We start from the raw sequence: 121,896 nt of genomic DNA, 5'->3' as shown, positions 1-121,896 counted from the left end.
TTTAAAATATCAAATTAATATAATCTAATTTAATTTTTAAAAATTAGTCAAATGACTCTCAAAAAAGCATTACAACTTACAATAAAAAGAAACGGAGTAAAAATCTTTAATTACGTGTTCAACTCAGCCGGTCAAAACAGTAGTAGTGATTAATTAATGTAAGATCCTTTTGGAACATAATCATCTTTTAAGTGCCTATTTAATACTCTACGAAATAAACTAATTAAGTACACTAATCTCAAAGACCCATATCTGTTTTTCTTTCCCCAAGACAGGTAAGTGTAATTTTCATGGTGACTTTACTTGTTATTACTTATTGAACTGAAATTCACCAAAGAGGAAAACCAAAACAAAGTGAAGGTCTTTAAGACACACATGCTTTTCTACAAGTGTAGATAGAAAAATAACAACCTTTCTTATTCTGTTTTATGTATTTTATAGTTTGATTAAACACGTAATGAAATAAGAAACACTTTTAATGTAGTATAAATACACTATTTAAGTAAGTATTTCTATAACTTCTCGAAGAAATTTACGATCAAACAAGTAACTATTTTGAAATAACTTTGTGAGACTAAGAAGAACTTTCAGATTAATAGAAAGAAAGCTTAATTGAAATGAATAATAATTTTTCTTCTATGAGTTACTGTCTATGATTGGCCTCAATGATAGAATCAATCGAGAGAACTGAGAAGACTTAGAGAGACGTAGCCTTCTAAGACTTTCTTCTCCAAACAGCTTACGAATAGTTTTCTGGAACTTACCATGAGAAGCATTATAGTAACTTGTTAAAAAAACCTCATGATAGTTTTTATTCAATCTTGAATAGAAAGTTAATTTAGTTTATTTATACTTTGATAAAAATAATTAATTTTTTTTCTCTTCTACTTTGTTTTAAGTAAAAAACGTGTGGGAAGATAGATAGTGGGACCAGCAGTGATATTCATGCAAAGGTTTCACACGGAATCAGAAACAAAATCAACTTTAACCAGCCTGTTTGTTTGTGGTGTGGTCCATGGTACAAATAAGAATAATTTTACTTTCTTATTATTATATACCTATAAATAAAAGGGAAAGAGATTCAGAAGTATGTGACAATTATAGTCATGCCTTTTTCTTCCATTTGCTAAAAAGCAGTTGCATCTCTCACTTGTAGATCCAGTTCTCAATTGCTTAATCTCTTTCTCCTTTTTGGTTTTGCTTTTTCAAGCTTATCACTTCACTTTTTCATCTTCAATTATTCTACTTAATTACCTCCAGTAGGTGAAGTCATGGAGCAACAGATGGTGGAGTATCATCCTTTAGATCAAGGATCTAAAATGGAGGATACGGAGAAGCAAAATTCTTCACCAATTCCAATTAAAAGTAGAAAAAAGGGTGGACTAATTACTATGCCTTTTATCATAGGTAATTTACATTTTTAGGGATTTTTTTTAAAATTATTAGAGGTGATTTGTAATTATGTAAGTTTATTTTGAATTGTTTCAGCAAATGAGGCACTGGCGAATGTGGGGAGCTATGGGCTTTTACCAAATATGACATTTTATCTTATGAGAGATTACAGGATGGAGGTTACTCCTACCCAAAATCTTCTGTTTTTCTGGTCAGCTGCTACCAATTTCTTGCCTATTGTTGGAGCTGTTGTTGCTGATTCATATCTTGGTCGATTCCTTACTATTGGACTGGGTTCCATCTTCAGTTTCCTGGTAATTAACGCTAACCTTAAAACTAATTAATCTTTTGTGTTTTAGAGTTGCCGATTTCATCTTCTTCTTCTTGTTTTGGTCGAGGGACAGCTTGATCTGATAGCGATGTCGAGGCGGAGCTAGTTTTTTAATTTTTATGATTTAGTGAATCTTATAAATATTGACTTTTAAGTATACCGTAATTGAATTCTGAATTTACTATAGGTAGCTACTTGCTCCGATCCAAAATTAAATGAATTTCTGACACTTTTTTTAGTATTTATTTAAAATGAATAAATGTATTAATTTGTTTTAGTCCGGCTGATTTTTTCAACTATCTAGTTTTAAGAAGAATTTGACAAATTATGATTTAATTAATTAACTTTTAATTAGTTAATTGAAGTGTCATTAATTAGTAACATTTAAAGGCGTCACATCTATAAATACTGAAGTATCTAAATTGTTTTAACACAAATATACTTTTATGTTGACCTCTAATAATTAATGGATTTATCAGTTTTAAGACTTTTTTTGAATTTTACAGTCTAACTTGGCTTCTTTTTTTTTTTGGGGTGCGGGTGTGCGGGGTGGGGTGGGTGGGTAATATTATGGAATCACCGCTTTTCTACTTTAATTAAAAATTTAAAAGATGTGTAAGTTTTGTCCGTTTCACTGACAATTTTTTTTTTTACTTTATTTTAGAGTTTTTTTTTTCACCTCTGTGAATGGAATTTAATATGTTTCCGAAGAAAGTGCTAATACTTGCTAAACTTCCTAATCCTGACAAATATTAAAATTTTCAGTTTCGGTTAGTAACGTCGGAGAATCCAATGCAGTAAAAAGTTTTGAAAACTAATGTCCTTATTATCTATCCTATTCGCTGCTACAAATATTTAATTTTAAGAAAACAACTATTTCGATCAAATGGTAAAGTTGTCTGAGCCTATAGGCCATGGTAGAATTTAACAGCAGTTCTCTCTTTTGTTACCCTACTTTCAGCAAAATGAATAAAACCTTTTTATGTTCTCACCACTTCAACTTATGTACTTTTGCAATTGTGGGTTTAGATGGTAAATATCTGTTCTAATTTTAGTGATTTTTCGTACGCCAAAAATTAGTTAAGTTGGACCTGTTGATTATACAGTGTATCTGGCTATGCTCATAAGACGAGGATTGTAGTTAACTTGCCTACTTTTAACACTTCAATGCGCTCTTTGTCGCAGGGATCAGCAGTGTTGTGGTTAACAGCAATGATTCCAAAAGCAAGGCCTCCGCCTTGTAATCAATCAGGACAGGCTTGTAAATCTACAACGCCATCACAATACATGCTCTTGGTTTTCTCGTTTCTGCTCATGTCAATTGGTGCTGGAGGTATAAGACCATGTTCTTTAGCCTTTGGTGCTAACCAGTTTGACAAGGGACGTAATGATCCCAACAAGAAAACGGTGTTGGAGAGCTTCTTTGCCTGGTATTATACTTCATCCATAGTCTCTGTTCTGATTGCCATGACGGGTATCGTTTACCTTCAAGACAGAATGGGTTGGAAAATAGGTTTTGGAGTTCCTGCACTCCTCATGTTCTTAGCTGCGCTGTTTTTCTTCCTTGCTTCTCCGTTTTATATCAAGCCAAAGGTTCGCTCAAACGTGTTTGCCAGCTTTATACAAGTAATTGTTGTTGCCTACAAGAATAGGAAACTCCGTTACCCCAATCAGAACTCTGATTACCATCGCAAGAATGGCTCAGGACCTCAAATGCCAACGCAGAAATTGAGATTCTTAAACAAAGCTTGCATCATTAAAAGCCCTGAAGATGTTAAGCCAATTGGAGTTGCAGCCCATCCATGGAAACTTTGCACAGTGGAGCAAGTTGAGGAGCTAAAAGCCCTCATTAGAGTCGTGCCATTGTGGTCGACGGGAATCATGATATCAATAAACTTGAGCCAAAGTTCATTCCCTCTACTACAAGCCCAATCCATGAATAGACATCTAACTAAAGGATTCCAAATTCCAGCAGGGTCATTTGGGATGTTTTTGATGATTGCGTTGACAGTATGGGTTTTTCTCTATGACCGCGTGATGCTTCCATTGGCATCGAAGATCAAAGGACGACCAGTTCGTATAAAACCTATAGTCAGAATGGGTCTTGGCATATTCGTCTCTTGCATGTCCATGGTAGTGTCTGGTATTGTGGAACATGTTCGACGAAAAAGAGCAATCAATGAAGGGCTCTTGAACAACTCACAGGGGTTGGTGGAGATGTCAGCATTGTGGCTCATTATACCAAACAGTTTAAACGGGATAGCAGAGGCATTCAGCGCGATCGGCTCCACAGAGTTCTATTATTCGGAGCTCCCAAAGAGTATGTCAAGTATTGCATCTGCTCTTTTAGGACTGGGAATGGCAGTGGCAAATCTTTTAGCAAGTGTGGTTTTGAGTGCTGTGGATAAGTACACCAAAGGAGAAGGGACAGAAAGTTGGGTTTCAAGCAACATCAACCAGGGACACTATGAGTATTACTACTGGCTTCTTGCTGTATTGACAGCTTTCAATCTGGTTTATTTTGTGGTTTGTTGCTGGCAATATGGACCCTCTGCTGACGTTGACATCACTAAGAGAATGATGGAGCCTAGTGATGATGAGGGGGATGATCATCCACAGAAGAATATCTCTAGACATGACTCTTAATTCCCGCTAGGCTACTCTTATTACATTGTCTATATACTTAGTACTAGTATTTATACTGAATTGCTGTTACCTTTTTAACGACTAGTGGATTATATTATTAATTATATTGTCAACTTTTTTTTCGATGATTTGACAAGTATGCTTATTACATTTTTATTTAATTAAAGAGTCAAAATATGCAAACTAAGAAATTACAAACAATACCTTCTGGTAGCACTAAACATGAAGCAATATAATTAATTATATTGCTCCTAAATGAAAGATCATAACATCAGAAGAGTTACCCTCCAACATTCTAATTAATTAAATTCTACCCTCATATATAGACTATTATTTTTACAAAATAATTTGATTGAGAAATGAGTTTTCTCCTGCACATTTATTTACTTTCCACTATTCCATTCTGCTGACCATTTAAACTTATTTTGGATCATTAGCCAGTTTTCTCTTCAGCTCCTTTTTTATTACATAAAATAAAAATACAAGTTCCTACATTTTCTTCTTGCTCATAGAAATAGAAACAAAAAAGGCTATGACAATACAATACTATAAACACAAAATTCAATTGCCAAGAGCAAAATCTTCGTTATTGATAAGCTAAATGTCATACGCGATTTAACAAAATTCAAATTGCAACCATTTGTCAATCTCAACAACGCCGAATCACATTTTGATTGGGCTATCGCATATAAAAATACAGAGAATGAGAATTATTGAAATTTTACAAGGTTGGATGAAGAACAATATTAACTTACCAGAAGAGAAAACCCGAAAGGTAGGGTTTATAGGTGATTAACTTAAATGAGCTCATGTTTTTATGCACATCCATTGAAATGCCGGCCGGCTCTCTTCTGTTTGCCTTTCACGTCTCTCTCTCTCTGAATTCAATATCGCCGCCGGTCTGGTGATCGGAAAATTTTTGCACGTCGACCGATTATGAAGTGGTACGGTTAACTGGTAGTATGTATTTGAATCTTTTCCTTTTATTTATTTATTTTAATTAAAAAATACTTAGATCTTTCCATTTCCATTTCACCCTTTTCGGAATTGGAAAGTTGCACGAATTGTTGAATTTAATCCATGTTAACTTCAGTAAGTATGTCAAAAATGTTTTAATACCTTGCATTGTTTTGATTAATTAAAACCAAATTACTCATTTTAAATTTAGATATGTGTTACTTATCCAAATAAGAATTGGAGAAAATGAAGATAAAAGCAAAATCTGAACAAGTAATGAAAAGCATGAGGGGAAGCAAAATGAAAAATTTATGCAATTTTCACACTTTCTTTCTTATTGATTTCTGGGGCAGTGACATTCTTGAAAGAACTCTATCCGAACCGAATTAGCATTTTTTAAAATAGGGCTAGATCTCTCCAGCTAAGCTGGGCAAATTTGGTGGGATTTTTTATTATTTCCTTACAATAAGATTCACCATGTAAGATAGCAAGAGAACAACATTTAACAGTGCTTGTTTGTAAGAACAAAAAAAAAACTAACAGGGCGTAGAGCATTTCTTTCAGTAAATTCAATTATGCAATTGAAATGGAACAATATTCCAACCAGGTGCTTGAATTAAAGGATATAAACTTCAACAGGATTTGGTAAAAACTAAAACTTACAACCTTAATTTAAACAATAACACAAATCAGTACTCTTCAATTTACTTGTACATGGATTGTACTGAGGGAGCTTGATTCATTTGCTGGTTTCCATACTGCTGCTGAGCAACTATGCCATTCCAACCTGCATTAAGTTTTACAGACCCATGTTAACAATTTGCTTCACTTTAAAATGCTACTCTAATAAGTTAATAGAGGTGTATCTAGATCAATTTCTGTGGATTTAACTGAACTCATTGTTTTTGACTTGAAACTATTTGAGAATCATTTGGAATGCATACATATAATGAGATTATGCTCATTCTGAACTCACTGACTCGAGTTCATGGATTTGTATGTGACTAAGCAGAACCATAATATATAGGAAGGACGATTTCATACCTAGAGCTGGATCAAGTCCTCTAATACGAAGCTCTCTGAACTCTTGACAAAGTGAACAAAATGGACAAAAGATGTGAGAAACTACATCTGAATAGGGAGCTTCCACTAGATTGTACCTCTGCCTCAGCTTTGTTCTGTACTTGGAACCCAAGATCCATTGAGAGCAAAAAGCAGGAATCATCAAAAGGTACATAAAAGACCCCAATGGACAAGCTGCAACCACCATCCAAAAATCACAAAGAATTAACACACTTCTTTTACCAGGCAAATTGGATAGATTTAGTCAATTAACTTACTCATTTCTCCTGCATCTTGAACTTCAGCTATCTGTCCGAACGTCACACACGGTAAAAACGATGTCATGGTAGCTGCACAAACAACAATGTTAAATATAAATGGTAGGGTGACAACCAGCAATCCAGCATAAAGCTAGTTAATCTATGGGCTATCTTACTAACGGTACAAAATGTTGAAGTTCTACATAATTTCACCCCATGATAAGACATAATTGTCACCAATTAAGATTGTGATTGTATAGCAGGAAAAGTCTACATACCATTAGTTTGGTCCATATGACAATCAAATAAGCCAGTGCTCCATGGAGTTCCTGTTAGTGTTGGTGTATATACTCCTTGGTATGAGGTAGCTGGCACACCGCCGACTGGCTGAGGAGTTTCAACTTCATTAGAGGAATCAACTCTTCCCATTGTATCTGAAGCTTTGGAGTCTGAGTAGGAAGAAGATAAATGAGGTCCTTTCTTATGCTATGTGAATGATTTGGTCATATAGTACTTGATAAGTAAGGAGTATGCGTGGACTTTGAATAACTAATCAATTAAGATGCTTCAAATTTGCAGCAGTCAACTGATTAAGTAATCACAGAATTGGAAAGGGGGACATTTCAAATCAAAACTATTGTATTATAAGTTGATTCCAAGCCAAGTTGGCTGAGGTGTCCACATGCCACTAGCCGATATTTGTGGCAAATTGTACACTGGGAAGTCATAGGTAGAATGTCCCCAGCCTGTAAGTTTGATGCAACGAGTGATTTTTTCAAATTTCATTGTAACAGTCTAGTGTGAATGTGATAGTTGAAAGTTTCAACTGTATCGAGAGATTGTGACTAAAAGCTAGTTATACAATAGTCAACTTTTGATAGAGGAAAGGAATGAAAAACTAAATATATAATATATACTAAGATGCTTTATCACAAAACCATGTAAGCATCATTATTACATTGATGTCAACTCATAACCAAATTGTACCCTTTGTACAATAAGATATCGATAACTGATATCAGAATATACCCTTAGAAAATTGTATAATCACGATGACCACCGTTGACCAATTCTAACACACCAATGCAAAATGACATGGATAAGGCGGTAATTGTACCCTTTGTACAATAAGATGTCGATAACTGATACCAGAGTATAGCCTTAGAAATTGTATAATCACGATGACTACCAATGACCAATTCTAACACGCCAATGCAAAATGACATGGATAGGGCGGTAATTGTACCCTTTGTACAATAAGATGTCGATAACTGATATCAGAGTATACCCTTAGAAAATTGTATAATCACGATGACTACCAATGACCAATTCTAACACGCCAATGCAAAATGACATGGATAGGGCGGTCTTGACTAGCTGGCATTTTGAGATATTCTGGAAAAAAATAATAATAGAATACAAGGGAAGTAATGACAGGTTAAAGAAGTTTTCATTGTTGAAGCCATCTTCTCCACCAACTCAAGGAAGATGTTCCTCCAGGAGGTGGCGTAAGGACATCGAGCATGGTTTCTTTCTCCTTTGGGGTTAATGGAATTCCTCGAACGAGATTCAAAGCCATAATGTGTACATTGGTCTTCTGTCTGTGCTTTTTGTAAGCCCACAAACCTCCAGCAGCACCAGCAACTAGTAGCTGCATCAAGAAAATTTCAAACAACTTCAGTGCTTCTGTCTATTAATACAATCTTTGAAAGAGCAAGGCAGAAGTGGATAACAAACTTCAACTAACCGGAGAGAGCCATAAAGCAGCCGTCTGCATATCAAATTTTGGGGCATAAAGTACTGTTTCACCAAAATCATCCTCAAGCTTTGTGTAGATTTCCTTGTCAGACTTTCCAGCTTTAATTTCATCTCGAATTAGCTAAAAAGATGACCCAAGTCAAAAAGCACTCCCAAAAGTTGGAATAACTTAGGCATGGATACAAGGACAGTCCAAAGAACTTATATGCAGCTCCTCCATTTTTTTTCATTTTTCAAAAAAGTTTGATAACTAGAACAAACATACAATTAATTGGCAAAAAGAGTATCTGATTAGATAAATGAAAATACCTAAAGCCACATGATGCAAAGCAAAGAGGACTTTTCCTAAATGAAAAATGCACTTCTGTGTGAAGACCATTCTACTTGAGTAATGATAATTTAGGTAATTAGTTAGTTGGTCCAAAAGACGGTAGAATTACGATATTACACTCTCATAGGAGCAAACCTAATTAAAAAACGAAATATCAACCATAAAACTCAGGAAGTCTTGGTTTTTGCACTGGGATTAACTCTTCATCCATCAAAAGCGATCTCACAAACAAAGAAGATTAAGTGCCCATTGGATAAGCTTATAAGTCAAAAACTAAAAACTATAAATAGGGATACCCTACTTTTGGCTTATTTTTTAATTTTTTCTGAAAGGTGAGTGCTTAAAAGCACTTTTTTACCTTTTCCAAACACCTCCAAAACTAAAACAGTGCTTAAAAGCCAAGAGCACCTAAATAAGCTAATCCAAACACCCCCTAGGTCGTTTTCTGTGCACACAAACAAACTGATTCCTTGATAGTCCAGAATACACTTTCTTTTTTTATTCAAAAAATGATGGACAATCCAGAAATAGCATATCCAATTGGTTCACGAAACCAGACCATAGAAGAGGTCAATAACGATATAGACCGACTGAAAGAGTACCGTTTAATCATTACAAGAACACATCGGAAAGAACTAATTGAAGCAGGGAAAATAAATGTCGGTGATATGGGGACAACTATTATTGTCTTAAATGTAAAAGGAAGAACTCAATGCCTTCAAAAAGGTAATATCATGGCAACTAGTTTGTTTACTCACTTTACATCAGCGTATTTAAGCTCTCGCATAACAATGTAAACTCACAACCATTTATGTGGTGGTGGGACTGTTTCTTATTTTGTGCCAAAGCAATTTATAAAACACATGCTGAAACAGGTAAAATCAATGGGCATTACTTAAATGCTACTACAGGTACTGAGGTACATGTGAAAAAATGATCAAAAGAGCCGTACTTGATAACGAATTGGATGTTCCAATCATTATGCGTGACTACTTAAGGGGGAAATCACAACAAATACTAGCCTGGCTCATTATCGCCAAGATAATGATCTACTTCATATCCACTGTGCAACACATGCGGTTATTGATAAACAGAAGAATCAGTTAACTTCTAAGTAAAATACTTTGATTATATCTGTGGAGCAGTTTCCTGAAACTATTTGTTATCTAGAAACTTAGAGCCCAAATTACAGCACAACCCTAAAAAATGGTATTAATATATACACAAACTATTGACAATGTTAAGGGTGATGAATTTCATCTCACATTGTAAATTTGCTTCCTCCATTTAGATTACATACTACTTCCAGTTATTAAAAATAGAACCTACATGTTCTGCTTGTGCTCTGATCAGCCATCAATTATATAAGCCTGTGGCCTTTCTAGGAATGTTTCATTATTATTTAAAATAGGCCTTAAAATTTCAACCCCAAAAAGAAAAAACCTATACATATGGTCTTTCTACACATATTTACTGGAAATGTGGAAACTAGTCATAAAGACCCCAAATTTTGAGTGTTTGACAGATATGAGATACGGGTCTAAATGGAGTAACATGGTTAGTGGGAATTAGACCTCAACCAGCTTAAAATTGAGGGTGGTTGTTGTGGAAACTAGTAGAAATAGCAACAAGGCGGGGCAGATGCAGGTGGCCGGGTTCAAGCTTATGTGGGGTAGGTTAAAACATTTTAATAAAAGGTTAGTTTTGATCTGTTGCTAGCAGTTGTATCAAATCCTTAACCCAAAGTTCTGTGTGGTGCAGTGCAGGTTGAAAGCATGAATGCTACGGGGGGCAAATGTATTATTTATAGTCATTGGCCTTTTCCTCTGTACAAAAATATTGGCCATAACTGATGTTACTCTCCTTTGTACCTACAAACCAAACCGCCAAAGCAACAACCAAAAAAAAAAGAGCCAAGCGGACAGAAACAAGTTAAACAATTAAACTTCCACTGTTTTCAGCAAATTCAGCTGAGGATTTAGGGATGTTAACCCCTCTTCACACTTCAGCTTCAATTCCATTTTTGACTTTTCGTGGGAAGAAGAGCCTGGAAAGCCTCGTCCATGTACTGACCTTATCCCTCTTCCAAACTCCATTAATTTCAGTGAGCCCAAATTATGCTTAGAGCCACCTCCTAGGCTTTACATGGAATCTACCTAAAGTTCTTCCCCCACAACTGCTTTCGGTGGGGCTTATATTACCATAAAAGGATGACATGGAGTGAAAATGGTCAGAAAGCTTGCTTATGTTTTCCTTCTTTTTGCATCAAATGCCTTCTCCATCAAGCGAAACTAGTGATGCAAATGCGAGATATGTAAGAATAAGACATACCTTCCTGAGGAGAATGGCAATGTCAGCTTGAGAATCTTCAATGGACTGACTGCCACATTCTGTACACCTGACGTTGTGGCTGATATTTCTTGCTCTCGCCTCTACTAACCTCTCCTTCGTCACCTGATCCTCTTCCCCCTCCATAGATATATGTAACCAAGCTTTCCGTTCAACAGCAAAGTTTCCAAACAAGCTGTAAACAAGTGACCAAATACGAAGTTAATCTAACACCTAAATTTTCAGCTACACATTTTATCAAACACCTCACATGCACAATACCCGGCTGCACCAAAACAACACAGTAATGCACAAATAGTATTTCTGGGTGGCAAGTAACCATGTGTAATAGCAAAAGTATCCATTGAACTGTAACAAGCATCGAAATTCACTATATTTCAGTCGAGAACATATTTGGCCTTTTATGTCTGGATTATGTAACTTAGCATTTTGAAAATAAAAATAAAAATAGCAACGTAAAACTTCACAAAAATATCAAAAAGGGGAAGAAAATTATAGAAACAAATCGAAAGACCCACCAAGTTTGAAGCTTTACTTGAGAAAAAACAGTAGATACCTGTAATGGGAGAAGAGCAATGGCGAGGCTGGAAAGAAAATGGCGGGTTGGACGGGTCATTAATGTTTGGGCCAAATATTACTAATTATGGGCCTATAAACCAAATAAATCACCCAGTCCAATACTTACGTCCGGAAAACCCGAAAGGCTTGAATTACGCTGCGGCGGCTAATGGGTAGATAATTTAAGGAAAAATTACGTGAACTAGAAAACACTTAATGCTTATTATATATTTAAGTTATTGTTTCAATTAATTATTAAATGTGGCTACAATTTAATTAATTTAGTTATTTAATTTGTATAATTCGATTCCTAATAGTATAAATTTAGAATTTGTATGTGCTTACCCTAGCTATCTGTATATGATTTGTTGATACATTTGATTGTATAAATTCATAATTTGTATATAATTATCCCGTCTGTATATGATTTATTCATACATTTGATTTGTATAAGTTCTGAAAAATTCTTAAATGTATAAATAGAGATTTTTTTTTATATTTACCAAGTTTGTATATTGGCAAGCAAAATATATACAAAAGAAGTTCTGAAAATTCATAAATGTATAAATATAGAATTTGTATATACTTACTTTGTTTGTATATTGACAAGCAAAATATATAAACAAAAATACATAAAGCAAACAAAACTATAGCTATATATAGCATAACTAGACAAATTATAGCTAATGAACATAATTAAGATACTTATAATAGCTATTTGTGAAATTTCCTTATTTAATGAACTGATAATTTATATTTATTAATTATGATTAAGTAAAAATATATATATATACACACAAATTTAGAAAATATATTTAGGTTAAATGGACTCCCCCTCAAAGCAATACCTACAAACTCAATACTGATGGTGCAGTGCCTAAGCAGCCTGGGGTGGGAGGATTAAGAGGTGTAATCATAAATCACAATAAGGAATGGGTCACTGATTTTATCAAATCATGTACACATACCAGTATGGTGCAAGCTGAACTCCTTGCAATCCTTTTGGTTTAAGATTGGCTTGGAGTAGAAACTTAAAACCAATCGAGATCAACTCGGACTCCTGTCGGGCAATCTCAATGATTATCAATGTTTTAATAACATCATTTCTAAATGTACGTACTTAATGAGGGAATTGAAGGTCATAACTATTAAACATGTACTCAGGAAAGAGAATAATGTGGCAGATAGGCTAGCAAAAAAGGGTGTCATACATTCCTTTTTTGAAGTTTCTCTGGAATGTGCATTGAAAGTTTTTGAAGCAAACACACATGAAGCCCATCACATGGCTCTAAATGCTGTAACCTACAAGAAACAACTATTTACCTTAATCTATATATAACCCTCCTAGTTTTAACCCCCCCCCCCCCAAAAAAAAAAATAAAAAAAAATATCCGAGTAAACTCAGTGCACAAATGCAGAAACACTCATCTCCATCACTACAGTTTCTTTCTCTTCGTCTTTTATTTTTCAAAGAAAAAAGATAAATCTTTTTATTCTCATGTTATTCTACAATAATTTAATCAAATAGTATCCTTATGATCAGTATCATTAAATAATTTTTAAAAATAAATTTGTCAAAATCTTAAACAATGTTTATTCTGAATCAGAGGGAGTCATGGAAACGGAGTCAAATTTAAAATTTGTGTGTTTAGAATTTTAGTTCTTTCAAAGTTATTAATTCTAAATTAATACTTGATTTGTATATTCAATAATTTTTAAATATAAAATTAAAATTATTGAATTATTGTTGTGCCACTTAGCAACATTTATTGTTGACCGGAGGGAGTACTAACTAGCTTGCCAAACGTAAAAGAGTATTGTGTACTACTAACGGGTCCCAATTCATGTTTTAAATGTTTATTCTATGTAACAAAACTTGTATTTTATACAAATTTTCCATCTCTTCTTAATTTCTTTTTCAATATCTTGTCCATTTTTAGAGCATTGGAATATGACCATTCATAATAAATTCAATAATTCAAGTCTGGATTATGGGACATGTTTTCATCCTGAAATAAACTAGTCATATGTACCAATAAGAGAGAGAAAGTACTCTACTATATAGGGGTGTACATGGATTGAGTTGGTTCGGATTTTTTACAAGTCAAACCAAACCATTTGTGTCGGGTTATTAAATCTATAAACCAAACCAAACCAATAAAATTCGGGTTTTTCGATATCAATTTTTCTCGGATTTTTCGGGTTTTTCTGGTTTTTTCGGGTGTTTTCAGATTTTTCGGATTTTTCATAGTATCTAATAAAAAGAACAAAGCAGTGCTTCTTAAAAAGAGTTCTAGTACAAAATATCAACATATAAGATGGAGGTAGAACACTGTTTGAAGTTTTAACTTTATAATATAACTTTATAAGATGGGTTTTATTTGTATAATATTTAGATGAGCTTCTTAAGTCCAAATCTAAATGTAAGAAAGAAACAAAAATATGAAAAAATTTTAAAAAATATTTATAAATTATATTTTAATAAATATTTTCATGTATAACATAATTTAAAAGTAGTATATCTATAATCGGATCGGTTTGGGTTCGGTTTGACTTTTTTTAGTTAAAACCAAATCAATCCTATAATGATCGGGGTTTTTTTCCAAACACCAAACCAAGACAAACCAAACCACTAGTCGGTTTTTTTTTCCGGTTTGGTTCGATTTGTCGGTTTGATGCGGTTTATCGATTTGCCCTGTACAACCTTAACTGTATATATGCTATACGTAACCAACATATAATGAGATGGTAACTGATAAGCATTTCTTTATCTTTAATAAAAAATCTCAAATTTGAATTTTAAATATAAAATTGACTCTGTTAATAAGCATTTTACTCCTAACATAAAACTTTTCGATACAAATTCATATTTAATAAAATTTTATAATAAGAACACTCAACATCGAATAGATAACAAAAAAAAAAAAAAAAGGTTGAAAAGCTTTTGGGGACAGTTCAATAAGGGAGAAGAGACAAATGGAGGTGGGAAAATCTATAAATTAAAATAGGCATTGAATTTGTCAAACACAATAAGGGTGATATAACAAGCAATGGCCACATTAAAAGAAAGTCTCTTTATTATATATAGTGTGTGTGTTTTGGCCTTTGGGGCCCTAGTTATATCTTTAATATCTCTCTTGTCTTAGACTCCACAAACCAACAATATCATGAGACCTTTTGTTTTCTTACACTTTATTTTGGTTTCATTATTATCAGCTTTAGTGCCTTTATTTCTCTTCAACATTATTATTTTTTGATAGTTACTTTTCACCTGTCTTCCAAAACTAACATTCCCCACTCTTTTTCCCCATCTACTTTTTCCTCATCTAACCTTCTTCCTTAAGTCAATAATCAAAATATAGATTGCATGTATATATTCTTCATAAATGCACGTCTTTTCTCTTAGTTTTTTTTTTTAACCAAACGTTGTGTGGTAAACACTATAGCATAGTAGGTATGGATTTAGCGAAATTCAGTAACTTTGACTCAAATCTTGTATTGACTTATTTAACACATACAAACAATTTATTTAGAAACCAGTTATAAGCCAGAAGAATTATGATTTAGAACTCATAAGTTAAAAATCTATAGAACACATAAATGAATCACAAATAAATCTCCATCCTCCTACGAAATTAATTACTATATATGTTGTATGAATGAGTCACACGTGCCACTGAAACGTGCGATAAGATAATTGAAATTTCTTCATTTTCAATTAAATCCTTAGTTCATGTTGTGAAATGAATAATTCGCTGAATAATAATTGCATTACATAAAATACAAAAAGGCTTATAAAGGAATTACTCTCTTAACGGGCTCACCTGATGCAACTTAAAGACTTTTTAGACATCGGATAATTAAATTGAAAAAAATCACATGGGTCATGCATAATATACATATTGAAGTCCTAACTAATATGAATTCACACAGTGTGAAACCTATTAGAGAAGCGCTCCCCATCAAAACAATTCATTCTTTGGACTCAAAGGCGAGACCTCTATTTAAGAGGGAATGAAAACATAATCCATTAGGTATTACCAAATGAATCATTTTCACCAGAGTACTTTAAGAAAACATAATCTTGTACTCCATACATCATTATCACAAAAAAAACTAATTAATGTATATCTTTATGTGGCTGGGACAGGAGAGATTTGTTTGATGCAATTTGGTAGCATTTAATCCTTACTCAAAGCAAAAGAGTAATGATTTGCAATCCATGATAACCTAGAAAGATTTTCCTTTCCAATTTCTTGGCATCATCACTTCTCTAACTTCATGATGTATCTGGCTTTAACTGAAAAAAATAACACCCTTTATTGATCATTTACTCTTAGAAAAGGCTCCAAAGACTCCAAAACCTTGATTCACAAGAAAGTAAAAAACCATGATACTTGGATTGACACTTGAAACTAAAGCAAACAAGCCATCAAATGTACATAAACCGACCTAGTCCCATAAAACACAAAGCAACAAAAACATAAGTTAATTTAAGCACCTAATTAAAAGGTTTAATTTTCATTCTCATCTTTCATTGCAACCATTTTCAGGATATACTTAACTTTTAGGTCGGTGAAAAATCAACTTTTGATATTGGATAAAATATTAATTACCTTTAACTCTTTAGGTGGGTCATAAATGTGTTGATAAGAGGTAACAGATATCTTGTCGGATTGGTTGAGGTATATTAAAGTTGATCTGAAAAATCATGATTAGATATGTGAAGATGTGACTGTGCAGTTTACTGAGTTCTTGATAATTTATTAATTCATATTACGTGAATTTTTAAATATAAATATATCATTCAAATAGAAATTATCAATGTAGCTCTGCCCCTGACGAGGAATATCTATTAACCGTATGTATCAGACAGCCAAAATTGGAAATAATGTTTAAGAAAATCTTGAAAAAACTAAGGAATCTTGAAAGATTATCAATTTTTTTTAGATATGACATTGAATTGTATCTTGAGACAATGACAAAGTTGGCAATAACGTACCACCAGCACGTCAGTTAAAATAAAATCATGCACACTAACATGCAAAGGTAGTTGTGCCGACAAATCAAAGAGAATTTTGTTGATTTTTTTAATAGCAAATTTGAGTTAGATATTATTCTTTAATTTTACTACAATTATCGCTTTATTTCACTACATAAAAAATTTCTTTACTAGCAATTAATTAATAATAATAATTTAATTATCGTTGAATATGTATTTTTAGAGGCAATTAAAACTCTATGAAAATGTCCCTAAAGTCTATAGCAATATTAGATTCAATGACAATTAACTAATGCCGATAAAAAATTTAACACTCTTTGTTAATAATGTGTATATTTATTATCGTTAAAAATTATTTTTGTTGTATTGTTTGCTTTGTTCATTTTATTATTTGGTTGTTGTTTTTCTTTCCGTTCTGCTATGTTTACATTTATTTTTAGCTCAAACATCTCTAGTCTACACAGATAGACATAAAGTTTACGCACGTCCATTTTTTCAAGATCTCAATTATGAAATAATCTGTAGCCCTACATTTAAATGATTTGGGATTTTAAGACATTCTTATAGTATTCATAGGACTAAATAATCAAAGCGATTTGAAATAAATTTTATAACTGTTCTACAATAATTTTAACTTTTGACTAAGAAATTTCAAAAATTGAGTTTGTACCCCAGTTTTGTATAGAGGTTGTTACAATGAGACAAAAGAGTACAACTAATGTCGGTTTGATTGTTCAAAGAGTTTACTGTTTGTAAGTTAAAATCTAAAGCTACTAATTAAAAGCATTAGGACACGGATAACAATTTATTAACCGTACAAATGTCAATCGACGATCTGGTGATAGTCCGAATGAAATTCCTTCATATATACATTAAAAACTTTGAATTAATCAAATCGGAAATATTGTTGTAAATGAATTCCCAATAGCAACGACTATATAAAAAAGACTTACTACCCTATATTTTTTTAATGTCTTATCCGGTGTTTGATATTGTATTGAAATTCTAATTAAATTAAATTCACGCCGTATAAGATTAATAAAAGGGGGAAGGACTCTCTGTTAGGATTTTCTCTATTCCAACTTCAAAGCATCAACACAAACCTAAAACTTCAAATTAAGAATAAAGATATGTATCTTATTAATCCCATTTGTAATTCGCGACGAAAAAACTAACAATATCCTAGCTAGGACCCATTGATTTTGAACTTGCATACGTACATACATTACCTCTAGAGCTAGCTACTTCTTTCTTGTTCTTGTTTTCGGGTAAAATTTTTAGAGTAGGCCACAACTCAATAATTCTTCACGGGTTCAAAAAGAAATATATATAAAAAGTCATGATCTAAATAAAAAATTGGTTAAAATTACTTTATCGATCGGGTGTTTAAACTAAATCAATACAAACATGACATGTGTTGAAATATATACACTTGACCATAGTTAATTAGTTAAGATATAATTTTACTTTATATAATCACTTAATTATAGTAAATTGCAACAATTTGATGTTAATACTCCATGGATACACATAAGTATTTACCTAAGAATTGTGAGTTCAATTGACTCATCCCAAGTTACTCCTAGTCCTAGCTATGCTTTTCTTCTGCCTTATAAGGCTACATATAATTAAAACTTAATTAATAAGAATTCCCATCAATGGAGTAATTATTCATAAAAATGTGTACTAGTATTATTTATTTATTTTCTTTCCTCTCTCCTTGTTTGACTTGAAAATTGTTTTAAAAAAATTAGTCATATACTCTATATGTGACATTTGATCTACAGTCCCTAAAATGTCACGTGCGGGGCTTATTATTATGATTCTATGTATGTTGAAAGGATCATAGTTGGAAATCTAATTATTTATTATTTTAGAAGCTTAACATAAAATTAATTATTTTTACTATTTTAATATGTTTATCTTATTTTTTTTGATTCATTTAAAAAATAAATAAATTGTAACTCTTTCATTTTAATTTCCCGCATGACATATTTTAGATAATAAAATTAAAAAATATTTTGATATATTTAACATATTTTTATTTAAGACCACGTGTTTAAGATAATGAAATTAAACTACATTTCGATATATTATAAGATCATAAGATAACACGGAGGGAGTATATTTTTCTCCATCAACTTATCATATGCATCATGCATGACACCATTATAAATTCCCACATATTGAAACTAAAAACAATATAAAAAAGATTAGTAGTCTCCCACGTGGCGTTCTATTACAACTCTCAATTTGTTAGGTTACATTAATGGGAGATTCACTAATCACAATTAATTACCATTATCTTAACATCCCTACTCCCACCTAGCTAGCACCACATTAACCTTTGAATTAATTAGAAGCGGACAATGATGAACAGGATTATGGTTTTGGTGCGGATGAAAACAACTTTGTAAATAGCAATATGCAATAAGTAATAAATTCTTATGGTTAAGAAGTGTCTCAATAATATCCTCATTTTTAGTCAAGTAGTTCAAAACGTCTTCCCCACTAACAATTACTCCAATTTATAGGAAAACATATCAATTTTGCCTCTAAAATATTTGAAATGAGACAATTTTTGTAAAGAAAGATGTAAGCCATTAATTTTAAACGGATTCAAATATTCAAATATATATATATATATATATATATATATATATATATTAGACCTTCAATATATGTAAATAACTAGTTAGAGTCGACTATCATTCATATTCATGCGTGGCTAAAGAAAGGAAATTCATCATTATGACCAACAATTTTGTACATTGATGTTATGTTATCCATTTTCTGCGTAAAGACAATTCAATTTAACTAGCAGATAAAATAGTTGAAGTTTATGTGTATCCGTTCACACTAACTATAGGAAAACATTAAGTGAGCTTCAATACAATAACCAATTTAAATTTGTGATAAATAGATAATATTCTTTCATTCTTAAATAAAAATTTTGATTCAAGTTTTATATATAAATATATTTTTTTAAATATAAATTTAAACTAATCAAATTTTAATATACGATAAAAAATCATACCTAATGAAAAGTTATTAGTAGTTGAAGACCAAAATCATGTATCTAACAGTCAACTCCTACCAGCTCCATCCCCCCCCCCCCCAAACCCCCTATTTGTTTTGTTTTACATCCTTTAATTCATCTACGCCCCATTATTTCTCTCTTTCTCTCTCTTTCTTCTCCAATACGTACACATCCTACACTCAAAAAACTCACAGAGAGAAGGAAAAGATAAATTACAAATGAATCTCTCTTCACCATAATCCAATTCCTCTAACAGCAAAAACAGCACTGCCATGGGCGTTGTGGACATGTCGAATAATCATCCTCCTCCTTCTCATGAGACCAAAGATTTTTTTTCCTCTCCCGCTCTCTCTCTGAGTCTCGTAAGTTTTAATTTCAGCTTTGTTCATAAAATCCTCATTCGTTTTTTTTTTTCATTTTCAATCAAATTAGTATGTGCAGTGGCGGAGAATGAATTTTTATCTCACTATATACACGAAAAAAAATAATTTTATATATGCTGTGTGATTTCAAGCCCTTTCGGTTTTTCTAGCTCCTTCCTGAGTACGTGTTTCCGATTTTGTTTTATCGATTAATTTTTTTAATTTGAATTTTTGAAGGCCGGAATATTCCGAGATGGAGGCGGAGTGGGGAGTAGTGCCGGAAATATGGAGACGACGGAGGAGGTTGACGACGGAAGTGCGGCGGTGAGCAGAGGAGGTCGGCCGAGAGAAGAGACATCGACGGTGGAGATTAGCAGTGAGAATTCGGAACCAATGAGATCACGCGGTTCAGATGATGATTTGGAGCATGACGATACTTGCAACGAAGACGAAGAAGATCCAAACAACAACAATAAGAAGAAGAAAAGGAAGAAATATCACAGACACACTGTTCAACAAATCAGAGAAATGGAAGCGTAAATTTCCATATAATTCTTCTCACTAGTTTTACTTTCTTTTCTCTTTTTGTCTTAATTCACCGCTAGAAAATCTCTAATTTCTAACGAATGTTTCGTTACAATTCGTCCGTGATATGAATTTACACAAAATAATTAAATTAACAGTCAAATACGAATTAATTGATGAATGATCAGTGTTAGTTGGAATCAGTTGTGTCTTTTTTTTTTAAAAAAGATGTGTCTAATAAATGAAAGAAGAATAAAACACAAGAAAATGATAAGGCTTTGGAAAAAAGTTATGAGGCCAAACTAGATGCATGCATAGGGGATTATGCGATGAATTAATGAATTAAAACATGGATGGTATAGCTTAATGATAGAGTACTTCTGAGTTTATTTCATTGGAGAACAACTTTTTTCTTACAATTGTAAATCCCAAGTTTCTGAATATGAGCATAAGTTAGAAGGGCGGAGCTTCAGATTTGCTTATAGGTTTGAAATTCTATAGTTTTGATCTAAATTTTATATTTGCAGTAAGATTTATTTATGTATAAATTAAATAGTTTATTTGAAAACTCAATAAATTATATTTCTTTAGAATTCAAAACTCATAAATTCAAAATATTAATCCTGTGCAATGAGTTTTCTAATGCCATTTACTCATGAAAATGAATTTAATTTGACAGCTTATTCAAAGAGTCACCACATCCAGATGAGAAGCAAAGGCAGCAGCTCAGCAAGCAATTAGGCCTTCATCCGAGGCAAGTCAAGTTCTGGTTTCAAAATCGGCGAACCCAAATAAAGGTACTAATTCTTATTTCTGCTCTCCCTATTTTAATTTATGTGATAGTTTATGAGAGTCTAACAGTTCTTTTATATGATATTAAATATTTTGACTTATTAATACTGAAAAATAGTATTTTGTCGAGAAAAAATATCTTGAAATTGTCGACAATCATTGTTAATATATTTTACATAGATTTCAAATATGTAAACTTTACGGTCAAAATTAAGAAGTTTTAAATCTTGAAAAACAAATCACATATACTTTATCTGTTTCATTTTACTTGTCTTTTATAAAAAAAAATAGATATTTCATTTTATATGTCTAGTTTAACAAATCAAGAGAGTTTTTTTTTTCCCACCTAATAACCTTAGTAGTACTAAATAATGTAGTACTAAACAAATTTAGTAAAAATATAGCTTTTGTTAAAATTTTCTTAGGAGGGGTGTCGGGTCAGACCAAGTAATACGTAATAGAGAGAGTACATAATAAAACTTTATAATAAAAACAGTTCTGGAATAGTGAGGATCGAAGCAATGAATCTTTCTTGGATATGATTATAAATGCTCACACACCGTACGTATACCCCAGGGACAATGTTATTTTTTGTCCTAAGTCAAGTCTTGTTAATTAATTATTGAAAATAACAAATTTTTAAATTTTTGCAGGCAATACAGGAACGCCATGAAAATTCATTGTTAAAAGCTGAAATTGAAAAGCTTCGCGAAGAAAATAAAGGATTAAGGATGACGACTTCAAAGAATCCTTCTTGTCCTAATTGTGGATTTGCTAGCTCTAGCAATAATGCTCCTACTCTTCCTGCTGAAGAACACCAATTACGAATCGAAAACGCCAGACTTAGAACTGAGGTAATTTTAACATATAAAAATTTTATCTCCGAATTCACGATCAAAATTAAATTATCTATCTGACTCTTTAAATTTGAATTGTGCCACATAAATTAGAATAAATGGAGTATTTATTTAATCGACATGTTTATGTTAAATTGTGTACATCAATCAATTACCATTTTATCTGAAAGTTCAAATTGTTCAACAAAGCTAGTTTATTTTGAACTACAAAAAATGGTCAAATCTAGCTATTTATTTCTTAAAAATATAGTTGGTACATTTTAAACAAATATTTGGCCATGTTCTTATTTGGATTAAACACATACAAATAAATATCTTTTATCTTTTTACTTTTCGAGTGCCAATCATGAGATTTTGAATTTTTTTTTTTTTTAATTGCTTTGATATCACATTAAATTGTATGCTATAGTTACACATTTTAATAGTTCAAACATGTACTCCATTATTTCAATTTGCTTGTGTTATCTTACTTGTTAATCTGTTTATAAAAGAATGTCAATTTTATTTTTTACTTTCTTAATTTTAGTCTCAAGTCAAAATCAGACAAACAAATTGAAATATAAGGATTCTAATTTTGGAAATGCAGGTTGAAAAGCTTAAGGCAGCATTGGGAAAATACCCACTAGGGACATCACCAAATAGTTCCTCTTCATGTTCAGGAGGAAATGATGAAGAAAATAAGAGCGCTTTAGATTTTTACAGCGGCATTTTTGGTCTTGAAAAATCACGAATTATGCACGTGGTTAATCAAGCAATGGAACAAGTTAGAAGGATGGCTATTAGTGGAGAACCACTGTGGATCAGAAGCTTTGAAATTGGAAGAGAAATACTTAATTATGACGAATACATGAAGGAGTTTCCTCCTATAGACAAATCTGGCGATGTAAAGTCTAAGAGAATGTGTATTGAAGCTTCCAGAGAGACAGGAATTGTATTCATGGAGCTCCCTCGACTTGTTCAGACTTTCATGGACGTAGTAAGTTTATTCAATTATTTTGACTTAATGACTCTTTTAATTTTTATATACTGATAGTGTGTAAAGAAAATCAAGCTATCAATCGAACATGTTAGTGTCGAGGCTTTCATCGAAACAAAGAGGGGTGTCTGTTGGCGTTTTTTAATATGTTAGCCAAGTTCAAGGGACAACTAAAAAAAAAATAACATAAGAAACTCCTAAAACCTCTCTCTAAAAATAGTATCACGAATGACCGGAAAAAGTGAAAACAAAGACCATATATAATTTGATCATTATAAAAAAATAAAAAAAATTATAAATATAAAATCTTTATACAAACATTACATCCATCCATCCACCCATGAATACCTACTAGAATAAATAGTGTTTAATTTGATATATAGTATATGAAAATTATTTTACACTATCTAAGTATTAGGGTTAGCCGTTAGCATAGAAAATATAGATAAATAAAAAGACCTTGAAAGCAAACTTGAATACAAGATATATAAATCTTGTTTATGTTAAATTTATTTTCTTATTGCTACAGAATCAATGGAAAGAAATGTTCCCATCCATGATTTCAAAGGCTGCAACAGTAGACGTGATTTGCAATGGTGAAGGTGCTAATAGCTGGGATGGCGCAGTTCAGCTAGTAAGTTTGAATTTTGAGAATCTATGGATAAAATAAATATGAGAAAAATCAATATAAATATTATAAAAACAATTAAAAAAAAGAGCCTAATACTTTCATACTTATCTTTGTGCTCGAATTCAAAATTTTGAATGCGCTTTTATTATATTTACCTCCACCTTTTAAAAAGGAAGATAATTAAGGATTTTGTCAATTTGTTCTTAATGACATTTTTTGGGGGGGTACAGATGTTTGCAGAGGTGCAGATGTTAACGCCAGTAGTGGGGACGAGAGAAGTGTATTTTGTGAGATATTGCAAACAAATGAGTGCAGGACAGTGGGGAATTGTGGACGTTTCTGTGGACAAAGTTGAAGGCAACATTGACGCTTCTCTCCTCAAATGCAGAAAATTACCCTCAGGATGCATTCTACAAGAACAATCCAATGCACACTGCAAGGTATCTTTCTTTACTAACCCTAATTATATACTCTCTCCCCTCCAAAAATAACTGTCATTTTAGCAAATAAAATGTGTCCCAAAATAATTATAACTTCAGAAATTCAACACAAAAAGTAGTACTTATTTCCGATTATATTCTTATATTAAAAAATATTTTTTTTCATAATATTGTTCAATTCTCAAGAAATGCTATAGTTGTGGCATCTACTTTGGATCTTAAGTTGGTGATTTTCACAACTTATATGTATGTATATAGTATTACCAGGACAGCAGTGGCATCTCATGTTTTTTCCCAAAAAAATTCCTTCAATTATATTTTATGTAGTTTGATTAGACATAAAATTTAAAAAAATAAAGGATTTAAAAAATAATAATTATACTCTTAAATTAAAGATAAGCATAAATATCAAAATATCTTTGAATCCTGTGGTTTTAATTCTTAAAAATGTCACATAAGATAATTGAAATTAAATATAAAAAGTGAAAATTAAAAACAAGACACATTAATGCCCCCCCCCCCCCCCAACCCAACCAACCAACTTTGTGGTATATTCCAGATTTTCTGCACACAATCTAAAGTCCTTATGGGCATACTAAATTCTAAAGAATTCCTGAGAGCACTGTAGGTAATTCGCTTAAAAAGGAGATGTGAGAAATTTTAATATAGCCATATTGGCAAATTGGAAGAACATAGAACATTAATGAACCCCCCCCCCCCCCCCAAAAAAAAAGAAAAAAGAAAATGAGAAAATGGCAGCATAGAATGTAGATATATTATACTTCGGTATTTTTTTAACATGTTATAACGGGTGACTTAACTTTATTTTTCAAGCTGCTAATCGCACTTACGACCTCTAGTTATTATTTCTTACACTATCAACGTATAAAAGTTGAACGTTGTCATGCTCAGGTAACGTGGGTGGAACACTTGGAGTGCCAAAAAAGCATAGTGGACTCTCTGTACCGTGTAATTGTCAACAGCGGCCAAGCTTTTGGAGCAAAGCGCTGGGTGGCTACTCTTCAGCAGCAATGTGAGCGCCTCCTCTTCTTCATGGCAACCAACATTCCTACCAAGGACAGTACTGGTAATTTATTAACACACCTTTTTTTTCGTGTGAAATTTTGGATCGATTTTTATGACGAAATTTATGTGTAAACGCAGGTGTTGCCACGCTTGCTGGTAGAAAAAGTATACTGACATTGGCACAAAGAATGACTTGGAGTTTCTACCGCATGCTTGCAGCTTCAAGTTATAATACATGGAACAAGGTCCCTAGCAAAACAGGCCAAGAGGATATTAGGTTGGCCTCTAGAAAGAACTTAACTGATCCTGGTGAACCCCTAGGCCTCGTTCTCTGTGCTGTTTCATCCATTTGGTTACCTGTCTCACGCAACGTCCTATTTGATTTCTTGAAAGATGAAAACCATCGCCATGAGGTTAGTAAGTTCAATTAGCTCTTGAATTACATATTTTGTTCTACCCCGTCGTTAGCAAATCGTCTCGTATTTGCCCTGCCCTTATGTTAATGAAGCTCCGCTCTCCATCATTAAGTGGATTACACATGCCAAAGTACTTCCTGAAAAAAAAAATCCAAATTTGCTGCTCTACTCTTGATTATACTTCAACTTAAAGCTCTCTTATGGACAAATACGAAACGGTTTGCTAACTACAATCTATGAATAACCGAAAGTATACAGGAGGGCAAAATTGAGTAGTATGAGATACTTTTGAGATTTTGACATTTTTAACGTCTTTTAATCGAAGTGGGATGTCATGCCAAATGGAGGTCCAGTGCAATCCGTTGCAAATTTATCAAAAGGTCAAGACAAAGGAAATGCAGTCTCAATCCAAGTGAGTACCTCTCAGGGACGTTTTGGTTTACCTCTCAATCCTTCTTTCTAATTGAAAATTTGAAATTACGTACTCTACTCAGGCAGTAAAATTAAGAGAGAACAACATGTGGATCCTCCAAGATACTTGCACCAATGCTTATGAATCCGCAGTGGTCTATGCTCCAGTGGACATTGCAGGCATGCAATCTGTTATAACAGGTTGTGACTCGAGCAATATTGCTGTGTTACCTTCGGGATTCTCAATCCTCCCCGATGGCCTAGAGTCGAGGCCTTTTGTTATCACTTCTAGACCAGAGGACAGAAGTTCAGAAGGAGGATCCTTGCTAACAGTCGCTTTTCAGATTCTAACTAGCAATTCTCCTACAGCAAAACTTTCAAAGGAGTCCGTTGAATCCATCAACAACCTTTTGTCGTGTACATTGCACAAGATCAAGACAAGATTCCAATGTGACAATGGATATTAATTCTTCTAGATAGAAAGATGCTAATTTCATTATACAGATGATATAGTTCTTTTCCTTCATCCTTTTCATCTGTTTCCTTCATCCTTTTTCATCTGTTTCCTTCATCCTTTTCATCTGAACAGGCTGATGAAAAGGATTCAGGAACAATGGGTTCTTCCCCCGTTATTGTAATTCCCCTCTCATCCAGATAGTAAAGGAAACTTGTTCAAACACAATAGTTTACATACTATAAGAATGTTCTTCATTTCATGTGTAATTTTCTTTCCTTCTCTTCTTCATGCTTTATGATCTATGTGCAGTGAATTTAAAAATTAACATGCTAACGTCCCTGTCCCCGTGCCCCCACCCCACCTTTTTTTTTTAAATGGCTTAGAATCACCCAACAACAACAACATATCTAGTGCAATCCCACTGGTGGGTCTAGGGAAGGTAGGATGTATGTAGACCTCTTACACCTACTTTTGTGGGGTAGAGAGATAGAGAGACTCGGTTTAGAATCAGCCAAGCTATATTAAACTGGATATAAGAAATGAAGAGCACCTACTACATTTTGCCAAATAAAGCATATCGAGAAAGAACTAAAACGTCAACCAACTATAAACAAACAACTTATGCTAATTCATGCAGTGAAGCAAATAAAACGGGTACAGCAAGGGTCGTGCTTTTAATCCTCCAAGCTACCAACAAATGAACTATATACCATTTGATCCCTCTATCAGCCAAAAAATATTAATTGTGATAAAATATATCATCGAGGGACATATTTACCCATTATTTAACATCAATGTAATTCAAAATATGGAATACCAGGTTTGTGCTCTAAAACTGGGCCCAAAACAGGATTTTTGAGGTGCATCTTAAGGAGATGGTTTTTCCTTAAATCATAAGAGTTCAGGGTTTCCACATAAATCTCAGGCAAGTCAAATTCTTTTGACAAGAAGATGGTAAGTACACAGGGGTAAGCTAGCTTCATCGGACATTTGTTGCCTCTTAAATGATATATGCAGATTGTGTGAATTAGGTATCCTTATCCAAGTTCAGAATATGAGAGATAAATGATGATAAGCCCATTGATGCAGCTTCCTCTTTTGCCTGCTGCTAAGGTATTGACGGTGAAAAGGGAAAGAAAATATACTTCTCTTACGGGTGCAAAGATGAATAGCATTTATGTATATGAATCTGCTAAAAGATCTAGCTAAAGTGGCAAAGCCTCTTGCCTGTGCTAGAGAAAAAACTTGATCAAAATATCCTAATCTACATAAATCAATCATTCTGAGAAATTGTTGCCTAGAGCATATTGCCTCTAATGATCATAGACTAATCCTTCTATTCAAGAGCTAAAAAATTAATGATTGATAGACAAATATACTCAAGTAAAACACAAGGCATACCATTAACACAGTTTTCTTGGCAAAACAAAGACAATTTTACAATGCAGCCTCTCCGTCAAGATAAAGGCAACCTAATCTATGAATAGTATTTTCCAATTACAAGGAGAAACAACAACAACATACCCAGAGGGTAGGGTGTATGCAAACCTTACCACTACCTTAGAGGTAGAGAGGTTGTTTCTGATAGACACTCAGCTCAATTAAAAATGATCCCAAGTGTTATTGGGAGTTGTCACAGATTTTACATCTTAGGTTTCATATGGCCGAATCCTGCAGTCAGGGAAAAATCAAAACGAGAAAGCAACCTTCAGAAGACAGATTTTCAGATAATTATCACTAATATCATCTCTTAGTAGCATGATATGTGCTAACGAGGTTGGTCAAGAAATTCATTCGTTGTACATTTTTATAGTCCCAAATCCCAACCAATACAGAAGCAAAAATGACATTGCAAGGTAACAGATCGAAGTTGAACTCCGTTGTAACTAAAATTGGACTAGTACATGGTCATCAAGTTCTCACATTATTGCACCATCATAAAATCACTAATTCCCTCAATTGATCATATTCACTAATCCACATGAATCACAAGAAAAGTGCATCTATTTATGGAGTTAGAACTCCACTACACTGCGGGAAAATGAAGAGGCAAAATACCAATTTTCCCAAGTGAAGCTAATTCAAAGTTTTTGTCTTTGCAGATTAACAATCTCCATAATTTCAAATTCGCAAAGAACACTTCATCTACATCAATTTCGCCAGTGATAACTTACTACAATATGATTCAATTCAGGGTCAGGTCTAATCAAGTCGAACATTCAGGGCTCACAGATAAAGAGGATATAATTTAGCTGCAGTCACAATTGAAATCTAATAAACTCATCATCATCTTCTAAAAATCACTCAATTAAAATACACCATTATCATGAAAACACAACAGGAACCAACAGTCAAACAAAAAGAAACTGAACAGTACAAGATTATAAAGTGCCCAAAAGAAAGCTCTCACTCTAACTTGACTGCAGAGATTCAAGCGGAAGACCAAGTTCCTGATTCTCTTCCTCCTTAAACTTGGGCTGGTTCCTCGGAGGTACAGGTACAGCAACAAAAGTCTTGGTCTTGCTAATGGGTCGACTCTTTTCAAGCTGAACATAATCCCCAACTTGAAATTGGTTCAATGGGTCATGAGCTTGGTACTTCTTCTTCTTCCTAACCCTACGTTTGTACTTTGGGTGAGGAGCAAGACGAGTAACTTCAACAGAAACGGTTTTGTCGTTAGTGGAGCAGACGACTCGGCCTTGCATTGATCTCATGGCTCGAATTGGAGGCAAGAAAGCAGGCGGAGAAGGTTTTTGGGAAGTGATAGAGGAAGAGGGTTTGGAGAGGCGAGAAAGAGAAGAAGAGCCATGAAGGAAAGGGGTGGAAATGGTGAGGGATTTGAATTGGGAGAGAGGAAGTTGAAGGAGAGGAGAAGTTACAGACATTGTGATGAGGATAACACAAAAGAGATGAGGGAAAGAGGAACGATACCCTTCTTATTGTTATCTCTTCTCTTCTTTTAGGAAAAAAGCTCAAAATAGTCCCTTATCTTATTTTGTCATATGGAGAAATTAATAGTTTTTCGTATTAGTGCATATTTGATCATCTCCAAAACTTTCCTCTATTTTGTAATGTTTTCTCCATAATTAATGTATGAAATATTCAATGTCTTTTTCTATTTAGTACTCCTTTCGAATCATATTAATTGATCATTTTTTATTTTATATGGTGCATAAAAAATTATAAATTAAAATATAATTTTATTAATTCACTTATAAAGTTTCTCGGGAATTGTACAAATAAATATAAACACTTTCAATAAGAATTAACTGCAAGGGTAATTATAGAAAAAATTTAATTACTTTCTTGATTTATTAAGGTGGACAATTAATATGAGACAATTATTTTTATTATAATAATCAATTAATATGGACAAAGGAAATAAAAAGAATAACTTTATGTGAGATAAGGTGAGAAGAAGAGTGTTCCTTATTATGTATAGTTCAAATATTTATTACAGCTAAATCAAGAACTTACCTTTTCTTTTCAAATATATCAAGTTATTGAAGAAAAATAAGAAAGAAAAATATATACAATTACATGTGAAATATGATGTGATGAACCTCTCAATGTAAAAAAATAAAATGTAGGCAAACTAAAAGTGCATCAATACTATATACACGGAGGACCATTAGTATTTCATGCCAAAGAATAAGAATGACTTTGACTCTAAACTTAAGAAATCTATAACAATTATACACACCAGCGTATATACTCCACCTTTCTTTTAGGGGCAGGGTAGGGATTTTCATCCCGCATCTAATACTTTGAATGGACTTGACTATTCAGATTCACGTCACTAAGGAGTATCGAAGGAGGAATCACTCCTATCAAAAATAATAATAATCATATTCAAGGTCGAATTTGAGACCTTTGTCAGTACAATAATACTCCCTCCATTCCTTTTAGTTGTCATGTTGCGATTTTTGAGATTTAATTTAACGAACTTTCAAAGGTAAATTAGATTACATTAATTTAATATTTTAAAAGAAAAATTTAAATATTCAAAAACTATATGAAAAGTAATATAAATTGTTAACTTTTTCATATCAGTATGATAAAAAAATATATCTCAAAATATTAATTGAAGTTTATATTGTTTGACTCTCAAAATAAAAACTATAAATTAAAAAAGAAACCGAAAAAGTACAACAATAAAAATTATTTACATACATTAAGAATAAAATGAGACAAGATAAATGACTTGGTGCATAATTAGCTAAAAATATTTTTCACACACCAATTAAATACAAATAGACATTACGAAAATATTCTTCCTTAAAGATGAGAAATATAAACTCCCTCCTACCAAACACACTTATATTGTAAGTACTACTAACGTAATTAACTATGTAAAATAACTTCACTGAAATAAAACAAAAACTCACAAAGTTTAAAGGGATAGGCTTATCCAGCTTATGCCACGTGTCTCCATACAAGTGGAATTTTATATCTGTAGAAAGATACCCAGTTTGCCATATGTCTTGTTTGGATCCACCCAAAAAGATCAAAAACCGAAAGGTACCGAGAGTTGTAATAAAATCTGAATTCTGAAAGTAGTTGTGTTAGTTTGTTGGAGTGAAGAGCAATGGCATCTTTGGCAACTCTTGCTGCAGTGCAGCCCACTACCAGCATCAAGGGTCTAGCTGGAAGCTCAATCACTGGAACTAAGCTTCATCTCAAATCATCTCGCCTCAATTTCAAGATCACTAAATCCAGGTAATTAAGAAGTGTTGCCTTTTATACCTTTTTGTGATTTCCAATTTGTAATTACTTAATTATATCTTCAACACGCCCGGAAAACGAATCGACATCTCGATGTGTCTCCTTGTGTGTGGTATATCTCTTTTTCCTCAAGCCAAACATATAGTAGCATTTGATAGTGGATGATGGTGTCTTGAACTCAGTGGGTGACTTGAGGCGGAGCCAGGATTTTTAGTTAATGGGTTCATTTTTCCCTTATAACTATACTAAAAAAAACAAATTATTGCTATTGTGTTGTGTATGAGAAGAAAAGATTTTTCTATTTATAGAAGTTCGAAACTTCTCTTGCAAGAAAAGGATAGATATGGTAGAGACCTTTTCCATCAATAAAAGCTTTTCGAAGTAAAACACAATTATGGTAGAATCTAGATAAAGTAAGAAATTCAGGGCAAAACCTAACACTTTTATTATCGGTGAAGATCCATTTGTTAGTTATGTTGGTTGGAAGTTCGATTCAGTTCATCTAACAAAAGAAGAAATTTGAATAGATTTAAGTTACTCTGTTCATATAGGCACTGAAGACGGGGTTGAAATGATACTGAATGTATTTATTGCTTATAAGCATGGATTGTTTAGGTCATTGTGATGTGACTAATTACATGTTTTGTATAATAGGGCTGGTACTGTTGTTGCCAAATATGGTGACAAGAGTGTATACTTCGATTTGGAGGATTTGGGCAACACCACTGGCCAGTGGGACTTGTATGGATCAGATGCACCTTCACCATACAACTCTCTTCAGGTTCTTTATTTTCATCTGCATCATTGATGAATAACTCATGTAGAACACAGAATTTGATCCGTTTTGTTAGTTTGTTGTATCGGTGTTTGGTACTTCAGTTGACAATTTTCATGACCTGTTTGGAAAAGCAATTGGAGTGCAATAGGATAACATACTAATATGGACGTTTTCCATAACCATTGGAAACATTAGACTTCAAAATCATGATCCTACAAATGTGAAACTATCAAAACTATGTTAACCAAATTAATTTTCATGAGCATTAATAAACGAAGAGGAGAAGTTTTTTTTCGGCACCAGAGCTTCATGCCTGTTGTAAGCTTATCACTAAATAACTTTAAGATTTCAGTATAGCAGCACATACCTGAGTAGTAACTATGTTGCATGCTGGTTTGTGTTTTTGTAGAGCAAGTTCTTTGAGACATTTGCTGCTCCATTCACCAAGAGAGGTCTGTTGCTCAAATTCTTGATATTGGGCGGTGGCTCTACCCTCGCTTACTTCAGTTCTACAGCATCAGGGGATATCCTACCAATCAAGAAAGGCCCGCAACTTCCACCTAAGCTCGGGCCACGTGGCAAGATCTAATTGCTTTCCGACCCAATTCTCAACTTTCAATTGTAATTGATGTATGTTCCTCAGTTTGTGTAAGTATAATTGAAGACTTTCCATTAATACAATTCTGTCTTATGGTGAATTTGTAGCATTTGCTTTCTTTCTTGGTTGGTGGCTTATGATGATATTCTACTCAGATAATTGAGATACTAACTATTATTTGGTTCATGTTGGTGCTCTTTCCTGTTTGGTGTTGTAAATTACACTCACAAGTACCTACTTTGACTTCTAAAATGGCTCAGAAACTTCTATTTCATGTCACTTAAAGAGAGTTCCTTGCTTTAATTTGTCTCTGAATATCTGAATTAAGATAAGTTGCCTTGTGAATTTATTTTATTTTATTTTTATTTGAAGAGGAAATGAGGGAGGGGATTACGAGATGGTGGATAGAACCCTCACCAACAAGGTGGAAAGTTTGTGTAGTCAACCAACTAAGCTAGTAATTAATGATACTGTAAACTGCGAACCAGATAGACTTAAAATTATAAACTACAGATCATATTTATTAATAGATCTGAAAACCAGAGGTTATTCAAGGTAAAAGGTCAGCAATTCCCATTGTTGTTCAACAACAAAGTGATAACGTATACTGAGTAAACGATTTCAAGAACTGCCACAGACCCATTAGGTCTACTAACTTATCCCTACTTACAAAAGGAATGACTTTAGTGAAATCCTAGATTGGTGTGATTCATCTCGATATGTACACTTGACGCCGAGCTTTCTTAATCTGATGGAGCTTTGTCCATCAATCCTTGCCTCTGATGAGTCAATCAATAGTCTGCAGTGAAGTCATTTAGTGGCGTGCTGTTGGACTTCTGGAACCAGCTAAATTCTCTAGGTAAGAAACTCTCTTGTTAGTAACTATAGTTGGAGGTTTGCTTAGGAGCTTTGCTTCACTTTCTTTTGATCGGTCTTCCTTCGTATCTTTCTCCGTGTCATCATCTCCTTCCCCCCAACCCATGAAATCCAGCAGTGTCATTGAATTAGGAGTCTCCGCAGAACTAAGCTTCTCTACTTCTTCCTTATCATTAAATGCTCCATCTGATACTCCCAACGAATCTCCCATAGGAAACCTCTTTACTTCTGCATTTGAAGGATCTTGGGCCAGATCATCTGCTTGTATTACATCTTCAATTCGCGACATGACTGTGAATGCCCTACTTTCAATTATTCTTGAATAGCTTTCTAAAATGGCTTGCCCGATATCCTGTAAGATAAAAAAGATAATATGTTATGATCTTTTGAAGTCGAAGAACTGGGTGTTCTATAAGGTTGAATCCTTCCGTGAAGTCATTATGTAATCATAGAAGAAACAATGAACCAAAGTTGAGAACCAAGAAAAAGCTGATGGATGTTCTGAAGCATTTTGTAAATTTACATCAGTAAAATAGAAGGATAGTCAACACGGTACTTCTTACTCTGTTGTACTGAATTTTGCTAATGTCGAGTGATGATTGAGGAATTCCAGGGAACCGATGCTTAAGGATAAGCAGGATAGTTTCCGCTCTGTCTTCAAATAATTCTCTTTTCTCCATACTAACGGCTGAACTCCAGGCTGACTTCCCATCTTTTGCAGTCATCTTTCTTCTCCAAATAATTACGGAAGCCTCAATCCTGTTCTTGAGGTCTAGAATTTTATGTTCGGAGGACAAGTCCATAGTTGAAAGGAAATAGTCCGGATCAAAGTATTCATCCGTGATGCTCTTGTATATAGAGTCTCCAAGGCTTGCTCTCCCATTCTGAACTCACACACAAAAGAATAAATATTAAATCAAGATCATAAGCTTCCAGTTAGCTATACTGAGATTCTAGATTTCATAACTTTCTTGTACCTTGGGTAGGGATTCTATATAATTTTCAGGAACCTCCATCTCTGTTAGAACTTGAGCATTTATGGCGAGGGCTGCTTTATGAACTTGATTCACCGAATCTTTCTGAAATTGCAGCCATTTCCTAGTAGTATCGGACAAACCATTAGGAGGAACCTTAGGGGTAGGTATCCACCATTTATCATCTTTCCTGCTGGTTTTACCTTCATCATCTTTGGATGTATAACAGATTTCACTTTGGTCTTTAAAACTATCTAAGCAATCCTGTTTGTTATAAAATCAAACATAAGCATAACTAAGCGCAAACTACATTATTTAAAATGACATAAGCTAACCAAAAAAACAAAGAAAAAAAAAGGAGAAATGAAAAGCAAAGCAAAGAAAGAAAATAAGTTTTCTCCTTACCAGAAGCATTGTGTCTAGCTTACGTAATGCTGGAATATTCATTTGAAGATCGGTTCTCTGCTTTGTTACCATAATCTGAAAAAGCAAGCATTTGATGATTGTTAGTTTGTTATTAACATAGGTAACAGATGTGAAGAAGAATTTTCGAGGAGAAACATATACCTCCATGATTGTTCCGTCTTTTGATTTTTGTTTAGAAGCAACAAATTCAACAATATAATCCGTAACAGATAAAAGCCAATCAATTTCTTTTCTCCACTTGGCTTTTGTCTCTGGTTGCATGGGCTCTAATCTCTTCTGTTCCCCAAACGCCGAAGCTGCATTTTGTGAAAAGAAACAAAATCATCATAAGGAAAAACAAATGTAAACGATGAAACCTTCAAATGATCTCTGGAAAAAAATTCAGATACCTGCAAGGTTTGTAATTGCATTTGACAGCGCCAATGCTGATGAAACACCCTTTCCTCCGCCAGACATATCCTCACCAAGGAGCAACTTGGCAAATTTTTCCTTCATCAGCTCCATATCTGAATAGGAATGACGAGCACATTCGTCAAAAATGTGGTCAGACCAAAAAAAAAACTATAAACAACAAAGTTTGATCATAGAAATCCATTCAAAATCATTTCAGCCAAAAAAAAAAAAAAAGAACTCCAATAAACCCCAAAGCTGGGCAATATATTCTGGCATGACTGTATATCCTTGCAAGCAGGGGCGGACCTAAGGGGTCAATCCGAACCTCCTTAGCTAAAAAATTACACGGTATATACAAGGGTCAATTCTTTTTTCTTATATATATTGCATATGTTGAATCTCCGTGGCTTCTTCGTGTGTTTGTTTCTTTATACTTTGAATTAACTTAGTGAAAATTCTGACTTTGCTGTTACCAAACAAAATTGCACAATGCACATAAGGAAGGGCATAGGGTGGGAAGAAACAAAAGCAAAAAATTAGCTGAAACAGAGCAATTTATTTTTTTTGTCATGGGCAGATAAAATTGGATGTTTTTGCCAATTTCCAAAATTTCAACCCTCTTAACTTTTTTTCCTCCATATTCCCTTGAAAATTTAGCTAAGTTTTTTCACATTTGAAAGAATGAAGGAAAAATACGACAACATTTTCAAAGAGAAGAAAATCATGACTTGCCTGAAGGCGGATTGTTGTGGTTGATGGTAGCAGAGGCTGAATCATCTGCTTTATTAATATTACGTGCCTTGATGGTCTCTTTACGGGTAAGTTTCCACCCATTAATATTTTGAGATTCAACAGCAGGAATCTCTAATTTCTCTTCCTGTACTGCTCGAACCATATTTTCTGATTCAAGCAACAAAAAATACAATGTGTGTTAGGCGACGAAGTTGGAGGCCATAAAACAAAAAAATATGACTGATATGGAGATGGATGAACAAAATGAAAATTTTCAGAGAAGGAAAAAGGGGTTCAGCAGGCGCAAAAGGGAAGAGAAAAAGAGACAGAAGTTTTTTTTGTTGATAGAGAATGAAGAAGTGTCTTTGATGTTAGCCTCTCTGTTTTTGTGAATGGTTGAGAAAACGTGGGGTGCATGTTTTTCTACAATGAAGGATGAAGACAGGTCACCCCTCTTGTTTTGTTTGGTAAGTTTTTAAAATTCCCTAATTAATTCAAATATGTAATATGTAATTTTGGTCACAAATATGAAGTAATAGTAGTACGAGTTTTAACATAATGCATGGTAAACGTTGGAACGGTTAATGGTTTTAAATATTTATAAGCAAAAGGATAAAAAAAAATGCACATTTAAATAATTATGCTTAATTAGATATTACAATGACTGAAATTAAAATTTAATACTTACCAAAGTAGTTATTAACCATTTTTGTTTTCTTGTCTTGTTCAGAAGAACATCGCTGAGACAACATATAGGTGAATATTAATGGCAGGCCTTTCACTCCCATAAAATAAGAATCAAGATAAAGTCAAATATTGGGTAAACTGCTGCAAAAAAATAAAAAATGTGCACTTGTATTTTGTCTGTATTAATTATTTTTTTTGAAAAAATGACTTCTTTTTTCCTCCTTAATTCAAATAGGAAGTTGATTAAAAGAAAGAAAAAAAAGGTCATTATCTCCAAGGTTGGCGGGATGGCCTTTTACTTGGCATATTTCACAACACAACAACTGCTTCGCACGACTTGCTTCTGGGAAAACAATAGCCCAACCTTATGAGTTACGAATGATGATCACTTCTTTTAACTTCTATTCACTAATAATGCAGAAGTTTACTATAAAACTTTTTACAGTAAGCAATATTATATAAATTTGCATTCAACATTTTATTTGGCTTATTTTCTCTTTTAGTTTATTTTTAAAAAAATGTTTTTTTTTTAAAACTCTGTTTGTCTTACTTTTATTTTTAGTTTACTTCAAAAAAAAAAAATTATTTTATTTTTTTATAACTCTTTAATTTCAATCACAAAATCTTGATGATCTTATTTGCTTTAAAAATAGTGGATCTTTCGATGGCCGATAGCTTCTTTCTGCTCTCTTTATTAATGTCAACTCTATAAGGTATAGGGACTAGGGAGGGAGTCTAGGAGCCCGTTTGGATTGGAAGCCCCTTTTCAGCTTTTGGACGTGTTTGCCTAATGCTAACTTTAAGCCAGAAAGTTCTTAAAGTCAGTCAAAAATGAAAAGTTAGGATTCCTAACTTTTTTTTTTCTAAGTACTTAAAGTCATTTTCTTTGACCATGGAAATTACTTTTATATCCCTTATATTTTAACTAAATTTCCAAACTACCCATTTTATTTTTTTAATCCTAAAATTCACATAATTTTCCTCATTTAAGCACTTTTATCCAAACACTCAACTGCTTATTTATAAAAATAATTTTCAGCACTTTAAAGTTTTAAAAGCACTTTATACATAAAAGTTACTTTTTTTAAGTCCATCCAAACGGGCTCTAGTACAAGTTGTGAATCTAGTGGATGCCCTGATTTTGGAAGCAGTCGACATGTTTAAAATATTCTGATATAACATTTTAAAAGTATTATTTATTTTATTTTCTTAAAATTCGTGTAAAATAAAAAAAAACTAAAACACAAGTAGTGAGATTCAAGAAAATAGAGGGATACACTCTCTGCAATTCGCCAACTTCCAAACGCAAGCACGAGAAATGGAATCTATAGGAGTGTTAATGACATGCCCAATGTCACCATACCTTGAAAAAGAGCTGGACAAGCGCTTCAACTTTCTCCGGCTCTGGAAATTCCCCGAAAACCAAAAAAAACACTTTCTAAAGTTGCATTCAGAGTCCATCAGAGGAGTCGTCGGAAACGCAACAATTGGAGCAAATGTGGAGCTAATCGGAGCATTACCGAAGCTGGAAATCGTATCGAGTTACAGTGTGGGACTAGACAAGATCGATTTGGGACTTTGCAGGGAAAAGGGAATCAAAGTCACATATTGCCCGGATTTGATCACGGATGACGCTGCAGATACTGGAATTGCTTTGATTTTGGCAGTTTTGAGGAGGATTTGCCAATGTGATAGCTATGTTAAGAATGGCCTTTGGAAGAAGAATGGTGATTTCAGGTTGACGACAAAGGTCTCTTCTGTCTTTTCCTTTTAGATTTTTGGGGCAAGTTTCGGTCTGGTCCAGCCCTAACTTACGTATTATACGTGTTGGACTACTTTTAGACTCTGAAATATGGGCCTAATTGTGAACTGACCCACCATACAATCATTTACTAACATGATTCGAATTGATCCTCATGCTTTTGACATTGTGTATAGGTCCAAGGTGGTCTTGAACACTCCTTTGTGAAAAATTATATTACACATATAGAAAAGGGATAATAGTCCGAAAAATATTTGAACTTTGACAAATTTTATTGTTACAATCCAAACTTTGGACGACCCTATTACCCCTCGCACTATTTAATAGTGCATTTTAAAAGTATATTCATGGTTGAGTTAGTCTAAATTTTTGTGGGTTTGATAACTATTGACATTATTGTTGATTTTGAAGTCAAAATTTTAGATTTTTCATTGACTTCAAGGATATTACATTCAACACAAAATCAACTTCATTGACTTCAACCATACAAACTAGCAAACATAAACACTTTCAAACTTACATCAACACAAGAAAATGCTTCAATTAGCTATTTTGATCCAAACAACAACACTTTCAAACCTACATCAACCACGAATATACTTTTAAAATGCACTATTAAATAGTGCAGGGGTAATAGGCCCTGTTCAAAGTTTGGAATTGTAACAATAAGTTTTGTCAAAATTCGAATATTTTTCGGACTATTATCCCTATAAAAAATAATATTGTACATATAGAATCATTTTTTGTTAAAAATATGTATTAAATTTTTGAACACCTTTGATACAATTCCTAATTTCGCCATCGTTCATTAGCATAGATATTGAATGCCTTTATCCACCAAAATTTGAAAAGATTGAAAGAAAAATTTTAACTAGATTCCCAATTCGTCTTATTGACCATTGAACCCTATTCTTGGAGGAAAAAAAATCATGCTGGTACAACTATTAATATTAACTAGAGGTTTCAGATTTGAGTTTTCGGTATGGAATCGTCTTTGTTAGAAAGTGCTTTATCTTTTTTAATATAAAATTTTTTGATGCGAATTCAGATTTAATCGAATTTCAATGTGTACACGACACCGATTTGGGATTTTTTATTTATTTTTTGATAAATAGTTGCCACTTGCCACCGCACATCTTGCGCAAGTGATCAACACCTCATATAGCAAAATAAGAGAGTCCACTAGTATCACTCCACACACAACATAAGAAGAAGAAATATGGAAAGCATCGGAGTGTTGATGGCCTGTCCCATGTCATCCTATCTCGAGCAAGAGCTAGATAAGCGATTCAAGCTCTTCCGATTCTGGAACTTTACCCAGAAGAATGAATTCCTCAATCAGCACGCTAATTCTATCCGTGCTGTCGTCGGCAACGCCTTCGCCGGCGCTGACGCTGAGCTCATCGATTCCCTCCCTAAGCTCGAGATCGTTTCGAGTTTCAGTGTTGGCTTAGATAAGATCGATTTGAACAAATGTAAAGAGAAGGGGATTAGGGTTACCAATACCCCAGATGTTTTGACTGAGGACGTGGCTGACCTGGCCATAGGGTTGATGTTAGCCGTCCTCAGGAGGATATGCGAATGCGATCGCTATGTTAGGAAAGGGTTGTGGAGGAGCGGTGATTTCAAGCTGACTTCTAAGGTTCACCAATTTTCATCCTTTATTTGTTGTTGTTCATTTTTTGCCGCTTATATGCTTGTGACCGGAAAATCAACTTCTTGTACTTCTCCTTTCCGCTTATACAAAGGAGATGATGTCATCTTTCCCGTAGACGTAAATTCAACAGTATTGGTTCGATTGAATTGTGCCAAGTATGGTTACAGACTCTGACCTATGTCAATTGTCAGTGGATCTTTTTCTTTTTGTTAATTGAATATTAATGTGCTTGATATTAGGAACGAAAATAATTAGGTCTCATGCGGAAGCTAGCAAAGCAAACCTCGAATGACCATGAGTAAGAAGAAAAACGAGAAATATACCAAAAGAAACACAAACATTTAACGTGGTTCGGTCAACCGACCTACATCCACAAGAGGAGATGAGCAATCCACTATAAATATGAGAGTACAAATAATCGATAGAAATAACCTCACACAATTCACTCGGAATAAAAAGAGATTTGCACAAGTGCTAACCTAACACTTGTGTCTCACCGTTTCTCCCCTTACACAAAACTCTCAAAGCCCCTAGGACTACATTGTGAATGCTACCAAGTTAGAAGGAATAAACCTCTATTTATAGAGTCATAAACCTTTTCCTATAAGAAAAAAGACTAGCCAAATATGGAGACATTGTGTTTTCCTTTTAGGAAAAGGAAAACCTAATTATACTGGAAAAGTCAGGGCAAACACCCAACACTTGAGGCCAATGGATTAGTATCTAGTGGTTATATCTAGATTTCATAGCTTTTGTATTGTTAGTTGTCACTTTGTTCTTGACTTGAAAATATGAAGAATGCTAACGAATCCTCTGTAAAAGCTAGGTTGTTGCGTCTTTGCTGTAAATTCTCTCATTATCTGCTCTTTCTTGTTTTTATCTCAGGAGCCTATTGTTTAATATTGACCTTTGTTTAACCATTTGATCACTTACTGCTATGTGTAAAAAACTTCTCTGCTTCAATAACACATCTGTGACGATATGTATATACTTGAGTTGTTCAATGTTTTAGATGAGCTCAACAGTTGTCCATAACTTGTGGTCGTGCTATTCCATAATAGCCTTTTATTGTGTTGCATATTATGTTTCAGTTTGAAATAATTGTATTGCTGTGATTACATGCAGCAAAATAAAGCACTTTGTTCATTTGGAAAATTGATATTACCATCAGTAAGTCTTTGGCTAGTGTACAACTTGAGTTTCCTTAGGACGAAACTGTAAAACATCTTATACCACCATCTTAGTTGTAATAATCATCTTGGAGGTGGTTCCACATTAATTGTGAGAAGCTATGGCCACCATACTAGAAATTGCTGGTTGTTCTTAATGGAACTTTTTGGAGCCTTTTTCTGTGGTAATACTCTGGTTATATCTGGTAAATGAACTGAGAAAAATGCGACTTAATCGTTCATCCAATAATGTATTTACCAAGGATTCAATCATATTCCTAATGTTGAACCCATAGATTTCTAATTTATTATTTTCCCCAGACCCCATTTTGTGGGATTACACTGGGTATATTGCTGTTGTATTTGGCTGAATTGTATGAACTTTTGGCCACTGGAATGTATTTTAATCTCTACCTGATTACTTCTATTCTTTTGCAGTTTAGTGGCAAATCAGTGGGTATTATAGGATTGGGAAGGATTGGTTTAGCAATTGCTAAGAGAGCGGAGGCTTTTGACTGTCCAATCAGTTACTACACGAGATCAGAAAAGCCAAATACAAATTATAAGTATTATCCAAGTGTAGTTGAATTGGCTTCCAATTGCCAGATTCTGGTTGTGGCATGTGCACTGACTCCTGAGACTCGTCATATTGTCAACCGTGAAGTCATGGAAGCTTTGGGATCAAAGGGAATTCTGATTAACATTGGCCGCGGTCCTCATGTTGATGAAAAGGAGCTTGTATCTGCTCTTCTTGAAGGTCGATTAGGGGGTGCTGGCCTTGATGTGTTTGAGAATGAGCCTGAAGTACCAGAGCAACTCTTTGGCCTTGAGAATGTGGTCCTATTGCCTCATGTAGGCAGTGGCACAGAGGAAACACGCAAGGCAATGGCCGACCTGGTCCTTGGGAACTTAGAAGCTCACTTTCTGAACAAACCGCTGTTAACTCCAGTCGTTTAAGTATATGAATGGCTGCAAATAATTATTGTTTAGAACTTACATGTTGCTGCAGAGACTAGGTTCTCACTTCACATAGGAGCACATTGTCTCCTGAACTTGAACAAATATTTCATGATTGTTTGGATGTTTCAACTTGCTGTCACTGTTTGTATGTGACTATTTTACATCTTATGTCTCCTTAACGTAAATAATACTTCAACAATAATGACATTGACGGTTTAATGGGAGAGCTAAGTAGATAATTCATGATCAAACTGGCTGTATTGACTGATCTGTCATTTTGTAGGGTGGAGAGGTGGTTCTGTGATACCTTTACAATGATGAGGGGAGATATTATAACTAATTCAGATTGTCGATCCAATCTAGAAGAGTGACACTTGCTCTGAATATTTCAATTTTACATTCAAACTTTCTGGGAGTCGTCAATTTTTTGGAAATGGAAACAACAGACTTGAACTTCGTTGAGAACTCCTCCAACTTTAGTGCCAATTGCACTATATATTGTTGTGCTAGGAGTTCAACCTCCCTTTTCTCCATCTCTAGCTAAATTTGATATGGGTTAATCTTGGTCCCGTAGAGAATAGCAAAAGAAAAGTAGAATTGGGGGATTTCTTTTGAATTGGATTGAATTATTACAAATGGACAATACCACCGTTATTTATACGAAAAGTCTATGATGCTTCAAAAAACCAACTTTTAACTTTTTCAAAGAGTGTTCTTTTGGTCGGACTACATAGCTAGCTCCTTTTGTTGTGGTAGCAGAAATGGATGGGATAGGGGTATTATTGATGCGTCCATTGTCCAATTACATCCAGCAAGAGCTAGCGAAACGTTTTACCCTCTTCAAATACTGGGAAATTCCATCTGAATCTCTCAAACTGCACTCCGACGCCATCCGAGCAGTGGTGGGGAATGGAGTTCAGGGAGCCAACTCTGCTTTGATTGACTCGCTCCCCAGATTGGAAATTGTATCAAGTCACAGTTCTGGGCTTGACAAGATTGATTTAGTGAAGTGCAAAGAGAGAGGGATTAGGGTCACTTCCGCTCCCGATGCTCTCACCGACGATGTTGCAGACATGGCCATTTTACTCACAATCGCAACTTTGAGGAAGATTTGTGAAGCTGATCGCTTTGTCAGGAATTTGAATTGGAAGGAAAAGGACTTCAATTTGACCTCCAAGGTACATCTTTTAGCCTTTAGAGTTCGTCGCTTTGGATCATTCTTGGGTTAATGCTCCTTAGACGTGTTCATCAAATACCTTATTTAACCAAAAATGCTCCTAAACAACCTTTCCTGTTAGTAAATCATCTTCTATTTGCCATCGACTTTAACATATCTTTAACATGGATTGGATGAATTCCACGTGTCAAAATACCTCGAGAAAAAGATCCAATTTTAGCTCTCTACTTTTGATTGTGGTTCAAAATTATCATCCATTATACTTCATGTTGGTGGTTTCCATTAGGGTTAAGAGCAAACACGAGACTATGTATGAATGACTCCCAAGTGTGATTGGCAGATAAAATTTGGATATTTCGTATAACATAAGGTGTTTTTGACCTTTCCCCTCTTTAATTAAAGCTGGTCTGATGCTATATTGAGCCCAAGGAGCATTACCTGCTTCGCATGATAATCTTGTGTATTTTGAACCTATCTTATCTTGGGTTGCTCTTCATTTTTCTTTCAGTTTAGCGGCAAATCAGTAGGTATTGTAGGCTTAGGGAGGATTGGTTCAGCAATTGCCAAGAGAGCTGAAGCTTTTGGATGTTCAATCAGTTATCATTCACGTTCACAAAAACCAGAGTCCGCGTACACTTATTATTCACGTGTTATCGACTTGGCATCCAACTGCCAGATCCTTCTCGTTGCTTGTGCCTTAACTGATGAAACTCACCACATTATCAACCGTGAAGTTATAAATGCATTGGGTCCAAATGGAGTTGTTATCAACATTGGAAGGGGTTCTCATATTGATGAACCTGAACTGGTATCTGCTCTTGCAGAAGGAAGGTTGGGAGGAGCAGGGCTTGATGGTCTTGAACATGAACCAGAAGTGCCTATGCAACTAGCTAGACTCGATAATGTTGTACTATCACCTCATACCGCAGCTGGCACTGTGGAGACCCGTAAGGAAATGGCTGACCTCGTCATTGCAAACTTGGAGGCATACTTTTCGAACAAGCCATTACTAACTCCTGTTCTTTGAGACTTTCTGGTAAAGGTCTGATGAATGTGGAAGTATTAGGATGGCTGATCCCTCAGGAAGTCCTCATGTAGTCGTGTTTCTTCTCTCCTTTTTGAGTTTTGGATCCTACTTCAAACGCTTGGTTAATTTTGGTTATAAAGAAAAGATCTGATGATCTCAAACTTAGGTTATCGTTGATTCTTCTATGTTTATATCCGTCGGTTGATTCTTGACTCTTCTATGTTTATATCCGTCGATTAACATGCTAACTATGAGCCCGTTTGGATTGACTTAACTGTTTCCAGATTCTCATAAAGAGCAGGTTTGGATCCAGCACAGATGGATTTGGCTGCTAACACCTCAGAGGCCCCAGAAAATATAAATGAACCTAAACTATGCCAATACCTTGCACATAAGTTGGTCTAAACCCCATCATTATTAAAAGAATAATATAATCAGCGTAGTTCATATTTCAGAAATGGGATATTGAGGAAATCTAACTTTTCACTTCAAGAGTTGACAAATTTTGTCCTCTTGTAAGATTCAAAAATTTCTCCTTGATATGTATTGGGAAAGCTCTTTGATACAATGAACAGGAGTTTAATAAGGGAAACAAGATCTGCCCATAGTAATCTCATTTAACTTGTGCAATGTGAACTACTAGCTTGCATCTGGTGTGTGAGGAAATTGGCTAAAATTACAAATTTCCAAAAGTCTAACAATGAAGTTACTAAGCTAAAGAGTAATTACAAGTACTGTTTTCACAATCAAAAGCTCATTAAGGAGAAGTAGCTCCTTTGAAGATGAGGAAGTTAAGAGTCTCCAAGGTGAAGTAGATAAATGTTCCTTTAGTATGAGTGAAGAAACATCCAAATTTTGATCCCACCACACACTGCCAGCCAGCCCCATATTTCTTGTCAAACTCCTGCATATATACAACCCAAAACTTTTCAGAAAAATTTTACTTTATTATATATTTTAAATATTTTTCCACATGTGCCACAAAACACTTGCTTTACATTCACATCTCAATCTATTATATGATTGTCTGTGTTCCCCTCACGTGTGATTTGATTCTTTTTTAAGCCTCAAGTGCATAAAAAATCTTTTTGATAATAAATTAATTAATGAATTGCACTCAAAACATCTCCATATTCTCTTACATGCTAAGAAAATGTACCTTTTGGCATAATTCAATCCTAAAAGTTAACTCAGGATGTGATTGAGAATTGTTCAATATCATACTAGGAGAACAACTCATTCTCTCAACGAATGTAGAACAATCACACCCTGCACATAATAATTAAGCAAATAACATTCCCTAAACAGTTTAAACACTCTAGATTGGTCACACAATTCAATTGAAAGACAGATATAAGTACCTTCTTAATATGAGCAGCAATGGATGTGTAGTCCAAAACATCATAAACATCCAGAGCTTGAGAAACCCACCTCATAGCCTGAATCTGCATCTTCACTGGCATATCTGTATCTTCAATCACACCTTTTCCCTCTAACATTTTGTCAACTAATTTCTGTTTTCCTCTTTGTCTATTAATCTGAAGTAGACGATCCCAATTTATACACTATCTTTGCTGTTCACAAATTTAAAATCAAGCTATGAAAGAAGGAAGGAATCTTCCCCTTTCTCTTTCTCTAAGCAAGAATCACACTAAAATTGATTTGTATAGAAATTTAGAAAATCTCTCCTCCAAATCTCTTTTTTCAGCAAAAGTGTGTGAAGGTGACTATTTTTATAAGCGTCTTAGTGCTGACACATACGACCGTGTCTTCTTCCTACTTACCTTTTAACGTTATTCTATTTTTCTTAACCTTCTCTCTCTTTGTCATGCCCTACTGGATAATGATACAAGCTGATAAGGACTAAACTTAGCTCTCATTTTGCGATATATTTTAAGGTTAAAATTTGAAAATTTAAATATAATTTTTGTAGCATATATTTTATTGATCAATCGAATATTTGATGAGAAAATTTTCAGATCCAAAATCTATTACTAAATGCAAACTTAAACGTGATTTCCATCTCTTTTTCTTTATTTGCTGACTAAATCATCATTTTTTTTAAAAAAAAGAACTATATAGTAGATTCTATATTATGCAGTTACAATATTTTACAATATAATTGTAATCAAATAAAAAACAATTGGAGCTTAATTAATAGAATGATGGTATCTTTTTTAAAATAAATAAATTATACCACGTTGTGACTTATGAGCATTGATTATATTCTAAGACACTTGAGATAATTATTCAACTTAATAATACGTTTTATTATATAGCAATTTAAATCAATCACTGTAATTCCTTAATTTTACGTTTCAGCTTTGGTAAAACTTATCCCTTCAAACTTTTCAATTTTCTCTCTTCCACAGAACAATATTCCCACACTCAATAACATTTGTTTTCCTGCAAATTGTACTCACCTTCTTCTGTTTAGAGAACTATTCAATTTGTCCTCCTGTGTATCTCAACTCTATTTTTAATAATTAAACAAATATTGCAAGAATTATTCATAATAGAACTATTCAAATTATGCAAATTTATTTAGTTTCAATGCAATTCCTAATTTAACAAAATAAAAATAAAATAAGAGAATCCAATCTTTCAGACACCAGCAAATTCCAAGTGCAATGTATCTCATTTTGTACAAGGACGAAACTATTTCTTCTATATCATCATTCTCCTAAATTCCTGATTTTGTCATAGTGAACAACCATAAATATTACTCGTGTGATTATTGCTTCTTCATTTATTTATTTTTCATAAAGGAAAGGAAATGAGAAAAGAGATTATAAAATGGGAAATCGAATCCTGACAGATAATGTAAAAGTGCAGATAACCAACCAACTAACATCATGTTTAGAAGATACATGTTGTGAAGATGAGGACGCTAAGATAGATATGTAGACACACTAGGAGTGATATGAGTAAGAATAAAGCTATTCAGGAGAAGGTGGAAGTGACATCTGTGGCAGACACGATGAGTGAAGCGAGACTGAGATGGTTTGGACATGTGCAGAGGAGGGTTGTCGATGCCTCAGTTAGGAGGTACGAGCGGTTGGAATTGGGGATTATGCGGAGGGGTAGAGGTAGACCGAAAAAGTATTAGACAGAGGTGATTAGACAAGATATGACGCTACTCCATATCACCGAGGACATGACCTAGATAGAAATGAGTACGGAGGTCGTGTATTAGGGTAGAAGGCTAGTAGGGATAGAATGATGTCTTGCCGTGTGTCGGTTTAGTGTGGTTGTAGGTTTAGGCGTGCCTTTATAGTTGTGTTATTATTGCCTTTGATTATCACATTATTTTGCTATCATTTTTGTTCTTATCTTGTAAACTTTGCATCGCTTTTCATTTTTTTTGCTATTATGTTATATATATTGTTTTCTCTCTTATTTGAGACTGTGACTTTTCAGCCGAGAATCTTTCGAAAACAACCTCTCTATTTTCATAAGATAATGATAAAATTTGCGTACATCTTACCTTCATCAAATCCAACTTGTTGGGTATATTGTTGTTGTAAAATGTCCCTCGGGTTGATTTGTGTTGAAGCTTCCTTTTGTCAAACAGTTATGTCACCAACAAGCTCATACTTTATCTCATTAGTACTACTTACAAGTTACAGCCTATTGAAGGGCACAACTAATAGTTATTGATTTGTAATTATAATTTTGGTATACAAAATCAACTTATAGTCAAAAGTTTTCATTTAGCTTTTGAACTTTGTGGTCAACTAGGACAAAATTTCATATTCACTCGAATATTTTTAAATAAAATTGAACCGAGCAAATAGTAAAAAGAACGAAAAAAGGTTAGATTCGCTCATACTCTTATTATAAGTTATATTTATTTTTTATTATACTTTTTTAATATATTTATTTTTGTCATATAATTTTCGAACATAATAATAATAATCATATTTACCCTATTCTATTAAATCCTCCTGACGTTTACGTGCCTTTTTCAATTAAATATATTCATCCATTTAAACTCTCTTAATCCACCCGTCTGCCCATTCCATCCGACCCACTAAAAAATATAAATCCAATCAATTTCTTTTCCTTTCATGTTCATTTTATTATTTTCTCTTTTCAATACCTACCTAAAATTTCAAAACTTTGTTCTTTTACATGAACTTCTCCTCAACTAGTCCTCGTCTAACCGCTAACACTCTGTTTGGATGGCTGTTAGATCTTATTTCATAATATATCGTATTATAGATTGTATCATTGTTTGTTATTACATAATTTCTCACATCAATTATTTGAATGATAAATTTACAAAAAAACAGAATAAAACTACTATAAAAAATAAAATAAAAAATAATATAAATTTATTATTTGATTAAATAAAAAAAATTAAGATAAGGACAGGATTATTTCAAATTAATTTTTACGCAATCCGACGGGTAACAACACTTCAAACAAGGTGTAACGTTACCCACGTGGGACAAGTTGTTTGTATCATAGTTCAACGACGAAATTCACTTCACCCGAAACCCGGCCCGCTATATGAAATAGGATCAACCCGGCCCGCCTTTTTATTGAACTCCGTATAGCTGGTAAGTACCCGCTACTCAAGTCATACACCATCCTTGACGAAAAATGGAAGTTCTCTTATCAGTGCATTTACTTCCATGAAAACATCCTTTCATCTCTAGTATCTATACTGCTTCCTCAACGGCGAATTACCCTCTCTTTTTGCCGGCGAGAAAATGAGGGTAGTGACACCTAAATCCCCATCACCGACACTATCCGCCGATCAAAACCGCCTTAGCTCTACCACCGTCGTAGTATCCGGCGGCGGCGTAAGAAACCAAGATGCTGAATTACTCTTCCGCACAAAGCCAATTGCTGAAATCAGAAATGTGGAAGCGGCCACCAGGAAACAGATCCAAGACAAGAGCGAAGAGCTCCGGCAACTCGTTGGCAATCGTTACCGAGATCTCATTGATTCCGCCGATTCCATTGTTCTCATGAAATCCTCATGTGAGTCTATTTCTGCTAATATCGCAGCGATACACCACGGCATTATTCATTCTCTCTCTTCCACCGTCGCGGAATCCCCCAAGTCCGTTGTCTCTTCTGACCCTGCAAAAGCTCGGATTTACGGAATTGCCTGTAGGGTTAAGTATCTTGTTGATACGCCGGAGAATATTTGGGGTTGTCTCGATGAATCAATGTTTCTAGAATCTTCTGCTCGTTACGCCCGTGCTAAACACGTTCACGATAGTTTGAATAAAAATAAGGATTACAAAAGTGTACTCTCCAAATTTCCGTTGCTTCAGCATCAATGGCAAATTGTGGAGAGTTTTAAATTTCAGATCTCGCAGAGAAGCAGAGAGAGATTGTTGGATCAAGCACTTGGCCTCGGGATAAAAGCTTATGCGGATGCTCTAGCTGCAGTTGCAGTCATTGATGAGCTGGATCCCAAACAGGTTCTGACATTGTTCCTTGATTCGCGAAAATCGTGTATTTCTCAGAAACTAAATGCATGTTTCAGTGTTGATGCTACTAGCTCCGATGTGATTTTAGTTTATTGTGAAGCATTAAAGATTATTCAAGTTACTGTGGGGCAAGTAGGAGAATTATTCTTGCAAGTGTTAAATGATATGCCTCTGTTTTATAAGACTGTATTGGGTTCACCTCCTGCCTCTCAATTGTTTGGTGGAATACCTAATCCGGATGAGGAGGTGAGATTGTGGAACTCATTTAGAGATGATCTGGAATCACAAATGGTAATGTTGGATAGGGATTTCGTTTCGAAGGCGTGTTCTGATTGGTTGAGGAATTGTGGCAAGGAAATAATGAACAAGATCAATGATAAATACTTGATCGATGTTATCAGCTGTGGAAAAGAGCTTGCATCTGCTGAGATGTTGATACGGGAAACTATGGAAAATAAGCAGGTCTTAGAAGGGAGTTTGGAGTGGCTTAAGAGTGTTTTTGGGTCTGAAATTGAGTTGCCATGGAAGAGAACACGTGAGCTTGTCTTGGGAGGTGATTCGGACCTGTGGGATGAGATATTCGAAGATGCTTTTGTTAGAAGGATGAAAGCAATTATTGATAAAGGATTTGATGAGTTGAGTGGATTAGTTGATGTTGTAACATCAGCTCGGGCCATGTCAGGAACTCCTGGTGAGCTGGTTAGTTTTCAAGCATACTTGAATAGATCTTTAAATGGTGGAGGTGTTTGGTTCATGGAGCCAAATGGTAAAAAAGTTACTGCCATTCCTGGTATCAAGTCACAGCAGCCTGAGGAGAATGATTTTCTCAGTTGTCTCAATGCTTACTTCGGGGATGAAGTCAGCAGGATTAGAGATGCTGTGGACAGCTGCTGTGAGAGCGTTCTAAAAGACCTACTAAGCTTCCTGGAGTCTCCCAAGGCATCCCTGAGACTGAAAGATCTGGCCCCATATTTACAAAATAAATGTTACCAAAGTATGTCAGCTATTCTAATGGAACTGAAGAGTGAGTTGGATGCTTTGTCTGCTAACCTTCAAAACAAAAACCCGAAGGACGAGTCCGTGCCATCACCTGCTATACTTGTTGAGCGGTCAATATTTATAGGGCGGCTTTTGTTTGCATTCCAGAAGCATTCCAGACACATTCCTGTCATACTTGGTTCACCAAGGTCATGGGTGAGTGAAACTAGAGGGGCTGGCTCGCTTAAGACCCCAGCTCTTGCAAGGTACTCTATGCCACCTGTCGACTCCCCAACCTCTGATGGTCCTGGAAATACAATGTTTGATTCACCCAGAAGACAAAGTTCATTGGCATCTGCTGCTTTGTTCGGAGTGGATGACAGTTCAAGCCCACAGCTTGAAGAACTAAGTAAAATGACCCAAGATCTTTGCATCAGAGCTTATAATATGTGGATATCTTGGGTTTCTGATGAACTTTCAGTTATCTTATCCCAAAATCTCAAACAGGATGATGCCTTGTTGGCAACAACAACCTTGAGAGTAAGTGCTATTCTTAAAACTTCTCTGGCTGGGTTTTCCTAAAGGACTTTACATGCTATTTTAATTCTGCTTCTTCTTTTAGATGTTCATAAATCATACCTGTATTATATGAGCCACTTCTATCAGTGGTCCTGGTATTTACTTGCAACACTTGTTATCAAAGTAACTTGAAAATCACATCTTCTGATCCTGGATTTTAGAATAATTTTCTGCTGATAAGTTTTATTATGAATCAATGGGCCCAAATTGACCGGAATGGATAGAGAGGATTAGTATAGCTGATCTCATTGTTTAATACCAGGGGTAGTTGATTCATTTAATTTTAGATTAGGAAATGTTAAATAGAGAGCATCATCTAAACTAGTGAGAACATCCCCATAGTTTAGTGTCCTCTTAAATTTTCGAGAGGATCCTACTCTATTTTTGAGGGCAATGCAAGAAAAAGACAAACCCTTAGATATTTGCTGGTTATGGTATAAGAACACTTGTTTGGTGTTTTCTTCATTGGAGGTTACTTGGTTTATAGTTTGGTAAAAAGTTAAATTTTTTTAAATCTAATCACGATATCACAAAAATCATAAACCATCACAAAAGTTAGACAAACAAGCATGTCCTGTACATATATTGATGCAATTCTCTATTAATTTTGTATGACTTGTTATGCTGCATATAAAGTTATGTCTCACAAATTTATCAGGGAAAGAAAAAAACATCAACTTTCACAAAGTCAGGTAGTGTTCATCATCTTTTTTTTTTAAATAAGGTAAATGACATTATTAACAATGGGAATGAAAGCTCCCGTATACAATAGGTATACCAAAAAGTAGAGGATCTACATCAAAACATGATTCTCTACAAAAGACACCCAATCATTCTGTTAGGTGTAATGCTGTTTGTAAATTCTGTTTAATTTTTTGGATTGATCTGACGTCAATTTTATCTCCAAGAAAGAATGATAGGTTTTTTGCTTGTTATTGTCTAGTACTTGGTTATAACGTAACATTAGAAGATTTCTAACTCTGAACTTGCCTAGTCAAAAACAAAAATAGATTAGGTGATCTCTTTCCATCTCCTAAGTCTTGGTGGGTAGAGTGACATGATATTTGTGTTGGTTGAGAGGTAGCCCGTGGATTGGTCAAGGGTGCAGGCAAATTGTCACAGGCACTTTCCTTATAGGGAAATAGAAAAGAAAGCATGCCTATTCCCAAAAAAACAAGGTTTTGATTTTTATACGTGTTTTGGGTAGAGCGACTTCCTTGTCCTGCCTGGGGGATGTAAGGCACCAGGTCTTTTTCATGCTTATCCTTGATGGGAATGTAAAGTTGTGTGTATATATCTTTCTTTCTCGTTTACATAGTCTTCTTTCAGCGTTCTTTTTCGCCATAAATAAAAATTACATTACTTATTGAGAAGTGAACCATTACAAGTCATTCATGCTCAGATAACATGTAATGCGAGCTTCATACCCTTTTTCTTTAGTTACTCTAAATTTTAGTTTATCAAGTTTGTATCTTCTCTTAATTTATAATTGATTGCTATAAGTTGGTTAAGCAAGCTTCTTCATCTTAACTTGTCGACAGGGCTGGGAGGAGACTGTTGTTAAGCAAGATCAGTCAAATGAAAGCGAGTCAGAGATGAAGATATTGCTTCCTTCTATGCCTTCTTTGTACATAACCTCTTTTCTATTCCAAGCTTGTGAAGAAATTCAGCGAGTAGGTGGACATGTGCTTGATAAACCTATTCTGAAAAACTTTGCCTCAAGACTGTTGGATAAGGTATTGAAAAATATAAGCTTTTCGTATTCCTCAATTTTCAATGTTTTTGAGAAATCTCACTTGATATGTTATCTTGGATTATCTTCCATAATTGTGGAAAAGGTATGAAAAGCAAGAAGGAACCAAATGCCATTTTCCTGAGTTAGTTTCTGCTGGAATCTAATGGACCCCAAAAGGTCCCTCATCTAACTGACCACACTGTTTGTCTGAAACTTCTTGTTGAATTTGATTTCTTACTTTTCTTATGGCCAAGACCACTATCTTACTAACCATCCTTTCATTTCCTGTTGCTGATTTCTCTGTGCTTTGCTAAATCTTCTTAGAGATTGTTATTGAATATTTGAATTTGGCTCATGATACATTCATCTCTTTTTGATAAAAAACTGGAAGTATGAATCACCAGCATTGGTGATCTTATTCAATTCATAAATGTTTACGGCTTTATAGTTGGAAAAGATGTGTGTTATTTTATTTTAATCTTCAGCTGTTTTGAATCTCTACTAAATTGTTTTAGCTGCTGACCTCATAATGTTGCCTGTTTTGACACTGCTCTCTAGAGCCTTTCCTTTAATAAAGGAAGAAACCGATTTGTTTACTCAATTTTTTCTTGCATATCTGATTTTCTTTTCCTGATGAATTTACTGAATATCTGGTCTTCAAAGCTTGAGCTAGTTATAAAGTTGGATTGTTATAGCCGTATTACCCTATCAAGCAGTAAGGAAACATGAATTCTTATTTAAAGATACATCATTTAAAGTTGGGCACATCTAACTACTCAATCTTTTGGTGCCTCTAAGAAATATTGGTTGAATAGATTAGATCTGTGAGACTTTTTGTAGATCAGCTAAGAGGCTTTACGCAATTCTGTAGTTAGAAATCAAGGTCTTCACTAGCTTTGAAAAGCACTGTCTTCTGAAAAATTAATAAATAAATAAATGTTAAAAAGAAAGATATGCAAATACCCAAGGGTGTGGCCTAGTGGTCATTGAAGTGTGTTGAGCCCTGAGGTCTCAGGTTCAATTCCCAGCAGAGAGAAAAACACTAGGTGATTTATTTTCATCTGTTCTAGCCTTGGTGGACAGAGTTATATGATACATGTTACTCGTGGGAGGTAGTAGGTATCCCATGCAATTAACTGAGGTGCGCAAGCTGGCCCGGACACCACGGTTATAAAAAAAATAAAGATATGTGAATAAATGAAAAAGAAAGCTAGGGATTGATAGTGGTCATGATAGGATGTAGTTATTAGTGACTTTCGGGAGGATGGAACATCAATTTTTGTTGGTGATTGTGCATTATTCCAACGAGATTTTGTGTTCAACTTTCTATGTTTTTAAAATATGTAAACTCAAGCTGGTTTCCCCACTTTGAGTTTGAGAGGGCATGTTAGAATGTGAAGTGTATATTTGTCCTGATTCGTGTACATTTACATTTAATTCATTTTAATTGAACAAGGAAAATCTTATAGATTATTCTTTAGGACACTTTATGGTAGTCTGTATTTAATTATAGAATATTCACTTACCTACAAGAATGGGATTTGATCACCTTTCATATTATAAATAGCCTAAGACTCCTATATAAGGAGCACATCTTGTACATTGTAAACTAAAAGTCAATGAGAAGGTTCTTCTATGTTTGCACATAAAATTGTCAACTTTGCTGTTGTTTTACCTCATTATGTGTAGTGTCTACCTTTTGTGACAAGAGCATCAAACTGCTCCACTGACCACTCCAGTGATTCTGTCATAAAGATTCCGAAGACATATTTCTAATATGGTAAAATCCACCTAAAAGCATCTATCCAGGAGCTTAACATTGGTTTTCCAACCTAAATTCCCTGGTGACTAAGATTCCTAATATTATGTTTTGAGGTGGGGGGCTCTTGTCACTAGGTTATTCTTTTCTTGTCAAAACCATTCAAATGACATGAATCCCGGTTAGCTGATAACTGGGTTGCCCACTGTTTGCTAGACAAATCTGTAAAGTTCTTTTAACAATTCACAAAAATGTTCTCATTCTCTGCTGTGATTTCTATTTGGTTTGTCTTGTTCCTTTTAGAAGGTACTTGTATTTTCTTTGCTTTGAGAGAGCTGCTTTTTGTGTTCTTAAGATTTATTACAATTGATGCTTCTGTAGCCTGACCGTCACATATTGATAGATGATTCATATTTATGGAGAATTCCTTTCCAGTCAAGAAACTCAGGGATCTCGAGTTTCGGAGAAAGGGGTGTTGCAAGTTCTATTGGATTTAAGATTTGCTTCAGACATTCTCTCTGGTGGTGATTCTAGTGCAAATGAAGAGTCATTGAAAATGCCTAAGGTAAAGCATCCTTTTAGAAGAAAGCAGGACGTACAACTAAACAAGTCAGTCTCCGAAGAGCGCGTTAATGGGTTGATAAGTAGCTTTGCACAAGGACTGGATCCTATTGATTGGCTCACGTAAGCTTTTCCAAACCAGATAAACTCGATGAAAATATTCATGCTGCTATATAAATTTGCTTTTGTACCTTACCTTCAAATTCCCTGTTTTCCATTTAACCGGACCTTTTAGAGTAGGCAAGAATATTAGTAGGCTACTCTTGATGGGAATTTATCAAATTTCCATCTGATCATTCTTTATCCACCAAGATTTCTGAGGCCTTATTCTTTAATTTAATTTTCAGTTTCAAAAAATTAAAATATTAGTAGGCTAATTCATCCTACACAAAAAGAAATGATGAAGTATTTTGAAAAGATCAAAGTAGAATAAACAGATTAAATAATGGCAGGATTATTTAGTGGGTATACGTTTATTGGATCAAAAGTGGGATATGTAGGGTATAATTAGGAAACACGTGTTTGGCTTAAACTAGATAAACTTGGATAAAATCAGTTCCTTCTCGAAAAAAGAAGAAGATAAACTTGGATAAAATCAGTTCCTTCTCAAAAAAAAAGAAGATAAACTTGGATAAACTTTTATTTCTAATTTTAACCTTGACTTTTTAAAGGACTTTGGGAGAAAAGCTTTGGAGAAAGGCAAATGTTTCATTTTGTTGTTTTATTCTGGGTTCGTAATCTCGGATTTGTTATCTCACATAGCGAGTGGTACAAAAATGATACCAGAATTATGGTATAAATAATTCCTGACTGCCAATTCTAATTAAAAATTCTACCAAATGTGGAATATAATAATCCCACATGTTCTCCCGGGATTATAATCACATATTCTCGTAACCAAACGACCCCTTAGTTATCATTATTTAACAACTACCACAATTGATTAAACATAGTGAAGTTAATTCTTTTATTAGTTTATCAGTAACACATATTGAGAAAGGTGATGTTTTTAGAAGCGATCACTGTACAAAAGTTCCACATGCATTGCTTGCATTGAGTTCTAGCTGGTGCATTTCTGATTCAACAGGATTTTAAGAAGGCTTGTGCCGCTATAATGGAACTTCTTTGGTGAATGCTATGTAAGATGGTTTGTTACCTGAGAACTATCTAATTCATATTGTAGTTCCATACCTTTGAGTAGTAATTGTTGCACAACTCATGGGACTATGTGATACTTTTCTAATTTTTATTTATCATGTTGGGCAGCAAAATGCATCTTTAAGTGCACTCTTTGTTTCTAAGGATATATGAAATTACATTCTATTGGTTTTGCTAGGATTCTGTTGCCTCTTTTTGGGGAGGTGGAGTGCAATTGGGTGAATAGTAGATTGATGTATTGTGCCTTCTTAATCTAGTTAGTTGACACTTTGGCTGATTCATTTCCAGCTATGAGCCATATCTTTGGGAGAATGAGAGGCAGTCATACCTGAGGCATGCTGTCCTCCTTGGGTTCTTTGTACAGCTTAATCGGATGTATACAGATACTGCTCAGAAACTGCCAACCAATTCAGAATCAAATATCATGCGCTGCTCTGCAGTACCTCGCTTCAAATATCTCCCCATCAGGTTGATATTGTTGTAAATTTATAAATTACACCGTTCAATTCATTTTCTGCTCAGTTGGTGGTACTCTTTCACTTGTACTGGGATTTGCCCTCCTTGATTATCTAGATAGAGGGATGGCATTTCACACACTTGTATAAATTATATTGCATTCATTATGTTGGATATAATATTTTGTTCTCTGGAAGTGATCGTCTTTAATGTTTTTTATGTGTAATGGGTTACTACCATTTGTCATGTATCCTTGGATGTGTAATTTTATATTTGTAATTCAGTGCCCCAGCATTGTCTTCAAGGGGGACAGCCAAGGCATCAATCTCAGCATCTATTGATGATGTTTCATCGAGAAGTCCCTGGAAAAGTTACACAAATGAAGAACTGTCTCGAAAGGTTGATATTGATGAACATTCTAGTTCCGGGATAACAACGCCGTTTTTGAAATCATTTATGCAGGTAAACCATTTCCTCTTTACCTAGTCTCTGCAGAACCTACCTTCTTTGTGATCTTATTTTATGCCAGCAGTTCCATGCATACTCTTCTTTTTTTCTATTAACCAAAAGAGGTGAATTTTCCGTAATGTTTTTGAGAGCTAAAATGCAGAAATAGAAATCAAATATATTTTTCGTTTTATTTTGTGGATCTTGATTTCTTAACTGTCCTTTAGTTTTATGTACTATACGTTTCTGCTCTAAATTGCATATTGATCTGTTCCTGGCTGTAATCTTATGAATAGACTGAAGCTTGTCTCACACCTCAGTTTTTTGAATGTCATAATATATGTTTTATGTTTTCTTATTATTTTACTTTATAACCTTGGGATTTTAGGTGAATAACATACTTCCATTGAATTGATGATGTCATTTTTTAATACCGGTAGAAAGTCTACTTTCATGTGGTAACAAATGACATGTAAAATAGATTATGTTCTGTTGTCCTTTAAGTTGGGGTCTTGAATTAATAACACCCACCAAACTTAAAAGACGAGCTATGATCCATAAATTATAAAAGAATGTTACCTTTTTAGTTCAAATTCTATATAAATAGTATATTCATTTTGTAAATACATCAACAAAATTAAATTAGCAGTGTTTTCCCCAACCCACCTCCACCCTCTATTTTTTCTCTCATTACGTCTTCCAACTTATAATCCTGTTCTCATAAATGTATTTTTTTAATTAAACGATTCGAAAGAGGGGATAAAGCTTCGCAAAAAGACGCATTATAGAATGATGAACAGCCTGCTTGTTTTAAACTGTCCACTTTCTTCCTAAAAGTGAATACATAAAAATAGGGAGAAATTGATTTGAGATGTGTTTTGCCTTTTTTTGGTAGACATGTCTTGTTTACTTTTCCACATTTTCAACACTCCGTGCTACCAAAACATCTTCTAGTTTATGATGAGAATGTAAAGTGCTACTTTAGATAAGGTGAATCTGATATTGTAGCTCATTATCACATAAACAAAGTTCAGGTCTTTGTCATTCAGAGTGCACCTTCAGAGGAATAGTACAGTTACTGGAGCTGTTATTTTAAACTGTGAATCATGGGCTGAATTATTGATTTGACTGAATAAGTTGTTTTCCTCGTGTAATCCTGAATTTTGTACCTACAATATCCAGGTTGGCAGCAAATTTGGAGAGAGCACGCTGAAACTGGGATCAATACTCACTGATGGGCAAGTGGGCAGGTTTGGTGACATTTTACCCGTTCAAGCTTCAGGCTTTCATTCCTTCTTCACAGCTGCCAGATCAGAGTAACTGAGCTTTATTGAAAACAACCACCTTGAAGTTGACATAGTTGCTTTTGCCGGAAGCAGAAAGAGTAATTTAGTAAAGATCAAGAATGTAGGGATGTTGAACATTAGGAGATGAATATTCATTTTTGAGAGGAAGATATCATTACTTATTGTATTTTTGCAGTCATGGATAAGGGAATTTTACTCTTGTAATTTATGATATTGATCGGAAACAGCAGTCGATGAGCTTAATCTGCTTGTATAAAAGGGGATAAATGAAAAGATGCTTCAGTATATGTAAAATGATATTCTTTTAATTACATTTCCCATCTACTTATACAATTAGTTGTCTTGAAGTAGGTGAACGTACAAGGCACAATAAGGACATGAATATATGTGATGAAGGTTAGTAGTAGTATGTCATCTTTGGATTGTATCCCCACACACACCAGTTCAATTATAAATTAATGACCCACATCTTCCATCAGCCAACTGCTTTCTCCCTGTTATTGTCCACTTCTCTGTCACTCATCATCAAAATAAATAAATATGAGTGTCTCTGTCCTTATAAATAGTGGGAAGATTTTCATTATGGAGTAAATACCTAATCATTCCACTATTCAAGTTAACCAATGGTTGAGTCGTCAATAATGGTGCATTTATTTCATATAAAATATAGGTGAATAGGCTCGAATATAGGAATTTAAATGTAATAATAATTCGAAAATTATATGTATTATGATTTATGTATATTAATACGTTGACAGTGAACTGATTTGATGATACTTCATTAATGCGAAGTTTTATTCTTTCGGTTCTAGTTCTTCCATAAGAAGAAGAGTTAGGCCTCATTTGTTTGCACTCAAACATTAGACCATTAAGTACATTTGTTTTTATTAAAATTTAAGACATTTAATGAGTCTGAATAGGTGTTAAGCATTTAGTGTAGAACATATACTCTTCGTACCACTTGACATTGCAAGAGGAGTTTAGACCGGAAATATTATAGTAGTTCATAAGAAAGAATTTCAATATTTTGTTATGCTACAAGTGATACGTTACACTGCTTGGTGTAACTACCTAAGAATTGGGACATTATTGAATTTAGATTTTATAAACAAAACAACAAGCAAAAGAGCAAATGCCAATGATTGAATTGGCATGAATATGATTCTTTCCTAGTAATAAAGTCTAGAGACCCCTTTTAAAGGAGAACCAGAAGAAAGTTTGCCTATGGACTCTACCTCAACAATCTTCTTCCGTATTTTTACGAGAAAGCAAGCTATCGACCTTGTCTCCGTTCGCCTATCTTTCTAATCTCCTTTCCTTCTATTCACCATATTTTTGGCTTTGACTCAGTGAAAAATGGGATTGATGGTGCTGGCTAAAAAAGGGGGAGAGAGGAGAGCTTTAGGGTACGCTCACTTCTGCATTTTTGTTTAGGTTCTCGAAATTCTCAATCGCTCTTTTTAGTGGGGAGGAATAGTACATGTTGCTTCCACCTGTGGCCTTTTTCGGTGGTGAAGCAAGGGGTCAGTGAGATCGACCCCATCAGGCTTGTGCAAGCAAGGGATACTTTACTTCAAGCGAATAGTGCTGCCTCGCTGTGCTTTATTCATAGTCTTCATTCTTTTTGACTCTGCGCGACCGCATTATGATGAGCTTGAGTCGATTATTTCCAAGATCAAATTTCAATTTTTTCTTATGTAGTGTATTATTATTTTGCCTTTTTTCTACCTTCTTGCTTCTTGCCTCCTCATCTCTCTCTTTGCAACTGAACTCTCCTCCGAGCTACTCCCGCTCAAAGAAATTCTGACCCCCGATGGTTTGTGGGTTCCGAACAGCTAGAGTGGTTGAACCTAATCTCCATTGGTAACAAAAGGTAATGGATACACCTATAAGCATTCCTTTGGTTATGTATTGTGTATAAGCCTTACAGCGGAGGACGAATCAAGGCCTGAAGTTGGTTCGATTATAATCGATGGAATCGATCATTTCGTTACATAAAAAATAATCGATTTGAGCAGGCTGTTAGAAATGAAATGTCACAATATTTTTTTGACACATGTAAAAGCCCGGGCAACTTACTATCATATCGAAATTCTAATTTTCTGTAGAGAGGTCCGTATTTTTCCAATCAATCATTTTCTATGAGCGAATGGGGCCATAATTATTTATCATTAGAAAGATCTATTGGTAATCATGTACATCACACCTCCTACGGTTGTTGTCAAAGCTCTGAGTGAACCCGAAATAGGCCATGGACTTGCATCTACCAAATGATAAGAATGTCTTTCAAAATAAAAAGAACCTAAAAGAAAATATTAGGCCTTACACAATACAACAACAACAACAACCCAGTGAAATCCCACATCGTGGGGTCTGGGGAGGGTAGAGTGTACGCAGACCTGACTCCTACCAATGTAGGACGGCTGTTTCCAATAGACCCTCGGCTCAATAAAAGCATAGAAAAAGGTCAGACAAGAATATTAGAGTAAATAAGTAGATGACGAAAACGGTCCAAACAATAGTATAATCAAAGCACAAAAAATAGTAGATATTATTATTGGATAATAACATAAATACCATAAATAACATACATCAGAATGCAAGAAATGATAGTGCGTTAATACGCCTACAAATAAGGAAGAATAAAACCACTATATACTAGCCTTCTACCCTAATATGTGTCCTCCATTAGAAAACAAAGAAGTACAAAATAAAAGTTGTTCCATTACATTACATCAATATTTTGTATTCACTCAGACCCTACCACTAACTGAACAAAGAAGATACTGTTTGAGTAGTATTGTACTTATTCTATCCGGGAAGAAGAACACACGACATTATCTTTTGCGGTTAGCAAAAAATCAAATGACAGTCGTAAAATAGTTGGCATTTTCTTGCTTTAATTTCCTTATTTGAAAATAAAATAAAATTTTAGAGAACTATCAGAGTAGGGCAGTGGTTAGTGAAGAAAGTATAATAAATTAAAGAATTTAAATTAGGTAGCGCTTGTCTAAAATCCAAAACTATTAATCAAACCCCTAGCTCTAATCATATGTTTTTAATAATTATGGTATTTAGGCCAGCTTACGGCAATTAGATAATTTTGTTCCTCAAAATTAAAATATATGGGAGAAAATCACCTAGAGAACCTAGAACCTCATAATATACAATTCACTTCATTGATCAATTGGTCACACATTTAAATATCGAACTTAAATGATTTCGTTTCATCAAAAGATGATATAGTAAAGTATAGTGATTAATAAAATGTAATAGACATTTTTTAGAAACTAAATGACTCTTAGAAGAGACAAAATATGTTACATAATTAATATTTTTTATCTGTCTAATATTTAGTAAGAGGTTGTTGGTATTTGATGAAATAATTAAGATGTGTAAGTTAGGAAATATTAATTTAATAATATTTCATAAATGTTAGTTTAGTTATATGACTTGTTTAACAGGCAATCAAAAAGTAAAATATATCAAATTTTATAAAGTCATTTTTTAAGAATTTAAATTGTAATTAATCAACACCAACAAAAAATAGCCTTAATGAGTTTACTATCAAAATTAGTTTTATTTTGTTCGACAGTCACAAGAGGCTGCCGACACTTATTTCCGAACCAACCGTGTTGATTAGGCTCGGAATCAGGTTCAGCTTAGGCCACCTTCCGAACCTCCTCCTCCTACTTGTCTCTTATATGCTTCACATTTACTCAGCTTCCTTCCACTACTTCTCTGTTTCTCTACAAAAACTCTGCAAATTGAAATTAAAAAATCCCATGCAATTCATACAAAACACACAATTCATGGGATTTTTTAATTCATGAACAATTCCATAAAATATTCAAAGAATTTTGCTGTGTATTTTTGTGTAATTCTACTACTAGTTCAGTTGTAAATTTTTTTTTTGAAAACATGTTGCACGCAAAATCAGAGTCAGATATAACAAGTTTAGCTCCGTCTTCGCCGTCGAGGTCACCAAAACGGCCAGCTTACTACGTACAGAGTCCTTCAAGGGACTCACAGGATGGGGATAAATCAGCGTCCATGCAGCCGACGCCGAGTTTCAATAGTCCAATGGAATCTCCTTCGCATCCTTCATTTGGGCGGCACTCGAGGAATTCGTCTGCTAGTCGTTTTTCCGGGATATTTAGGTCGTCGTCCGGCAGGAAAAATGGCCGGAAGAGGAGCGACAAAGGATGGCCGGAATGTAATGTGATTTTGGAAGAGGGTAAGTATGACGAATTCGATGAGGAGAAGGGATTAACTCGGCGGTGTCAGGCTTTGCTGGCTCTTTTGGGATTCGTTGTTTTGTTCTCTATCTTTTGCCTCATCATTTGGGTCGCTGGACGTCCTTATAAAGCTGAGATTACTGTCAGGGTATGTTTCTTCGCTCCCGTACAAGCGAATTCAGAATTTTGAGTTATGGATTCTAAAATTTTGGATAAAAAATATATATAGGATTTCAGCAAAGGCTAATACTCTAGCTCCACCTCTACTTTTAGTATGAATGAAAATTCTGAATTTTGTGTTGGTACTCCAAATTATGAGACATGGATAGTATATATCAGCTTCTAGCAAGAGGCTAAACTGTCAGCAATATTGATGGTGTTTATGCTGAGAAAAAACTTGTTAGGATTGATGTCTATAAATGATTACAGACCTAAATTCCAATTAATTAGCTCCTCTTATGATAAACTTTTGGCTTTTATTGCGCATTGGTAGTAGATATGACAGTTTTCAGCACTAAACAAAATACTCCCTCTGCCCCATATCTAATAATCATCTTACTAAAAATAATTGCCTCATATTAATTCATCATTTACTAAATAAGAATAGAATTAATTAAATTTTTTCCATTTTACCCCTACAATTAATATGACCTTTGCAATGTCAACAATTTCCAAACTAGTTATTTCTATACTCTATGTATATAAGGACAAAATAGTAAAGTTGATCAATTTATTAATGATTTTTTATCACCGTGTAAACTAAAAAGTGCTCATCTAATATGAGACAGAGGGAGTATTACTTTATTGAAATAAACAACTACTCCTTCCGTTTCAATTATGTGGTACAATTGGAATTTCGAGAGACAACTAAGTTTTTCTTTGATCGGATTATTTATATAGTTTTCAAATATATAAATTTTATTTTAAAAAGAACTTAATGTTTCTGTCTGAATTCACGGTCAAAGTTTAGAAGTTTGAATCTCGAAATTTCAATTGTGCCACATAAGTTAGGACTTAGGACAAAGGGAGTAATACTACGCTTCAATGCTAAGTGTGTTGAGTTTGGTTAATGAATTTCAGTGTTCATGTTGCCTTTGTTTGACGATATTATGAGGATTCATTATAAATTGACTAGTTTTAGCTTTCTGTCAATCTGTTATAACCTTTCTCTTTTATCGAGGTTTAGGGCCCATAATGTGAGTAAGTTCACACAGATGGAGTTACAATATTGAAATAAGGATTGAAAAATAGAGTGAATAGGAATGCAATTCTATTGTGTGAAATTCCTGTGTGATTTCATGCTTCTAGTGGTACTAGTTATCCTGATACAACATCCAATTCCATCTATCATGACACTTCTTTATTGAACTTAGTTTGCGTACGTGACTTGTTATAATTGATCCTATTGATAGTACAGAGAATAGGTCTATCAAGTTCTACTTCGTCATAAATTAGTAGCAGCAAAATCCAAAATTGACATGGTTATATTTCACTAGCAAGTCACCAATAAGCACTCTTCTCCTCACGATGTTAACTTTTTGTCAAGAGCTGCAAGTGGGGACTAGGACAGAAGGCTTACAAAGCCAGAAAGCCTTTGGTTCATAGTTCTAGCAAGTTGACTAACTTTTTCTTTGTGGTTCTTTTCAGAGTTTGGCTGTGAATAACTTCTACATTGGTGAAGGTTCGGATTTCACTGGAGTTGTAACTAAGATGATGACAGTGAACACATCGTTGAGAATAAGCGTGTACAATCCTGCTACGTTCTACGGCATTCATGTTACCTCCACCCCCATCAATCTCATCTATTCAGACATCGTTGTTGCTAGTGGTCAGGTAATCTCATTACATATTTCTTTCATTTCTTGGTAAGGATATCTCTCTCATTGTTCTGCCTTTTCAATTAGCAAGTATTGTTTTGGTGGGGTGTTTGATGGACGGGTTGGACTACATTTAGGCAAGTTAAAACAGATTGACTGAATAATAGATTGGGTAATAGACTCCCCAATATTTGGTTGGATAGAAAATGGACAGGTCAAATTGGACTAAACAAAGGATCGTAACCCAACTCAAAATCATTTTCATTGGGTGTTTGTTCTTTTATAATTTTGTCTAATTACCAAACTAATAAAAGTTTTTTAATCATAAACAAACACAAAAACTTATTTTTAATGTTTTGGTAAGTTATTTTATGAGTCAATTTGGGCTACATTCTGCAGTCCAAATGGACCTACCGTTTTAGATAGGCTAATTTGTATCATGCTCAAAATGACCTGTCAATGTATATATACCGAGTCTAACTTGTCCAAGTCTGGAGTTTTTGACATGTTATGTTTTTTCAAGGGCCCAATGTGACACCTTCTACGTACGAGTTGCCAAATTCATGTCGGGAAATGTCACCAATGTTGAGAAAACAGAGAAACAACATCATTAGTAAAACTTGACCTAATGCACATCTTGATACCTTCATATTCCTAATTTTCTTTCGTTTTGCAGCTAAGAAAATACTTTCAACCGAGGAAGAGTAGGCGGACCGTGTTAGTGAACATAGAAGCAACAAAGGTTCCCTTGTATGGAGCTGGATCAAGTCTTGATGCATCAACTAACGGCGGATTTAAAGTTCCGTTAAAGTTGGATTTTGAAATCAAGTCGCGCGGAGATGTGGTGGGGAAATTAGTTAGAACAAAGAACAAAAAGGAAATCTCATGTGATTTAGTCATTGACACTACCAGCACAAAACCCATCAAGTTCAAGAAGAATTCTTGTGTTTACAGCTGAAGAAGATATGAACGTTTGCTTCATTTTCAGTTTGTGTGCAGACAGCTTTCTGTAAAATTCTCTTCTTAGCTAAGTTCATTTTCCAGTTTGGGTGTGACAAGCTTATGTAAAATTTTTCTTTTTATTAGTAAAGTAAGATCCAATTTTGGGAACACTATATATGATGCGAATAAAATAGCATTTGCTCCAGAAAAAAACATTGCTGGCTGTAAGTTGAATTGGTGTGCATATGTTTGGAATTTGGATTATGAATGATGTAAGTGTAATCCCCGTATCATCCTGCCGTGAATATCTATTTATCTACTGTTAGGAGGTTTCTTTTGTATCAAGAGAATGTTGGGGAAGCGAGGGAAGATTGGATTGGATCCTCTCGATGCTTAAGTTTCTTCTTTATCGATAGAATTTCCATCATTTTCAGTATCATTATTGACGAAAAAAGAATATATTTTTATTAGAGTCAACAATAGCATTAAAAAAAATGTAACTGTAATAGGAAAGTTCTTAAATTGGGAAAACCAAATCTAAGGAAAACAGGATTTTAAGACATTCTATTAGAACATAATAAAATAAAAAAATGTACTCATTAAAAAATTGAAAATGGAATTAGCATTTTAGAGGTAAACTTTGTGTGCAACTGCAAAAAGAAATCTTTTTATGTGTTATTATTGTCATATTTACATAGTTACAGTATTTTCTAGTTCCTAATGCCGATATACCATAATATAAAGCTTAAATTTCCCAAGATTTACATTTCTTCAACCGTCACGTTGCCGACAGAAACCGTTAGTCAAATGATAACATTAAACTATACTAACAATTAATAAAGAGTGTACTATATTACGAAAAAAAAAGAAGAGTGATTGAATGGATTGCACCCATTCATCTTTTAACTAAAAGTAATGATTTAGCTTGAATATATAAAAAGTTTCGATAAAAATGTGTCTAAAGAGGGGAATTTTGTGTTCCAATAAAAGCAAAAAAAAGTAAAATGTCATAGCCATATTTAGGCTCCGTTTGGTCCCAAGTTTTCAAATATTTTTGACAAATTATGTTTGAGAGAAATTTTGGTGAAATTGCATCGTACGTTTGGCCTCAAGTTTTTTCAAGTTTTGGTGAAATTTTAAAAAAAAATTATTTTATACCTGTAATTTCTAAAACTTATTTAAAATACCCATAAATTTGTGTTATCATTTTATATTAAACATGTTCCGTTAAAAAAATTATAACATAATTAATAACAATAAACAACAATAAAATAACATTATATACAATACATTAATCATTTCATTTAACATATACTTAATGATCAAGAATTAAGAGGGTTCGGTGGATATTTTTATAGATAGGTTTTATTTAAGAGGGATTAATGGTATTGATTTTCATATTAATGGAGTAAATTAATCGATAAATATTTAGTTGAAATTAATAAATTATTGATGTTTTTATAAAATATAAAAGTGTGGGGTTATTTTAAATTTTTTAAAACTTCTCAAGTTTCCAAATTCTACTTTTTTTTAGAACTTGGGATTTTGCCAAAAATATTTGACAAATAATAGCAAATTGTATGGACAAATACAAATTTCCAAATATTTTTCAAGTTTTCTATCTGAAATATTACTAAATGTTTATCGAAACACATTTTAACTATCCAGTATTCACTTTTTACATCTAAACAATGATGATATCTCAGATAGAAAAAATGAACAAGTGATAATTGAAGTATGTCTCAATAAATATTTGATAATAGTTCAGATAATAAACTCATACACCTGATAATTCATTTATAAAATTAAAAAAAAAAAAAATCGTTTTTAACCCGAAGTCAGAGCTATTCCTTACATAAATCTAAATTAGTCACTCCTAATGTGAGTACCGACATTGGGGCAAAAAAAGAGAAGAAGAAAGTGATAGCATTAAAATGTGGCGCGATTGACGTTCAACTTAACGTACATTACTTCATATATATAGACTGTGGTCAGACTTGTTCAGCGATGCGCCTCCCACTTCTTCCGTGTGACCTCACGCTTTTCACTTCACTTTACATCTACATAGATCCTAATCAAATTTGCAGCCGTTTTCAGTAGAAAATTAGAAATCCCAACTCTTTTCACTCAATATTTATCATGTGTACTTCAAGATTTATCTTTTTTTCCTTAATCCTTCTTCTCTTGCTCAGCTTCTTGGCTCCATCAAATTCTTCTGAGCTGGACATAGTTGATGAAGACGGTGATGACACTGAATATTTGGAAGAACTCATAGCATTGGATGAAGAAGAAGTTTTGCAGCAAAAACCGGAAGGGACACATCATGAGAAACCCTCTGAAGCTGAGTTTGTAAGTAAGGCACAAAGAATAGTACTTGAGCTTAACAATGACAATACTAAGAGGGCAATTGATGGAAATGAGTATGTTTTGGTTCTGGGTTACACCCCGTGGTGCGCCAGGAGTGCCGAGCTAATGCCGCAATTTGCTGAGGCTGCTACTGCTCTCAAAGAATTGGGGAGTCCTCTGTTGATGGCCAAGATTGATGCTGAAAGATACCCTAAAGTTGCTTCTACTCTCGAGATCAAAGGGTTCCCAACTCTGCTTCTGTTTGTCAATGGCACTTCTCAACCTTACACTGGTGGATTTTCCGCGTAAGCAATTTTTTCATCTTATTGACATAAGAAGAATTGCAAGAATTTTTTCCTATATTTTTTGAATATCTAAAGTTTAATTTTAAAATATTGAGTTGATCTAATCAGGAAACTTAAAAAATTCTACATAAATTGGGACGGAGGGAGTAGTAAGTTAGTACAGTAATAAAATGAGGAGGACAGACTTGTGTAGCTCTTTATATTGTTCTTTCATATGTGCATCCGATCTGTTGATTTACATCTGTGTCCCGCATATCGATCAGGGAAGAACTTGTTATCTGGGCAAGGAAGAAGACAGGTGTACCTATTATTAGAATTAGCTCAGATGCTGAGGCAAGCCACTTTCTCAAGAAGCATTCCATGTTTGTGGTTGGTCTGTTTGAGAAATTTGAGGTATTAACACTGAACAGTTTAGTTCCTGAAACCTCTTGCTTATTCTCTTTTTGTTTCTTTTGGCATTTAGTTGATACGTATAATTTTTTTGTATCAGTATAGGAGTTAGAAAACTTGTGTAATTTGTTTATTCGTACGAAATTGAAAGCAAGAATGTGTCATATCTTCTAACTTAAAAAGAAGTATGTTTACTAGGGACTTCTAATCTTTTAAGGTGATCAATCAATTAATTTTGCCTCAATCTCAGGTTAGTTAGGTTCATCCATATGAATCATCTGTTTCATTCCTCTATATACAGGATAAAAATTCATCCCAAAATTAAATAAATATTTTAATTAAAGTAAATTAAGGGTTCTCTAAGACTGCATATTATCAAAATGTCACAGTTACTCTTACTTTTGACCTATAAGTTTCTAAACTGGTACCAAGCTTAATAGTAGTATGGTTGGTATGGAAAGACTTTTCTAGCTGCTTTTTCCTTGTAGCTACTGCTGTATGCTGTTTATTTTTTCATTTTTCACCTAAAAGTTGATTTTGTTTATGTATCCTTCATCTCTTAGAGTATCTCTTCTACTTCATTACTTCTGTTTGAAGTTAGTAAATTGTATTGCTTTAGTTTTCACCTTTATTATAATTGCTTATGATGCACCAAGGGACAAAATCAAGTGAAGTTTAGTGTTATTTGTTTATTCTAAACTCAACTTTATCCACTCATGGTTTGGTTAAATGATGGAATTATTCCGTACAGTTAGTTTACTGCTTCATAATGCATATGACGTAATAATGGCATTTTTGGTGTTTACCTTCTTGTTTTAGTCAAATTTCCCTCATCTCACCAAAATATAAATAGGCTACTGAATTTAAAAGTTTGTGGAATTTGCTTCTAACATGCATGTATAATCAAACAGGGACCTGATTATGATGAATTTACAAAAGCAGCCGAAATGGACAATGAAATCCAGTTTGTGGAAACTAACAATGCAGAAATTGCCAAGCACCTCTTCCCTGATTTTAAGCCAACCAGTCTTTTCCTTGGTCTAGTTAAAAGTGAGCCAGAGAAATACACCGAATATGGTAGGTTTCCTATTATTAGATTCAAGCGTTACATTTTACACCACTTCCTTGCTCAAGCATTACTATTCTCTCACGATGGATGGTTGTTCCTGACTATGCCTGCAGCTGAGCAGTTAAATCTATAACTGCTTATTCATTGGATGGCTAAAAGTTTGTAAAGATTAAATGGATATATCATTCCCTGATCTCTAGGAACATTGCTGTTATTTTTGAATCTAGACTTGATTTTTTCAGTAGGGTTTTGTGTCTTAATAGCATATCACTATTCACATCATTGATGTGGTTTGCAGAAGGAATCTTCAGTAAAGATGGAATCTTGCAGTTTTTGGATGATAACAAGTTCCCCTTAACTACAGTACTTACTGAACTTAACGCTGCTAGAGTTTACTCCAGCACAAACAAACTTCAGGTAACTGTTGCGCCTGACTCATTGTACTTTGTATCATCTTCCGTTTCCCAAAGTATTTGACATCTCCATTTAATTGTAATTGATATGCTCATGCACAAAGACTTGCATTTCTCTATGAAATAAAGGTGAAGAAAACAAAATCTGTTCTCCTGTATTGTTGAAACAATGTTAGTCTTTGATATTTGTGGAAGCACTTGCATATCCAAGTGTTGATTTTATCTAAATCATCTTCGGACTGGTATAGAGTCAGCAGTTTTATCCATGAGAAGCAGAAGGTCAGCTGAACATCAATAATTTCTTCGTTTTTTTTCTTGCGTGGACATTTTACTTTCACAAATATATGTTAAAACACCTATAAGAAGAAGAGGAGACTACTGACAAAGTTCGTTACAATTCTGAGCATCTATAGTTGTTTAATACCAGTCTGGACTTAGCTTTTTCTGTTGGATAGAGGCTTTGTGACAAACACTTTTATGAGGAAATTCTCATCTCTCCAGCCAACGTACTGTATAATGTATACAGTTCATGCTCTAATGTGTGATAGTTGTTGGATTTACGTATGTTTCAATGCCATATAGGTGTTGATAATTGCTGAGCCTGATGACTTCGAGAAACTTGAGGAACCTTTGCAAGACGTTGCAAGAAAGTTCAAATCAAAGGTTTCTCTCTTGTCTGGATCTAGTGAAGCAGATTTTTCTATCTTTCTGGATTTGTGTAATTGACATCTGCCTTTCGATTGCAGATAATGTTCATATTTGTAGATATTAGAGAGGAAAATCTTGCAAAGCCCTTCCTAAGTATGGTTGGTCTAGAAGAATCAAAAGACTCTGTGGTTAGTTTTTCATGAAGTATTCTTCAACTTCTCGATACTAGCTATTTATTAAGTTTGCTCAGACAACCCTTTCCTTTGTGTGGATGCACAGGTAGTATCTTTCAACTACAGTAGCAGCTTGAAGTATTTGTTGGAGTCAGATACCACACCAACAAGCATAGAAGTATAGTTCTCTAATTACTTTCTCTTTCTAGGTTTCTTCAAATGTGATTTGAAATTCACATTGTTGATTGATTTCTGCAGGACTTTTGTTCAGGTCTTCTGAGTGGAACTGTGTCACCATACTACAAATCACAACCAATTCCTGATAACGTAAGTTCTTTTTACAATAATTTTCATGATGTCAGTTTATGTTTTGGCAATTAGGAAAACATTATTCGCAGTTCTTTAGCTTGCCTGATTCAAGTTACGTTAGTTATATAGCTTGTATCTAGCATAATGGTCTGGTAATTTCCCTAACAACTGACTGAAAGATGCTCTGGACTTACAGAGCATGTATCCACTTATTGGAATGACTTGTTATACAATGTTGATTACACGGTAAAAATAATTAGAGGAGGAAAAATATGTAAAATTATACTGTTGTTTATTTAGAATTTGAACATCATAAGACAAACGGTTAAACCCAAAGACTTCAAAATCTTACTTGTGGATTCTCTAGGTTGCATTGTGCTAGCCAAGTTCATCATCTCATGGGAACACACACAGACACACACATATATGCTCTGGCCGAATGTCGTTATAGAGCACTAGTACCTTGAACAATCTCCTCCTAGATGGAGCAATAAACATTAGCACTATTTCGAAAAAATGGAATGGGTTAATGTTTTCTTATTAGTGGGAATGGTTTAATGTTTTTCCTCAGTTTTCCTTTCCCACCATCCTTTCTTGTGCAGAGAGAAACTTGACGAACCCAAATTGGACTCTGGGTTGAAGTCATCTTCAAGCAGACAAATCTGGACATTTGCAGAGATTTTCACTTAGAATAGCTAGTATTTTCTCTAGGTTTCAGTATATCCACACTTGATGAGAATGGGGAGCAAGTTAGATATACTGCAAGAGCAGATCCAAAGCCACAAAGAGGAGGGAGGGAGGACCAATTTAATGAAAGGTGGTGAAATACTGCTAGTATAAGAAAGTGCAATAGGATACTGAGGTAGGGTAGCCTTAAGATAGGTATCATAGTTTTCTTCAAGAATGCAAAGGTGGCAGCACAAACTCCCAAGAACCAAAAAAAGGGTTACTAGACAAAAACTCAACTTTCTTTTAAATGGCAAAAAGTGTCTATGAAGCTATTTGTCCTTCGCACCAACGCACACATACAAACCATCCATTCTATCGACGATGACATGATACATTAACAAGCTTTCTTGTGTTACAACTTACACTAAAACTATATCAGTTGTTTGAGCATAAACTTTACTAGTTCTGATCAGAATTTCTGCTGGAGCATCAATTTATCTATGTGTTCTGGAGCCTCCTTTGGTGCCATAACATACTTTTTGGTCTGCCTCATCTCTGCGACAGATTTTGTTATGTTGTTTGATCAAGTTCTATTTTGATCTAATCCGAAATTGTTTAAACCCATAATTTCTATTACCGATGCAGCTTATGTTTTTTTTGATCTGATCCTTTTTGTTTGACATTAGCTAAGGAAAATTTGATATAGTTATGTTTATACAAGAATGTTTCATTAACTCTAAAGAATCCTTGCTCCGTAATTGCAGAAGAACATGAGCATTCTGACGGTTATTGGTAAGACCTTCGATGAATTGATTCTGAACAGTCCCGAAAACATTCTTCTAGAGGTTTGTATTGTTTTACACAGTTCAACCACTTGTTGAAAGTTCAGTCTCATATTCTTATGTGTTTGTTAGAGTTCTTGAGCATTTGGTATTTGAATTAACTGCAGAGGAAAATGAAATAAATATGTCGGAACCACATTTCTTCCTTTATTATGGAACTCACATTAAAGATGTTCTGCAATGTGGATAATCTTATAGTTTCATAATAATGTATCTTTACTTGTGTACTGAAGATATACACACCATGGTGCATAACTTGTGAAACCACAAGCAAGCAAATGGAGAAGTTGGCCAGGCATTTCAAAGGTTTGGATAACTTGATCTTTGCAAGGATAGATGCTTCCATAAATGAACATCCGAAATTACAGGTGAGGATACTAAATACTTTTCTCCTTTTGCTTTAAATTGATAGAGTCTCAGTCGTAAATGTTTAAGATGAATAAATTCCTGTCTTAATATTTTCTCCAGTCTGGTCTGGAATACTCAGTAAGTTACCTACAACAACTATGCCTCAGTCCCAACAAGTTGGGGTCGGCCATATGAATCTTCACTATCCATGATTCTACATTTAAATTCATCTCAAACCAACATTCTGCAGTGAATGCATTAGGTTACGACTCCCTTTAGCATCCCTAGATATATGACATAAGGTCGAGTTTTCCACTCCAGAGAAGTGGATTGAGTATATAGATCATGGAAGGAATAGAAAATTCCCAAAAAATTCTTGTCTTAATATTTTTTCCAGTCTGGTCTGGAATGCAGGATATGCATTAGGTTACGACTCCCTTTAGCATCCCTAGATATATCACATAAGATCGAGTTTTCCACTCCAGAGAAGTGGATTGAGTATAGATCATGGAAGGAATAGATAATTCCCAAAAAATTCTTTTCCAGTCTGGTCTGGAATACACATTAAGTTTACCTACAACAACTATGCCTCCATACCATACAAGTTGGGTCGACTATATGAATCTTCACTCTCCATGAGTCACCATTTAAATTCATCTCAAACCAACGTTATGCAGAATCTGCATTAGGTTGCGACTCCCTTTAGCTCCCGAGATATATAACATAAGGTTGAGTTTTCCACTCCGGAGAAGTGGATCGAGTATAGAGCATGGAAGGAATAGATAATTCCCGAAAAGGGTTGTGAAATTACAAACTGTATCCTCAGAATTTACTTCAAGATTGATGGTCCCCTAAATCACCATCCACCACTAATAAGAAACTAGATGGATGTTCTCTGATACACAATACTGGTAATGAGATGTTTTTGGCCAGATGTTTGCTTTCATCTAAAACCTGAGAGGAATATCTTCAAAATATTCGACTGTGGACTATGTTATTGACACACAATTTCATCTTTAGAATCTTCACCTTAGAGATCCAGATAAGGGACAGGCACAAGTCCTCTATTAGAGTCCCTTCCATTCCATCAGTTCAGTGGTTTCTGTCATCAAACTCTTCGACTCTTTTTGTGTCCATTGCATGGATTCTTCTGGTAGCCAACAACAGATTGTACCTTGAAATAGTCTCGCGCCAGTTCTATCATTTTTTATTTGTGCTTAGAGAAACAGTTGAATTATTTTTTGTCCAGCATAAGAGTGTATCCCATTTTTATGCTGATGATTTTGGCCAGATGAAGTATCTTAAAATGCATCATAATAAGGGGGGGGGGGGGGGGGGAATTAAAACAAGTATATCCTCAAATGGCAGGGAGATGGGTAGTATCTTAAGATTCTTATTAGTTATTAATATTGAATTTGCTCTTACCAACATGCAGGTTGATGACTATCCAACGCTTCTCTTCTACTTAGCAGATGACAAGACAAATCCAGTAAGTTTTAATGATAATACAATTTGTTGATTTTACTATTCTTTCTCGCCTTTTAATGGGCTCCCCTGTTGAAAACTTCCTTCATGTAGATACCACTTCCCACAAAATCAAGTACAAAAGAATTGGCTGCTCTCATCAACAAGAATTTGAAAGCACACGATCGTGAAATAAGAGATGAACTATAGGAAACAGTTTCTGCAGGCACAAGCTAATTGTTTGAAGACGAGGAGAATTATACAGCATATATAGACACCAGCCGGTTATATGAGTAGATATTTCAATGAGTTGAGATAGAGGTCCGCAATTGAGTAGACTAGTAATATCATCAGCAAATTAACTGTATTGACGTGAACATTTCTTTAACCCTTTCATAGTATACTACATGTATTTGGACCATACTGTATGATTTAAAATGTTGGGATTACATCACATGTTGATGCTTATATCTAGTGCTCAATCAACTTTGAGTTTTGAGTAACAAGGCAAGTTTGCATGTGTTTTGGAATTAAAGATAACAAGCCCATCAATTCATCGCAAATGTTTGGGGTAGTTGCACTTGATTGTTTCCTTTGTAACCATCCGATATTCAGAACCCACTTACCATACCAATTCAAATTCACATCGCATATAGCAAATAAATAGGGTAGGTCTATGTTAAGAAATCGAGATATCTGGTTAAGGGGTGAGAGCCTTCATCAAACATAGACAAACTTCTACAAAGACTGGCAAATCGGCCCCATCTATGTGAACAATCGAATTTAAGTTGTGTACACATCAAATACTAAACCAATTTACAATTATAATGCCTAAGTTGATTTCCTGAAGCTAACGTCCATAATCACCAAATACATGAATTCACCTAATATCAAGATTTGCTACTTAAAAAAAAGGAAAACTAAACGTGGAATTTAATTTTTTTTGCCCAAGGATTATATGCACATATATTATCAAACCCCATATGTTGTCCTTCGTCGATCTTCTTAATCGTGTCTGCTATGCCAAATCCACCTGCAGACATTAACAGATGCATGAGCAAATGAACAAAAGTAGTAAATGCTTCCACTTGCATGAAAAATATCCAGAGTGAAAATATGAAGAAACTTGCCTAATGATATTGCGCTCACAAAGATTGTGAGGGCCAAAATGAAGATAATCACAGATGCTCTACCAACTATGCTAATTATTCTTCGTACAACATGCTGTCCTATTAAAGCTGCAATACTGGCCACAGCAATAAAATACAGTGCTGAAACATATCCAGAGAAAATAAAGCAGGTTAGTAAACAAGTAAACGGATTCCCAGGTTTCTTCATTATGGATTCATTACTACGAGCTGTGAATGTAATTTGCTCGAATACCACCTATCTAAGGAGATGATTCTTTTAAGGCTTCAAAGCATCGTCCTTACCATATGGTACTGGAAAACGTCCTAGCAAGTAATATTGTATGACGGACATGGAGGAGGAAAATATCATCACAAAAGCAGCAGTAGCACTTGATACCTACATTTATTAAAATTACTAAGTGTGTGAGTGCATCTTTGAGAAATTACCAACTGTTTAATTTGGTAAGTCCAAGATACTTATTTTCTCTTTAATCAGAAGGATGTTCCGAACTAGAGGTATTAAAAGAGATGAAATGCACCTGAGGAGGAATCCCTAGTTCCAGAAACAATGGACCCAAAATGAATCCACCACCAAGACCTAGCAGACCACCAACTATACCAGTCAAAATGCCGCAGCAACAGTAAAGAATCAACTGATGCACTTTCCATGTTATTACTGCTTCTCCACTCGAAAGAATCACCCTCGATCCCTTGTACAAGCAAACAGCTTCATATGCAGAAGCTCCAACAGCGATGGGGAGCTGCAAAGTAGGATCAAAAGAAATTTTAACCTTGTCAGTCAAAATTCTCTTTTTAAGTGAACGAAAAGCTCACTGGCTCATTTGACATGACGAGAAAGCAGGGGTAAGTTACAAATTATCAATTAATGCCACAGAAGCTTAGATCACACAACTTATAATCTAATTCTTTTCTGTCGAATGATATTGATACAATTGATGAGATTTACATGTGAATGAGAAGCAAGGGCGAATTACTTACTCTGAGAAACAGTTCCGTTTACATCTAAATAACAATTAACTACCTGCAAGAGGCTTAAGATCCAATATGTCATTGAACAAGTTGGGGCATAGTTCTGTACATAAAAAAAGGCGCTCCAAATCAGTAAGGCAATATTGCATGAAAGCACAGAATGCAATCATCAAAATGTAAAAGCTCTAGGAAAAAAAAAGGCAAGCAGTAGTAAAAGCAGGAACCTTGGAGACATGCAGAAATAGGATTATGATCCAGACAGCAATAAGTCTGGTGGTATCCTTCCAGTACATATTGTCAAAAATTGAGACCTGGAGTAGGCTCAAGAAATCAGCATTGAAGAAATGTCGCATCTAATTCAGAATAAAATATAAACTAGAATATTGTTTATAAGGAGTCTAGTAGATTGTGATGGACAGAAAGTTTAGAGCGTGAAATAATTTGTAACACGGAGAGTATTAATTACCTCCTTTTCTTTATAAACTTCATTTGTAAAAGTAGAACCATTTTTCGGACCTCCGGATATAAATTTGTATGCAACTTCTTCCCCACCAGCATCTGATTTCAGTTTTAGAATATTACACAGATTTTCAAATATCCCTGTTGAGGTGTAGAAGATAGGCACTCACCATTACATGCCAAGCGCCTAGCTGCTTCCTGGATGCGAAAGAAATTAAGATGTATTACGAATATAAACTAAAAGACATTGTTGTATTGTACTCTACAATCACAGAAAAGGAACCTTTTTAATAATAGTTTCTTTCTTCCATGTCTCGGCGCCCTTGAAGAATGCCTTGGTTGATGCAGCTAAGAGTCCCATAACCAATCAGAATACGTACTGACAAAACAGACAAAATTGCAGCTGAAAATAGCAGTTACCTAAGAAAAGAATGATCAGTAAGATTGTCACCATCCACTCAGCAAAAAGTACATTTAGTACAACTCCAATACTGATTCCCAACAACAACATTGGTTGGAAAAGAAGAGCTAGATCATAATCAATGATGGGCAGGTCAAGTGATGGATGCCTCAGTTTAACACAGTAATAGACAGTTGTACCTGCTGCACCAGTGATCATACCTGGCAAGAAAAGCAAAAAGGTCAAAAAAAAAAAAAAGAAGGCGCAAGGCATGGAGAAAATGATGTTGCAAAAGGTGTTTAATCTAGGAAACACAAAAGGACAAAGGAATATTTCCCTTCTGTCTTTTGGGACTCCTCTCAGAAGGCCACAGCAAAAACTCGAGCTACTAAAAGACAAAGTATTTGCAAGCACTTTGGAGTAATATCTAACAAGAAGTTTGACCTCTTAAGTTAAAGCTTCAATTATAAATGTATGCAAAATGTGTAAAACTAATAAGGTTATAGATGAACTCCTACATTTTGATATTGCAGTTGATGTTTTAGGATCAAATCCAATGATCAAAGTAAGCACAGGGACAAAGATACCGCCTCCCCCGACACCTCCTACACTCCCAAAAGCAGCACCAAAGAATCCAATTACTGAACCAACAATCACCCTCCACCCAAATTCCAGTTCCTGCAATGCATACAACTCTTCAGTGAAAACATCCACCTCATTACATCAAAATCTTGCCCAAAACTCAAACAGCCAAAAACAAAAAGCACTTTTGAGCTAGTCAATCGTCACAGAGGTTGGTGCAGCGTATGCATTATCAATATACATATGAAAAATCTAGTAAGATTTTAACAAGTGTTAAATTTTGAATTGCAGTGTGTGGTCTAGTGGTCAATGAGGTGCGTCAAAAACCATGAGGTTCTCAGATTCAAACCTCAATAGAGATTTAAAAACAGTAGGTAGACAGAGTTAGCTGGTACCTGTTTCCTGTCATATCAGTCATTTGATCTCATAAATATATCATGGTGCTACTATTGGTGAAGCAAGAGATAAAAGGAAAAACTGTTGTATAGGTAAGAACTTGAACTTACAGGCCAAACATGGTGGTAATGAATCTCACTCTTTTCCCGAAGAAGATTGAATAGATCAAATAAGTAATTTGACTCAATGCTATGATGAGTTGTTCCATTGTTTCTCAAAGTGGATTCATATGGAATTTGCTCCCCAGACGCAACAATCGCTAAAGCTAGAACAAACAAACCATTCACAGCAACTGTATGTTTTCTCAAACCCTCCAATTTTAATCCAATTTTAGCCATCAATTTCCGAGTCCCAACCTTGCCACTGTTCTAAGATAGTCAAGAACAAAGATTGACCAAGTCAGAAACCTGGAAAATAAGCTCAAATTGGAAGCAAGAATTACCAAAATAAATACAACAAAAATAGCAACTTTGGAATAAAACTTGAAAAAGGGAAGCAATTTTGAGAGTTGAGAGTTCAAAAATTATAGAGCTGCAACAAATGAAGGTAATTTTTTGCTTTTTGAACCACGATTGAAATCAACCTACTTCAGCTCTCTGTAGTTGTCTTTCTACTGGTACTGTCAAATTAAGATGCTTGTAACTATTTTTTCAACTCGCGGAGTCAGAAATTTGTTTGTTTGTCCGGAGGATGGAGGGATGGACGGACAAAATTATTCTGGATTATTTATTCATCATTTGTGAGATAAATGATTTTAGGACTAACTGATACCTATAAAGAAGTTTTATATGTACATTAAGTTAAAAAAAAATTCTCACAAAATGTTTCGGATAAACTCCTTGTTTCCCTACCTTCACATCCGTCTCTCTCTATCTATCTATCTATCTATTTTCGGTTTTCTCAAGCTCGTCTAATCTTTCTCTTTAATTGCTTTCTTCCACAAATCTAATGGTCTTTTCATTGCTATAGACGTAAACTAAGATATGGAACTGAAACTATTTTTATTCTTAATTATCCTTTAGAACTTGACGAACCAATAAGCATCTCCTCACATAGAGAAGTAGTCAATTTTAAAGTGGTAGTAATAATTTTGAACGTAAATGTAATAATTTATGTATATGTTGGTTAGGAGATGGGACAAATTAAATTATAGCAACAAAAAGTCATTCCTCACGTAATGTCACCATTAGAAAAAGCAGACTGGTATAGAATTAGAGAAAGAGAGAGAGGAAAGAATAGTAGATCTGTTGCTCAGTTGTAGCGTGTCATATAACCTAATGATTCAATCATATTTACCATTTTGAAAAATATATAAATAATTAATTTTAAATTCAATTGTATATTAGATATTACATGAGAATTGAGATGGCTAGAATTTTTGAATGAATAAAATTTATAAAATTATGAATGGAAACATAGCCCCATAGTACCTGTTGTATATTTGAGTGGTGATATGAAGGTAACAATTTGTACAAACAAGTTCCATCTTTTTCGTACTTCATTGGCCAAACAAGAATGGACACTCTCTATTACATGACTGGTGAGAAGAGTTATAGTAGATCAACAGTCAGAGTAAAACTAGTCATTAATCTACCTTAACCTATGTTAATTAATCTTTAATTTTAAAATTTAAAAAATAAGTAACTAATGTTGATGTAAAACATAGAAAAAAGTATATCTAGTCAGAGAAAAAAAAGTCTCAATGATACTCGAAAGTCGAAACTTTAAATAATACACTCATTTTAAATATGAAAAAAAATTAACAATTCAGGACTAGATTAATAGGGATCCCGTTATTTAATGCCAAATTTTGATTTCATCACCTACAAATCGATGGAAATTGATGAAAGAGAATGACATTTTTAGATATTTTATGCTTAAAAATAAAAATATCTTTAAAGAAAACATAAATTAAAAACTAGTTTGTGAAAAGCTGCTGATGCAAAACGAAATCTTTGGAGAGGATACCAGCATAACTGCAGAAATGTGTGCTTTATTTTTCTACTTGGTGGCCAAATATGAATTCAACACATAAATTAAGAAAAGTACTCGTAGTGAGAGCTGAAAAAACCATTGATCATTGCTGTAATCAGCGGCAGCTCAACGGATCTTGTGACCTAAGGCAAAATCATATTAAGAGACCTTTAAGTTTTAATAAAATTTGTAAATTAACAAAGAAATATTATTGTCTAAACAATAGATCAATCATTTAAGACAAAGAATAAGGAATTTCGAAAAAGAAAAAAAAAAGACTTGAAAGAAGAGCACAAAGAATAAGGTGGTGGATTATTGATGTTGAAGTCTGAAACTCAAATTGAAATTTTGATTTGACTATTATCATAAACAAGAAAAAGAAAAAAGCATACACAACTTAATAGTTGAAGTTTTGAGAATGGATAGTGTCAAAAATATACACCTTCGATCAAACTTTTGATCAGTTTAAATGATAATTAATATAATATATTGAATTAAATGAAAAAAAGACCGATGCATGAATATTTTTGTGTTCATGCAGTATCAAAGAAGATTTAACAAAGAAATTCATTATAAGATTGACAAAAAAAATCATTATATTATCAATGTATATAACTTCATTCCTATAGAAAAATAAATAAATTGAAGGATGAAAAAAATATACTAACTAATGAGAGAGAAAATTATCATATGATCTTATTGATACAAAATAACCTCAAATAAATAAATAAAAATTATATTGTAACAATTTTATTTATATACATTATCTATATATAATAAACTTAATGATAAAATTTAAAGTAAATTTGGGCCTCCAAATTTTTGGGGCGTAAGGCAATGGTCATTAGCCAAGCCTTAGAGCCGCCCATGGCTGTAATTGGTTTCTTACTGTTTTTAAGCCATTGAAAGATAGCTTCAAAGATAGATAAATTTAGGCAGATGATTATACAATATACATAAATCCATCAGTTAAACTTCACAGACAATCTTTTAGTACATGTCTAATACTAGTACTACAATTATTCAAAGAAATTTACAACATATGCAACAAGAATTAGAATTATCTCATACAAAACCTTCAACTAGAGTTGGCTTCTCACTTTCTTCGTCTTCCTTTTTCTTAATTTTCCCCCCTCCGTCTCCAATCTCCAAACCCTGCAGCCCATCCACACAAGATTGACCACCTTCCGGAAGAGATGATCCACCCATCAAGTCTCCGCCGTCTTCCGGATCCTTATTAGCACCTTCTACAACCATCACATCGCTCGTTCCTTCCGGCAATTCACCGCAGTCGCCCTTCTCCGTAATACATTTATCGGAAATGTCGTCAATACCCTCCGTGATTCCTACAAGAGCATCCTTAGTAGAATCCTCGATTAGCGATGGAGTCTTCACACACTGGCCTTGGGAATCGTCTTCGTCGTCCGATATGGAAATCATAGATCGTACGGCAGTGGCGGCTTTGCGAAATGCTTCCTTGATTGATTCCGGTGGCAGAGCACAATCTTCGAGGCCTGCATCTTCGAGACGCGGTGGTCGGATTTTGTCGAGCAACCTCTCCGATTCCTTTGTTAATTCCATTTTTTCTGCTAGCTGGTAATAATAACTCACTCGAGGAAAAAGCCCTAAATTACTGAATTGGGAACCCTAAAGAGATAATCCATTGTGATTTGTTAGGCAAAAGAAATGTGGACCACTTTCTCTTTTGTAGATAGCGAATGGGTACGTGGCACCGGTTTCAAACCGACCCAATTTGTCGGTTAAGAGGCCGAGAAGGACCCGTATATATCGTGTAACCCGTAGCCTGAATAGTAAAATTTCAACGAAAAGATTGGGGAAAGCGGGGATCAACCCATGTACTCTTCTTTCACTTCGTTTTTACTTATTGGGTCTAAAATCAAACTTTATAGAAATGTCTTAATTTATTTTTTCTAATTGATATATATAAATTGAATGATAATAACATATTCAGTGCAATTCTACAAGTAAGCATTAAAAAAAATAAGGGTATACGCAGACTTTATGAAGTAAGAATGTAAACAATGCAAATTTTCAATGAAAACATATAATATAAAGTTAGAATAATAAAACTCGAATCAAGAATTTGAGAAGTTGCTATAGTGATATCAAAATAATGTTGCACTGAATTTGATATGTTGATATATTGATATTGAAATAATGTTTGTTACCGTACTTAAAATTTGAAAAAGACACCAAAAAATAAATTTGATTAACGTTTAGAAAATTATTGATTGGAATAACGCTTATGATAGTATGTGTTTATCATCAATATTCAATAGTTTCCCGAACTTCCTTTTTAAGTAGATTATGTACGTAAAACTCTTACAAAACAACACCTCACTTTCAAAAAGAAAAAAAAAATACAACGCTCATCATTTCTCGATATCCGGGAGGCCCTCAAAAAAAGCGATAGAGCAAGAAAGAAAGAAAGGATCAAAACATCACGGGCGTTCAATGGCACCTGATATGCCAACAAGGGCTTCCTATCTCGCATGATAAAGCAAAGAGAAAAGAAAGATAAAGAATAGAAAAAAGAATAGATTCTCTCCCAATTGGTTGGACCGTAGGTGCGATGATTTACTTCACGGGCGAGGTCTCTGGTTCAAGTCCAGGATGGCCCAGCTGCGCCAGGGAAAAGAATAGAAGAAGCATCTGACTACTTCATGCATGCTCCACTTGGCTCGGGGGGATATAGCTCAGTTGGTAGAGCTCCGCTCTTGCAATTGGGTCGTTGCGATTACGGGTTGGATGTCTAATTGTCCAGGCGGTAATGATAGTATCTTAACTTCGTCGCTCCTAAATTATTTGGCAAACTCCAAAACATTCTGAGTGTCTTATCCACGATCAGCGCACGGGAAGGAAATTGGCCCAAAAATTGGATGGGGGTCAAGACGCTGTCGGGCGCCGGCTCTTGGCCCACCCTTCACTCTGTTCACGGTTAGCCGGGAATGAGACAGGGAGTTCTATTTCATTTATGACTTTCGAACGTCCGTTGGTACGATTACGATCTCAAAAGAAACGTAACTGCCCCTATCAGAAATAGGATTGACTACCGATTCCGAAGGAAGGAAGCTCGAAGAGCTTCCCTTCATTCGCTTCGCGGGAGCCGCGATCGGCCTCAGAGGAGAGGGGAGGCAACTTCCTCTCATCTTGGGATGAGACCCTGGAAGCTTTGGCGAAAACACATGATAAGGGAGTACTTAGTCGAGCGACAGGACAAACAAAGAAATAGGAAGGGATGGTTCTTTCATTCCATTGATAGAAGTCTAACTAGAAAAAATCAGTCCATCCACACCTATTATGATGATATAGAAAACGAACATTAATAAAGTAGCATGATACTGTAGGAGTAAAAATATAAAGGCAGTTCTGCAACACGTATGTTCGAGTTGGGCAAAGTTTCATGACTTTGGAAACTATAGTGTTGGTGAAAGTAGCCTGGAAAACAAAAGGACAATTTGTTGTCATTTGGAGCTAGCTTCTGATATATGATGACCATGATATACGTTATTTGATGACCATGATATATGTCAGTCTGAAATGAGCGGATCAAATATGAGTCAGGTGAAAACGGGTCAAACACCCATTTTCACCTGACTCATTTTTGAGCCTCATAGCAATCTCTTGCATCACTGGAGAAGGGCAATATTTTAAACATGTAGTCAAGTGTATGGATCATGAATAGTATATTATCATGTAAAGCATACAGAGTCTAAAACACAAATAAGAATCCAAGGGGAAAACAAATTTAAGGTGCAAAATCATAATTACATTTCCGGAGAGGAATCCAGAATCTAAAATCAAATACAGAGAATTTAACTGTCTTGTAGTAAATAAACCATTAGATCAAGGGAACTTTTGCACTAGCAGTCTATGGAATAATGTAACCAAGGAAACCCTTCAACACTCACATCCTGTTGATCTTGGTTGATTTCCACCAGCAACATCAATAGTATCCGGAAGGTATCTACAAGGTAAAAGATGAAAAAGAATAATTAACTTCAACAAAAATCTTAAGAGGGGATCCTAAATGTTTTGACATACAAAAATTGGCAATTTCATTACAACAACAACAACCCAGTGAAATCCCACAACGTGGGGTCTGGGGAGGGTAGAGTGTACGCAGACCTTACTCCTACCAAGGTAGGACGGCTGTTTCCGAGAGACCCTCGGCTCAAAAAAGGCATAAAAGGGGGTCAGATAAGGTTAAGAAATTCAAAGCGCTATAGGAAAATAAATAACGAAGGCATCACAGATAAAATAGAGTAATCAAAAGTACTGAAAGCAATAAATAGTAACAGAAATAGCAGAATGAGAGTACAAGGAATTGTAATGTGCTAGTGCGCCTATGAATAGGGAAGAATAACGAGACTATGTACTAGCCTTCTACCCTAATGTGGGTCCTCCACAGCCTCCTATCTAAGGTCATGTCCTCGGTAAGCTGTAACTGAGCCATGTCCTGTCTAATCACCTCTCCCCAATACTTCTTCGGCCTACCCCTACCTCTTCTGTAACCATCCATGGCCAACCTCTCACACCTCCTCACTGGGTCATCTGTGTCTCTCCTCTTCACATGCCCAAACCATCTCAGTCGCATTTCCCGCATCTTGTCTTCCACCGAGGCCACTCCTACCTTGTCCCGAATAGCCTCATTTCTAATCCTGTCGCTCCTGGTGTGACCACACATCCATCTCAACATTCTCATCTCGGCAACTTTCATCTTTTGAATGTGAGAGATCTTAACTGGCCAACACTCTGCCCCATACAACATAGCCGGTCTAACCACCACTTTGTAGAACTTGCCCTTAAGTTGTGGTGGCACCTTCTTGTCGCATAACACTCCGGAAGCGAGCCTCCATTTCATCCACGCTGCCCCAATACGATGTGTGACATCATCGTCAATCTCCCCGCTGCCTTGCATGATAGACCCAAGATACTTAAAACTACTTCTCTTTTGAATGGCTTGGGCACCAAGCTTAACTTCCACGCCAACCTCCTGAGGTGTCTCACTAAACTTGCACTCTAAGTACTCTGTCTTGGTCATACTCAGCTTAAGATCTAAGTACTCTGTCTTGGCAATTTCATTGTGCCTCAAAAATGATTTTCAAACTTCTAAGTTAAATTATAAAGGCATGTTAAGGTGTTTCCAGCTTCACAATGAATCTCGTCATATTAACCTGTAGAGGTGGAATAGAACAATCAAATCGGAACAGGAGAAATAATTTTCAAGGTCCTTATTAAACTTATCTTCGTCAAAATATCTCTATCTATCAAAGATTTTCTCTTTTTTCCAGTCAAGTGCGGGCCTTTAAGAACCAACTAGGGTTAAACATAGTATACAATATTGTAAGCTGAATGCATCCCCCTTCCCAAATAAATTAGAAATATAGATACTATCCTGTTTGGAAGAGGTACTCACATTTCTTCTTCAGGTTCATTTTTCAGAGCATTTTTAGCTATACACTGGAAAGCTGCATCCACATTGAATCCCTCTTTTGCAGAGGTCTCAAAGTAAGGTATCCCCTTGGAGGCACACCATGCCTTAGCTTTCTTCTCAGACACCTGCAATCCACACAACCATTATGAAGCCAATGATCTATCCATTCACACCCATCCAAAGATACCAAATTCAGTAAGAGCATGACTCAAGTGAGGAAGAATCGTCAAGAGAGATTAATTTACCACTCGACTATTGCCACCGTCAACATCTATCTTATTCCCCAATACAACAAATGGAAAGTTCTCAGGATCAGATGGGCTGGCCTGAACATTAAGGAAAAATTCTCAGAAATCACTTCTACACGTCAAAGCTTGCAAGAAAATTACGAATCTATAACTCTGTACTACCTGGATCAGAAATTCTTCTCTCCAGTTGTTCAGGCTCTCAAATGACTTCATGACATTCACATCATACACTAGAACACAACAATCTGCTCCACGGTAGAAAGCCACACCAAGGCTTTGGAACCTTTCCTGCCCAGCTGTATCCCATATCTAAGGCAAAACAATAAGTCCAGTAGATTAGAAGTAATCAGGTGACCAACTCTGGAAAAGTATCCAGGATTTATAGCCATATCCTAAAGCACCATATTTCAATATCTTACAAGCCATAAATTCAAATTAACCTGAAAACCATGAATTTAGAATGCTAATTTCCATTATACTTGAAGAAATCATTAATTGGAGACAACTTCAATTTCCACTAGACTACAAGAGAAAAAGAAACATTTTTTTGAGAAAGCTAAAAGGAGTACAAGACTGCCAGAAAATTATATCGGCTAAAAAGACAAATCGATGCACCAAGAACAGAAGGTTGGTTTTATTTTTGAACTAATGCATCTGTCTTGACTCAACGATTTTACAGCAAAACCTCTGCTAGTGGTGTAATATGTGTGTGCAGAGAAAAGGTGGGATCAAATAGATAAAAGAACTCAATAGTAGTTTACACTGGCTATGATGGTGGTGCCAAAGAAAGGATGTTGTAAAAAAACCAGCTATTCATATGCCAGTTTACTAACACATTAGCTAGCAAACAGCCTCCAAAATCCTGCTATGACTTATGAGACTAAAAGTTCTAATTCAATCTTGAGAGGCATTCCATTTTGAGTCTAAAACTCCCCAGTTCAGGATGAGGATACGATGGAAGACCTTCAACCATCCCCTAGAAACAGTTTACAAGTCCTGAAATATGAAACTAAGAAAGGAAAAACATAGAATTTGGAAGTAAGAAACTACGGAAAATGTGGCAAGAACATTCAAGGATATTGAATCAAATTCGTTAAATAAAATCAATGGACATTACATATGCAAACAACAATATCATATAACAATAATAACTACGCCCCAATATCAAACAAGTTGGGGTCGGCTATATAAATCCTTACTGACCATGTTTCTTTGTTTAAGCTCAATTCATGTTATTATCATACAAAATAAAAATGAAAGTGAAGAATAAGCTAAATATATACAAATAATTTAATTATACTATTAAAAAATCAATATGTTTTTATTGGCATATAAATTTATGATTATCTAGAAAAGCAATAGGTGCAGAATCAACATATTAACAAGACTAAAACCTATCCCGAACTATCTATATGAATCTTTTACTTTCATTATGCCTTATCTTTAGACTTGAGTATTGGTTCCAAGAAATTGTAGGTCTTTCAGAACAATTTCCTTACATGCGATCTTAGGTCTACCTCGTCCCCTTTTTAATACCTTCATTCACTACAGTTTTACACCTAAAGACTGGTGCACCTGTAGGTCAATGCATGGCATGATCAAATCAGCTCAAACAACTCTCTCATTTCATCCACAACAACAGTATCCTATGAGCAATAGATCATGTATCATTATTACAGGAAAGTCTAAAATGGGCTTAAATGGAGCAACATGGTCAGTGAGGATTCATATAGCCGACCCCAACTTTCTTGGGATTGAAGCATACCTGTTTTCTTGTTATTACAGAAAACGGACATTTAACTGACAAACAGAAAGAAACTCTGTTGCAAACTACCTTTTAGAAGTAAAAAGGCTTACTATGGAGATAGTGCTATCCACATTGTCACTTGATAGTAAAAATAGTAAATTGCAGAAGAAATGGTCAGTCTAGAAGGGGGCAAGAGAAAGTATGTGACTGAACACGTCAAAACCATGTCTATTTTGGTGAGTAAGCTCTCTGCAATAGACCCTACAGAAACTTCTCAAAGGCACTACTCTACTGCAATGTCATTACATCTTGATACATGATTGATGTTTGAAATGAAAGTCGTGTTAATTACATTTGTTATCTGAAACAAGTGTTAAGGGGTAAGTAACAATGTACAAAGCAATTTCACGGAATAAAAGAGGACTGAGAATAGCTTTCATTGTATGCTTCTGAGTATTGAATCTAACCTGTAATGTGTACAACCTATCCTCAAACTGGACTTCTTTTGTCAAGAAATCAGCTCCAATTGTGGCCTTGTATTGGTTGCTAAACTTGCGATTCACATACCTAAAGTAATTATGGAAGAAGAGTATACAGTAAGAAGGAACCCAAAATGGAGAAGAAAAATATCTACTTTACAATTCAACAGAGAGGAATCCGAGAGTACTGGTTCATCAGAGATGTTTTCCCCACCCTACAAAAGGATAAAAAAGTGAGTAACACACATTACATGATAAAGTGGTGTACAACAACACAGACATTTAAAAAATAAAGACATAGGATCCATCAGAACCAACTCATGAATTCACAGCACACAAGTGTGATTTAAGGCTCCATCAAAAGGTCTACTAAGAAAAGTTCAAACAGGAATAAAAATTAAAGAAATTTACAAATGCAAAGATGCCATTATATCAAAATTGTTTTTTTAATTTAAAATTACAACCTTAAACAAACAATTTTCAAGCTACACCCTATCTATATATGAAATCAAAGGGAATCACATTTTCAAAATATTTTTTTCTCTTAGATTCTCCTTGACGCTCAGACTACAGTCAATTCGTATCAATTTTTCATCGATTAAAGAATCAATAGGGAACAGAAAGACTAAAAAAACAAATTCAGCTGCTATACAACGTTAACAACAATCTGAAGCTCCCAGATTTCAGAAGAAATTGAATAAAACCGAATCAAACGATGTAACTTAGATTGCGGAAACCAAAACAACAAAATTGCATGAAACAACCATTACATTGGCAAAGAAACCGATGAGATCGGAAATTAATTCGATGAGAATTTAGGCAATACTAACCCACTATCGCCGAGGATTATGACCTTGAGAAGCATCCGCCTTCGAGAAGCCATAATTTTTTTTTTCGAAACCAAAAAGCTTAAAAGTTCAATACGAAGCAGTGATATTGAATTGAATTTTGTTATGGTACGATCAACTTTCGAGAAAAAGAGAGAGGGTGGGGAGGGGAGGGGTGGGGTGGGGTTGGATGGACACAAATTTTCTTGCTTGTGTAATTAGTTTAGAAAAAAATGTAAATTTTATGAGTGCTAATGTACCCACACTAATATTCGACCATTCGTTTTTACTTCCCCATTATTAACTTGTTACAATGGTAATAATAATAAATAAAATAACAGTTGCTATAATAAATTTAATAAGTGCTATAAAAAACATAATTATCATTAATAATAAAGGTAAATAAAAAAATATTTGATATGAAGATAAAATAGATAAAATATTCTATGACTCATAGGCTATGAGGTATCATATTTACATGAGGTAACTAATTCTTATAAATGGTGGATAAATAACCACAAAATTAATTAATATTTCAAATCAAATACAGAATAAAATAATTATATATTTATCTCAAAAATATTATTTTTATCTCTTATATCAAATGATCCCTAAATGATACTGTAATTTATTTTTGAGTTATCTAAACTAGACAAATAAAAATAAATATCTATTTTCATCTAATGGGTAAATAAAAATGGACGGGGACACGAAACTCAATCGTCACATCTCCGTTACAGCGAGGATTGTGCTTGTAAATAGAATATTCCTCTTTATGTGCTTACCCAGAACTTCCACCCAAGGCTAATTAGACCCTAAAAAATTTTCTTTTGTTAATTAGACCCATCAAATTTACTTCCAGGGTCTTTTGATCCCCTGATGGCTCACTGCCAAATATCAAGTGTTCCATCACAAAACAGGAAAAACGTACTAGTGTTTGAAAACCACATATGCCTCTATGTGCAAATTGATCTGACATGTAATGCATACTTCAGTTATTTTACAAAAATTAGATGGCCAAATTATATAAGAGAAAACACACAATTACTCTCCTAAAATAAGGCCTGTATTTCAAAAAGTCCTATTAAGTCCTAAACAATTTTGAATTGATATTATTGCCGAGGTAACTGTTTAGGCGGCATCATTGTGGCAACAGGATAACGACAAAGATGATAACAATCACGATATTTTGAAATTTGATTACCTGTATTCCACTGTTACTGTGGGCGTGTTTGAAGTCCAGATACTACTGTTTGGACAATAATGCATACGACAACCAAGATTTGGCCAAAATAACATGAAACCAAGCTAACTGTTTCATTTTATATTTCACCATGAAATATTGTGAAGGTTGAGATCGTTGTGCCCTGTGCAGTTGTTAAAGAGTAAAAAATCGATGAATGCAAGACATGTATCTTCACAGGCACATATTGACATGACCACCCGGTGCGGGTAACTATTTACCTTGGGAACAGTTTCAAGGATAAAAAAATCACAGCCAATTTCATGGCTTCTAACATTGTTTTTGATAATCCTTTCTTTACATATAACTTTTGAGGAACTGGTTATGGGAACAGTACAAAATCTGCAACAGCACCTATATCAATTGATAATTACATAGAGCAGTGGCATATGAAAGGTATGCCAAATTCAACAATTCTCTAAACACGCTACCAAATCCAACAATTTCTGAAAAGAGTTAATTACATTGCTTCTGTTCGAAAAAAAACACTCTTTTCTGCTTCCTAGCTGCCTTCTAGTCTATTCTAATGTCTCGACGACCTTCAACACTAGAGCGTGTACCTTGAGTTGTTCTTAGGCCTTCACTACTTGAACCGGAAGGATGGGGGCCAAATTCGCTGGTAGGCCCACTGCATTCACTAGAATTCTGTGCCTGGCTTTCTAGTGCCATCTTTCTAAATTTCTTAAGGTCTTCTTTGTACTGAGCAGCGTCGAAATCCGAGCTTCCGTAAGATTCATGTATACCACTATGTCCAGGTCTAAGTCCTTCATTTAACTCATCCAGCGGCAAATTTCCTTCTAAAGCTCTGACAACCTGCATAAGAAAAGTTCCAATACTGAATAGTAAGCCCAGACAAGTCTTCTTTGAAAGTAAATATAGGATTCATGGGAAAGAAAAGAAAAGGCGGTAAGCATGATATTTAGAGGGCAAGAGGCATTCAGAAAGAAGAAGAAGAGATTAGGAAAGAGGAAGACTGCTAAGTTTCCAACTTGAGATCTCAACAAACAAAGAAAGATTTACTTTGGCTAAGTGTATTTCTGGAACTAACAAGAAGAATAGGTATATTTCATATGATTCGTAAATCCTCGAATATAGTGTAGCCACCTTGCCATTGAGAAAGATGATTATAGATCCAAGTTATTTCAATTGTATAGTCCAGCTTCCACTGAGCTAAGGCAAGATGAAGCAGAACACAACACGTTCTTCTATTCCACTTGTAAGGACAGTTAAAAGGTGAATATGCTACTAAAAGGGGGTATTTTGCTTTCTTTCCAAGTAGTTTCAATAGAAATGATAAATTGCTTTCTCATTTAACATCTGAAATTGAAACTCAAGGAGACATTCTTGGGAAATCTCTTGTAGACTTGCTGTAATTGTCAGTACCTATAAAGAACACAATGTGACACACTGTTGTCCCGAGAATTTATAATGAACAAGGTTCGGAGCAATTGAGGAATATTCCTAGAAATGTACACTATAAATATGCGCTATAAACTCCTTTTAATAATTAATCTATATTTTGAGACACTAACTGTGCAAGGAAACAAATAGAAGCACCTGACACACATAGTAGGAACTGGTAGAGTATACTTAATAGGACAAAAGATGTTCTTTAAGCAACAAGTATCAGACACCAGTTTTGGTGTCAGAGAGGAAACTAGTAATAACTGTTTGAGGCAAAAAAAAAAAAGGCAAAAAGACTCGAATATAAATCAATATAACCTTTTGTCACGAGAGTAATTTGACCTTACTTTCTAACTTCAGACAGTTACTTTCCCACATGCAAATCTAAAGTTAATGATGCAGCTACAATATGTATAAAACTGATCTTGCAGAAGTAGAAGGTACCTGACTCATACGAGGCCTGCGACGTGCCAGATGGCGCACACACACAGCAGCACAAGTGACCATTCTGGTCATCTCAGTAGAGTCATAATTCTGGTCCAATCTTGGATCAGCCAGAGTATCAAAATTGCCATCATCCAGAGCCTGGGTAAGCAAAGGCCTCGCCTGATTTCAAGAGAAAATTGTTACTTTTACGTGGGATATGTAATTTTGCTTTTATATTCAACTGGTGGGTGCTGAGTGGGAAGTAGAAGAAGAAGAAGATAGATGCTCTAGATCATCTCAGAAGCTTAACAGCTACAAATAATAAAAAGAAAGACTTAACAATCCTTCATAAGATGAGCAGCACCAATGGAAGAACATCATGAAGATATTTCTGTTTACCAATTGCTGACAGTATCATGGAAAACATTTTTACTAGTTTTCTGTTAGGAAACGGGGAGAAAGATTGGCCAGACTCAAATCCACCATACATGCCAGTTTGATATGGGATGAGTTACAGCCTCTGGTCAATATGCAAGACAAGCTGACCCACTTGACGGAGTAGAAAGACTAAAGAAAGCTAAGCAAGCTAGAGGTCAAACAAGAGAGAAACCTAAAATGTCAATACCATAAACAGAAAACTCATAGAAATGTGAAGAGACAACGATGGAAAGAGACAAGGAGAGAGCATGGATGAATACATTCCTTTTTAAATCAATGGATGAATAGATAATCCTGACCTCACATGAAAACCTGAGATGAGTTTCTGAACACCTAGTCAAGCCAAGTAAAAGCCGTAAAATAATAGAGACGGAATAATTTCAAGGCGCTGTTTATCCTTAAATTAAGCTATCAGCTGATGACATGTAATTGCCACTATCCTGAACCTACAGCCTTTCCATATTGCAAAAAAAAAAATCATAGAAAAATGAATTCGTCTCAAATCGAATAGTTACTTTCTTGGCCTGTCCCACTCCCTAAAGCACCATAAATGTTGCAATATCTTCCAAGTCATACAAAATTTCTACTTCCAGCAGCTCACTCTTGAGAGTCCTCAATTTATAGACCATTCCACCCACTACAATACCAAACTGGCACAGCTAGGACATGAAGATGAATGCTAAAGGTTTGTTGTAAAGTTTTGAGCTTTACCTAGCTCTTCAATCTTCACAAGTCACGCTACCAAATGCTTAAAATGCAAATATCCTTCCATGGGTTGTGGTCTTTGACACCAAACTAGAAACTAGACTTTGAATAAATATCATATAAATCTCTATTCATCTGGCTCCTTCAGCCAGTATTTTGCAGTTTTTAAAGTAGTCCTTGTATCGTTATAAAAGCGACAATTAGAAAACAGTGAAATTTTCTGGACTGAAATGTTGGAAAGAGATCTTCAAACAGAAATCAAGAGGTGTCTTATATAACAAGATGGTGATGAAGTAGTGGCTAAAAGGACTTTCCTTGCTGGGGCAGTCTATAAAACATCTAGACTACTTGAGTTAATCATTCTATTTTGTATAGACTTTTTTTTGGAGTTTACTCCAAGTCGCTTGTATAGAGACTTGGAATAAACTAAGTTATGCTTGTATGACTTGCACTAAATTGGCATGTTAAACATGTTATTGAAGGTGATATCAGCTATCTAAAAGCTATACCAAGGACAGGATAGGATGTCCTCACTGGTGAGATATTATATTAATCCCCAAGTCTAACATGAACATCCTTGAGTCTTTAACTAAAATGTTCTTTGCTGGTGGGCAAGATGAGGATCAAGAACTAACTCAAGTCAGAAATAAGAAAGCAGGATGTGAATAACCCAATGAAGGAGTTTTGTCAAATGAAAGTACACATGGAATTTTGATGGCCAAGAGCTCCCCTTTCTATCCAATCTCCTACAGGATCAATGCCAGTGAGACGCAGAAATGTCGACCTTGACCATATCAAATACGTATGCGGGCTTCATTTCAGGCCAATGTAAGGCCGCACAGCAAAAGCCAAGGGAACCAATCAAAATACAATTATACCAGCATCTCCATTTTAGGGTTTTAAGTAGGGTATTAGGTTCCGGTAAGAACTTCTGTTGTTACAACTAGCAGAAGATAGGCACTACCGCATCAATCAGTTGACATACATGACAGCTATGAAGTCTTTGATTAAAGAACTGATCATGTTGGGACGGATTGGATGATTAGTTGAGATATTGAGGAAGCACATGTAGCGAAAATAATTTGGCTGCTTCAGGGGCTCGCAATCTCAGCAAGCATATATTCTAACACACAGGTTGTTTGTTTGTTCATTAGTGTAGAAATAAGACAACTGGATTATTTCCTTGTGTATAAGTTGCACGTAAAGGGATAAGCCTTAATTAGTCAGAGTAAAAGTTAAATCAATAGACATTAAAAACCCAATGGAAAAGTGAGGATTCATATGGCCTACCAACTTGTTTGGGATTGAGGCGTAGTTGTAGGAGTAAGTAAGATTAAGTTTCAATGAAACACGGTATCCTTCATATAGTTTTAATAAAAAATAGAAACTAGTAGCTTTTTGCAGCTATGCCTTCTCACGAAACAGCAATAGAACCAACCACTATCTGCAAAATCCTGGTAACAAACTTCAAAATTCCCCACCGACACAAAAACAACAACATACTCAGTGAAATCCCACAAGTGGGGTCTGGGGAGGGTAGAGTGTACACAGACCTTACCACTACCTCATGGAGATAGACAGGCTATTTCCGAAAGACCCTCGGCTCAAAAGTATCAGCCCCAAGTAAGAGAAAATTCCCCACCGACACATATTAGATAAAATAGCAATGCACAGCAAACAATAAGTAACAATGCCGTGCATTTAATAGATACCAAGAAGCTCTAATTCACCAAAATTATCAGAGAAAAGAGGTCACATCAACTCCAAGGAACAGAATGCATAAACTCATAACTTGGAAACCACATAGTGTATTAACCTCCTGTCCTTATTCATGAGCATTGGGGAAAACATAATAATGCTACGCACATGCACACGAAATATCTGAACCACATCTAGCTGGGCCAGATTATTGCACTACTCACAAAACAAACTTACCCAGTCAACAATGTTATCGTCGAGGTAGTGTTGAGCTTTATCAATTGGCCGTCTTCCAGTTATAATCTCCAAAAGCATGACTCCAAAAGAGAAGACATCAGACTTTTCAGTCAGTTTCCCAGTAAGAGCAAACTCAGGAGCTAAGTACCTGCAGGTAGGAAGTTAGTGAAAGAAAAGATAAGGAGAGCTCAAAGATAAACATAAACTATAAATGTATCGGGATTAAAGCTTGATTGAATGACCTATAGCAACTGCAGACCAATACTGCATGAGGATGAAAACAGAAACGTCTTTAATAGATAGTAAAAAGAGTATTACCCAAAAGTTCCCATTACTCGTGTGGAGACGTGGGTATCTGTGTCATAATTCAACCTCGCAAGCCCAAAATCAGCAACCTGGATCAAAGATAACAAATGCATTTAGCAATCAACTTATATATAAAGAAAAAAGGAGAGGTGCTCATGCAGTCAGCACTAAACCACAGCAGCATCTACACATGATTAACAAAATTCAGATCATATTTGATGATCTGGGCTTTAGAAAACCAACCCAACCTACTAAAAATAAATTCAACAGAATATAAGTTGAAAGAAAAAATATGAAGGTAAAAAGAGCAAGCAGCGCTTGTTTCTATTTCTTCGATTTAGATCGAGAAAACAAATCCATAGAAGATTCTTAACATTGAGCAGTTCAACTTTATAGGCAAAGATAAATAAAGAATTCCATAATCCCCAGCAAGTAACTGTGAAGATACTTTCCGCTTCATATCAGGTTCCATCAACTTTTTGTGTCAAATGCCGTAATTCTTACTTGAATAATGTACCCAAATAAAACATTGAGGTTTCAAAAAGAGAACCATATGCCAGGTTTTTGAAGCTGACAACTAACACATGATGTCTATCATTAATAATAACATCTTACTGTAATTACAATAAACAGAGGTGGGTGGAAGTTATTTCACTGTTGTCAATCAAAGTTCCGAGGTAAACGAAGAAGAGAAAAAGCTCAGCCTTGATTGCCTCCTGGAAGGATACGATTGGATTAAGGATTTAAAAGCATAGTTGCCTTTGACATTCATGAAGGTAAAAGATGTATATTTTTCATTAAACCTCAAAATTGTAACTCCTATTATTGTAGGGGTGTCCCTTATAAGTAGCCCAGTCATTCTCCACATGAATAAAGCTCTTGCATTCTAAAGTAGATGAAAGTGGAAAATGAAAAGGCATGCTTTCCCAGAAACACTAAAAAATAATTGCAGATTGATGCACACACTATACACTATACACAGAGATGCAGAATTGTTCATTCCACCTTTGCATCAAAATTGTCATCGAGAAGAATATTGGAGGCCTTGATATCGCGATGTATGATCTTGGGATGACCTGCCAAGACAGATACATTTCAACATATTCAATTACATAATCATGAATTCTGCCGACTAAAACAAGAAAGGTGATATTAATTAGTAGAATTCTGCAACTCATGAACATACACTCTTCGTGCAGATATGCCAATCCTCTTGCAGAGCATAAAGTAATTCTCATTCTAGTTTCCCAGCTCAGTGGGGGATGCTCCTTTCCTGCAGTTATGTCTCCTTTTTATTTGTATGAATAAACAGGTAAAAGAAGTATCAACATTATTAAAAAGGTTAAAAGCTAACATATTCAACCATTCATGATAAAGAAAACATTCAACTCTTGGACAACAGCCATGGCAAGATAGATAACCAAGTGTATAATAATGCATCAACATTACTAGTTACTTAGAACACACACTTGAAAATAACAAGAAAATGCAGTTTCTCACTGACTTTTCTAGGGATACCTAAGCTCAACAATAAGAGATGCTTCTCCAGGAAGTGTGTCCAAAACATAATAAAGGAACAAAAGGAGTTAGGAAGGAAAGAAATAGGCTGACCTGGAACATATACTTCTAAAGTATACTTCATAAAGTATACTTCTAAAATATACTTCATAAATATCATTCTAAAATAACAAAATAGTTTTATCAAAAGGCTAAAACTCAAAAGAAATTGGTATCACAAAGTTAGACTTGTTTGTTGTAGGCTTGTAGCTTTAGAGCTGGCTTGTTAGTGGGAATATGCCAATTTCTTCTTCTACTCACATGTCAATTCGAAGAACATTAAGGAACATTTTTTTTCTTTCTTCTCTTTCTCCTTTAGAAAACATGGTTTGGTTAAAGTGGCAACAAGAAGTGCACTGCACAAAAAATTTCCATAAGGCAAGGAAATCAATGAATCTAACTGGCATTATAAAAGAAAAGGGGCACACAACCTCTCTGGAAATGGAAAAAAAGCATCTACCCTTTACCCTTCAAGTCCCTCTCTTTGAACAAAACTAAACCATTTGTAACACCTGATCATCTGCAAGATAGTTTTTTCCTTTTGATAAGTTCCATTTTAGATCGGGAGGTACGCACCTCTTCTGCTTCATGAGAAAAGTTTAAAATACTAAATGAAACAAGAAAATCTTTGAATGCCAAATAAGACAAGAAAATCAGTGAATATGAATACCCGATCCCCTTACCCTTTGAATCCCTCTCTTTGAACCACACTAAACAATTGGTGCTTATTTATGCACATCTAAACTTGGTCATTTGTAATATGGTGAGGACGATTTCTGCTCCATTAAATGATTAAGAAGAACCTCTAATAAAAGCAAGTATGACAGCAGTCCATGCTAAATTGCAGAAGACAAACTATCTAGATATTGAGAACTAACCATGCAAGTGGAACTCCAAGGTTTTGTTTGGGACAAACTCATAAACTAACAACCTCTGCACACCTGAAATGCAGTGTCCAACCAATGAAACAAGATGCTTGTGATGAACATGACTAATAATCTCCACTTCTGCTTGAAATTCACGCTCCCCCTGCCCACTTCCAGCTTTTAGTTGCTTAATTGCAACCTCCTTCCCATCACGGAATACTCCCTTGTATACATATCCAAAACCACCTTGACCAAGGAGGTTGGAAACAGAGAAATTATCGGTAGCAAATGCTAATTCTTGATAGGTGAATGTAGTTCTCGAGAAACTCAAGTTGGAATCAGCAGTTGTTTGTAGAAAAGGTTTGTCAGAACTCAAGTTACTACCAGTGGAAGGTGGCAGTGGAGGAGTACATCCATCTACTGAAGATACTTGTAAATCTGATGTAACGGCTGGTGGAGGGGAGGAATTTAGTGGAATCCTCACCATGTTTTCTTCGGAGGGAGGAGCATTTTGTTGCCAGTGATGATGTTGACCTCCAAACAAATTATCTGAGCATGAAACAAGCAGAAACGAAACCATATTACGTAAATGATGATGGTGATCTAATAATAGTAGTAGTAGGTCATCAATATATATATATATATCATGGGGAGATTTTAAACAAAAATTAATGTGTCCCCGCCTCCCCCAAGGAAAAGACAATTACACACAAACAATCCCCAAAAGAAGTACATTCAACTGCAATTGGTACTTTGCACATATAAGGGAACAAGGCCACCAAGCATTTTAGCACAAAACCTTGATTTAACAATTTCATTTAGTTTTTTTTAACTTAAATTACTTATTTCCAGGCTGTTACTTCTGGATATATTAATTCGTTAAAGAGTACTAATTTGACAGCAAAATAATGTGGTAAAGCTGAAATGCAATGTTTTGCATCTGAAGTGCTTCTTCTGAGGCCATTGGAACACCAAATATCTCCCCCCCCCCCTCCCCCTCTCCCACCACTACTACTAATTTTCCCAAGTGAAGCAGAAATTTGGAAGACTGACGTTTGATTCTTTATTATATTCTTAATAATCACAACTCAATAAAAAAACACAAAACTATTTCACTTAATTGATAGTTCCTTGGATAACAACAACAATATTCAAAAGATCTCATCATCACCAACTATAACCAAGGACATAGTTGAAACTAGTGATGCAACAAATGATGACGAATGTGCTTTGATGCTACCCAAATGCATAAGAAAAGCCTTTTGATAGTCCACTGGCCCTCAAGTTCAATAAATAAATTAAAACACAAACTGTAATAAGTAATAAAACTAGGAGCTCCCATTGGGTCACCGTTCCACGGAAGAACATAACAATATCATACCACTAAGGTCTGCAAGGTGCATAGCAAACGTAATGTGTTATAAGGATGACTACAGATTCAAAATTCTAAAATTGTATGAAACAAAATCTGTGTTTTAAAAAAGACACTAGAGAACAAACACCCAAAGGTGCCAACAACTAAAGTCCAAATGGATATTCAATTCAGAAAATAAATCATTAAAAAATACTTACATTCAAACTAGAATTAAATTATTCAATATGAATTCCGACCCAAATGACCCCAATAAGTGATAAGTAAAATTAAGGAATAGAGAGAATGCATGATCACTTCATTAACTTTGTTTTAAAAACCAACCCAACTAATTAAAAAATAACACTACTAAAATTGCAATAAAAGAAAGTAATAAATTAAGCCCAAAATGGTTATCAAATCTAATATAAGAAGAAATAATCACAAAGATTTCACCTTTGGGACCTTGTGAAGAAGAAGCATGACCAAAATCATTTAACCCGAGACGCCTTTTCCTCCTCTTATACCAAAGGGCAAAAATGCCCACACATATAAGCACAAGCGCTCCTCCAATCCCAATTCCAACTCCAAGTGCTACTAAAGTAGTATTGTTCGACGACCCTTTCGACGGAACACCCATTGGAGAGCTTCCATTAACCGATGAGGGCGGCGGAATTATCGAGGTCGCCGGAGAAGGTTGATTAGCAAGGTCTGGAGATGTTGGAGTAGTTGCATTATCCGCCGGAGGAAACGGCAATGGCGGACCCGACGGCACTCCGGGAAGCCCAGTAGACATTACCGGAGTTCACTTTTTTCCCTAAGAAATAATGTTTTTCAGCACTTTGAAACTAAGATCTTGAGATTCTCTTTCTTTTCTTTTTATTTTTTCCGATTGGCGTGAAGAATTAAAGTGGACAGTTGAAAGAGCGACCAGACATATAAAAGACTGAAGACAAAAAGGTTTAAGACATGACGGAGAAACGTTAAACAGTGAAGAAGATGCAGAAAAGGAAACTGTGGAACGAAACGACGTCGTTTGCTAATGACCTTTAGCCAACTTGCAAAATACTCATATATAGCACCTGCCTTTTTAAATACGTGGTCTAATGGCGATTGTTTTATGACACTTTGAGTCTTTGGACAAAATGATGCTGCGAGAATTACCGTTGAAAAAGAAAATGAAAAAAGGTCGAATCAAGAAAAATATAAAAATAGGAAAACAGATCGCGCGCGTGATTACGGCATGTGAGTGGACCTTTTGTTATTCTTTTCCCAAGATTCGAGCCTTTTTCATTTTTTGTTGTTGTTTTATACACCTAGAATAATTTCTTACACTATGACATAGTAATTCAGAGGATATTTATATGTATAAAATTAAAAATAAACTCATTACTTGTTTATCTAATTCCCCTATCATAATTATTATTTTATTCTTTAATTTTGATATTATATGTTGTCTTCTAGGTGTTACTATGACTCTCTTCTTCGTTATTTTCAGTGTAACTGTTTGTTGTTTTTTTTGAAAATTCACAGCAATGTCTTTCGAATGCACACTGGATAAACCTACTCTTGTCAACTGCACTAGATAAATTATGTGTGATGAGCTCGATTAGAAGGAAATAGGTAGAGGAAATTCCCTGACAAATATTTTATATACATGATTTGTTTATATGTTTTACTGTAATACGTGTGCCTTTTGAAAACAATATCTCTACTTTTATTCTCAAAATAATAATAAGACTGCGTACATACCACACAGACCCCCAGCTTATTAAGTTACACTAAACATGTTATTAATTATTGTTATTATAAAATATAAACTTATTATAACAAGTAAAAAAAACCGCAATCATAAGAGAATTATTTACAATGGTGTAGATTTTTTCCCAACAAATTGGAGCTTTGTTGATAGTAGTAGTAGATTACTGCCCTTCAGAAGGCTTCTTGGTTTCTGTCGAGTTGGTGAACGACCATGAACCTTCTCCAAGAAGAAATGTGTAGGCTGTAGCCTCGTTTTCTCTTCTAATTTTGCAGGGCCCAACTTCTTTTTTGTCACTTAACATTGTGAAAATATTCTTCTTCTTTTTTTCATTCAGTAAAGATTTTAATTTTAATTATTCATAGGTTAAAGTTATTTATCTTTTTTTTGTTTGAATCTCAATAATTTAAGCTTTTTTTCTAATTCAATCATTTTAAATAAATCTAAATAGAATTGAATGATTAAGATTTGTTATAAATTATTAATATCATTAAGATGTTTATTTAAAAACTGATAAAGATGACAGTTCACCAATTTCATTAATACACTACTAACAATATTGTCTACCATTATCAACTATCACCGTTATTGTCCATCATTATCAATTATCACAGTCACGATTCACCGTTCACCATCCACAACCGCCAATTTCAACCATAACTATCATTATCGTCAATCAATATATACAACCGGTCGTTATCACTACTAGTCATCATGTACAACCATGATCACCAATTATCATTACTACGCGACCACCAATCACTATTATCACCAGTCACCACCGTCAATCTCGTATCTCTATTGTATATTGACAACCACTTGGCTTTTGGGTGACATAAGTTGTGCTTATATTTCGTGATAGGATCAAAAGATTTAGTGTGTTGTTATGTTTATTAGAAGATGGTCAATTTTTTCCTAATTATTAAAATATACACTTGAAAGATTGAAAATGCCCAAATATACCATTACATGACCTCCACCGAATCATCTATCACATCAAATATTTTTTTTAAAGACATATTTATTTGAAATGATTTTAGCGGTATGAGGTATTTATGAATCGATAAGGTACTAATAAAGGATATATTTAAGACGTATCACATATGTTAGGGACAATTTGATTTTCTTATACCAATTCTAAGTTTGCTAGACATATTTAACCTTCCATTAATCAATATGTGCAATATTGATCCATCTACAAATAGTGATTTTTCATAAATATAATGAACTTTACTATTATGTCATTTCACTAACATATGTATATTAAGTTTGCATTGTTTCTCTATAATTGAGGTCAAAATAATTATATAATAGTCTAAAAATATTGATCCATCTACAATTGTGATTTTCACAAATATAATGAATTATACTATTATGTCATTTCACTAAGATATGTATATTAAATCTGCATTGTTTCTTTATAATTGAGGTCAAAATAATTATACAATAGTATAAATATATCAAATCTCTAATATAAAAGGATCAAAACTTACATTTTTATTAAAGAAAAAAAAAACAATCATGTTTAATTATATATCAAATGGTTCAAAACTAAATTCATTGATAAATGGAAAACCAAAAGCGTCATTATCCTCACATATAATTACAAAATACATAAACATTTTCTCAAACAACTTTTCTTTCTTAAAAATAGACAAATTACAAGTTGCTAATTATTTGAAGGAGACATGATAAACTTTTCTCCGTGCCAAGCAGTGGCGTATTTAAGGGGTTCAAATTATAAAAAATTACGATAATAGTCAAAAATAATAATTATCATTTTTTTTCTAATTCCATTATACGCCCTAAGAAATTATTTTGAGATGGTATTTCTAACAAAAAAAAAATATTTTAAGTTTTTATCTACTTACGAGCAAGTTTCCACATATCATCAATTACTCTTATAAATAACAATTAAACTTTGACACTTTTGAAACATAAATAAAATAAGAAAACGATTTAGTAAAATAATAAATAAATAAATAAAAACGCACTAACCTAACCTTCGTGTATACCAAGTAAAAGGAAAAAATACACAACTTTATATATTATCGAAGAATTTAAACTAATTACTATTTAAAAGCTATATATATATATAAAGGAAAACTGAACTAATGAATTAAAAATATTATTATTGTTATTCCCGCATAGACTAGGAGTCTATGATTATAATGGTCTCCATCTACTAATTAATTAAAAAATGCTTGGACCCTATCACCTTGACTTATAAAAAAAAACTAAAAAGAAAACAAATTTTGCACTGATTGAGATTCAATCCGAAATAGTGAGTTTATTCTATTTACATATTAAAAATGTAACAAATAATATATATAGCAAAATCTTTTAATGAATTGAATTCAATGAAACCCCTTCGAACCAATGTAGGTCCATCCTTGGTGTCAAGGCGAGAACAGATAAGCATGGTCATTTGGTCTTTTGTGTCACTTTCTTTGTCCTAATTTATATATATATAGTTTGAGTTTTGAGAATTAAATAAGAATTTTTTTTTACCATGTTATATATGGCAAAATTAGATAAGACATACAAACGAGTTAGACACAGACACGTAAAGGAACATGAAAGCAGCAATTTTGCACTGGAAATGGATGATGCAATCCGTCTGGAAGAGATAAAGTCATAAAACTAGACCAAGGTTCATGCATGACCCTGAGGAAGGGTCACCAAATGGTATGTACTAGTCCTAACGAAATCTTCCCGGAGGCAATGTTGGACGTTATTTTTTTACTCTTAAATAATTTTTAATTCGCCATATAGAGTGAGCTGAGAGGGAAAAAATTTAGCTATCAAATTCTCAGAATTCATTCTTATAAAAATAGTAGAATCTTCATTTTGCAGATCATCGGATTTTGACTAATGAAGTACTTGACTTTCTCTCTAGCAACAATTATCAATATCATTGTATATCTGTCGGCTATGATATTCACCAAGCTTGTCCGAGGTCATCTTCATCAAATATATCAATGGAATTAGGTCAAAACGGGCTACAATTAGCTTAATCTTATAGATTTACTAATTAAGTGTACGTATTTTGCACGTGTGCATTGCATTAATTAATAATAAATATATATTTAAAAAAGTCATTTATGAGCATGTTATATTATTAAATATAAAACTTTTTAAAAAGAGATAGCGTAAAGTTTTTAAGTTAAAAGGCATAGAGAAAATAGTCAAATGACCCTCTAACCTATTGCTGGATTCTCAACTACATACTTATACTTTACGAGGGTTCTAATACCTCCCTGAACTATTTAAATCGAAATTATTATCTCCCTAAAAAGTCACAACCACATTTATGTTGATCGGTGAAATCTACGCGACACATGTAATTTTTTATTTATTTAATTCTTGTCCCTTTTTTATTTATTTTCTTTCTTTTTCTTTCTTTTTCTTTTATTTTATTTCTCTTCCTTTTTTTCCTTTGAGACTTAAAACTAACACTATCAAAGCCTTTTTTTTTTCTTCCTCTTCTATCATTCAATTTAAGAATATACCAACATACCAGGATATTCTCTCTTTCTCTTTCATTTCTCTTCCTCTTTTTTCTTTAAATCCCTGAACACACCCATATGCCAAAATTTTCTTCTTCTTCTTCTTTTTTTTTGTTCACCAAATCTAAAATTATTGTTGAGTTTGTGGTTATGCAAGAAGAATGGGAGAATAAATAATGAAGATTTACCGTCAATTGAAAAATAAATTTTGTCGGTCAAATTTATTTTCGGTGAGGATATTTTGAATCTTTTTTAGAGATCCTCATAATTATTAAATTATTTGATTAAATTTTGTTAACTGAAAATTATTGTTACAATAGCTTCAAAGTGGTGTTTCAATGGCTAATAGTTGATTTTGAAAATGGGTGTAGAGTAATTTACTTGATAGTTTCTCATTGTGGAGAGTGGAAGTGGAGTTTTTATCTTGGGTTTGTGGTGTGTCGATTGACATCCTGATGATGGTGGTTTCAAGATCAAAAGCGGTGGTGAAATTTGATGGCTGTCATGGATGCTCTAATAAATTGTCAAGAAGAAGAAAAGAAATTAGAAATGAGATAAAAACAAATTAGAAAAAAATATATATATTTATCAAAAGAATAAAATAAAGTTTTAATATTTATTTTTGATCTTCACTCTCTTTGAGAGAGTGAAATACATTCACTTTGCCACATAGGCATTTAGGGAGGTAATAATTTTGATTTTAAATAGTTTAGGAGGGTAATAGAATCCCGTAAAATATAAGTGTATAGTTGGAAATCCGATAACGAATTGGGGGTCATTTGACTATTTTCTAAAAGTATGCGTAAAGATGAACATGATAATTAAAAAATAAAATAAAAAATACATATAAATAGTTACATGTACTTACATACTTATTGTTATTTTTAGTAGTCTAGTATTAGGAATAATATTATTTTCATATAAATTTTTACATTGCTACTGATCTGTAGCTTTTCTCGGTAAACTAATGAAAAACTTGGAAAAAAAATAATCCCGTTTGTGTTTGTTAATTAAGAGGAATGAAAAGTGATCATATAGTTTAAATAGGGAAGAACTTAATATATAAAACCTGATTGATTTTAAAGTCATATTCTTCCCATATATTTTAAGAGTTTAGTAAAAGAAAATTACTTAATTTTTTTTCTCATATATTTTAGGAGTCTAGTTAATATTATAAAAATAATTAAATAGTAATTTTTAAAAAATATTGAAAAGACGATTTTGTCTAAAGCGATTTTTTTTAATGAAGAGCAAAAAGTTTAATCAACATTTTAAGGGTCTTCATGCTTTTAATATAGTATAAATTCAATTAGTCTTACCTTAATTCTTATTTACAACTTTTCTTGCTTATTCATTTCGTTGTCTTGATTGTGCAATTCACACGTCCTTTATACCTCGTGTACAAATTCAACTATACCTTTTTTGGAGTAAATAATGATTTATTCGCCTGTTTCTTAAATATTTTAAATTACTAGTTTAATGTACGTACTTTGCATGTGTGTCCAGTGTCAATCAATAAAACCATATACAAGAAGAACAAAATTAATTAAAAAATAGCAATTGACATTAAAATAAACGTTATATATATAAAAAAAAGGGTAAAAATTTCATATAGGAAGGTTAAAAAATTATTAAGAAAATACGAACCATTTTTCTTTAATATTTTGAATTATTTATCATAATTTAAGTAAGATTTATATAATGTAAAAATATTGAATTTAAAGTCTTGAATGTTAGGAATTTTTATATAGTTCAAATAAAAAAAAATTAAGAAGCAAATTTTGGTCAAGTTTAAAATACTAAATATTAGGAGTTTTTTTTTTATACCTATTATACAAATAAGTAAGGATTTAATAGTAATAACTTTAATCAATCTCAAAGTTCTAAATATTATGGTAATAATTAAATGACAGTTATTTGAGAAAAATAGTAAATGATAATGTTATTTATGACAAAGTATGTTAATAAAGCGTAAAAAGTTCAAACGTTTCTAAGAACTTTAATGCTTTTAAAGTAAATATATATTAATTCTTATGACATATTATTTTTTATGTACTTTCTAATGTGTAATTTTATTTTTTTAAAATATTAAAGATTGTATGTCCAAATGTACGATCAAAATAAAAAAGTGTCTCTAAAAGTTCGAACTATGTAATATAAATTGAAACGAAGGGGAGATATATTTTCTTAGTACTATCTTTTGGATTGCCTTTTTTTCGTTCCACATTTTAAGTGCGCGTTTAGGAAGTGCTTTTGAAGTGAACTGATTTTAATGATCTCAAAACCTGTTGCATTCTCTTTGAAGTATGTCTTTTGAGAGCTTGAAATTAAAATTAATTGGAGCAACTTCCTGTAAAAGAAACTAATCATCAATTTCAAGCACTATCATACAAATTAGGTTCATAACTATCAATCAACAGTATATCTGTACACATGTGATAGTTACTTAGCAGTTAGCATGTATTGTTTGTTTAGGTAAATGGACAAATAAAGAAGGTCCTTTCCATTTCAAGTACTATTTGTGCTGCTTGGCTCCATAAGAAATTGCACAAAAATCAACAGTTCATATTTTATTTTATAATGGATATGTGCTTATACAAAATTAAATAAGATAAAAAAATAATCACATTCAATATAAGGTAAAATAACACATTTAAGAATAAAATACGAGGAGATTATTTGAGATGTTCATCTCAACCTTCAAAATGAATTTGTAGGTGTATAATCATTGTGAGTGAATGTGCAAAAAGGGATAATACGCCGTCTTAGCCTTCTCTAACCAGGATCGCTCCCATAGTTATAACGTTTGTGATCGGTGCAGTGAACTGTAATTGTGAAAAAATTAAAAGATCTGGCCCCGAGCTTGTGGTCCTCATTTGAGTGTGAGTTCAATTGAATGAATCTGTCAAGTTGGTGCTCAACCTTAACCAGCTGGCACACTAAGCATTTAGCCACATACTCAGCGACTCTCAATCTGTCACTTGCTCGTCCATCTCTTATGAGTTTAGCTGACTGAATCCATAAACCTAAAATATTGCCGTCATTGATACTACGACTAATTTTATATGTATAAAAATATCATTATTTGATGGATCTAAGTTCATACATTTTATTAATAAAACTGAATAATAGATATAAAGTTACATAGACTAAAGTTATCTTGAAAGATTTAAAATCTCTTGAAATTCATATACACTTACCAATAAAAGCAACAATGCAATAAAGAAGATCTATACAAGCAAACCAAATTATTTGAAAATATGTTTTAGTAATGTTAATACAATTACTTTAGGTCCTATGTTTTCTAGAATTAATTTAATCTAGTTAGAGATTTACGTGCCAGTGAAAAATATGAATAACATTAATATATATAAATATATATTGTAATATTGCTTTGAAGTGAGCTTAACACAAGCAAGGTGATTAGTGAAATTCATATAGTTAATCCAAACTTATAAGGCATATAGTCAAGAGCGGATGTACGTATTAAGTTTATGGATCTTCGAAATTTAATTATTTTAGCTTAAACTCAAAATATATATATATATATATATATATATATATATATATATATATATATTATAAAAATCAAATTTAGAATCCATTATCTAAAAATTTAGAATTTATAAAAGGGTAAATTAAACAAAATATTCATTAGGTTAAATTTCTTATGTAAAAAATAGCCCACTTAAAAAAAAAAACAAGCCCTTTATTACCAAAATGGCCATTCAATCTTTTTTTGCCCCCCCCCCCCCCAAAGAAAAAAAAAAAACTAACGTAGCCATGACCAACGCCTACTTCTTCGTCCTCCCTTTTGCTTCTTCTTCGTTCTTCCTCCTTTTCATCTTCTTCATCCTCCCTTCTTCTTCTTCGTTCTTTTTTTTAAAAAAAAATAAAAATTCAACGTACTGCAAAGGTGAATCATTTCGAGCGAATTATATATTAAAAGACTCAAAACATCTAGAGGATTTCATATCTAAATTTTGAGACTATTTAAAGGTGATTTTGAGTTGATCGAGATTGAATAGTCATTGTATACTTCATTTATAGCCAGTGTATACTTTCTATATAGTTAAGCTATATTCAGTTTTTTTAGTGTATCGAGAGAATTTCATATCTAAAATTTGAGACTATTTAAAGGTGATTTTGAGTTGATCGAGATTGAATAGTCAGTATACTTCATTTATAGCCAGTGTATACTTCCTATATAGTTAAGCTATATTCAATTTTTTTAGTTTATCATATTGTATAATCAATTTATATATAAGTTATATTGTATAGTCAATGTATACTTTTTTCTGCAAGCTATATTATATAGTTAATATATACTCGTTATGATTTTTGATTATTTTTTATATAAGCAAAATATGATTATATTTATTATAAACTAATTACTTTATTACATATATTTGAAATTGGTGATTTTATAAAATTCAAATTCAAAATTTGTTATAATTGTTGCTCTTCTACTCGGGCGCACCAAAATTAGAGGGAGAAGGTCCAAACGGTAAATTCCAAGAAATTTGTCACAGAAAATTAGAATTTGATTACATGCATCTTTGGGACAGATAAGCGAGGATGAGGCGTTACACACTGGGACAAATCAGCATGAGTTATTGCTCAACGAAATTGAAGGTGCAAAATGACGAAAATAGACAAATGACACGTTTATTGCCCCTTTCAAGTATCGAATCAATCAAACCGGACGATCCCGTCACTTCCCCCATTTCCCCCCGCGGCGTTCCCTCCTCTTCTTCAAGCCGTCAACCAAAAACTTTGCAGCACTAGTTAAACTCGTACACCAGTTCTATTCAGTTGAACATTTCGCTTACACAGAAGTTAGAGCGATAAAGTTCTTTCTAGAGAGAGAAAACAGCACCGGTTACATTGGGGATTGTGTTCTGTTGATTCTACAGCATGATCTTATGCGGATGAGGATGTCCGCCGATTTGTTGCTGTTTCAATTGATGAGAATTGGGAAATTCAGAAGTTGAATTTGTCGAGTTCTGTTTCTGTTTATCGTGAATTGGATTGAAGTTTGTTGTGGTGTGGCGTGAAGGATTTGATCGGGGGAGGTCCGACATGAGCACCACCCAAGGGCAGGCTGTGACGGTTCGGGACCTCATTGAAGAAGCTAAAAAGCGGATTGTTATCTTGCTCCTATGTGTCATTGGACTTTCGTATATCATGTCTCGTGAGTGTCTACTTTAATTTTTTTTCCAGTTTTTGCTGATGATGATTGAATTTAATTTTCCTCCTACTTGTTTGGATGAACTATCAATTAAAGTTATCCATTGCCTTGTGAACGGTGTTTTTTTGCTGCGTGTAGTGTATTTTTATTGCAGCTTTGAAAGAAATTAATAGCTAACAACCATTCCTAGTTCAGAAATTTAGGATTTTAAATAGATATGGTTCAGGAATAAATCCACGAGGGCCACAGGTTCGTTGATCGAAATGGTAATAGATGAGAAGTATGTTACTACTTACTAGAGGTATGTTGAACCATGCCTCAGGTATTGCTCCAAGTTCTTTCCTTTGTAGGTAACTATTTACATGTTGAATGTGAGTGGTTTGATTTGATGCCTGCATATCACACATATTTATTCATCCAAATATCATTCATTATTCTATATCTGTAATTAACGTGCATTATTGACACACCCAACAAATGTAGTATTTACATGAATGCAGCAAGTTTTAAGCTCATTTCTCTGTTTCTCTCTTCCTTTTGTGCTGGGTATCTCTATTGATTTTTAGGTCATTTGGAGAATACATGGATTCGTTGAACAAAAATATTTATTCGCAATATAGGTTGTTCGTTGAGAGGAAATTTTCTCCCTGTCTCTCATACATTTTTCTTTCTTGTCTTCTGCTAGAATCAAGTGTTTTGGTCTCATGAACATATGTTCTTTGTCCAGCATACACATGCCATAATGTTTATTGCTGCTTTGGTGAGATGAGAAAGCAGAGTTTGAGGGAGAAGAGGATTCAGTAGGGTTAGTAATTTGTCGAGGCCATGTCAAATAACTATGATATTTCCTTTTAAATCGTGGAGATGCTAGATATTGACTTATCACTTTATGAAGTAGTGAAATAATTATACCTTCTTGATACCTTTATTAATAAAATGTTACCTTATAAAAAAAAGTAGTGATATAATTGAAAACAAGGGTCGGTTTGATTATGTCAGTATTTTCTACTTGCATGGCTAGTAACTGTGATGGGTCATTTGGTTCGTGGGATTAGGGATTATATTACCCCATATATAAGGTGAGATGGCTAATCCCATGGGATATTCTCTTCTATTCCATCCCACCAACTAAACGACCCTTGAGTTCTTAAGTCCATGTAGAAGATTTGGACAGAACACAATTAGATTACCAAATGTTAGTTGGCGAACCCTTGGAACAACTTTAAAGGAAACTTGTCCCATCATTACTTATCTAAAAATAGAAAAAAGGGAAAAAAAGAAGCAAAGATGTCTGGTTAGGATGTGACTTGAGAATTTAGAATCTCGGTCTCATAAATGAAATAAATAATTGTTTTTAAAAACCTTGCAAACAAGACTTAACAAGGAAGACTAGCTAATTAAGTTCTCAACAAATTTGAAAAATGTTGTAAGCTTGTTTTTCAAACTTTATGTGACGCCCATGATGGAGGGTGGACCTACAAGAGGGAGGGTCAAGAAAAGGACTGACATGCTTCAAGGGTGGCAAGCTTCTGAAGAAGGATTTGCACATGACACCTTGGGAAAATATCAGATCGGAATGGGAGAGGAAACTGAAGAGTTACCATACCTATATTGGTGAGAAAATGCAAATACCCGGTGGAACAATCGAAATGCATGCAAGTTGTCCAAAGACCCCTATTATAAAAACAACACAATCTTGTAATATTGTTACATCTAATTCAAGTCGAGCTAATGCAAGAATAATATATAAAAGACTTAAGATTCCCTACAGAATATAATAGAGGTTAGGGTGTTAGGAAGGTAGGATGTACGTAGACCTGTGTAAATATGTCAACAACAACATATTCTATGTAATCCCACTAGGTAGGGTGTTAGGAGGGTAGGGTGTATGTAGACCTTACACCTACCTCGTGAAGGTAGAGAGGTTGTTTCCGAATGACCCTTGGCTCAAGTAACTCAAAACAAAACAATGTTAAAAATAACATAGAGTCACAAAGCAGACATAACAAATAATGACAATTATTACATGGCATTCAGGAAAAAAGGACAATAACAACATCAAAATAATGTGATAACCGAAATAGAGAACAAGTATTAAACAAAAATTGAAGGGCAAAAACTTCGAGATTAGTACGAATGCTTCTGAAATGCACGGAGACAACACTCAACTACCTACTAACTTTCTACCCTAATCCTCGACCTCCAAAACACCCTATCAAAGGACATGTCCTCGGTAAGATGAAGGTGCGCCTTGTAACATAGCAAAGTCCCATTATTAAATTTCTTGATTCTTAGTTATGGCAATATTTGCTTCCATAGAAGCTTTCAGCTCTATGTAGCAGTTAAGTCTTACAGCCTGCCCTTTGCATGCCTATCATAACAAAGCCTTTTGGTTTGCACAAATCTATTGCAATGAGTCCCTGATAAAAAATGAATCTTTTTGTCCTTCTTCTACTATATGTGGATTAGTAATAATGTAGGTTCAATAAATGAGCTTAAGAGAAGATGAATAACCCAGTTTTATATTAAAGATTTGGGAGACCTCACATGAATGAGAGGCCACACAGTACACACGAAGTGATTCTCCCCCGAAAAGACTCTACATGTGATGTTCCGAAAACATAATCAGGTGGTTTAGTAAATTAGAATTAATTAATTAGTCTTTCCCAGACCTCACTTGTGGGATCACACTGAGTATGTTGTTATTGTTTTTATTAAACTTGCATGTACCTCGACAGAGATTCTCTGTTCAGAATTTATTGTTATAAGAGTATTCAGCTTGACTGGGAGCCTGGGTTTTTGCAGTATCTGTTGATTGTCAATTTCTCATCAATTACACACTTCAACTTAATTGTTTTTGACATTCCTTTTGGATCTTACTGTATATCTTGGGTGAATGTCTATATGCCTTATCTGTTTCGTTCTCACCTTTGACATTTTTGCTGTGCTTTCCACTTGCAGTAACGAGCTCTTCAGTATTTGTCAACTTGCCTGCTGCTGCTCTCCTAATTGTTATGCTTCGCTATCTATCTCTGGACGTTGATGCACGAATAAAAGCTGCTACATATAAAAGCAAGTCGTCCTCATTAAATAGTACTATTCAGAAGAAACAGTTAGATGGTCCAAGAAGAGTTAATGAGAAGTCTGATTGGAGGAAGAAAGTAGATTCACCTGTTGTGGAAGATGCAATAGACCACTTCGCTAGACACATGGTCTCTGAGTGGGTGACAGATCTCTGGTACTGCCGTATAACTTCTGATAGACAGGGTCCAGAGGAACTTGTGCAGATCATGAATGGCGTACTAGGGGAAATTTCATGTCGGATGAGATCCATCAATCTCATAGATCTTTTAACAAGGTTTCAGAATTGTAGTTACAGGATGCTACTGACATATTTCCTCTTTAGCTTATGTTATATTATATCCTCTGGGAAGTCATTCATTGGGATCATGCAGGGATATTGTCAGTCTAATATGCACTCATTTGGAACTATTCCGTACATGCAAATTGAGGATTGAGAAAAAAAATTCAAGATCCTTGACTATAGAAGAGCGAGATCGGGAACTTAAACTGACGCTGGCTGCAGATGACAAGTTACATCCGGCTTTGTTTTCTCCAGAAGCTGAACACAAGGTAATCTCATTCTTTTATCTTAACAGATTCAATAATCAATTGTTCTATAGTAGTTTTTAATTTGGGATTGTCTCATCTCATTCACACCATTTTCTTCTCTATCTTCAGGTTCTCCAGCATCTTATGGATGGTCTCATTTCATTCACGTTCAGACCAGAGGACTTGCAATGCTCTTTATTTCGCTGCATTGTGAGGGAGCTTCTTGCTTGCGTTGTGATACGACCAATACTGAATTTAGTTAACCCTAGGTAACTATACCTTTGGCTCTTGCTTCCTGTAGCCATATAACCTTGTTTCTGTTCTTTATTTTATCACCAAAATTTTGTCAGGTTCATAAACGAGAGGATTGAATCTCTAGCCGTTTCCTTGAAGAAGGCTGATAAAGGTCCTACTACAGCTCAAACAGAACAGCAATCAAGTCCAAGTGTATCTGAAGAGGTATCAGCAGCAGATCATTTTTCTGGGGTGTTGGATCCTTCTGCGAAGGGTGTTGAACTTGTTCAGTTTAAAAGGGACCAAACTAACAATGCTATGGAGAATAATACGATAGACAATGAGAATGTAACAGATTTTTCAAAGGATCCTTTGCTTTCGATTGATACACGGTCTACTCGTTCTTGGAGTTCTTTGCCATCACAAACCAACACAGATGATGGGAGAAGTCTCCAGAAACAACGCTCTGGAGGAGAGTGGGGTGAAATGCTAGATTTGGTGTCACGTCGAAAGACTGAAACCCTGGCTCCGGAAAACTTAGACAACATGTGGACAAAAGGAAGAAACTATAAAAGGAAAGAAGAGGGCAATCTAGCATCAGATTCACTCCAACAGAATTCTTTGCAAGGGGCACCTAAATCACAGGAGCACTTGAAGGGAATGTTTAGACAGAAAGAGAGTGAGAGGGATAATAAGGTTGACGTGAACCATTATTTGAAAGCTAATACTCAACCTTTTCAATATCAAGAGGAAGATGAGCAAAACTTGGATGAGGTCGAATCAGAGAGCACTAGTTCTTACACTACTGATGACGAGGAACCTGTTAGTGTGACAGGTCTTGATTCTCCTGGTAATAAAGTGTGGGATGCAAAAAATAGAAGGAATATCAATCCCATTCATCATCCACTTGAAAGTAATGCTGGTCATAAGACAAGAAAGGGAAAAGCTAGCAAAGGTCATATTCGCTCTAAGCACTTAAATAAAGTACCATCTACGAGGAAAAAATCCAGAGCGAGTAGCCAAACACAGCATGTATGGCAAGAGATTCAAAGATCGAGCTTCTTAGTAGGGGATGGACATGATATATTAAGCTCTAAAGATAATGAGAAACCAGAAGTTCCGAGCGATCACTCTGATACAGAAATGCCTGGTAGAATTTCAAGTGGCATCAATGCATCATCATCTTCTTTTTCAAGCAGCATTCTCGAAAATCAGAAAATGGATGCTAATTCTGTTAAAAGCTCTATAATTGCTGATTCCTTTTTGAAGTTAACATGTGAGGTACAGAAATGATTGCCATCCTTTCTTACATAAACTTCAATTTGTGTGTGTTTGGTAGGGAGGAAAACATTTTTCAGAATTTCTTTTTCCAATTTTTCTATGTTTGGTTGGTAAATGCTTCAGAAATATATTTCCCAGGATCACATTTTCCTTAAAAAAAAACTAAAAATTACTTCCCTGGCATACCTAGAGAATTCATTTTCATGTTTAAACAACTGGCATCACACAACCGGATTTTCTGGTGGTACACTCCCGAATTCTTTCCCCTCCTCCACCCCAATTTCTCTGATGGAAAAAATCCAAATTAGGTTACAAAGTCGATGGTAACATGTCTTGTTTCCATTTTATCGTATAGCTTATTTTGATGCTTTTGATTATGTTGTCTTGGTACACTTAACCAGTAACTCATCTTCCTTATTGTTCTCCAGTTTTATTTTATTTTATTTTATTTTTTGGATTTTAGCCTTTTGAATTCAAGTCCATATTTGAAAATAAAATTCCATAGTTTCTTATAAAACGAAATTGAGGTTTCTAATTATTAGTGCTCCTCCGTTTTAATTTTATTAATTTACTTTATATAGTTATTTTTAATAGATATCTAATTAATTGCTCAATTTTTATATAGACATTTTAAAATAAAAACTAAATAGGAACTATTTTACTCCTTACAGCCAAAGGAGTGGAAAGTATTTTCCTCTTCAACGGTCAACCAAACATTTGAAAATATTTTCTGGAAAATGATTTCCATTTACCAACCGAAAAAATAAGTTAGAGAACCACTTTTGTTCCTGAAAAACATTTTTTGTGGTAAATATTTTCTTTGGTACCAAACATACCCTTTATGAATTACTTTGGCAGCTTTGGACATCCACAGATGTTTCCCTTCCTGTGTTGCAGGTCTTGAGTGCAAATATTGTAAAGAGTGGCTCAAAAACTTTTGCCGTTTATTCCTTATCTGTTACAGACGTGAACAATCATAGTTGGTCCATCAAAAGAAGGTCTCATTATGTAACCTTTTGTTTTTATCATTATTGTGAATGTCAAACACCTCCTTATCCCGAATATTATCTCAATATATCCTACTATCCTTTGTGTGATTTACTTCTACTGCTGTTTGTGACAGGTTTCGTCATTTTGAGGAGCTACACAGACGTCTTAAGGAGTATCATGAGTACAATCTTCATTTGCCACCCAAACATTTTCTCTCTACAGGTCTGGATGTTCAAGTCATTCGAGAACGGTGCAAATTTCTTAACGAATATATGAAGGTGGTGCTCTAAAAGATGGCATCTAGAAGTGCTTTTGACTATTACTTTCTGATCTATAACAGAGTCCCGTTATTTATAAGAGTTCTCTTTGATATCACAATATTGTACTTAAGTTCTTACTTCAAACTGTTTCCCTTCTCATTGTTGTATATTTATTTTGGTCTTAATTCTTTAATTGTATTTGACCTCCATGTTTCCTGAGAAATGTGGTAAGGTCCGCGTACACTCTACCCTCCCCAGACCCCACTTGGTGGGATTTCAGTGGTTATGTTGTTGTTGTTTCCTGAAAAAATGTTTCTCTTCTCTTCCTGAAGTTGATGAAATATGACTAGTTACGGTGATATATGATGTCATGGGAAGCTTGAAAAAGCAAGAATATTGTGAAATTGGAACTTTATTATTCCTCTAAACTATTGTGTTCACTTTTTCTCTAAACTATTTCCTTTTTTCCCCTAGGTATTATCTTGAATTTTTCATTTGATTCGTTTTTTCTGGTTTTGTCACAGAAACTGCTGCAGCTCTCAACTGTTTCCAACTCCATTGAGGTTTGGGACTTCCTCAGTGTTGATTCACAGGTTGAAAGATTATTGATTTTCTATTCTTTTAGCTTTGGATACATTCTTTTAACACAGAGGATTGATCTTGTAAATTGTTGTGCAGACATATAGCTTTTCAAATTCCCTTTCCATAATCGATACACTACCAGGTGAGTAACTTAGTTGGCATGGTTAGGGGCCAGAAGGTTGCATTTCAATTTTTATGTTAATCTTAAATAGTTCTTGTTATTGGCTTTCAGTTAACCTGGATGATATAGTACGCAAAGTAAGTAAAGAACCTCTGCCCAAGATTTGCCCAAGAACTGATATCATATCCTCCACGGGAGAGCATTATGCTGAAAGAAAGGAGCGAGTCTTGATGCATCATCCTGTGGCGGATGAATCAAGATATGGCAAAAAATATGTCACACTGTCCCCATCTAAAAGACCCGGCAAAGGAACTTTTGAGGATTCAAGTAGTGACTCCGACAATGTACAAACAAATAAAGTTTCAATTCCAGCCACAGAAACGACGCTAAAATCAGTTGAAACTAATTCACGTGCCTCGCATGCATCATCCGATTCCTTTGTTGATGCTCCTGTTGAATCCTCCCTTCCCGTAGAGGTAGCTGCTACTGACTTGAGTTAGTGAGATTGAAAGATATGCAAGTTACCTTTTTTTAATGATGCCTTTTCCTTTGGTTTCTCTAGTAAGAATTACATTTAGTCTACCAAATTTGTTTTAAAAAAGAATCACATGTAGTTTTTGCCTTTTGAGATGGTTTTGAACCTCTTTTTTTGTTTCACTGTAGTGGGTGCCTCCAAAGGTAAGTGCACCCGTTCTAGACCTGGTTGACGTCATTTTTCAGCTCCAAGATGGTGGTTGGATCAGGTAATATACTTGTCAAACTATTATGCACTTGGACCACATTGATTATGCATTTCTGTTATAAGTTTCTTGGGGTGTCTTCCAGGAGAAAGGCATTCTGGGTGGCGAAACAGGTTTTACAATTGGGAATGGGTGATGCATTTGATGACTGGCTGATTGAGAAAATCCAGCGTCTGCGCAGGGGTTCAGTAGTTGCTGCAGGCATCAGACGTGTTGAGCAGGCAAGTGCCACAATTTTGTTTCTTTTCCTTCTCACGCTGATAACAACAAATCAACTTGAATTCCCAGTTGTTGTGATTTAATCTTTTAATACATCCCAAATAATAGTACTACCTCATTTCCTATTTACTTGTCAAATATTTCCTAATTTAATTTCCCTTTTTACTTTTCAATTTTGACAAATCAAGAAAGAACAATTTTTTTCTTTCCTATTATACCCTCAATTTATTAACATTGAGTTAATGTCTTTGAAAAATATAGTGAGTAAATATGTTTAAAACTCTATCAATTAATAGGGGTAAAATGGTAAACTCACTATACCAATTATTGTTTTCTTAATAGGTGTGTCAAGAAAAAATAAAAAAAATAGGTGTGTCAAGTCAAAATTTGACGAGTAAATAGGAACGGAGGGAGTATTTAATTTTCCAGGATTTGCTAATTTAAACAATTTGCTGTCCTTTTGATATCTTTTGGTTCTTAAGTATGTTTCCCATTTTTTTGTGGGTGGTGGTGGTTTATTTTGTAAGCTTGCTTTAAGAGAAAAAGCTATAGTATTGTATTGCTGTGTTAATAAAATATGTGCATTTTAGATGACAAAGGTGGTGGTATGCTATTTCTTAGAAGCCTGAAATAGTAGTTTCAGATAACTCATGATAACCAAGATTCTGTGACTAACATTTTGTTGATACTGTATTGGGTGTTCTCATTCTTTCTGCTCCATGTAGATTCTATGGCCTGATGGAATATTCATAACAAAGCATCCAAGGCGACACCGTCCTACACCATCTGCCAGTCCATCCGTTGGTTCTCCACAAAACCAACCTCCTACTCCATCATCATCACCAACGGTTGAGGATATCCAGAAACTGGATGAGATACAACAGAAGGAAGCCGAACAGCGTGCAAACCTTGTATATGAGCTGATGATTGGTAGGTCGCCAAAAAAACATGTGCCATTGGCTATTGACCATTTCAACATTCATGAAAATCCATAATAGTTTGCCATTATTTACTCTGATAACCCTTTACAGAAAAAGCACCTGCTGCTGTTGTCGGACTCGTTGGTCACAAGGAATATGAACAATGTGCAAAGGATCTTTATTACTTCATCCAGGTACTATAGTCAGTGCCTTTAGATTCTGCTTTTAATATGACAACCTTTCAAATCTCCATCTTGTATTGGTTTGTGTTCTAGACACCTTTCCTGAAGTACTAATTGACGCACCGTTTCCTTGACAGTCATCTGTGTGTCTAAAGCTGTTAGTCCTTGATCTTGTTGAGCTGATACTGTTGTCCGCTTTCCCGGAGCTGGATGGCGTGTTCAGCACATTGCATCAGGAGAAGAACAAGTTTGGAGAGTTCAAAATAGATTAGTATGTGTGAATTTCAAGACAGTTAGTCCATCTTTTAGATTAAATTATATAAAAAAGTTTTCGCTTTAGTATTTTCTTTCCCCTTGCCCCTCCCGGGAACCGATTTCTGCATGCATTTTTCCTTCCCTTTGGCACTCCCGCTAATTGATTTTCGCTTACATGTCTTGTAGCTAGTTGTTAACAGCCTGGAAATTTTTGTTTTGTGGAAAATTTTTCTTTAGAAACACAAAACTGTTAAAGTTGAGTTAAGGAGTCATTTCCTTGAGAACATGTAAATTCGATTTTTTTGGGGGAAGACTGTAAACCATATTTTGATTAATACCCTTGTAAATATCATTAAAGTGACATACATTCTTCAGTAACATTGTATTTTTCTGATTATATGTTCTGCCATACAATCAGAGTGTCACAGTTCATTGCGAATTTCCCTTGATAGAAGATCAATGGTTTGCACAGCTTCAGCTTACCAATGATATGAGCTTTAGATATGAGGGTCTAGAGGTCGTAAATCAAGTAGAAAAAAAGTAATTGAATGTTGTCTTGCTTTTCAACAGAATTAAGCTTTGGGGGCAGTCTAGGACACCGTGTCTGTTGTAGTAATAGCCTTAGCCTTATTCATGTAATTTCTTGCTTTTGTTGCCTTGTTACCATATTGTTATTACTCTGTTTTGCTTCACTTGAGTTGTTCTTCTTTCGGAAACCTCTCTACCTCCGCACTTTTTCATATGCATACTCTACCATCTCGGACTCTATTTTGTGAGATTTCACTAAGTATGTTGTTGTAGAAGATGAATGCTTTCATATATGCAGTATTGATAACGACTAGGCCATTAATTCGTAAAGCTCATTCATATCAATCAAGAGCAGACCCAGTTCATTGCGAATTTCCCTTGATAGAAGATCAATGGTTTGCACAGCTTCAGCTTACCAATGATATGAGCTTTAGATATGAGGGTCTAGAGGTCGTAAATCAAGTAGAAAAAAAGTAATTGAATGTTGTCTTGCTTTTCAACAGAATTAAGCTTTGGGGGCAGTCTAGGACACCGTGTCTGTTGTAGTAATAGCCTTAGCCTTATTCATTTAATTTCTTGCTTTTGTTGCCTTGTTATCATATGTTGTTATTACTCTGTTTTGCTTCACTTGAGTTGTTCTTCTTTCGGAAACCTCTCTACCTCCGCACTTTTTCATATGCATACACTCTACCATCCCGGACTCTATTTTGTGAGATTTCACTAAGTATGTTGTTGTAGAAGATGAATGCTTTCATATATGCAGTATTGATAACGACTAGGCCATTAATTCGTAAAGCTCATTCATATCAATCAAGAGCAGACCCAGTTCATTGCGAATTTCCCTTGATAGAAGATCAATGGTTTGCACAGCTTCAGCTTACCAATGATATGAGCTTTAGATATGAGGGTCTAGAGGTCGTAAATCAAGTAGAAAAAAAGTAATTGAATGTTGTCTTGCTTTTCAACAGAATTAAGCTTTGGGGGCAGTCTAGGACACCGTGTCTGTTGTAGTAATAGCCTTAGCCTTATTCATTTAATTTCTTGCTTTTGTTGCCTTGTTATCATATGTTGTTATTACTCTGTTTTGCTTCACTTGAGTTGTTCTTCTTTCGGAAACCTCTCTACCTCCGCACTTTTTCATATGCATACACTCTACCATCCCGGACTCTATTTTGTGAGATTTCACTAAGTATGTTGTTGTAGAAGATGAATGCTTTCATATATGCAGTATTGATAACGACTAGGCCATTAATTCATAAAGCTCATTCATATCAATCAAGAGTAGACCCAGAGTAACCTAGCAATTGAAAACTATTGTGAATGTCTGCATTAAAGGCCAAAACTTATAACTTCTCGATAATTTAGCAAGCTTTTGGGCAATTTTTGGATGCAATTGAAAAGAAGAATATCCAAAATTGAAGTTAAAATAATTGAAAGTCAGTTGTATTTGATCATGAGGTTTACTTCGGGATTGAAGATTTGTGTAAAATAATTATTGTTTCTTAGAAATACTTAAAATTCAGCTATTAAAAACCTAAATTAAGCAATAAGATCGTAGTTAACTATGTCGAAAACAAGCCCCTTAGCACTACCCCAGATAAGGAACGGCAACGACCGGTTATATATTAATAAATGAAAAGATAAATAACAACCAGACTACAACAGATAC

General features: G+C 34.5%; 17 protein-coding genes across 23 annotated transcripts; 8 read left to right on the top strand and 9 right to left on the bottom strand.

Annotated features, from left to right (window-relative positions):
• Window positions 1–1,081: 1,081 nt before the first annotated feature.
• LOC129894365 (protein NRT1/ PTR FAMILY 1.2-like) lies at window positions 1,082–4,497 on the top strand. The gene is made up of 3 exons (XM_055970030.1): window positions 1,082–1,407; window positions 1,489–1,706; window positions 2,909–4,497. Exons 1-3 carry the CDS (start codon window positions 1,272–1,274, stop codon window positions 4,367–4,369), a joined length of 1,815 nt encoding a protein of 604 aa, XP_055826005.1. The 5' UTR covers window positions 1,082–1,271; the 3' UTR covers window positions 4,370–4,497.
• A 447-nt stretch (window positions 4,498–4,944) lies between these two features.
• On the bottom strand, window positions 4,945–7,443 carry LOC129896376 (protein PLANT CADMIUM RESISTANCE 8-like). The gene is made up of 4 exons (XM_055972257.1): window positions 6,927–7,443; window positions 6,667–6,738; window positions 6,371–6,583; window positions 4,945–6,113 (listed from the first exon to the last, which is right to left on the bottom strand). Exons 1-4 carry the CDS (start codon window positions 7,075–7,077, stop codon window positions 6,031–6,033), a joined length of 519 nt encoding a protein of 172 aa, XP_055828232.1. The 5' UTR covers window positions 7,078–7,443; the 3' UTR covers window positions 4,945–6,030.
• A 96-nt stretch (window positions 7,444–7,539) lies between these two features.
• LOC129896375 (cytochrome c-type biogenesis CcmH-like mitochondrial protein) lies at window positions 7,540–11,727 on the bottom strand. 4 transcript variants are annotated; one of them, XM_055972255.1, is made up of 4 exons: window positions 11,643–11,727; window positions 11,069–11,261; window positions 8,396–8,527; window positions 7,540–8,299 (listed from the first exon to the last, which is right to left on the bottom strand). In XM_055972255.1, exons 2-4 carry the CDS (start codon window positions 11,210–11,212, stop codon window positions 8,099–8,101), a joined length of 477 nt encoding a protein of 158 aa, XP_055828230.1. In that variant the 5' UTR covers window positions 11,213–11,261; window positions 11,643–11,727; the 3' UTR covers window positions 7,540–8,098. The 4 variants fall into 4 exon arrangements, with proteins under 4 accessions (XP_055828230.1, XP_055828229.1, XP_055828231.1 ...); XM_055972254.1 differs by lacking the exon at window positions 11,643–11,727 and adding an exon at window positions 11,605–11,640; XM_055972256.1 differs by lacking the exon at window positions 11,643–11,727 and adding an exon at window positions 11,622–11,637.
• Window positions 11,728–19,818: 8,091 nt separating this feature from the next.
• LOC129895866 (homeobox-leucine zipper protein GLABRA 2) lies at window positions 19,819–26,824 on the top strand. Its single transcript, XM_055971637.1, has 11 exons — window positions 19,819–20,048; window positions 20,286–20,584; window positions 21,253–21,370; window positions 22,019–22,219; window positions 22,809–23,198; window positions 23,728–23,832; window positions 24,060–24,269; window positions 25,182–25,356; window positions 25,434–25,708; window positions 26,037–26,123; window positions 26,206–26,824. Exons 1-11 carry the CDS (start codon window positions 19,959–19,961, stop codon window positions 26,587–26,589), a joined length of 2,334 nt encoding a protein of 777 aa, XP_055827612.1. The 5' UTR covers window positions 19,819–19,958; the 3' UTR covers window positions 26,590–26,824.
• A 1,131-nt stretch (window positions 26,825–27,955) lies between these two features.
• Window positions 27,956–29,550, bottom strand: LOC129896584 (30S ribosomal protein S17, chloroplastic). The gene is made up of 2 exons (XM_055972521.1): window positions 28,990–29,550; window positions 27,956–28,250 (listed from the first exon to the last, which is right to left on the bottom strand). Exon 1 carries the CDS (start codon window positions 29,462–29,464, stop codon window positions 28,991–28,993), a length of 474 nt encoding a protein of 157 aa, XP_055828496.1. The 5' UTR covers window positions 29,465–29,550; the 3' UTR covers window positions 27,956–28,250; window position 28,990.
• Window positions 29,551–31,079: 1,529 nt separating this feature from the next.
• On the top strand, window positions 31,080–32,780 carry LOC129894179 (photosystem I reaction center subunit VI, chloroplastic-like). Its single transcript, XM_055969737.1, has 3 exons — window positions 31,080–31,298; window positions 31,959–32,085; window positions 32,492–32,780. Exons 1-3 carry the CDS (start codon window positions 31,168–31,170, stop codon window positions 32,669–32,671), a joined length of 438 nt encoding a protein of 145 aa, XP_055825712.1. The 5' UTR covers window positions 31,080–31,167; the 3' UTR covers window positions 32,672–32,780.
• A 400-nt stretch (window positions 32,781–33,180) lies between these two features.
• On the bottom strand, window positions 33,181–37,214 carry LOC129894180 (rop guanine nucleotide exchange factor 12-like). Its single transcript, XM_055969738.1, has 8 exons — window positions 36,770–37,214; window positions 36,082–36,249; window positions 35,346–35,462; window positions 35,098–35,252; window positions 34,936–35,010; window positions 34,534–34,794; window positions 34,120–34,440; window positions 33,181–33,908 (listed from the first exon to the last, which is right to left on the bottom strand). Exons 1-8 carry the CDS (start codon window positions 36,867–36,869, stop codon window positions 33,495–33,497), a joined length of 1,611 nt encoding a protein of 536 aa, XP_055825713.1. The 5' UTR covers window positions 36,870–37,214; the 3' UTR covers window positions 33,181–33,494.
• A 736-nt stretch (window positions 37,215–37,950) lies between these two features.
• Window positions 37,951–44,730, top strand: LOC129893874 (uncharacterized). Its single transcript, XM_055969296.1, has 4 exons — window positions 37,951–38,518; window positions 41,795–42,304; window positions 43,051–43,494; window positions 44,002–44,730. Exons 1-4 carry the CDS (start codon window positions 38,087–38,089, stop codon window positions 44,518–44,520), a joined length of 1,905 nt encoding a protein of 634 aa, XP_055825271.1. The 5' UTR covers window positions 37,951–38,086; the 3' UTR covers window positions 44,521–44,730.
• A 221-nt stretch (window positions 44,731–44,951) lies between these two features.
• Window positions 44,952–46,240, bottom strand: LOC129895479 (uncharacterized). Its single transcript, XM_055971203.1, has 2 exons — window positions 45,882–46,240; window positions 44,952–45,424 (listed from the first exon to the last, which is right to left on the bottom strand). Exons 1-2 carry the CDS (start codon window positions 46,017–46,019, stop codon window positions 45,278–45,280), a joined length of 285 nt encoding a protein of 94 aa, XP_055827178.1. The 5' UTR covers window positions 46,020–46,240; the 3' UTR covers window positions 44,952–45,277.
• A 2,852-nt stretch (window positions 46,241–49,092) lies between these two features.
• Window positions 49,093–59,286, top strand: LOC129896871 (conserved oligomeric Golgi complex subunit 1). The gene is made up of 6 exons (XM_055972852.1): window positions 49,093–51,488; window positions 53,069–53,263; window positions 55,425–55,705; window positions 57,029–57,208; window positions 57,481–57,658; window positions 58,826–59,286. The coding sequence occupies exons 1-6, from the start codon at window positions 49,239–49,241 to the stop codon at window positions 58,961–58,963; spliced, it is 3,222 nt and encodes a 1,073-aa protein (XP_055828827.1). The 5' UTR covers window positions 49,093–49,238; the 3' UTR covers window positions 58,964–59,286.
• A 3,401-nt stretch (window positions 59,287–62,687) lies between these two features.
• On the top strand, window positions 62,688–66,237 carry LOC129895059 (uncharacterized). The gene is made up of 3 exons (XM_055970693.1): window positions 62,688–63,336; window positions 64,836–65,021; window positions 65,682–66,237. Exons 1-3 carry the CDS (start codon window positions 62,872–62,874, stop codon window positions 65,961–65,963), a joined length of 933 nt encoding a protein of 310 aa, XP_055826668.1. The 5' UTR covers window positions 62,688–62,871; the 3' UTR covers window positions 65,964–66,237.
• A 1,664-nt stretch (window positions 66,238–67,901) lies between these two features.
• Window positions 67,902–75,391, top strand: LOC129896818 (protein disulfide isomerase-like 1-6). The gene is made up of 12 exons (XM_055972796.1): window positions 67,902–68,598; window positions 68,862–68,991; window positions 69,900–70,065; window positions 70,356–70,474; window positions 71,053–71,133; window positions 71,217–71,306; window positions 71,398–71,469; window positions 71,550–71,618; window positions 73,034–73,114; window positions 73,345–73,479; window positions 74,895–74,948; window positions 75,038–75,391. Exons 1-12 carry the CDS (start codon window positions 68,087–68,089, stop codon window positions 75,131–75,133), a joined length of 1,605 nt encoding a protein of 534 aa, XP_055828771.1. The 5' UTR covers window positions 67,902–68,086; the 3' UTR covers window positions 75,134–75,391.
• A 268-nt stretch (window positions 75,392–75,659) lies between these two features.
• LOC129896819 (sulfite exporter TauE/SafE family protein 3-like) lies at window positions 75,660–79,661 on the bottom strand. 3 transcript variants are annotated; one of them, XM_055972798.1, is made up of 13 exons: window positions 79,464–79,661; window positions 78,991–79,248; window positions 78,421–78,580; window positions 77,923–78,123; window positions 77,786–77,850; window positions 77,673–77,700; window positions 77,510–77,601; window positions 77,268–77,354; window positions 77,096–77,146; window positions 76,593–76,814; window positions 76,357–76,450; window positions 76,054–76,194; window positions 75,660–75,956 (listed from the first exon to the last, which is right to left on the bottom strand). In XM_055972798.1, the coding sequence occupies exons 2-13, from the start codon at window positions 79,216–79,218 to the stop codon at window positions 75,844–75,846; spliced, it is 1,482 nt and encodes a 493-aa protein (XP_055828773.1). In that variant the 5' UTR covers window positions 79,219–79,248; window positions 79,464–79,661; the 3' UTR covers window positions 75,660–75,843. The 3 variants fall into 3 exon arrangements, with proteins under 3 accessions (XP_055828773.1, XP_055828772.1, XP_055828774.1); XM_055972797.1 differs by having other exon boundaries at window positions 79,468–79,660; XM_055972799.1 differs by lacking the exon at window positions 79,464–79,661 and adding an exon at window positions 79,350–79,450.
• Window positions 79,662–81,764: 2,103 nt separating this feature from the next.
• LOC129895142 (uncharacterized) lies at window positions 81,765–82,602 on the bottom strand. The gene has a single exon (XM_055970802.1). It carries the CDS (start codon window positions 82,433–82,435, stop codon window positions 81,920–81,922), a length of 516 nt encoding a protein of 171 aa, XP_055826777.1. The 5' UTR covers window positions 82,436–82,602; the 3' UTR covers window positions 81,765–81,919.
• A 1,942-nt stretch (window positions 82,603–84,544) lies between these two features.
• On the bottom strand, window positions 84,545–89,804 carry LOC129895913 (ras-related protein Rab7). Its single transcript, XM_055971700.1, has 7 exons — window positions 89,617–89,804; window positions 88,975–89,001; window positions 88,775–88,874; window positions 86,723–86,869; window positions 86,558–86,638; window positions 86,295–86,437; window positions 84,545–84,842 (listed from the first exon to the last, which is right to left on the bottom strand). Exons 1-7 carry the CDS (start codon window positions 89,667–89,669, stop codon window positions 84,776–84,778), a joined length of 618 nt encoding a protein of 205 aa, XP_055827675.1. The 5' UTR covers window positions 89,670–89,804; the 3' UTR covers window positions 84,545–84,775.
• Window positions 89,805–91,088: 1,284 nt separating this feature from the next.
• On the bottom strand, window positions 91,089–100,903 carry LOC129894352 (proline-rich receptor-like protein kinase PERK15). Of its 2 annotated transcripts, none has more exons than XM_055970009.1 (8): window positions 100,301–100,903; window positions 98,569–99,042; window positions 97,257–97,343; window positions 97,076–97,146; window positions 96,083–96,159; window positions 95,765–95,912; window positions 92,705–92,866; window positions 91,089–91,669 (listed from the first exon to the last, which is right to left on the bottom strand). In XM_055970009.1, exons 1-8 carry the CDS (start codon window positions 100,638–100,640, stop codon window positions 91,370–91,372), a joined length of 1,659 nt encoding a protein of 552 aa, XP_055825984.1. In that variant the 5' UTR covers window positions 100,641–100,903; the 3' UTR covers window positions 91,089–91,369. The 2 variants fall into 2 exon arrangements, with proteins under 2 accessions (XP_055825984.1, XP_055825983.1); XM_055970008.1 differs by having other exon boundaries at window positions 98,506–99,042; window positions 100,301–100,902.
• Window positions 100,904–109,717: 8,814 nt separating this feature from the next.
• LOC129894372 (uncharacterized) lies at window positions 109,718–120,104 on the top strand. Its single transcript, XM_055970037.1, has 15 exons — window positions 109,718–110,306; window positions 113,265–113,661; window positions 113,759–113,936; window positions 114,045–114,184; window positions 114,266–115,430; window positions 116,328–116,428; window positions 116,554–116,698; window positions 117,205–117,273; window positions 117,359–117,404; window positions 117,495–117,859; window positions 118,047–118,126; window positions 118,209–118,344; window positions 119,068–119,272; window positions 119,374–119,456; window positions 119,582–120,104. The coding sequence occupies exons 1-15, from the start codon at window positions 110,195–110,197 to the stop codon at window positions 119,714–119,716; spliced, it is 3,357 nt and encodes a 1,118-aa protein (XP_055826012.1). The 5' UTR covers window positions 109,718–110,194; the 3' UTR covers window positions 119,717–120,104.
• The last annotated feature ends 1,792 nt before the right edge of the window (window positions 120,105–121,896 follow it).

Source organism: Solanum dulcamara, chromosome 7 (genome assembly GCF_947179165.1).
Source record: "Solanum dulcamara chromosome 7, daSolDulc1.2, whole genome shotgun sequence".
NCBI classification, from domain to species: domain Eukaryota; kingdom Viridiplantae; phylum Streptophyta; class Magnoliopsida; order Solanales; family Solanaceae; genus Solanum; species Solanum dulcamara.
This window is presented reverse-complemented; position numbering and strand designations above follow the sequence as displayed.

Coding starts and splice junctions, on each gene's coding strand:
- LOC129896818 (XM_055972796.1), top strand. CDS start 68,087: ATGTGTACTTCAAGATTTATCTTTTTTTCCTTAATCCTTCTTCTCTTG. Junction 71,470..71,549: donor CCACACCAACAAGCATAGAA/GTATAGTTCTCT, acceptor TGATTTCTGCAG/GACTTTTGTTCAGGTCTTCT. Junction 73,480..74,894: donor ATGAACATCCGAAATTACAG/GTGAGGATACTA, acceptor ACCAACATGCAG/GTTGATGACTATCCAACGCT.
- LOC129896584 (XM_055972521.1), bottom strand. CDS start 29,464: ATGTCTGTAACTTCTCCTCTCCTTCAACTTCCTCTCTCCCAATTCAAA.
- LOC129895479 (XM_055971203.1), bottom strand. CDS start 46,019: ATGTTAGAGGGAAAAGGTGTGATTGAAGATACAGATATGCCAGTGAAG. Junction 45,425..45,881: donor TTGCTGCTCATATTAAGAAG/GTACTTATATCT, acceptor GTATATATGCAG/GAGTTTGACAAGAAATATGG.
- LOC129894179 (XM_055969737.1), top strand. CDS start 31,168: ATGGCATCTTTGGCAACTCTTGCTGCAGTGCAGCCCACTACCAGCATC. Junction 31,299..31,958: donor TTCAAGATCACTAAATCCAG/GTAATTAAGAAG, acceptor TTTGTATAATAG/GGCTGGTACTGTTGTTGCCA. Junction 32,086..32,491: donor CACCATACAACTCTCTTCAG/GTTCTTTATTTT, acceptor GTGTTTTTGTAG/AGCAAGTTCTTTGAGACATT.
- LOC129896375 (XM_055972252.1), bottom strand. CDS start 11,430: ATGGATACTTTTGCTATTACACATGGTTACTTGCCACCCAGAAATACT. Junction 11,262..11,347: donor TGTTGTTTTGGTGCAGCCGG/GTATTGTGCATG, acceptor ACTTGTTTACAG/CTTGTTTGGAAACTTTGCTG. Junction 8,528..11,068: donor TTGCCATTCTCCTCAGGAAG/GTATGTCTTATT, acceptor TCATCTTTTTAG/CTAATTCGAGATGAAATTAA.
- LOC129896819 (XM_055972798.1), bottom strand. CDS start 79,218: ATGGCTAAAATTGGATTAAAATTGGAGGGTTTGAGAAAACATACAGTT. Junction 78,581..78,990: donor ATTACCACCATGTTTGGCCT/GTAAGTTCAAGT, acceptor TATGCATTGCAG/GAACTGGAATTTGGGTGGAG. Junction 77,355..77,509: donor AAGTTTATAAAGAAAAGGAG/GTAATTAATACT, acceptor AGCCTACTCCAG/GTCTCAATTTTTGACAATAT.
- LOC129896376 (XM_055972257.1), bottom strand. CDS start 7,077: ATGGGAAGAGTTGATTCCTCTAATGAAGTTGAAACTCCTCAGCCAGTC. Junction 6,584..6,666: donor TCAAGATGCAGGAGAAATGA/GTAAGTTAATTG, acceptor TGGTGGTTGCAG/CTTGTCCATTGGGGTCTTTT. Junction 6,114..6,370: donor AGGACTTGATCCAGCTCTAG/GTATGAAATCGT, acceptor AACTTAATGCAG/GTTGGAATGGCATAGTTGCT.
- LOC129894180 (XM_055969738.1), bottom strand. CDS start 36,869: ATGGGAGTGAAAGGCCTGCCATTAATATTCACCTATATGTTGTCTCAG. Junction 35,253..35,345: donor TGCAATTACAAACCTTGCAG/GTATCTGAATTT, acceptor CACAAAATGCAG/CTTCGGCGTTTGGGGAACAG. Junction 34,441..34,533: donor ATATAGAATCCCTACCCAAG/GTACAAGAAAGT, acceptor GTGTGAGTTCAG/AATGGGAGAGCAAGCCTTGG.
- LOC129895866 (XM_055971637.1), top strand. CDS start 19,959: ATGGGCGTTGTGGACATGTCGAATAATCATCCTCCTCCTTCTCATGAG. Junction 21,371..22,018: donor ATCGGCGAACCCAAATAAAG/GTACTAATTCTT, acceptor AAATTTTTGCAG/GCAATACAGGAACGCCATGA. Junction 26,124..26,205: donor GAAATGCAGTCTCAATCCAA/GTGAGTACCTCT, acceptor TACTCTACTCAG/GCAGTAAAATTAAGAGAGAA.
- LOC129896871 (XM_055972852.1), top strand. CDS start 49,239: ATGAGGGTAGTGACACCTAAATCCCCATCACCGACACTATCCGCCGAT. Junction 53,264..55,424: donor CCTCAAGACTGTTGGATAAG/GTATTGAAAAAT, acceptor ACATATTGATAG/ATGATTCATATTTATGGAGA. Junction 55,706..57,028: donor GATCCTATTGATTGGCTCAC/GTAAGCTTTTCC, acceptor ATTCATTTCCAG/CTATGAGCCATATCTTTGGG.
- LOC129894372 (XM_055970037.1), top strand. CDS start 110,195: ATGAGCACCACCCAAGGGCAGGCTGTGACGGTTCGGGACCTCATTGAA. Junction 114,185..114,265: donor CTGAATTTAGTTAACCCTAG/GTAACTATACCT, acceptor AAATTTTGTCAG/GTTCATAAACGAGAGGATTG. Junction 117,274..117,358: donor TCCTCAGTGTTGATTCACAG/GTTGAAAGATTA, acceptor ATTGTTGTGCAG/ACATATAGCTTTTCAAATTC.
- LOC129895913 (XM_055971700.1), bottom strand. CDS start 89,669: ATGGCTTCTCGAAGGCGGATGCTTCTCAAGGTCATAATCCTCGGCGAT. Junction 88,875..88,974: donor AAAACATCTCTGATGAACCA/GTACTCTCGGAT, acceptor TAATTACTTTAG/GTATGTGAATCGCAAGTTTA. Junction 84,843..86,294: donor AATGAACCTGAAGAAGAAAT/GTGAGTACCTCT, acceptor TTTACCTTGTAG/ATACCTTCCGGATACTATTG.
- LOC129895142 (XM_055970802.1), bottom strand. CDS start 82,435: ATGGAATTAACAAAGGAATCGGAGAGGTTGCTCGACAAAATCCGACCA.
- LOC129895059 (XM_055970693.1), top strand. CDS start 62,872: ATGTTGCACGCAAAATCAGAGTCAGATATAACAAGTTTAGCTCCGTCT. Junction 63,337..64,835: donor AAGCTGAGATTACTGTCAGG/GTATGTTTCTTC, acceptor GGTTCTTTTCAG/AGTTTGGCTGTGAATAACTT. Junction 65,022..65,681: donor TCGTTGTTGCTAGTGGTCAG/GTAATCTCATTA, acceptor TTCGTTTTGCAG/CTAAGAAAATACTTTCAACC.
- LOC129894352 (XM_055970008.1), bottom strand. CDS start 100,640: ATGTCTACTGGGCTTCCCGGAGTGCCGTCGGGTCCGCCATTGCCGTTT. Junction 99,043..100,300: donor TTCTTCACAAGGTCCCAAAG/GTGAAATCTTTG, acceptor TTTCATGCTCAG/ATAATTTGTTTGGAGGTCAA. Junction 97,344..98,505: donor CTTGGAGTTCCACTTGCATG/GTTAGTTCTCAA, acceptor ACATAACTGCAG/GAAAGGAGCATCCCCCACTG.
- LOC129894365 (XM_055970030.1), top strand. CDS start 1,272: ATGGAGCAACAGATGGTGGAGTATCATCCTTTAGATCAAGGATCTAAA. Junction 1,408..1,488: donor TACTATGCCTTTTATCATAG/GTAATTTACATT, acceptor GAATTGTTTCAG/CAAATGAGGCACTGGCGAAT. Junction 1,707..2,908: donor GTTCCATCTTCAGTTTCCTG/GTAATTAACGCT, acceptor TCTTTGTCGCAG/GGATCAGCAGTGTTGTGGTT.
- LOC129893874 (XM_055969296.1), top strand. CDS start 38,087: ATGGAATCTATAGGAGTGTTAATGACATGCCCAATGTCACCATACCTT. Junction 38,519..41,794: donor ATTTCAGGTTGACGACAAAG/GTCTCTTCTGTC, acceptor ATTCTTTTGCAG/TTTAGTGGCAAATCAGTGGG. Junction 43,495..44,001: donor ACTTCAATTTGACCTCCAAG/GTACATCTTTTA, acceptor TTTTTCTTTCAG/TTTAGCGGCAAATCAGTAGG.